Source organism: Peromyscus eremicus, chromosome 4 (genome assembly GCF_949786415.1).
Source record: "Peromyscus eremicus chromosome 4, PerEre_H2_v1, whole genome shotgun sequence".
Lineage (NCBI taxonomy): Eukaryota > Metazoa > Chordata > Mammalia > Rodentia > Cricetidae > Peromyscus > Peromyscus eremicus.
The window spans coordinates 93,577,480-93,703,432 of record NC_081419.1 but is presented as its reverse complement, the minus strand read 5'-3'; the positions used below and the strand labels follow the sequence as shown (position 1 = coordinate 93,703,432).

At 40.9% G+C, this 125,953-nt stretch overlaps 1 protein-coding gene across 5 annotated transcripts; it reads right to left on the bottom strand.

Annotated features, from left to right (window-relative positions):
• Positions 1 to 4,286: 4,286 nt before the first annotated feature.
• Mga (MAX dimerization protein MGA) lies at positions 4,287 to 86,224 on the bottom strand. 5 transcript variants are annotated; one of them, XM_059261176.1, is made up of 24 exons: positions 86,037 to 86,224; positions 63,825 to 64,928; positions 48,100 to 49,039; positions 45,949 to 46,027; positions 45,735 to 45,830; positions 43,306 to 43,437; positions 42,941 to 43,045; positions 40,927 to 41,585; positions 39,094 to 39,436; positions 33,884 to 34,107; positions 33,107 to 33,289; positions 32,508 to 32,577; positions 30,394 to 30,911; positions 27,814 to 28,108; positions 25,873 to 26,496; positions 21,078 to 21,368; positions 19,452 to 20,908; positions 16,882 to 17,009; positions 15,055 to 15,106; positions 11,866 to 12,072; positions 9,645 to 9,756; positions 9,139 to 9,372; positions 7,170 to 7,346; positions 4,287 to 6,100 (listed from the first exon to the last, which is right to left on the bottom strand). In XM_059261176.1, exons 2-24 carry the CDS (start codon positions 64,859 to 64,861, stop codon positions 4,833 to 4,835), a joined length of 9,231 nt encoding a protein of 3,076 aa, XP_059117159.1. In that variant the 5' UTR covers positions 64,862 to 64,928; positions 86,037 to 86,224; the 3' UTR covers positions 4,287 to 4,832. The 5 variants fall into 5 exon arrangements, with proteins under 5 accessions (XP_059117159.1, XP_059117160.1, XP_059117158.1 ...); XM_059261177.1 differs by lacking the exon at positions 86,037 to 86,224 and adding an exon at positions 85,749 to 85,835; XM_059261175.1 differs by lacking the exon at positions 86,037 to 86,224 and adding an exon at positions 71,757 to 71,859.
• Between the last annotated feature and the right edge of the window lie 39,729 nt (positions 86,225 to 125,953).

The following is a 125,953-nucleotide window of genomic DNA, read 5'->3' as shown; positions in this document are numbered from 1 at the left end:
CCATGTAGACTAGGCCAGCCTTGAACTCACCTGCCTCCATTCTCCCAAGTCCTGGGATTAAAAGGCTTTTTCTTTTTTGAGACAGGGTCTAACTATGCAGTCCTGGCTGGTCTAAATTTCCTAGAACAGACTATAAAATGTGGTTTTGTTGTTGTTATTTCTATGTTGAGGGGTTTGCATATACCATGGCATAAGTTAGTTCATAGTAGAAGTCAAGTTCTCTCCTTCTACCGTATGTCTTCTTGGGATTTGAACTGAGGTCATCAGGGTTGAAAGCAAGTACTTTTACCTAGTAAGTCATCTCACCAGCCCTAGCTTTAATTTTCTGTGTACTAAGTTATCCATGTATGTGCAAATTTTTATGTGCATGCAGGTGTATCTGCACTTGTATGTGGGTATGGAGACTAGAGGACTACCTCTAGTGCCATCCTCATGAATGCCACCAAGTTGCTGGGACAGGATCCTTCACTAGCCTGGAGCTTACCAATTTGGCTATATTGGCTGGGCAGAGAACCCCAGGGATCCTCTTGTGTCTCCACCTTCCCAGTGCTGGGATTACACACCTGGCACTTTTACTTGGGTTACTCAATTCCAGTCATACTTGGGAGGGAAGCACTTTTCCTAACAGAACCATCCTACCAGCCAATGTGGATGTGAGTTTTAATTAGCAATGATACAACATGGGGCTATCAAAAGGCCCTTATAGCATTTTCTTCAAAACCAACAATTCTATGCAATCAACTTTATTGATTCCTTGAGTACCAGTGATTCTCTATGAAATGAAGGCATAAACCTAAGTTCCTGAAAATGAGCTGCCTACACTATCCAGATTAATTCTAGAAGAGACAAGGGCTATTACTATATTTCAGACTTGTCTTCAAGGACTAGTGATCACGCAATTCCGCTATAAATTACTACAGTCAGGAAAAATGTATGAAACTTTGCCAAAAATAATCTATAAAGATGTGTGTGATGGTACACACCTTTAATCCCAGTGGGTAGAAGCTGGCGAATCTCTGTGAGTTCAAGGCCAGCTTGATCTCCATAGAATTACAGGCCAGTCAGAGTTGCATAGTGAGACCGTCTCAAAAAAAAACAAAAAAACAAAACAAACAAAAAAAATCAAAGTATAGATGTCTACTGTCTTCTATGTTAAAAACATTTTTTAAACCTGTAGGAAAGGCCTACTATCAATTTCATCCATAATTTTGGGGGAACAAAAACAAACTGCATTTATCATAAAAGTATACAAAGTAAGCACTTTCTATGAAGCTTATGTAACTAACTAAATGTGATCTATTAATTACCTTAACTAATCAGGAACACCAACAGTTCAATGTTTAAAAGACTCCTCCCATAAGAACACTTTGTAGCCGGGTGGTGGTGGCCCACGCCTTTAAATCCCAGCACTTGGGAAGCAGAGCCAGGTGGATCTGTGTGAGTTCTACTAGGCCAGCCTAGTCTACGGAGCGAGATCCAGGACAGGCACCAAAACTACACAGAGAAACCCTGTGTGTGGGTGGGTGGGTGGGGGGCACTTTGTAAAATTATGAAACCCTTTAACACTTTGTCTGAAGAACACCTATCAGGCTGTCAAGATGGCTCAGTGAGTTTAACTGTTTGTTGTGAATGCTTGACAACCTGAGTTCAATCCCTGGTAGGAGAGAAGTGAATCCACAAAGTTGTCATTTATCTCCACATGCATGCCATGACACATGTACCCGATACACATACACACATTTTAAAAGAACACCTATATTCTCTAGCCAGTAAGATTGTGTTTATGTCCTGTTGTTCTCCACAAGGCAACAGTGGTACTATGAAACTAGCTCTTCACTGTAGAATGGCAAATATTTGTCATCCAATTATATGTAATTTTGAAGTCCTAAATAAGACACCAAAGGTCTTCCCAAATGGCACATAAAAGGTTTAAGGACAAGAAGCTTCTGAAAAGATCACTTCAATGGCATTCTCTCTCAAATATATCTAAGGACATTGAATTCTCCAACCAGGCACAAACCTCCCAACACCAAGTTCTGATTTAATTAGTATAACTGGTTTATTTCAGGTTCACGTCTTGCCTTCCAACTGCCAAACTTGTTATTTCTAAAAAAATAATCACTTTCAAAAGCAGAAATGAAAGATATATATTTAATATATAAAAGAAAATGCTAAATCTGACATAATTATATTCTTAAAAACATTCCATTTATTTACAGGTGTATAAAAAGGCGAGTTATTGGTCTACTGAGATCATGCTTCTTAGTTAGGGTGGGAGCTTTTTTTCCAGGTTCCTTCAATGTTCTCACTTAAATTCACCTTTCATAATCATACATGTCATTTTCATAGACCAGTTTCTCCTAATATAAGGTTACCCTAATGCAAAGGGTAGGAGTTTGGGGAGATTTTGGATTTCTGTCAAGACTACAAGATTGTTCTGAAGACTAAGCCCTCCTCAAATTAGCCCTGATATCTCCTAAATCTGTCTTAAGAACAACGTATCTTGGGAGTTTGTAATAACATGTGCAGCTTTCCCTGAACACCTAGAACCAAACCTCATTTCTATCTTTCTACATCTCTCATAAACACAGCCAAGTATCTTCCAATCAAGAATAAACTCTGACCTATTTTTTTTGCCTATTTTTTTCCAAATTTAAAAAAAAAAAAAAGGAAAAGAAAAAAGAAAAAAAAAGAAAGTATTCAGAAGCTAAAATGGTCCTTCTTTTCCTGAGGATTATTCACTCCCTTGTCTGCTTCTTGTCTGACTCTCAAAAGCCAGAAGGAAACATGGGAAAGAAACAGGCAATAAAACCACTGGAAACTGCTATGCCCGGGCTAAAGAACTAGGTCTCCGAGGACAGCTGTTAGCAAGGGTGACAGGTGCTGCACTCCTTGGCTAAGGCATTGGATGAAGTCAGTTGGGTAAAGGACAAAAAGGACAAAGGAGAAGCTGAGGAATCCTGTTTTACTATGTCAGGCTTTTGTAGTAAACAGGAGGTTAAGTGCTGCTGAGCTGTCCAGGAAGGCAGGCAAGCAGCACAAAACCAATGAAGAGTTTACTTCCACTGCATTTTCAGTGGAAGTTTCTTCATCCTTCCCATCTGATGATTATCAGAGTTAATCTAAAAAGGGAATCAAACACAGAAGTCCTAATTCACTGGCTAGATTCATTCCAAAGTTGGTCTCACAACCTAGGTCTGAAGATACACTGAGTGGGACTTGAGATAGAGAAGGCAGGGATATAAAAGAAATAGAATTCCCAGGCACTGCCCAGGCACCGGAAGCACTTGTGTTAAAGTGTTTTACAACACAAGCAAATCCTGTCATTGAAGACAGAACGGGTTACATTCCAAAATATAATTATTTAAGAAAGGCAAAATGCAGCAGCTAAATCTCAGTCTATACATTTTCAGAACAGTGATTCTTGCCCCAGGAGTTTCCAAGAGACCCCTCAAATGCACCATGATTATTTACAAACTAGATAGGAAACATTTCTATACTCAATACAAATCTCTTCTAGGTTGAAAACTTCATCCTTTGAGAAATCTATGAAAACAACTATACAAAAATATAAAATATCTTCATCTTTACAGGTTGTCAGTCCTTCATATCCTGACAGTTAATGAGTGAAAAAGCTCTACAGATCATTGATGCCATGGTAGCAGATAAAAAATATATCTTGTGACTCAAATACTGCCTTACTTCCCTGGTAAAGAATGCCTACTGTGATTTGCCTTTTCTTTACATCCTGTGAAGGTAACAGTGAATGAAACCTTCAAGCACTTAAGAGGCTGGTTCCATTTAGGAAATATCCAGCTCCACAAATTTTTATTTTGGCTATAGTCTCTGGTTTGGGGAGAAACTGCTTTTTATTTTAGCTGTTTCTGGAGTGACATGATTTTGGAAAAAGAAGAACTGTCTCTATGTCTACCTCCGAAAAACTAATGGGTAGAAATCCCTGGCATTATGAACAAATCTTTCAATATCCCAAAAAACAGTAAGGAAGTATCTCTTTTTTAGCCTCTCAAAATAAGTACATTAATAGTAAAAGTTAAAAGTATATTCCTACTTTGCCAGAAAGCTTAAGTTTATAATGATGACTGAAAGGGTAAGGGAACAGCTATTCAGGATATGAAAGAACAGTCTGCTGAATGACAAAAACCCTTCACTTTGGTATTCCATAATATCCATCCTATCTAACATAACATTCTTCCCTCCTTCTTTCTCCCCCAATTTGTGTGTGTGTGTGTGTGTGTGTGTGTGTGTGTGTGTGTTGGAGGGGGGGGAGTGTTCTTTTATAGCCAGGCCAGACACAGCTTGTAATCCTCCTGCTTCCGTCTTCTAAGTGGTAGAATTACAAGTGTGCACTAACATGCCCAGCTCTAGCATGCCCTATTGTTGAAATAGTAACTAAAAATTCTTTCTTAGCTCCCTTTACACAACTGTATCCAAATTCTCAGATTTTAGAGCTAACAACCATCACCTGCATTTAGTTCATAGTAATTCCAAGTCTCAAGCATTTTCTCAGGGGAAAAAAAATAAGGTACTCGAGGGAGCCAGATTCTTGTTATGAATTCCTTGGGCAAGAGGGATCACACCTTCTTAGAGAAGATGGGGGACCCAGCACCACAAGTGAGGTAACATTTTTAACATGATCAGAATTTCAAACACCAGGACCAGCACCCTACGCCCCCTTTCTCCATCAATATCCACACATCATCAAAGTCAAAGATTATAGTTCGGTAAGACAAACACACAGACGCCTGCAGAGAAAGGAGGTGAAATTCAGTTTCCCCTCATATCCTGGCTTTTTTGCATGAGGATGAATGAGTTCATTTCCCTGAAGAACTTGATGGAACCCTGGAGCTGCCCAATTTAGCCACAACAGGTGCCAATGTAGGCATCACCTTGTTCTCCCGTCCTCCCTGGTCATTACTCCCTGTTAAGTTCACTTTGCGTCCGACTTTGGCAGCTATGGGTGCCAAGGAAGGCATCACCTTGAGACTCTGACCATCTGCGTCACTAGGAGGATTAGCCACTTTTAAACCCAAAGGGGCCAACTTTGGCATAGGCCTCCACAAAGTATCTGTGTTGCTGTTCTCTGGGCCAGTCTTCATGTGTAGGATGGGAGGTGAGGATACACTTTCAGGCTCTGCAGGGAGACCCGAAGTACTCTTCCCTCTATCACCAGATTTCCTATGGGGAACCAGAGAATCCTTTATCTCAGAGTCGATAACAATCTTAAGGACATCTGGCTCAGAAGCTGTGTCCCCAAGTTGTTTTTCATTCTCAGAAAAGTCATCATCTTCCAAGTGCAAGAGGAGGGGGCTGACTGATTCACTCTCCTCTTGGACATCAGGCAACTCTTTCAAACCTGTTCCCAAGTGTCCAGCCTGGAAAGCTGATCTATTCCCAGGAGCAAGTTTACTGATAAAAGCTCGATGAGCATCCTCTGGGAATTCTGTATCCATTGGGCCAGGCAGTTCCGCCAGGCCGGAGTCATCGTTCAGTTGCTGATTGAGAAAGGCGATCTCATTAAGCAGTGAAGTCAGGGTCTCATCAGTGTCATCCTCATCCTCCGTGGCAGTCAGCAGCTCACTGGGATCAAGGGCTGCATCCTCAATAGCTGACGCCACCTTCCTCAGTTCCATCTCTATGCTTGAGTCCTTGAGATCCTTCATCTTTAATTTATGAAACTGCGATTCCTTTGACTTCAATCTCTCCCCTCTCAACTCACACTCTTTCCATTTATACCGATGTCCTCTCACATCACCAGAAATCTTTTTAGGTACAAACTCCTGTGCTGCCTGCATATTGGAAACATCGACTACATGTGGAAACCCAGAATCTTTATTTGCCAAAAACACTTGTGTTGCGCCCCGTGCCATTTTGCCATCTCTATGGTTTCCTCTGGAAGAGATCCTATCTGTATCTTTTAAGGAGCTAGCTTCATTCCCAACAATGTCTCTCAGGTGGTCAAGTGGCTTGCCATCAGGAACTTCATGAGGATATTTGCTGCCACCCACACCTACCAAATCGTCCTCTGCAGCCAATGATGTCACATTAACAATTCGTGGCATCATAAATAAGTCATCATTCTCTGAAAATTAAAAATTAAAGACAGAATTCATTAGATTTACAGTAGTGAGAATTTCTTATCTCCCCCTCTCTTTCCCAAGTCATTCTATCTGAATTCACCAGTCCACTTCTATCAGAAAGATGGATGAAATAGCAAGTCAAGTAAAATCTAGCCAAGACACTTGAGATATTTCATTATTAGTAATACTTCCATTTAATTATTTTTTAGAAATCTCCACAGGATAATTCTTTTCTTTTTCTGGATTGGGAGAGCAGTGGTAGAGACAGAATCCAAGGCTTTGCCTATACTAGGCAAGTATTCTATCGCTGAGCTACATTCCCAGCCCTAGATTCAGACAGAGTTGGGATCTTCCTATGTAGTCCAGGGCTGGCCTCCAACTCACAAAGTCCTGCCCTAGTTTCCTAAGTGCTGGAATTATGGGCACAGGCCACCACCAAAAGTCCAGCCTGCCAAGCTAATTCTTGTCCTGAGGTAGAAATACATCTTGATTGTGTTCACCCAATTAACTGCTAATTAGAAGGGAAAATGGAAGTCAAGGATCAGCATAGCGAGGGGAAAGGGAGTACTCCAGAGTAGACCTGGCAGCAGAGACAAGGAACTGTTGCTGTACTGGCAACAAAACAACTACAATTCTAAGAGTGATGAGTATACACTTCCTTAACAGAGGTTTGGATGCCTGGAACCCAAACTACCAAAATCATACTTTAGTCTTTGCTGAGAAAAGGAGTGTTGCTCAAACAATACATTGGATTGGTACCATGGGAGTACACCCCTTCTAAGTACAACACAAAACAATGAATGATCAATATCAAGAACATAAATATTGACCCTTCCATATCATCACTTCATTTTGACATCATTTTAATTCTTCTCCTGCTTAGAAATTTCACTAGAGTTCACATAACAGTTTCTAATCCAGGTAAAACCACCCATTAAGCTAGGAGGGCCATTTCTTACCAAGGCAATGCCAACAGATCAGCTCTGGATTACTACGGAACAGATCCAAAGGCTTCCTGTCACTGAGATACCACGACCTTTTTTCCTAACAATAGAGGATACCACCACACACCTGACTGAGCCATAGTACTACTTGCAACTTGAGGCTTCAGATCAGCATCTAAGAGAGCAGGAGAGACAGCTACCACTGGTCCTGAGAATAGGGGGCCTTTGAGGGTAAGTAACTGGCCTTGTGGAGTCATCACCAGGTTTGCAGAGGAGTGTGGAGTATTAGAAGGCAATGCATTTTCTGCAAAGAAAATGAAAAATTAGTAAAACAAACTTCCAATTAATGTTAGTGTACTCAAGAGAGGCAGTCATAAACCCTGACTTGAGAGGTACAAAGTAAGCTTAGATGAAAGCATACACAAGTCTATTCACAGGCTTCTTGTCCTATACACTCCTATAAAAGTCATTTAAGTTTCTAGGCCATAGTGTCTTTCCATTCAATTCTTTTCTTAAAATACTATTATTTTACTCCGTAATGTTAAAACTAGTTCTTATTTTAGAATCTACTTGGATCAATAAGTCAGATTTTTCTGGTCCATACACTGAGCTATTTTAAGAGTCAACAAGAACACTCTGGAGCTGGGTGGTGGTGGCGCACACCTTTAATCCCAGTATTCGGGAGGCAGAGCCAGGTAAGATCTCTGTGAGTCCAAGGCCAGTCTGGTCTACAGAGCAAGACCCAAGACAGGCACCAAAGAAACCCTGTCTTGGGGCGGGTGGCAGTGGCAGCGGTGTAATCATGAGATGGATGTGTTTCATTTCACAGAATTTGGAAGATTTAAAGTTTATACACCATACCATTGACACCTATTCAGGATTTCAATGGGCAACTCCTATGAGTTCTGAAAAGGCTGATTCTGTGATTACATACCTATTAGAAGTTATGGCCATCATGGGAATACTTGTACAAATTAAGACTGACAATGCCCCATATTGGGCGCCATTTATTATGATCAATTTACATGAGTCTATTAAATGGGTAACAGAATTTATTAAGATATACATTGAGGAAATACACTCACGATTACAAAACTGAGTAGACAGCAGAAGTTGTCCTCTGATCTGACTGGGAGTGAATCCACCTCAAAGGGAGGAGCAGGGAGATGGGTCATGTGACCCCTCTCCAACTCCTTATAAGAGGTCATGACAACAGCAGGAAGCACCACCTCCTTTGGGCCTTATAGCACAAGGTCATGGGTGGAGCAAATACCACTATAACACTCTTTCTCTAAGACACCAGCAAGTAACAATGAACCAGTGTAGCCACTTCCAAAATCAATGATAAAAAAGAAATTAAAGCCAGTTTCCTTTGTTCTTTAATAGAAACAATGAAAAATGGACTAGTTCAAAGAAATTAAAGTATTCCTTTTTAAAAGAAACAATAGTCTCACTATGTTACCTAGGCTCACCTAAATTCTGAGCCTTAAGCAATCTGTCTGTACTAGCCTCCCAAGTAGCTGAGACTATAGAAACATATCCCCATGTCCAATTTAACTTTAAAAAAAAAAACCAAAACCTTTTAAAAGTTCCAATTTATTTCTTAACCAATAATACATACAAGAAAATCAAGAGTTCACATACAAAAGCAATCAAGCACTTACTAGAAACATGTATTGTAGACTGCTAGCACAACTAGGATTCACACATTAGAATACTAATGTCTTAGGACTTATCTGTATGTGTAAAACCAAAAATTGAAATTTACATCTTAAAAGTTCTATTTTTATTTTTCTTTTCTTGTTTTTGTTTTGTTTTGTTTTTGAGACAGGATTTCTGTATAGCCCTGGCTGTCCTGGAACTCACTCTATAGACCAGGCTGGTCTCAAACTCACAGAGATCTGCCTGCCTCTGCCTCCTGAGTGCTGGGATTAAAGGCGTGCACCACCACCACCACCACCACCCAGCTATAGTTCTTTTTCTAAAACTCATCCCTAATTCATTTAATGAGAACTATAGGCAAGAAAAGACGTTCAGTCCACTAAAATAAATTGATGTATACCTATATTAAGGAAAGCAAAGGACGTCCCTCCTACCTGTAGCCTGGTCTCTTTTTCTGGAAAGAATCAAAGGTTTCCCTCTCCTGTTATTTAAGAACATTTGTCCAAGATCTACAGATGATGTAGACGATCCCTCCAGCTGTTTGCTAATTCTGGGAGAGACACCAAACTCATCTGATCCCATCTTCTTTTTTCTTTTTTGTGCCTCTAGTGCTTGTTGTTTTGCATAAATATACTCTAGCTTCTTCAGGACCACTTCTTCTGTCTTACCTACAGGTTGATAGGGAATAAAGTTACCACTGTCTGTATGACCCCACATAATAATGAGAAATAGCTGAAATCTAGTTGATTTAATTATATTCCCCAAAATTATGGAAAGCAAGAGTGATTACAATTCAGAAGATATAACCCACTCAGTCAGAGGTAACTCTGCTATAAATCTGAGATGCCAATCCTTAATCTAAACAGACTCTGAAAGACCCAGTGAGCACTTCCCCTTGCTAAAAATTTATTGTGCTCTTTCCCACATTTACACAGCTTACCTGAAAGAGATGATACCTTCCGTATCAAAACATTTCGTTTTCGACTCAGGAGATTTTTCTGTCCTATCAATTTATCTGCCTGGTCTGTTAGTCCTTGAATTTCACTGAATGCCTAAAATAGAAACAGTAATGTCAATAGACTACTAACTCCTAAAAGTACAGAAGGCCTACATAATTTCTTTAATAAAAATATTTTAAGCTAGTATTTTGGAGAACATTATAAACAACTATTGATGTTTCAGAAATTGGTTAATGGACCGAGCCACTGACTGTGGTGCTGGAAATAGAAACTTAGGGCCTTGTGCATGCTAGGCCAGTGTTCTACCTCAAGCTCTATCACCAACCCAGAACTTTTTGTTAAATTGTTTTCTAGCCTGTATTTTTAGGGAATGTAGATAATGATTATTCCTAAAGATCATCACTGAGTGGTTTCAACTACTGCAAGCAGATATAAAACATTCATGTGGTGCTTATATTTTAACTCAATTTTAAAATAATGTTTATAAAATCTGTTTCATTTCAATAGAATATGAATGCTAGATGTATACTTCTCCAACTTCTACTTAAAAGCAATGAAACAATATTATCTTAGATGGTCTATGCATAGAGCTAAAACTTCTGCTAACTTGAGTATTTCATTTTTTTTTTTTAAAGACTGTCAACTATTAAGAAGTGTGTTAAGGGTTATGGATATAGTTAGTTGGTGGTAAAGGACTTGCCTCACATGCATGAAACCTCGTGTTCAATTCCTACCCAAAAAAATGACGTGTGCTAATATTCTTCTACTATGCATTTTACACTATGATACTGTTCTAAATGATATAGGGACTAATCTAAAGAGTCCAGCACACAAGGCCGGGCGGTGGTGGCGCACGCCTTTAATCCCAGCACTCGGGAGGCAGAGCTAGGCGGATCTCTGTGAGTTCGAGGCCAGCCTGGACTACCAAGTGAGTCCCAGGAAAGGCGCAAAGCTACACAGAGAAACCCTGTCTCGAAAAACCAAAAAAAAAAAAAAGAGTCCAGCACACAGACTCAGAGTTTCTGACCTGACAGTGCTATCTATCTTCTTTTTTTTGACATGCTCTCTAACAGGCCTGGAGCTCACCAAGCAGGCTAAGCTGGCTGGCCAGTGAGCCCATGGAATCTGTCTATTTCTACCTACCCAAAGCAGACATTAAAAGCACATGCCACCACATTTAGTTTTTTGGTTTGGGGTTTTGTTTTTTTTTCTATTTTTTTGTCCATGTGTATCTGTCACATGTGTGGGTGTGCTGTAAGAGGACAGAGTGTGTTCGATTCCCTTTGAGCTACAGGTGGTTGAGAGATGCCCAACAAGGATGCTGAGAATTGAACTGGGGTCCTCTAGTAGAACATCAAGTGCCTTTAACCACTGAGCCATCTTTCCGTCCCCACCCAGCTTTTTTCTTCTATAATGTAGATTCTGGAGTTAGGGAACTCAGGCCTTCATGCTCGCAAGGTAAGCACTTTGTTGACTGAGCCATCCCTCTCAGCCCTTAGCTTCTGACTTTAAGAACTTCAAACACTTGGGGCTAGGGAGATGGCTCACTGGGTAACAACAGCAGCACTTACCTTATAAGCACGAGGACCTGAGTTTGAATCCTCAGCACTCCTGTAAAGCTAAGTATGGCTACACAAACCTGTACCTCTAGCATCGAGATGAGGAGACAGGCAGATCCCAAAAGCTCATTGGCCACCCAGCCTAGCCATAAAGGCAAGCTGACAGTTCTATGACAGACCCTGTCTCAAAGTAATAAGAAAGAAAGTGATACATGCTCATGGGAACACGTACCCACAGACCCATGTTCTTACACACCACACACCCACACACAAATCTTCTCTGCTTTCCAGGCTTCAAACACAAAAGAAATTAACATTCAATGTAAAGTTATTCTGACTTAACATAATTTTTCCCCCATAAAGAAGTTATTGCCAATTTACTAGTCCTGTTTTTGACACAGCCTCACTCTGTAGCTCAGGTTGACCTTGAACTCATGGCAATCTTCCTGTCCAGCCTCTCAAGTGCTGGCATACCAGGTATGAGGCACCATTACTAACCACTAACTTCACTGAACTGTTAAGACAAGTAACTCTGTTTCCATCTCCCTCATGACAATGGATCTCCTTTCTCATCTGCAAGAGTCTCTTAGTTGAGCCTCTGCTTACATATGAACTTATGTTTATATATCCACAGAATACTTACCCGAGTAAGAATGAGACTTTTGGAAACTTTGGAAGAATGAAGTAAACCCAATGTAGTCTTCAATTTTTCAAAGAGATCCCTCATTTCACCACGCCGCCGCCGCTCATTGGCAGTATGTGTCCGGCGGTAATATGCAAAGGCTTCTGTTTCTTTCTGTGGTTTATCACTCCAGCAATCATCTTTCAGTTTTGGAGAAATTAATGGAAGCTGTCCAAAAAGATTGTTTCCTCAGCATCTTTCACATGTACTTGCCCTCTTCCGCCATCCCAAATGATACTGTTCTATCTCAGATACACTTTCTTTCTGGATTGTTATAATGGCCTCTCAACTGCTCATCTTACCAATCTATCTTTCCTCCAAATCTCATTTCAACAACATCAATAGTATGAATTCTAATATATATTAACACAATCATATTACTTCTCAGCTCAAGTTTTGGTGATTCTCAAATGAGAAGGAAGCATCTGGAGGCTAGGAAGGAAAGGTTTAGAAAAGCTTATTTATATAATTTATCATCATTAAAATTAGTTTTCAGAACATAACAAAGAAAATCACAATTTTGATTGATAGAAAAGTAATTATATATATCCCCCCCCACCGCCCCACCCCTGAGACAGGGTTTCTCTGTGTAATAGCCTTGGCTGTCTTGCAACTCACTTTGTAGACCAGGGTATCTCAAACTCACAGACATCAGCCTGCCTCTGTCTCCCAAGTGCTGGGATAGATAAAAGGCATGCACCACCACTGCCCAGCAAAAACAAAACAAAACAAAACAAAAAACAACTTTAGAGAGATTAAAGAAATGGCTCTGTGGGCACAGAGCTTCCTATGTAAGCATGAGGACCCGAGCTGAGATCTTCAGCATCAATATAAAAACTGGGCAAGAGAGTGTACCTTTGTAGCCCCAGCATTGGACAAGTGGAGACAGGCAGATTGGGGGGGGGGGGGGCCTAAAAGTCAGTTAGCCAGCCTAGCTCCAACAGTGAATTCCAGGTTTAATGAGAGAGACCTTATCTCAAAAAATAAGGTGGAGACACAGAAGACGATATCCACATCTGTCCTCCACATGTGGCAAGCACAAACCTCCTCCACCCCCACCCCCATACACAAAAGGACTTTCACAATTTGGGAAAGGATCAATTGCCATTCTCTTCTCTCTCCCACCCCCACCCCACCCACCCCCACGACAGGGTTTCTCTGTGTAGCCCTGGCTATCCTGGATCTCGCTCTGTAGACCACACTGGCCTTTAACTCACAAAGATCAGCCTGCCTCTGCCTCCTGAGTACTGAGATTAAAGGTGTGCACTGCCACTGCCTGGCTGCTGCCATTCTCTTCTAAATAAACTTTCTCACTAGTACTTTCTTTAAAAAAGAAAACAAAGCCGGCGGTGGTGGCGCACACCTTTAATCCCAGCACTCGGGAGGCAGAGCCAGGCGGATCTCTGTGAGTTCGAGGCCAGCCTGGGCTACCAAGTGAGTCCCAGGAAAGGCGCAAAGTTACACAGAGAAACCCTGTCTCAAAAAACCAAAAGAAAACAAAATTACACTTATTTGTGGTAGTGAGGGCAAGCATATGACATACTGCACATGTGGAAATCAGAAGACAACTTTCAGGAGTCAGTTCTCTCCTTCCAACACGTAGATCCTATGGCTAAACTCAGGTCATCAGGCTTGGGGCTGAGCCATCTCACCAGCTCCTTTAGCCATTTCTAACTGTGAGACTTCCTTGCCTAAACTGCTTAGGCTTTGATCTGACTTGGACTCCTCATCCCTGTCCCTCCCAATCAATGCTACCACTGTGTATTTTTTCAGAGAGGTCTTTCTTGACTCTCAGCATACCTTAAAGTCTCATTTGTCTTATTTATTTTACTTCAATTTAAAATTTACTCATTAATTTATTTATCTATTTATTTTTTGGTTTTTCGAGACAGGGTTTCTCTGTGTAGCTCTGGCTGTCCTGGAACTCGCTCTGTAGACCAGGTTGACCTTGAAGTCAGAAATCTGTTTGCCTTTGCCTCTTGAGTACTGGAATTAGAGGCATGCACCACCACTGCCTGGCTTAAATTTATTTATTTTTTTTTAAGATTTATTTTTTAATTATGCACACACATGTGTGTGTCTTTATGTGGGCTTGTGAACCTGAGTACAGGTGCCAGCAGAGGCCAGAATCATCAGATCCCCACTGAGCTCAAGTTACAACTGGTTGTAAGCCTGACAAGGGTGCTAGGACCCAAACTTGGGTCCTCTGGAAAACCCAGTACATGCTATTAACCGCTGAGCCAACTCTCCAGCCCTAAAATGTATTTTTTAAAAAAGAAGTTACTGACAATATATAGAGTTGTAAACACATGCCAAGCTTATAATAAATTGGAAATACGTCCTTCACCTCTAGCAGGAATGACAATGTGTTACATGTTTGTGTGGCTTCTTTCAATTCTTAAGTAATAATATAAGCTGATTTTTGCTGTTGCCAATGATCTCAACTGATTTCTTCCTATGCCTAAAAGGATTTTGTTCACATTACTCTTGTGTATCTCAGCACTCTATCTAAATACAGTTTCTAACTCTAGCTTTTCTACTGATCCTTGAGCAACATGAATATAACATTGCTTTATAAAATGATTATCAATGTCTGTTTCTTGCTATTCTTCCTTTTTGCACATTTTTTAAGAATTGATATTAAACCAGGCATGGTGGCACACTCCTTTAATCCCAGCACTCAGGAGGCAGAGGAGGCAGATCTCTATGAGTTCAAGACCAGGGTCTACAAAGTAAGTTCCAGGACAGCTAGAGATACACAGAGAAGCCCTGCCTGGGGCGGAAGAAGATGGATTTTGATATTAAATATACATATTTTACTCTTGGGTTATAAATGTCTTAGTTTTAAAAATTATTATTAAATTATTTTACTTTATATGTATGGGTATTTTGCTTTCAGATAAACAGATCTACTTTCATAAACTATATCTATTTTTTTATTTAACATCCTCCAAATTTATTCTATCCTCTGAGAGGAGTAGAATTAAGAAAGGAGAGGAGCAGGTAGTATAATTCTGTAAAGATGGGAAAGTTAATTTTAATAAATTAAAATAGTCCTTAAAAAAAATCAACTAATAGATCTTATGTTTCAATCATAAAACAAATGTTACTGATTTTATTAAAAAATTATATTAAATACATTTGAAATACCTTTCGAATCTTTTCAGAAGCTTTTTCATCTGCAGAGATTTGGCTATGAAACCTAGATAAAGAAAGTAATTTTAATGTTTTACTGAAATCCAATACATCAATCTCTTTCACACCTGTTATGAAACTATATCACTTCAAATTTCCTAAATTACAACCATTTCTTTTCTCCTAGGTATACTATATGGCAACAATTTATTCAACAGTTCATTTTATCTCTAGTGTCCAAATAGTCACTAAAATTATGAATTACTGTTTTTCATCCACTTATTGGTTTGTTTGTTTATTTATTGGCAGGATCTCATTGTCAACTCCTGACTGTTCTGAACTTGCTATGTGGATCAAGCTGGCCTCAAACTCAGAGAGATCTGTTTCTGTCTTTAAATTTAATTTCTGTTCTTTTATAGTTTGTGTTCTTTATATAGTGGTTATTCTTGGCTCTTTATTATCCCAACCTAATAACATGGCATAGCTACTTACTGAATTCTTCAATGTCTTTCAACATAATTTTCTTCAAGCCTTACATAGCTTGTTACTATCTTATAGAAATACATACATGGTTGCAATCATTTCAAAAACATCACTATGTAGCCCTGCTGGCCTGGAACTAGCAATGATCCTCTTTCTAGTACTGGGATTACAGGTATGAGCCACCAGGGCAGCCCAAACCCATGCTGAGACGTAAGAATTTTCATGCACATCAAAATTCACTTCATGAATCACAGTGTAAGAATAGTATATGCACTGTCCGTGGTTTCTTTTTAAATATTTATAGCCTATGGGGCTATATTAATCACAGAAAGCTTTTATTCCTGTCACTGTTGAAAATGGTTAAAAAAATAGTTATTTTTAAGATTACATTATTCTTTTTCGTTTTTAGTAATGTGTTTAAAATGCAGACCTTTCCTATCTAGGTGTCTGAAATACTATTGAACTCAGTAAATATAATTAAGTTTTAAGGGATTTAAACTCTTTCACCTTAATCAACAGGTAACTGAAGGAACCTGTAAACAGCTCTGGAATGAAGATAGTCACTTAGGAGACTGTCTTAGGAAACAAGACAAGAGAAGCTGCATCTTCCTTCCTGTCTCTCTTACATGCCAATCCCTAATCCCTACAGAGCTTCCTAACACAGGAATCGATAACACACCGCAGCAAGATCCTGTGCCTTTTATCAGTGGAATAGGTAGGAAGAATTTCATACCTGTATCTCACTTGTTCAGCTAGTACAGTAACTAAATTTGTAATTTTAATGCTTTATTAGTAAAATATAAAAGAACTAACTTTTGCTGAGTAATCAACTCATACTAGCATTATGAAAAATGTGCATGCTATTTCATCTTATACTATAAATGGAGGGCATATTGGTTCAAAGAAATTATAAACTTGTCCAGGTTAGATACCTATATACTATCAAAACTAGTATTTCATTTTTTTTACTTATTATTTTAAACAGGGTCTCACTGTATAGCTCTGGTTGATCTAGAACTCTCTATACAGACCAGTCTAGCCTCAAACTCAAGAGATTGCCTGTCTCTACCTCTGTCTCACAGGTACTACAGTCAAAACTAGTATTTTAACACAAGTGTACCAGTCTCTAAAAGTATGTTACTCACATTTATATGCTACCTGCTGGCAAAGGCCAAGGCAAGTAAATGACTTCCTTATTTCAACGTCTCATCTAAACTACCCAGGAGAAAAGAGAAACAAAAACCAAACCAACAAACTCTAAGGGAATAATGGAAGTGGGTCTGGTGCCTGAGGTTTTAAATGAAGTGTTCAGTTTTGTTTCTGGTTCCAAACAATAATCCAAAGGTAAATATGACTTACGGCTGTTTGAAGGACTGTGTGTGAGTCACTGTGGTCTTCTTGTAGGCAACGTTAATTTCCTCTGAGAGCTCTTCTATAGTCTCAACATCCACCTGCTCATCATCCTCAATATAGTCTACATAGTTATTCTGAAATATATTATTAGAACAGTAAATAATGTATTGGGAGACACACATACCTAAACTTTTCAAATGCATTCTCCCTTATTAAACCAACTAGTTCCAAATAGTTATCTACCATTAGTACTAACAACCCTAAGCTTGTTAATCACAAAAAGAAATGAAGTAAAAAAGATAACACGATTAGAGCTAACATCAACAACTACGTTAAGTAACAGATGTATGTTAAACAGGTTTCATTAACCTTAGGATGGGCAGAGTTTCTAGGAGGCTATATTTGATGCTTTGACATTATTTCTAGAGGATAGCATTCATGTATGATGCATTAAGGCTTTAAATATTTTTTTTTTTTTTTTTGGCTCTTCGAGACGGGGTTTCTCTGTGTAGTTTTGGTGCCTGTCCTGGATCTCGCTTGCTCTGTAGACCAGGCTGGCCTTGCACTCAGAGAGCTGCCTGGTTCTGTCTCCTGAGTGCTGGATTAAAGCTGTGCACCACCAATGCCCAGCTAAATAAAATCTTTTTTTTTTTTTTTTGGTTTTTTCAAGACAGGGTTTCTCTGTGTAGCTTTGCGCCTTTTCCTGGAACTCACTTCGTAGCCCAGGCTGGCCTCGAACTCACAGAGATCCGCCTGGCTCTGCCTCCCGAGTGCTGGGATTAAAGGCGTGCGCCACCACCGCCTGGCTAAATAAAATCTTAGAGACCATACATGGTGAGGCCCTGGGTTTAATACCTAACACTAACCCCTCATCCCCCCAAACCCACAGAATATCCTGTTTTAAGGGGGCTTCCTAACTAATATCTGATCAAATGCCCATAAATCAACACACATTAATGTAAGGCAGACATGGAAATGGGATACAACTCCACAGAATAAGAGCTTTTGAAGAACTTCAGTTTTCAAAAGTAATCCCAAGTGTAGTTCCTTCTATTTCCAGAACAGAGGCAACTGAATAAAACTGAGCACCTATCACAGCAATTCACTGAATTCTTTTACAGAGTTATATGTATGATGCGAGGAAGGCAGATATTTTCAAGTCCATCTTTAAAAGTAGTGCTCACTATGCCAGAAACTAAAAAAGTGCTGTCTTTATATATATTTGCACTACGTTTCAGAGGCATAATTCAAAACAAGGTATCCCAATCACCTTATTAAAATTCTCACATTTATAATTTTGGAAAAATCACCTCCAAATTAAAGGCTCCATAAGGCTAATAGACACTAAATGCAAGCTATCATTATAGTGCCCACTTCAACTTAAGCATAATTTAAGAAATATATGTTAAATTTAGACAACATATAATTACCCCTATGGAACAAAAATGAACAGAATCTAAAGTTACTAATATAGGTTTGATTTATAACACTTGAACTGAAGAGTGTGTGCCTAGTTCATAGATTTATGACACAAGGTGTGCCATGTAGTCCAGGAGAGCCTCAAACCGGCAATCCTCCTGCCTCTACTTCTCCTCACTGACAGGATCATAGGCCTGTACCTCACACTCATCTATCTCATGATTTTAACTGCAGGCTTTATAAATAATATCCAATAATCTCAATAGAAGACAAAGTAGTTATTTCCTCATACCATTATAATACAAGTCTAGTAGTAAGTGTAAAGAAAATCTGGACATGGTACATGCATGTAAATATGATACAGAGTTTATATTTTAGAGATCATTTATAGTGGTTGTTGTTTGTTTGTTTGTTTGTTTTAAGAAGTCAGCGTAAACTTTTCTGTTAGATTATTAGTACATTCAAGTAAGAGCCCCTGTAAGATTACGGCATTCTAGAAGCTCTGCAAAGTCAGTTCCACTGAGAGCTACAGTTTTACTTATTAGACTGTTTCGTTTTTGTTTGTTCATGTAATGTTTACCCAGAATGACTAAAAAAGGAGACTATAAAAGTACAGCAAGATCTATAAAAGAATCTTGCAAACTCCATATTCTTGGATTTACGTCCTTGAAAAGGATTAGCCTACAGGAAAAGTATAAGGCAAATGCATACATAAATTATCCAATTTTAGAGCTGTATCCTTATTTATAAGTCAAACAATTAAAGTACCAGATATTTTGCAGTTTTTCTCTTGAAAAAAATTGCCCTCTAAATGCAGGTAAGCTCCTTCTTCTCCATATCTAAGGTTCCCCGTTCACTGTTTCTTATTTTATCATCACAGACATGTGACAGAAACTACAGGGATTTAAAAGATGTAAGATATCTTTTAAAATTCAACTTGGTAGGCATTCTATACCATCTATACTCCAAAGGATCAAGCCACCTTTATAACAGTAACAAGCAAGACAGTGTTGCCTTAAACACTACTCATTTAATAATGATCTAAACTTAAGCACCCAAACTAATATATTAGGTATTAGTGATAGTCTAGGAAAAGCTACTATCTCTAATCGTTCAAATCCATGAGGTTTCAGTCACAACAAAAATGGGCTCACCACCTTTTCTACATCAACCTCCTCACTCTGGTAGCCAGTAACAACATCCACAATCTCATCAACAGAATCATCGGTTTTCTCATTCTCATCTTCCTCGTCCTCCTCTTCCAACTCCAAAGCAGTCAAGTCAGCACTGCTTCTCCCACCCTTCGTCTCTTGCTTTGGTTTTATCTGTTCTCTTGGGAGCAGAAAATGATCCTGAAAACGTCTGCTCCCTCTTCTTCCTTTTGTAGCTCTCCTAGGAATAATAGAGAAGGCTGCAGAACTAGAAATGCTACTCCAAGAACTATCCTCAGTTTTTAACATTCCATCATTCTCAGTAGTTCTACTTTTTCCAAGTAAGTCAGAGATGTCTTGTTCAGAATTTTCTTGACATGGCTTTGTTTCTGTAAAGAACTGCATGTCTGCCTCTTTCTTGTATTCTTGTGAAATTCCAATGTACTTCTGAGTTAAGGGGCCCTTCAAACGTTTTCTCCATCTCTCTCCAAGACTGTCCTTCCCCAGAGAGTCTTCACAATCCTTCTTGGCCTCTGCCTGTGAATTAGATTGCTGTTCCTCAACTTGGCTCCCTGGTTCAAAGTTACTTTCTTCCTTAGGGATGAATAGAAACTCATCTGGGTCCTCTGGATTGTCTGATCCTTGCTGTTGTTCCATCTTCACCTCAGCACATTTTTGAGGCCGTACTTTACTGACACGCTGGACCTTTTCAGAAATATTCCTAACCTTTGGAACAGTCTGTTTTTCCTTTGGACTGCTCTGATTCCTGTTCCCAGATTCATCATCACCATCTCTGTCTTCATCTGTGTGAGACCCAGTGCTAAAAGAGTGTTCACAAGGTCTGGCATCTTCTGTAAGGGTTTCTTCATCCAAAAGATCACCCCCATCATCCAATGAATCATTCAAGGTATCTTCTGAGGCAATAATTCCTGAGTTTTGCTTGATTCTATCAGCCTTGGTGTCTACAGCTTCTTCATTTGATGTTAGAGCTTTCTTAGTTTCCTCCTCTCTTTTGATGGAGTTTATTTCATCTTTCTGGTCTGCATTCTGAGATTCCTTTTTTACCTGAAGGGAAGCAACCTGCTGAAGAATGGAGCTAGGAACAGGCTTTTGTCCTGGGAGCTGCAACAAGGCAAAGCTCCCTGACTGCAGGGGGATGAGACTAGCAGTTCCGACAGGCTGCCCTCCAGTGCTGGGTGTTATTTTGCTGTCAGAGGCTGTTTTACTTGCAAAGTTTTGAGGTTCAGGAGGAGAAATCCTCAGGGTCAGTGTACCAGCCTGAGAGACAAAACTAGATCCACCGGAAACCAATGAAGGTGCCTGAGTAATGACATTTACTGTCGGAGAAGACCCAACAGCCTGAATTACAGGACTCACGACAGAGAAGGCAGAGGACGAAGTAGAAGATGATGAAGTCTCAGAAGATTTGGAAGGAGCTGGTAGTCGGATTCCCACCACAGATCCTGGTAAGAAAAAGAAAGAACTTAAATCACCACTGCTCATCTCATCAAGTCTTTCAAGGTATGATTCTCACTTAAGAAACTGAGTAAGAAAAATTCTAGTATACCAAACACATCACATGGTCAAGTGATTCAACAACAAAACCCATCAGAAAGACCTCTAATTTAATACCTGGGTTCCGAAACACCACAGGCTGTAAGCTGGGTTGGGTATTAGAGCCTCGAATCTGATGTAAAGGTAGGAGTTGGACAATCTGCCCATTGGGGTGCCTGAACAGGTTCATTCCACTTGGACTCCTAACAGGCTGTAAGACCATCCGCTGTCCCTGAAGTTGTGGGTTTGGGACTGGTCTAAGTGTAGGAGAACCCTGCTGCACTGGAATCAACAACAATCGAGGTCCAGTACGTTTCACATTGTTAGGAGAGATCTGTGGAGTAGTCACTGGAATTTGAGGGGTATTTTCTGAAAAACAGAAAAATGAGAAGCTACTATCAGAATTTATCTTTCAGAATACATCGGTAAAAATATTGATGATGTTAGATCTAAAAATACTGCAAGTAATGTCTAACTTGAATCATAAAGTTAATGAAATTCTGTCCCTCTATAGTATACTATTTATAGTTAAGAACATAATTTTTTTTTTTTTTTTAATTTTGAGACAGGGTCTCTCTATGTAGTCCTGACTGTCCTGGAACTTGCTAAGAAGAATAGGTTGGCCTCAAGCTCAAAGGACATGCCTCTCTCTGCCCTGAGAGCCAATTTAAGGTGTGTACCACCATACCTGAATCTTCATTATTATTATTATTATTATTATTATTATTATTATTATTATTATCATCATTTTAGAAATCACATTTTCCATGCTACGACGGTGGCACACGCCTTTAATCCCAGCACTCCCAGCTGTGAGGCAGAGCCAGGCGGATCTCTGTGAGTTCGAGGCCAGCCTGATCTACAAAGCGAGATGCAGGACAGGCACCAAAACTACAGAGAAACCCTGTCTCAAAAAACCAAAAGAAATCACATTTCCCAGTGATGATGCACACCTTTAGTCCTGGCACTTGGGAGGCAGAGGTAGGTGGATCTCTGTGAGTTCAAGGCCAGATTGGTCTACAGAGCGAGTTCCAGGACAGCCAGGGGTACATAGAGAAACCCTGTCAAAAAAACAAAAACAAGACATTCCAAGCCATTAACAGTATCAAATAAGATTTAATGTTTAGAAGAGCTGTTCAGAAATACAAGCTGAGAAAAGATAATATTTTAGAGTTCTGGGGTAAAGAAATGGGTATTATGCTAATAAGTACAAACAAAACTGATCTAATATTAGTTCAAATTAGTACACTTATCTGGCATGGCTGATATCTATCTCAAGTTTGCTATTTTATTGTCTGTGAAAATAATACTATGCAGTTTGAACAAAAACATGCACCTGAGAGCTAGAGAGATTGCTCAGAGATTGTTGCTCTAGCAGAATAAGTTCAGTTCCTGGCAAACATATTGGGAAGACCACAAACTGACTGTAACTCCAACTCCAAGGAATCAAAAGCCTCTCCTAGCTTCTAATGATACAAGCATAAAGGTATACACATATCTTTTTTAAACATGCATGTAGATGGCTCATGTTAAGAGCACTGGCTGCTCTCCTAGAGAACCCAGGTTCTCACAACTATCTCTATCTCCAGTCCCAGGGGAATCCAACATCCTCTTCTGGACTCCATGGGCATTGCATGCATGTGGTGCAGACACACACAGGCAAAACACCCATACACACAAAATAATTTTTTAAAATGCACCTAGTTGGGCATGGTAACACACATATTTGATTCCACCACTTGGGAGGCTAAGTTCCAGACCCGCCAGGGATACACAGTAAGACTCTGTTCTACAGGGGGTGCCGGGTGGGGTGTGTGGTAATATTCTGATCCTGCCCTTTGGTGCCTATCCCCTATGCCCTGATGTAAAAGCCTATTCTTAAGGGAAAATGCTGCCCCTTCCTTCTCTCCCATGAGGTATGCACCTCTCGAACCCCTTGCCCCTCTCACTCTCTCTACCTCTCTCTTCCCCCCACCAAATAAACTCTTCACTGAGTGCTGTCTGCATGGCATCTCTCTCACTCACCCGCCCTGGGGCACCTTGGCTCTAACCGCGAGCACGTGTAATTCATAACAGGGAGCATCTAATATGATCTAAGAAACACACTAACGCATTAACTTTTCAAGTTTTAGTTCAAAGCCTAATTTACTCCATTCGGACTAAGAAAGAATCTTTACTATCTCCTCTGAGTATGTGATTATTCACTTAAATGTGCCCAAAAAAAGGGGGGGGGGGACTAAGTGTCTAAGATGAGATTCCTTTTATGAGCTGAGAATAAACCCATGGCACTTCCTTAGAACTAGCAGTTATCCAAGTTAGCTCTATTAATAAAAATAAAATGTCTTAATTTTACATTTCAGGTAGTACCTGGATACAGAATAATGTTATTTTATGGAAAAATAATTTCCATTTAAGTTTTAAACCTTTGATTACATAAAGAAAAAAGTACCCATCTTTCTTCTGCAGTATTGAGATTTGAACTCAGAGCCACATACACGCTATGAAAATAATGTATTGCTGACCTCTAAGTGCAGGGCATTTTTTTTCTTTTTGTGTGAAACAGAATCACATTTTTAGCTAGTTGCATTTACTATAAAAAATTAGGGGCTGGAGAGATAGCTTAGCACTTGTTGCTCTTGCAGAGGACCTGGGTTCAGAGGATCCCACGCCCTCTTTTGGCTTCTGTGAGCACTGCATGCATATGGTCCACTGACATACAAGGATACATAAAAAAAACATACAAATAAAAATAAAAATTTATTTAAAAATTATCAAAATAGATAAGCATACTATTTTAAACTCATTTAACCTAAGCCAATTTAAATTTGGGGCTGGTGAGATGGCTCAATGGTTAAGAGCACTGGCTTTGCTTCCAAAGGACCCAGGTTCAGTTCCTTGTAGTTTAGCACCTACAAGGTGGCTCACAACAGTCTATAACTCCAATTCCCAGGGATCCACTATCTTCTTCTGGCACCTGTGGGCACTGCAAGCACACGGTAGACTGCGTACATGCAAACATTCACATAAATTAAAACATATTTTTAAGAATGAGAAAAAACTAAAAGGTTGACAAACATAAAATATAAGTACTAAACATAAAAAAGTTCCTCCTTTCTATTGGTCATGTCTGTGTCAGTTCACCTGGACTGTCAACTTGATGGGATTTAGAATCACCCAGGAGAATAGCCCCTGGGCACATCTGTGAGGGTGTTCCTATAGAGGTTTAACCAAGAAGGGAAAACTCATCATGAATGTGGATGTCACCATTCCATGGGGGCAAGTCCTGGATAGTATGAAAGTAGAAAGTTCCTGGCTGCAGACACAAGTGACACACTATTTCATATTCCTGTTGCCATGGCCTTCCTGAGACTGTACCCTTAAAACCATGAGTCCAAATAAACCCTTCTTCAGTTACTTGCTTTTTGGTCAGGTTATTTTGTCAACAAAGTATAACAATGAAAGCTGGGAATGAATATGAGACTTTGTCTTAAGGAAGGAAGGAAGACAGGCAGGCAGTCAGGCTGGCCAGCCTCTGTGAAGACTGCATGTATGTAGTCCATAGACATACATGCAGGCAAAACACTATACATATAAAATAAGAATTTATAAAAAATTACCAAAATAAAGCCAGGTGGTAGTGGCACACGCCTTTAATCCCAGCACTTGGGAGACAGAGGCAGGTGGATCTCAGTGAGTTCAAGTCCAGCCTGGTCTACAAAGTGAGATCCAGGACAGCCAGGACTGTTTCACTGAGAAACCCTGTCTTGGGGGGAAAAAAAATGATCAAAATAAGTAAGTATACTATTTTAGAAAATGTCACTGCTGTACATTTTCTTAGAAATGCTATGACTTTTTTTCAGGTAGACAGGGAGGGAGGGATGGAAGGGAGGGAGGGAGAAGAAAAGAGTAATGTCCACTCCAGCAGCTATACAAGAAATTCCCTCCTTAAAGACGTACAACCCTATCTTTCACCATACAGCATGTTGTATTTCCTCCCATGTCATTTTAATGGCTGTTCTAATGGCTCAGAGGTCTGGTCCTATTTATATATCTAATGTCCTTCAGCAATCATTTCCACTCTAATGTTTTTGAGTTTTTAGTACTTCCTGGGGTAAATTCTAGTCCTATCAGCCTATCAGTCAGATTATCTCTAAAAGATAGTTGATTCTTATATTAGAAATCTGACTACACAATTGTACAGATAGTCAATGGTCATTCCTAATCCTACAACCAGCCCTAAACCCTGTTATTAAAAATAAAAACCCGCCGGGCGGTGGTGGCGCACGCCTTTAATCCCAGCACTGGGAGGCAGAGGCAGGCGGATCTCTGTGAGTTCAAGGCCAGCCTGGTCTCCAAAGCAAGTTCCAGGAAAGGAGCAAAGCTACACAGAGACACCCTGTCTCGAAAAACCAAAAAAAAAAAAAAAAAAGTTAAAATATCATACTACAGCTGAAACATATACAAGGGTACTCTAAAATGCTTTCAGGTATGTCTAAACTGTGGCCTGCATGCATCTCAAGATAGATATGAATGCAACCCATCGCATTTATAGATGACAGTGTCAAAACTGGAAACTCCTCATTTTATTACAACTGGAAAATTCTATTAAGTAGCTTTATAATGAAGCAGATGAAGCCAGGTGCTGATGGCACATGCCTTTAATCCCAGCACTTGGGAGCAAGGCAGGCTGATCTCTGATTTCAAGGCCAGCCTAGAACACAGAGCAAATTCCAGGACAACCAGGGCTACACAGACAAACCCTGTTTAGAAAAACCAACATATAGATAGATGATAAATAGATAGATATAGTTATCTAGATAGATATTTAGATAGAGAGATAAAAATAAAGCAGATGAAAACAACTAGTCCTTACCTGGTCTCTGGCTCACTGGTGGGCTTCCATTAATTCCTGAGAGTATAATAGGTACAGAACTCAGCGATGAAGTTGGTGTGGTCACCATGGAGGAAGATGCAGCTGTGGTAACCATGGCTACGGAGGTGGAGGCAGTGGAAGCAACAGGAAGAGTTACGGTTGGAGATGCTACCAACGACTTAGGAAATGCAACCGAAGCCACAGGACTAGTAGTTATCCCAGTAGTTTTGATAAGGTTCACAGTGGCTGTAGACTGGGTAGATGTTACAGGGGTAGTGTTATTAGTTTCAGAGATCTCAACAACCCCAGCAGCAGAGGCACCAGAAGAACAAGAAGCTTCTTTAGCTCCCACATCAGAAACAGCAGTCACAGATGTCACAGCAGTAACATTTTCTAAAAACACTTGAGGGGAAGTAGTGACAGCAGCCGTCACAGTGCTGCACACCTGAACTGGCTCAGAAGAAACCACAGGTGTGACGACCATTACTGGAGAAGGCCTGATACTGAACTTCTGTGGCCCTGTCAGGGGTTGAGGTGTGCGAACTCCAGGTATCTTCTGCTGCAGGGCTCCAACTTTGCTCATCACAAACTGTGTGAACACACCACCAGGAGAGGGCCGAGCCGCTGCAAATAAAAATTTGCAGGTCAAAAAATGTTCAGTTTTCTTACTGTGCCCTCCTACTAAGTGACTGTGCTTATATCAATATTAGTTGTGCCCATTGGGTCAATTACATGAGCCAATTTCTACCCACAAAAATCAAACACTATCCTCAACCCAAAGCAAAGCTTTAAAATTCTAAAAAAAAAAAAAAGATTAAAACTGAGTGCTGTGACTAAATTTCTTCAAGCTACACAATATATCTAAATTCTTAGGGCACTAAAAAAAAAAAAAAAATAAGAGGGAGCTGGGTGAAGTAGCACATGTATTTAATCCCAGCACCAAGGAAGCAGAGGCAGGCTGATCTACAATAGTAAGTTCCAGGACAGCCAGGGCTACATAGGGACCCTGTCTCAAAAAACCACAAATTAAAAACAGATGAAAAGGGAAGGACAAGATTCCCAAAACATACCCTTACATCCCCATTCACACCTTCAAACCTTTTTCTACAATTTCCTCCTGCTTTAGCAGCTCCAGTTCTATGGCTGTCCTTTTATGAGATAGTTAAGTACTACATATTTCTAAAATCTAAACACATTTTTCAAAAAATGAGAGTAGTACTATCTTTTACTGCTGTTTTAAACTCTAATTAAAGCTGCATTATAGAGAGGCAAAATGGGTTCTTTTTAAAGCATTAGCTCCCCATCCTCAAGCTTCACGCCAGCCTTCAGCCAGATATCTCAATTTCCTGTTAGAGGAATAAAAATGAAGACTTTGCTTAACATTCCTAAAGATAACTGAAAAAGCAAAAAAGAGTAATTTTATAAACCAACTGCAGAACTTTAAACTAAAACAAATGTTTCAAGAAGGCAATTTAGTACAGACCATAGCACTAAAATGTTAGGCAAAAGAAGTTTCCATACACAAGTCAGGAATATAGAGGAACACTACATTACTTGAAAATTATGATTGACAAGAGCCTTCTATTTTTTGCATGTACTAACTCGTCCTACCAGCTTTCGCTAGCTTCTTAGGATTTGTCAGTACAAGGAATATGCATATGGTTGGTATTAAAAAACATCAACCCTCATACTCATAGGAAAAAGAAATAATATTTTAAAGTAAAGCCTTAAGTCTTTTCTACATTAATATACAGTCTCAAAGTCTTTAACTGTAAAACTAGAGCTCAATTCATCAAGTATCATCAACCATGAGAATTATTCTAAAAATATTTAAGCAAGGACATTAGTAACAATGCCAAATTCTGTATTTCTCTACTTTTATAACCTTCATACTATAATCACTGGTAAACACTAAATTACAGGCCTTTCCAAACCACTTACCAATTGGCCTTTTTGCTGGAACAAATGCCTTCTGATTCTTCCCAGAGCGATTTGTTGCTGGGCCAGAGGATGCCATTTTGGAATTGGATGTTGAAGGCAACAGGGTGCGTGGTTTCCTGGATGCAGCCACCTTGGCATTGGATGCTACCTTGGAGATGACAGTACTGAGGGTTGAGAGGTCCAGGACTGAGGGTCGCAACCTGCCTGTGATATAAGCAGCTAGCCTATTGGCTGGATGCAATGCCCCCATCTGTCCCAATAGCAACTTAGCCTGCGGGTAACTCTTACCATTAACCTGAAACAAGTGGCAAAGAGAAATTCTGTAAAGATAAAATTCTCTTGCTAACTTCTCTCCCTTGACAGGGGTTTCATTTTTATAAGGTGTTTTAAATTCTATGATTCAGATGTAAAAAGGAAAAAGAAGTGAAGCTTTTCTATTCAGGATAATCTGAGTAATTAGATAGTTATCATCTGATACCTGAACTAGGCTCATCTTCATTTATAGGTTTAGAAACAGAGAATCTTAGAAACTAAATTAATTTCTACATTATAGGTATGTGAAAGACATAACTGTGTCCAATGATTCATCTAACTGTTTTACTTTAATAAGTAATTGTGGTTATTAATGAATCATAAGCAAGAAGCATAATTGTGAACCACAGTATCTCTCTAAGACCAAAGAGGCATAACAAGCTCTCACACAAGGGTCTTTTCAAGTATCCTTCATATCTTAAATCTACTTTTGAAGTTATAGGACATTCATTGCTATAATAACCTATTAAGTCACCCTAGTTTTTGTGGTTTTCCCCCCTTAAGGTTTTATTTATTTTCATTTTATTTGTATGAGTATTTGCCTGTGTACTAGGTACATGCCTGGAGCCCACAGTGGTCAGAAGAGGACAATGGTTCCCTGGGACTGGAGTTACAGACCACTGTGAGTCACCATCTAAATGCTGGGAATTGAACCAGGGTCCTTTGCAAGAGTAGCCAGTGCTTACAATCGCAAAGTAGTATTCTTTAGGCCCAGTTTTTGGTTTTCAAAGGTGGCAACTCTCAAGATACTGTCTTCATATTGTACACAGAACATGCTCAAAATAAAATGTTGGCATAAACATAATTCTAGATGTAGTCACTAAATGGTCAGAATAAAGTGAATTAACAAATGAAATATATATTTTATGAAATATATATTTTTTGTGATGCCTGAGTTGATAACTGCCCATTTTAGGCAGCAACGTAGAAGAAAGAGGAGAGGAATCGAGATCAAGCGTGCGTGCATTTAAAGAGAATACAAAAGCCTCTCAAGTTCATAATACTAGATGACATCTAGAGAACATACCTTTTCTGTCTCATCATTTAAAAGTAGTAGATAGAAAATGGAATAAGTCATCTACTCTTCAAATTAATAGGGAAACAGTAAAGAAACTATCTATAGCAACCCATTACATAAAATAAAATTACTCTTTGCTACTTAATTATGATTATTCTCAGCAAGATCAGCAATCTCAACTCCTCAAATTTGATATCAAAAAGAAAAGGGATTTTTCTATCCAAAAGGAAACCACACTAGTTTTTAGCTATACAGAATCTGGATTACTTATTACTGCCTGGTACTGAAGATTGTTTACTATCTTCCCCAACATCTACACAGGCTGAGCATTCCTTATCCCAAATTTCTGGATAAGAAAGAAGCATTTTAGATTTTCAGTATGCACAATAAGCTATCTTGGAGGCAGTATCCAAGTCAAAGCATAACATTTATTTAGGTCATATACAGCTCACATACACATAAGGACATAATTTTATATTAATAGTACTGTGCTTGCATTCTGACTATGACCCATCACATGAGGTCAGCTGTGGAATTTTCTATTTGCTGATGATCAAAAAACTTTAAAGTTTGGATAATTTCAAATTTCTGATATGGGGATTAAGAATGCTCAACTTGTAATAGAAACTGACTGATACTCAAGTTATAGAGTGACTTTCTTTTCTTTGGTTTTTTTTGAGACAGGGTTTCTCTGTGTAGGCCCAACTGTCCTGGAACTTGCTCTCTAGACCAGGCTGACTTCAAACTCAAGAGATCCACCTGCCTCTGCCTCCTGAATGCTGCAATTAAAATTGTATGCCACCACAGCCAGGCTTATACTACCTATCTTAAAGTCATCTTCTTATCTCTACTGTCACTAGTAGTTATGTAACTAGTAGTTATATATTTGTTTTGAAAATTTTATGCCAATAAGATATTCTAAGACCCAAACTAAATGTCTGACTATTTTTGCTTAGTTATCAAAGGATCATTAGAGCCCAAGTAGTAAAGCTCATGAAGAAACTTTCTGGAAACAATAGAAAGATAACCAAAAGCTAATGTGAGGCTCCATATTTCTGTTTACATATAGCAGTTTACCTTATGTATTTACTTATCACAATAAGGAATAATGATTTTATTATCCAGTTCCCAGAAAACTTGAAGAAATATGATCTAAGGTTAACAAAGGGCTTTGAGTATTTAAAAAAAAAAAATCAAGATGTTACCTAAGTATAAAAAGATACTATACCCAGACTAAAGATAATTCTCACCTGGATAAGCCCAGATGTAGTTGAACTGGGTTTACGTTTATAGGCCACAAGCTTCCCTGCAGGAGAAAGCCCTGCATAAAAAGGCAGACCTTTGCCTCCATGTAATCTTTCCCTCACTGAATCCAGGGCATCTGTCTGCACAGGAGAAATATCATCCATTTTCCCAGGGGACAATGGACCATCAGGAGTCTCTGATCCAGATTTCTCAGCCATATCATCCTGGTCTTGACTTGATGGCATAGAGATTTTCACACGAGAAGAATAAACAGGAGGGTTCTTCTCGCCCCGACACTTCCGCTGAGAAGCCAACTCAATGATGAAGCTGCCCACCTTAAGTGACTGCGGCATGTTGCTATTGATGTGTTGAGATAAGATGCTCAAGATCTTATTACGATCTTCTTCCCAGTTGCAGTCTGAGATGATTTCTATCAGTTTGGTAGGACCACCAGGTGACCTCTGATGTACATAAGAGGTAGAAGAGGATTCTCCTTCATTGCAGGGAGATTTCCAGCTCTTTTCTGTTTGAAAAATAAACAGATCCTCTACAGCACGGCCACTCTGTACTGAACTTTGATTTTTATATATTTATTTATTTACTGGGGGGAGGGGTGCGAGACAGGTTTTCTGTACAGCACCCCTGGCTTTCCTGGAACTCACTATGTAGACCAAGCTGGCCTCGAACTCAGAGAGATCTGCCTGCCTCTGCCTCCCAAGTGCTAGAATTAAAGGCAGGCTACTGAACTTTGAAAGAAACTCAAGTTTCTCACTGTCCCATTTCCTAATATTTTCAGTGGTAAAGTAGTGTATAAACTCAATTCACTCATAAAAGGAAATCTCCTAAAAATAATCAGAGCTAAAAAAAAAAAAAAAAAAAAAAAGCACTGCTCTAAAAGTAAAAGGCTACAAACATAAAAGTTCTACCTTGCAAAATGTGACCTATAACTAAGGTAAAGTTTACTTGATAGAGGTTACTGTTCTGATATCCAAACAGGCCAAACGCTGATACTTGGTAAGCCTGCTTTGAAACAAGTGAAGGTAAGAATCAACACTAAATACTAGAAGGTAGTGTTTTTGTTTATAAAAACACAAAGAGGAGGTTGGTGAAATGGCACTGTGGCTAAGCCTGCCACAAGTTCAATCCCTGGGCTATATAATGGAAAGAGAGAAGAACTCACTCCTGCAAGTTGTCCTCTGATATGTGTTATGGCAAGCATGTACCTCCCCAACCCCCTCACACACATAAACAAATGTAATTAAATAAATAAATTTTTTTAAAAAAGCCTTTTAGGACACATTCTACCACTAGTTTCTACTACAAACTCTATCTACAATGTCCCTAGATGTGGTTGTTCTATGTCTACACTATATACAAATAACTCAGCTTCCCAATGTATCTCTAACCATGGTGATAGGTTGACAAGATAGAGATTTTATAAGGCACCAGATTTCTATAATGGAACTTCTCAATCAATGTGCTAGAGTTATGTCAAGGATACAGCTCTAGCTCCATCATGCCCAGGGTGCATATGGTCTTAAGCAGGTTCTCTCTACCCAACAAGCAGTCCTCTACTTTCTTAAATGTAGAATGAAAATATTTTATTTAATGCATACTACGTAATTATAAGACGAGTGCTGCAGCTTAGGTGCGGCATAACCAAAAACAAACAGCTAAACTCCTTATTTGTTTAGATTACAATCTCTTCAAAGAAATTCTGGCAGTAGAAATTTCTAGATCATCAGAGACGGTTGTTCTTCCAGTCTCCCTTCACACATCCCGAGTAGTGGTGGCTATGGAAGACCTAAGGCCAATTTTAGTAGCTAATGATGCCTATATCCTTGAGACTTGAAAAGAGTAAGATAAATTTTTCACTGACATGATTATTAAAAGTCCACTGAAACAAAATACCTTATCAACACAAGCAGACCTTTTAGGAATATTAAGCTAAATAATGGGGAAAGACTTCTACTTGTTATTTCTAATTTTATTTTAGCAAAGACTAGAAAAAAGCACAGTGACATATTCTGGATTGCTGGTTTAAGAATTTCTGCCACTAAATAGTTCAGAATTACATAGTAATTATTATCAATTGTTAACATCTAGTTTTTATTCTGACCTTGTGATTTATCAGAATCATCCTCCAAGTCACAAATGAGTTGCTTTAAGGTCTGTTCAGAATCAGGTTCCTAAAGAAAGAAATAATACAGAAATAGTTGAATTCAAAATGTATTTATTATCTACAGAGAGGACATAAATTGGTAGAACTTCACATCTGCCCAGTTATATTACTATCATATTATACAACCCTGGGCAATTTAAAAAAAAGAGAGAGAGAGATATAAATAAAATGTAGCCTTACTCTCTTACTAATGACTGAGTCACTTAAGAAATAATTTACATTACACACTATCATATATTCTAAAGGAAGAATATTGGATATCTAACAGAGCAAGCTTCACTTATTTAGAAAACTCATCAATGGGAAAAGAAAATCACACTACTAGGTAAGTATTTTTATTTAAAACCAAAAGTACTTATTTTAATTGCTAAAGGATTTTAATAAATAACACTGAAAGATTAAACCATTAAGAAGAGATATAGGCTTATTTACACATCATAGGAAACACAGAGAAGATTATATGATGACAGCAATAAAAATTCTAATAGTAACTGGGAACTGGAAATGTACAGGTTATTCTGAAACAAGCGCTTCACCTTTGTAATGTGGTTCTCAGGACTAGAAGAACACGAGCTCTGCTGCTGAAATAACAAAGACGGGGACACTGGTGGAGACAGCTGTCTCTGTTCCTCTTTCTTTCGTTCATATACTCGAACTCGGGCACAAGTCATCATACTTTCAAAGTACAAATAGACTGGATCTTTGTCCTCTTCTCGTATCTGTAAGTTTCAATAACAAGACACACCATTATAATGATGGGGAACAAAACTTATCCTAGAATCTGAAAAAAGACTTTAATCTTTGTTTCCATTACAGAAGTTGTTTTTTTTTTTTATTTTTTGTTTCTTTTTCAATATAGGGTCTCTCTGTGCAGCCCTTGCTATCCCGAATCTCCCTCTGAGGGCCAGGCTGGATCTCTCAAATTCAAGAGATCCACCTGCCTCTGCCTCCCAACTGCCTCTAACTACAGCTGCACAAGATCCCACACCCACATCTGGACTCTGAGGGCACCCATACAAAGATATATGGCATACACACATAAATATACATACACAAAAATAAAAAAATAAATGATGAAAAAGCTCATCTGTCTATGAACTTGAAGAAAAACTCGGCTATCTTTGTTACTAATCACTTTCACTTTTATCACATTTTAAAAGCGAGAACAAATAAACTTTAAGACAGAGAAGAAGAGCCCTCAGACACATTACCTCAATTCTTCATAGAATATTAACAAAAACTCTGCTTGAAATCTGTCCCCTTTACAAATGGCCTATGGAACTCACAGTAAGAAACAAACCACTCCAGCTTACCACAGGATTGGGTTTGGGAGTGTATGCTCGTGCTGGTTTAATTCCAGTGGGTTTGCCCTTCACGGTAGTAGAAGGTATGTCTGGCTGAGGTGACACCAATGGTCTCACAGGCTCCATGACAGAAGGTGTTGGAATATAAACTGGCTCTGGATCTACTTCACCTTCCACTTTCACCCACAGTGGGTAATGTCGAACAGGCTGTTCAGGTTCCGCTTCACATACGGCTTAACAGAAGAAGAGGACATGTTATTTAGGTGCTTCCCTCACAAAAGACAGTAACTTGTAACAATCAAACAGATGCTCCCTGGAAGATCTCTAGTTGTCTTCATATGCATTAATGTATTCATCTCCAACCAAGACAATAGATAAGAATAAAACAAAGTGCGTGTGTGTGTATACATACATGTACACATACATACATACATACATACATACATACATATGGCATCTTTTGTTAAATTTATCATGTCTCATCTCTTTAGCTGTTATCTTAAAATTGGAGGTGGGAGTAAACCTGTGTGAAACAGAGCATGTGTAGAAGTCAGAGGACAACTTTTGGAAGTACGTTCTCTCTTTCCATCACGTGGATTCCAGGGATCAAACTCAGGTCATCAAGCTTAGCAGCAAGTGCCTTTACTGGCTAAGTCATCCCACCAACCCTTAGATTTTTTTTTTTTTAAGATTTATTTATTTATTATGTATACAGTGTTCTATTTACATGTACTCCTGCCAGCCAGAAGAAGGCACCAGATCTCATTACAGGTGGTTGTGAGCCACCATGTGGTTGCTGGGAATTGAACTCAGGACCTCTGGAAGAACAGCCAGTGCTCTTAACCCCTGAGCCATCTCTCCAGCCCCTTAGATGTTATTTTAAATGGTAATTTTTATTTCAACTTCCAATTGTCCATTGCTTATACATTACATGCTAATATGTTGTGGTCTCACTAAATTAATTCATACTTCTTTTTTTTTTTTTTTTTTTTTGGTTTTTCGAGACAGGTTTTCTCTGTTGCCTTGCACCTATCCTGGAACTCCCTTGGTAGCCCAGGATGGCCTTGAACTCACAGAGATCTGCCTGCCTCTGCCTCCCAAGTGCTGGGATTAAAGGCGTGCGCCACCACCGCCCGGCTAATTCATACTTCTAACAGCTTAGGATTTTTCTCTCTATGGAAAAATGTTCATTTTACTTCTTCCTTTCCAATCTGGATAGGACTGTCATTGTGTAGTTTTCCTGGGACTGGTTTGTTTTTGAGATGTACTCTGGCTATTACCCAGGTTGGTCTAATTCCTGGATTGAACAATACTCCCACCTCAGACTCCCAAATGCTGAGACTACAGGCCATGGCAATGCACTTGAACCTTCAGTGAGATGTTATGCAGAAGTGATTGAAAGCATGCACATTCTTCCTCATTCTTTGGGGGAAGAGGAGCACTAGCTCAGTCTTTCACGATTAACACATTGTAAAATGTTTCACAGATCTCATTAACAGACAAATAAAGGGTCTTTCTGTTTCTAGAGTGACAATTTTTATCAGAAACAGATTTTGGCAATTCTTTTTTCTTTTTGGTATTCTCAAGACAGAGTCTCATGTATTTCTGAATGTCCTGGAACTCACTATGCAGACCAGGCTGGCCTCAAATTCATAGAGACCCACAAGCCTGTGCCTCCCAAGTGCTGGGATTAAAGGTGTGTGCCACCATGCCAGTATGGATTTGCTAATTCTTTAAAAATACTCATTGAGAGGATTATATGGCCTTTAAAAAGTCTATTCTGGTCATGGAAAACTGTTAAATTCATTTTCTTTTATTTCTTCCTTTTTTGTTTTTTTGAGACAGAGTTTAACTATGTAGCCTGGATCTATATAGATATGGCCTATGTAGATCTAGCTTTACAGACATATATGCAGGTAAAATGCCAATGCACATAAAATAAAAATAAATAAATCATTTAAAAAAAGAATGCTAGGTTTTATCTATCCTATTATGCTTGATATTGCTCACAGCAAATCACCACATGGCCTTTACACAGCTAGCCATATTTTTTGACCTCCCCCCCCCAATCAAAATCAAAGGCTAAACAGGTAACAGAGTGACAGCCGAAAGAGAATATAGGCAGGTAAAATTAAAAATTCAAGAAACCACCAGGTGGTGGTGGCACATGCCTCTAATCCCAGCACTGGGGAGGCAGGGGCAGGCACACCTCTGAGTTCGAGGCCAATCTGGTCTACAGAGCGAATTCAAGGACGGAAAGGACTACACAGAGAAACCCTGTCTTGAAAAACAAAACAAACAAACAAAAAATTCAAGAAACCACACTTTAGAAATCATACTAGAAAGAACATGGAGTCTTATAAGTCAGAAAAACTACATAATCTTGGGTAAGTTAAACTGAGACTAAGCATCAATCAGGTCGTTTGCAAAATGGAGAATAAAGCTTCCTCAGCCTAAGATTGCAAAATGTATATGGCATTCTTACAAGGTGTCTGATGATGTTTGTGTTCCTCCTTCACATTAACAGATTAGTGGGATTTTAACAACATAAATCCTTTAAGTCACCATAATTACAAAAAAAGGAATCATAACAGTCTAGATTTCATGCAATGAGAATACAGTTTTAATTCATATTCTAGTTATACAATATAAACCTGTAGAAATTAAAATCCTACAAAGAAATGTACAAAGGAAAAACATGCCTCCCATCAGAGATCCACTGTCTCTACCAATAACGAATTTTTTGTTTGTTCTATTTTCCTCTCTCTCTCTGCCTTTCTTTTTTTGTGAGATAGTTTCTGTGTAGCCCTGGCTGTCCTTGAACTCAGCTCCGAAACTAATTTTAGCCATTTGTAACTTTAGTGATGATTGTCATGATTTAGTGGAAGCTAAGAAATCATTGGGATGGAAGGGGATGGGCTCTTTAACCTTCAGCTCTAACAACATTTTCACACAACCATTGGGTTTATGTTACTGATTCCTGTTCTATAATCATGCCTGAGTCTTCATGGTTTCTATATAGGTCACTCTATTTTAAAAACTACAAAATCTATCAGCTCATTTTCAAAATCATAATTATGTGATTAATTCTATCCTTACAGAATGTATACAAACCATCTTTTAGAGAAGAAATTTAATCGTGCATTCCAATTGTTCAGATAGAGTGTCTTTACTTTTACTAATTGTTCAAATTTTTACCAAAACATTTACTGGTTTAGTTACTGTATTTCCTTGTACCAAAAATTTTGCCTTCCCTGTCTTCTTGGTTTTCATTGACAGTGTCATACATCATCTAATCAAGATCATATCACCCAGGTTCTCAAACATGATTGGCCTATTTAAAAAAAAAAAAATATATATATGTATATATATATAAAATACCTTTTAAAACACATTCTTATTTGTAACTTGTAATTTTCTACTTTAAAGACATTGTTTTCTAGTCTAGCAATGTAGCTAATATCCAAAGAAGTTTTTCTACCTTCTTAGGCCACGTCTACTTTGTATTAGATGACTTTTTATGCTCTTCTTTGGTTGGGGAGGCAATTGAGACAGAATATCTCTATAAATGAGGCTTGCCTTGAATTCAGCTATCCTTATTTCTCAGCGTCCTAAAGACTGAGATTAAAAGTATGAGCCAGCATGTTTAGAGAGGTTTCTAGAAAGTACACAACAGAAGGCTAGGGAGATGGCTCAGTAGATAAAGTACTGCCACTCAAGCACTGAAGACCAGAATTTGGATCCTTAGAACCTACATAAAAGCTGGGCAGGCAAAAAAGCAATCTGTAATCTCAGTACTTGAGAGTGAGATAGGGATCCCTGGGACTAGATGGCTCGCTAAACTAGCTTGTTTCAACAAGAGATCCTGCCTCCATAAATAAACGAAACCTGGGTTCAGTTCCCAGCACCCTCATGGCGGTTCAACCATTTTTAACTCCAGTTTAAGAGGATGTCTCTTCTGACCTTGGAGAACTCCTACATGCAGGTGGTACATATATTCAGGCACACACAAGTATGTGTTAAATAAATGAAAAACATTTTAGAGGGGATTGAGGACTTAGTTCAATTGTAGAGGTTCAGTCCACAGTGCTAAGAAAGAGCGCGCACGCACAGACACACACACACACACACACACACACACACACACACACACACGCTGAGGAGAAAGATTAAGTCATTCAAGTGTTTCCCACATAGACATGAAAACCCAAAGTACAGGTCCCAGCACCAATATTAAAAAACAGGTATGGCAGTTCCAGAACTGGGGAAGTAGAAACAAGACCCCTGGGAAGTCGCTGGCCCAGCAAGTCTGGCCACATCAATGAGTGGAGAGCAGGAGGGCAGTGGTGATGCACACCTTTAATCCCAGGACTTGAGAGGCAAAGGCAGGTGGATCTCTGTGAGTTCAAGACCAGCCTAGTCTACAAAGCAAGTTCCAGGACAGCCAGAACTGTTAAACAGAGAAACCCTGTCTCAGTTTAAAAAAAAAAAAAAAAGTGGAGGGCCAGTGAGATGGCTCAGCACATTAGGAATTTGCCATCAAACCTGACAACCCAAATTTGATCCCCCAGGACCCACGTGGCAAAGGGTGAGAACGAACTCCTTCAAGTTGTCCGTTGACTGCCACACTTAAGAATGCATACACATACACATATGCAAAATAAATAAATGTAATTGAAAATTACTTTAATCAAGCCAGGTGGTGGTGGCACATGCCTTTAATCCCAGCACTCGAGAGGCAGAGGCAGGCAGATCTCCATGAGTTCAAGGCCAGCCTGGTCTACAGAGCGAGATCCAGGAAAGGCTCCAAAGCTACACAGAGAAACCCTGTCTCCAAAAAAAAAAAAAAAAAAAAAAAAAAAAAAAAAGAAAGAAAGAAAGAAAGAAAAATTATTTAATCAAGTGGAAAGCAACTGAGGAAAACACGTGACTTCAGTCTCTGGTTTCTCTATATACATTCACAGAACCAGGTACACACACATACAACAAGAAGTATACTTTTACAAAAAATTAAGAGAGTTTTAAATTAATACTCACTGTACGGTGGTGATGGTACGCACCTTTAATCTCATCACTCAGGAGGCAGAAACGGGCAGATCTCTCTGAGTTTGAGGCCAGCCTGGTCTACAGAGCGAGATCCAGGACAGCCAGGGCTACACGAGAAACCCTGTCTTGAAAAACCAAACCAACCAAACAAACAAACAAAAAACTCAACTCACTGTATTCCAGCTTCTTCCTCTTCTTTTTCTCCTTCAATTGTTCCTCATCTTCTCTGACTCCCCCTCTTTCCCTTGTTTCTTCTCCCAGTGTATCATAAAATAACGGATCTCGATGAGCAGCCTTCTTATGGAAATGCTTTGTTTTGGAGCCCCCTTTAACCAATACAACTTTTCTTTTCAAACAAGTGCAGCCAAACATGCAGTCTGGTCGACGGCAGTGAGCAGGCTGGCGCTTCTCTAAAGCTAGACTGGAACAGACACAACCCAGGCGACAGAAGTCATTGTTGCATGGAGGAGCTCGTTTCCTTATGATTGTGTGGATAGGTTTGGTTTTGAGAGATGCCTGAAGTGAAGTGAGAAAGTTAAAGTGTTACTGAGTCCTCCCAATACCACCACCAACTTACGAGTCACATATTGACCTACCTTCTGATTATGAGGACTAATACAAGATTGACACAGACTCAAAGGTCAGACTACACACATAATTAGGACTCTTGAGTAAACAAGCTCCTATTCTAATGCATTAGCACATATCAGCCAAAGAAATTTCTCATTAAGAGCAAAAATATCAAATACAGGCTATTTACTCACTAGATACCACACATAATGTTCTTCTGCAGAACTGACAAATCTAAGGTGCATAGGTCAAACTTAATGTTTCAGGAGGTTTTCCTGGAGCATAAGCAGGCTCATATTGCCTAGACTGCAACAGCAGAGTGAATAACACTCCAACAGCATATATGCTCTGAAAAAAAATAAAAAATAATTGCTATCTACTATTTTCTACGAAATGTTCTAACTAAACAATAAAAGGGAGGAAAATCATCCATGCATGAAACTTTATGAATGACTAGTAAATACAGGACACATACTAGAGAGTGGACTCAGTGGACAAGGTACTTCCACAAAGCAGCCACCTGTAATCGCTGTACTTGGGGTGAGGGGGGCAGAGATGGGGATCTCTGGGGCCAGCTGCTAGCTAACTAGCTCCAGTTTCAAAAAGAGATCCTATCTCTATAAATAAAGGGGAGAGGGTCTAAACAAGACATCTAACATCAACTTTAACCTACAAACACAAATGCATGCACAATAGAAATATACATGCATATATGCACACAACACACAAATTACAGAAAGCATTTACTGCCAACATCTCATGATCTTCAGCTCTAGAACTCAGTGCAGAATTTTATTTTTTTACTTATTGTGTGTGTATGATATATGAGGGTGCACATGCCACAGTACATATGTAGAGGTCAGAAAACAAGGTTGTGCAGTTGGTTCTCTTTATCCACCTTTACACTGTTTCTGGGGACTGAACTCAGGTTACCAGGCTTGTGCAGAAAGCATTTTTAACTACTAAGCCAGCTTGCTAGCCCCAGAATTTAATTTTACTTTTTTAATTTATTTGTGGTATGTGTGCAGTGTATGCATGTGCAACTCTTGTGTGTGTGTGTACATGTGCGTCACCTCACACATACACATTTGGAGACCAGAGGTCAATATCAGGTACCTTTATAACTTCCTACCTTTTTTGTTTAAGACAGGGTCTCACTATGTAGCCCTAGCTGTCCTGGAGCTCAGTATGTAGACCAGGCTAGCCTTGAACTCACTGAGATCCACCTGTCTCTGTCTCCTGAGCACTGGGATTAAAAGCATATACCAAGCCAGGTGTTGTGTCCCACACCCTTAATCCTAGCACTCGGGAGGAATAGACAGGCAGATGTCACCTAGGTAATTACAATGCTAAAACCCAGCTTATCCATTTGCCAAAAGCATCAATGTCTAATTCTAGCCAAGCACCAATGTTTACAGAAAATAGCAAATACTTACTTGAGCAGTAAGCAGAGTTGTCAAGGAGACATCTGCTCGCTCTTCAGTAATATATGTCCTTGGTTTTCCTTCCCAGAGCGCACAGTCTTCCAGGTCCATAAGCTTTACTTGAGACTTCGACAACCCTAGAGGGCGTGTTCCTTGCTGCTGCAGCTGTTGTTGCTGGGCCTGCCGCAAACTAATCTGCTTTGGAAACGCACTTTCATCTACAGCTGGCACAACGAAGTTAGTCACCTGATTATCTGAGGCTGGACTTAAGGAATTCTTGGTAATTTTATCTCCTGGGATCACATGAGAGTTTTTCTGTTTTGGTGAAACAGGGTATGGTAAAATAGACTTATAAGATAATTTAGTTCGACCACTCAGTGTTGCTTGTTTGTTTTGAGATTTTGTTTTTCGAGAGGCAGTGGTTACAGAATGGGACTTCACAGAGTAAGAGGTAGAAGGGGAAACAGTAGATTGCTTCTTGAGTACACTATCAAGAGTTCGAACATAGCTGGTACTCTTGGTAGGTAGCTGGTATACTACTGGAGATGTGGGAGCATTGGAAGAGAAGCCCATGCTTGTTTCCATCAGCTTGCCTTCATTTTCCAAGTACTCATCTAGCTTATCACTACAGAAGGCAGAACGGTTTTTCAGTGAAGCCTCGGCATTTCCGCCTAAAAATAAGGAGATACAAAACATTTAAACCTTGGAGAGTTTTACATCTCTAGGAAAAACATTCTACAAGGTCAGAAGTACTTGGATACATGCTATTGAGACTTCAATAAACTATTCCTATTCAGAAAGAAGAAAAAATAGAAAACCAGGACAAATGAGACAGTGTTTCAGATACAAGTCATAAATCTTTTCACCTAACTATAGAAACCAGTGATGAACAAAAACATAACAGCAAGGGAAAAAAAAGAAATTAAATCAAAGAAGACTTCAATAGAATGCCAAGGATTATTTAAGAGACCTGAGTCCTCTGAAACAAAATGCAAGGGAAGAGGGAAAGCCATAAAAAGAAGAGCATAACATTTAAGGGTTTTCATTTGTTTGGTTTTGTTTTATTTTGAAACAAGTTCTCAGATCTGGCACTAGGCAAGACCTCTTGCAATCTACCTTCATTTGCCTCTCAAGTGACTGGACTACAATGGTATATATCAACAGACCTAGCAATATCCCATTTTTAGGAAAGCAAAATATTAGTAAAGATTTAAACATATTATCATTGTTATAAGACTATACAAACCAAAGGTGAAGCAGATTTATTCAGGACAAATGGCAAACTAAGCTGGTTAGGGTATAAACAGCAAACAAATGCAGTGTGAAATAGGTTCATATTGCCAACCAAAACCTTTGGGTTACAAGTTTATTCTAAAGCATGAGACTATCAGAACTACTAGACAATTCTGAAGTATATAGTTCTGAAATGATGCTTTTGTAACTAAGCATAATAAAAGGAAACACAGTTTGAAAGCCGCAAGGATTATTAGGTTTGAAATGGATAGGAGTGGAACCCCAGGTTGTAGCTAGGGAGAAAACAAATACCAGCAAGACTGTTTTCATTTCAGTTTAAAGGAGAGAGGGGAGGATAATGACAAGTAGTTGAATGAGACTGATTTGATTTGAAATAGGGTCTTCACTATGAAACCCTGGCTGGCCTGGAACTCACTATGTATTCACACTGGACTTAACCTCACAGAAATCCACTTGTCTCCAGTGTTGGGATTAAAAGAAAGCTCCATTAACCTAGGCCAAGACTACATTTTTCAGAACATATGTAGAGTTTAAAACAATCATTAATGACCAGCCAGGCTTGATGGCATATGCCTATAATTCCAGCACTTGGGAGGCTGAGCAGGAGGACTGTGAGCTCAAGCCAGCATTCCACACTCAAAAAGACTTCATCTCAAAAACAGAGAAAGAGCAGGCTTTAAACTGAATAGGAAAGTGCTTGAGAAGCTGTTAGGACCCTATGTTTAATCTCTAGAAAAAAACAAAACAACACAAAAAACAAAAGGCTAATTACCTTCATTCCTAGATGCAGAAGCACTATGAAATTTTCCTCTCCACCCTTTGATCTTGGTGAAGTCATTGGTCTTCCCTGTCCTAGAAACAAAAGGAAACCCAGCATCTATAAAAGAAAAAGCAAAAGAAATGACCAGAGTTCTAGTTGGCCAAATATGTCAAATTACTATGTTTCTCTACTATGATACATCCTATGTATTAATTCTATGCCAAGAAACAAAAGATTTACTCTCTAAAATACCCTAAACGGATATCTAAATATCCTAAATTGGAGGATAAAAGTAATGCTTTAAAATGTATACTACAAATAACCTAAACATTAAAGAAGAAAAATAGTGTTCAATTATATAAATGCTACACACTCACCAGGAGAGGCAGGGTTGGTTCCTGTAAGGTTCCAAAAGGGAAAGCTGGTGGCTGGAGCCAAAGGCAGTTGTACTCCCAAGTATTTAAGATCAATGCTCATTGTTGGGTCCACTGAATTCAGTTTTAAGCCCACTACAAGAAAAAAGGACCACAGCTAATATTATCTCTCTTTTCTTTGGGAATTTTTTTTTTTTTTTTTTTTTTTTTTTTTTTTTTTTTTTACTCAAAGAGTTAATAAAGGAAATAGCAAAAAGCAAAACGATGAACTAAACAGTAACAGCTCCACTTAAATCTTTACCTTATGGTATTACACATTACCTACCCTTGAATAAGGGGCAAAATCTATGATTTGTTTACAACCAATGGAATGTGGCACAGGGCACAGGAACATTCATGATTATGTACATGTGATAACCTAGAAATGTTGCTTAAGCTGTAAGGAAATAAATTCTGTCACTCAGTAAGATGGGGGGGACTTGTTGGTGGTAGTGAACGCCTTTAATCTGAGCACTTGGAAGGCGGAAGCAGGTAGATATCTGTGAGTTCGAGGCTACCCTGGTCTATGAAGTGAGTTCTAGGACAGCCAGGGCTACACAGAGAAACCTTGTCTTGAAAAAACATTAAAAAAAAAAAAAACATTAAAAAAAAAAAACTCTAAAAACAAAAAGGGGGCGGAGATAAGCTAAAGGGGAATGGGAGCAGAATCCTCTCTGGCAAATAATGAAGAGAAAAACAAGCCTTGCCAACTGCTTCATCAACATCTTGATTGCCTTTTGAGAACCTAAGCAAGGGACACAAGCCATGCTCATACTGCAAATACACAGAAAATGTAAGCTATAAATGTAGTTTGTTTTACGTTGCCAAATTTGTAGCAATTCTTAAGCAAAATAAATAAATAAAGCAAAATTCAAATCTTTTATTTTTTAGCCCCTGAGGTTCAGAGTCCTTCTAGAATCTCTAATAAAACCTTGCCACAGATGGAGTTTCAGGCCTAATTACAGGCACTAATTCTTCAATTATTATCAATGAGCCTAAAATAAGACTTACTTATAAATTAAGAGACAATACTTTGGGAAAAATATTTCACCAGAATTTTTACAAAACGAAGGCCAAAAGGAGTTTAAAGGTTACATAGAGCAACATTGTAATGGATAGGTTACCACTAAAAACAAACAAAAAAAAAATATATTAAGTAGGCATGTGAGCACTGGAGAAGTCAAGAGGATAAGATAGAGGCCAGTCTGGTCTACAATATAACCCCATAATAAATTATTATATAATACGAAACAGAAGTAACAGGCTCAAGTCTCCAATCAAAAACTCACAAAGGATCTAGGAAGTTGACATGTGGAAGTCAGGACAACTTGTAGGAGTTATGTCTTTCTTTTTACTACAGAGGTTCCAAAGATTGAAATCTAATCATCAGATTTGGCAACAAGTACCTTCATGAACTGTGCTGTCTAAATTTTTTTTTTTTTTTTTTTTTTTGGTTTTTCGAGACAGGGTTTCTCTGTGTAGCTTTGCGCCTTTCCTGGAACTCACTTGGTAGTCCAGGCTGGCCTCGAACTCACAGAGATCCGCCTGGCTCTGCCTCCCGAGTGCTGGGATTAAAGGCGTGCGCCACCACCGCCCGGCTCTAAATTTTTTAATTAAGTTTCCAACACTCCTCCAAATGTTATATACTTGTAGACACATAGTGAGGAAAATACTCTTGTATTTATGCTTGAACACTTGTGCCTGTACATGTGGAGGTCAGAAGCAGATAATAGGTATCTTCCTCAATCACCCTTCGCTGTATTTTTTCTGACAAGGTCTCTCACTGCACCTGGAACACTCCACCTTGGCTAAACTGACCAGACAGCAAGAATCAGGGATTCTTTTGTCTCTTTTTTCCAAGCACCAAGAAGATTGCAGGCATATACTGCCATATCTGACTTTCTTATGTGTGTGTGTACTGGTAATCAAAGTAAGATCTTTATACTTGATAGCAAACACCCTTTATCTACTGAGCCATCTCTTCAGCCCCAAGAAAAGTGTGTGTATGTGTCCTTAAAGATGTTATTTAAGAAATAAAAATAGGACACTCAACCCCACAAAGCAAAAAAAAAATGTAACCAGAGTTTTAAAACTGCAAAATGCTCCCATTTTGAAGAGAAAACACTGCTTTCTGTGATACATTATACACACACATACTCCTTATTATATATAACTAGAGTAAGGACCTAAATGTGTTTTTAAGTTGAAAAGAAATTTAGAAGCAGAGAAAATAAAAAAAATTGCTAGTTGAGAGGTACTGAAATGAAATCAAGGATAGAAGGGAAAGAGAAAATAAAGAACAGAGAAATAAGCAAAAAGAGATAGGAAGGAAAAAAAGGAAGGAGACAATGGACAGAAGACAAACTGGCTTGTCCATACTTTGAAACTAGTACCTTCTTGAAGAGCAGGATGTATCACCTGCTTATGCCGCAAAGACTTCAAATCTTCTATTAGTTCCTTTTCCAACTGGGAAATTCTTGTTCTGCAACCTAGTCACAAAACGGTGATAAAATAAAATAATGTACATATCAGAGAGAATAAATGTTCCACACTTCACTACTACAGCCCCAACAGCAATATATCTGAATGTATACTCTTATATAATACCTGGATCATTTGTGGTTGTAGTCGGAAGACTAGAAGGTTCTTCTGTGGTCCCATCAACTGCATGAATATCTAGCGCCTCCTATATATTAAAAATAAAATCCAGTTTATGTTACTTCTAAAATTTTTAAAGGAAATTAAACAAAATGACGATGATGACCAGAGGCTGGAGAGAGTGCTCAGCAGGTACAGTGCTTGCCATGTAATAATGAAAACCTGGTTTATCATCCCCAGTACCCATGTAAAAGCTGAGTATGGTGGCACTTTTCTGTAACCCCTAGTGGGGTTGGGGTGAAGGAGACAGGAGGATCTCTGGCGCTCATCGGTCAGCTAGCCTAGCCAACCAGTGAGCTCCAAGTTTAGTGAGGATACCCTATCTCAAAGAATAAGACTGCAACAATGAAGAAAGTGCCAACCTCTGGCCTCTGCACACTCACACAGGCATGCACACTGACACCCAAATACATGCATACACCGCTCATACACACAGAAATTTTAAAAAATAGTAACAAAGGACTAAGAGTATGAAAACAGCATATTTCAGTAATAGCTTCAAATTCATAGAACAGGAGTAATTGTTCTAGCATTATTGGGGGCTTCATGTAACCCAGGCTGGACTCAAACTCATTAAGTAGCTGAGTTTTACAGTCAATTCCCGATCATGCTGCCTCTCTATCTCCCAAGTGATAGGATTACAGGCATGTATCACCACATCCAGTGTAATGTACTTTTTATTATTTTCTACAGTATTAGCATTCAATTATTTTAATCATAAGGGGCTAAGATGTAGTCTAGTAGTAGAACACTTGCCTTATTATGTATAAGGACCTGGGTTTGATCTCTAGTACTGTTCTCCCCCATTCCTGCTACAAACACAGGGGTGGGGTGATCAGGGTGAAGAGAAGGAAAGAGGAAGAAGGCGAAAGAAGAAAAGGAGGAAGGGGGAAAGAGGAAGAGGAGGAAGGAGGGAGAGGAAAAACATCACCACCACCAGGAAAAAAGACAAATACGATCTCATACTAAACCAACATCAAACTATATCTGCCCACAATATGCATGCTCAGGTCTCAGAGCCTACATAAAGAAGCTTTATCAAAGCCAGGCGGCGGGCACATGCCTTTAATCCCAGCACTCAGGAGGCAGAGCCAGGCGGATCTCAGCGAGTTCGAGGCCAGCCTGGTCTATAGAGCAAAATCCAGGACAGGCACCAAAACTACACAGAGAAACCCTGTCTCGATTAAAAAAACAAAAACAAACAAACAAACAAACAAAAACAAAAACAAAAAAAAGAAGCTTTCCCAGTAACAGGAGGAGGAGAAGACCAGGTAGAAAGACATCCAGCATCTACAGTCAACTTAAGAATACTAACTAGACTCCTTAAAACATCTACATGAAAAATAGTATGCATGTAGGGTCAGAGGAGGGCAAACCCTAACACTAATTATGTAAGACTCAAGTCCTTAAGACTGCTAGCACTGAGCTGGACATGGTGGCATAGACCTTCAGTCCCAGCTCTCAGAGGAAGCATCAAATAGATCTCTGTGAGTTCAAGGCTAGCCTAATCTACAGAGCCGACTGCATTCTAGTGCAGTCAAAGCTGTGTAGAGAGCCCGTCTCCAAAAAAGAAAAAAAGACTGCTAGTATTTGGTTCTCCAATACTCTACAACACTGTTACTAACCAGTGGTAGGAGAGATGAAGTATCTCAGGAAATAAAAAAGTGCACTTTTCATATATTGTTACACTTTCTTTGAGTCTGCAACAATGAAAATTCCAAGTTCAATTTCCAGCACCAATGTCAGATGGCTCACAACTGCCTGTAACTCTAGCTCCAGGGCAACCCAATGCCTCTGGCGTCCACAGGCACCTGCACTCACATACAAAGACACACATAAATCTTTTTTTTTTTCAATCAGAAAAATATCCTGCATAAATTATAGTGATATCTAAGCAAAGGTACATTTTTAAAGTCTATTTCAAAGCAAGTAAGTATGTTAAGAGGTGATTACTGTTAACTAAACCAATGCGAAGATACTCATTCCCTTTCCCCAAATATACTCACAAATGGATACATTAACAAAAATAGATCCTAAATTTTAAGCCAATACATAATTCAAAAAAGACCTTAGAAAGAAAGCTGATCATCATAATCTTACCTTTGATTCAAAGGAAACGAAGAGCACACCATCCACATCTTCTAGATCAGGCTTCACATCAGGGAAGGTATTTCCAGGGCCTACAGGAATATTCTTTGCAGCAGTTAAAGACTTCCCTGTGGTTTTAGGTGGTCTCCCTGCCTTAGAGAGTCTCACCTTTCGTGGCCTTCCTCTTTTTCCAGGAGTATTCAGAGAGGCACTCTGGCTAGCAGTCACAGTCTTTGAGGGGGTTGTCATTTTAAGTGCAGCTGTTCGCTTTTTGCCCAAGTCCTCTTTTCCTGAAAACGAGTCTCCAGTTGATCCCTTGGAACTGTCATTTGTTCTTTCTGTGCTGTTATCAAATACGTCAGGATAGTTCCACTGAGGTTCTTTAAGTAAAGTATATTTTTGTACCATTCTGAGATCTGATGAATGTTTTCTGAGACTATTTTCTGAATCCTTACTTAAGCAAAAGCCAGTCCCACTGGAATTTTCAATATATGCAGGCAAATATTCTAATTCTGCCAACACTGATTTATCTTTTCGAGATGTAGAAAGCATATTATCAGGGAGTTCAGAAATTTTCACTGTGTTTTTGGTGACCGCACAAGGTTCTAGGTAAACCACTGGCATTTTTCCAGCATCTAATTTAAACATTTTAGCTTTAGCAACACCTGGGCTACTCGGTAGCCATTTATAAGATGGATGATCAGCTTCCAAGTTATCAACTTTATTGTGTCTCTTTAGTTGTTTCTCTAATATAGGATCATCATCACTGTTGGAGTAGACATCCGTTTCTTCATCTGTCTCTTCTTGTTTCACGGTGACCCCTTCTGGGCATTCACCAAGTTCATAATCATAATCATCTAGAGGCTCCTCTTTAATAACGACATTAAAGTTTCCATTCGGGTTTAATGGTGAGGCAATCTGGGAAACATCTTCCAAACTGTTCGCAATAAGACTAGAGAGAGAGAGGAAGATTAAAAAGTACAGAACTATTCATAAACAAGACTCAAGACGGGAAAAACAGTTAAGACAAATTAATGTATCAGATTTCATGAGCCATTCCTTAAAAACTGTCCGTAACTTAACAAAGTACTCAAAAGCAATTTACTAACATAACACATTTATCAATGTTTTATAAAAAAAATACAATTCAAGAGCAAAGTTCCAGGGCTGGGAATGTAGCTCAGTTGATAAGAGTTCTTGCCTAGAACACAAAGTCCTGAGTTCAATCCCTATCACTACATAAACTGACCCCACTTATATAAATAAAGCACGGAAAAAGAATATAGTTTACCCTTATCATTAAATCAAAATACAGAGTACCTTATAAAACGTGCTTGCCTTTAGATATTGATCAGATATACAGAACTCCATATTGAAGTCAGCTAGAACCGATCAAAAACTTAAAATGCATGCATCATCAATTGCCAATAAGCAAGAGGAAAAAGAAATGTCTATCACAACTAGGAATTACAATAAATTAATGTGCTTTCAAACTGCTAGTTCATTTCTATATTTCAGATAAAATATCTAAACAAAATTTAACATCTTAACCAATACATTCTTAGTATACTCAGGTTACTATCAGAAGATCTTCAATTTTTCAAATTAAAAAACTCACTTTTAAGGAATAAGGGTGTGGCTCAGTAGTAGAATACCTGCCCAACAAGTGCAAGGTCCTAGGTTCAATTCCAGCACCCTCCCCACCCCCCAAAAAAGACATGCTTCCAATGTAAGGATTCACCAGAGCAGCTGGGCAGCGCATTCATGGTAATAGTAAGGTAATGGAATATGTCTTTAATCCCAGCACTCAGAAGCAGGTGGACCTGAGGTGAGGCCAGATCTACATAAAGAATTTCATGCCAGCCAGTGCTATATAGGGAGACCCTGAATCAAAGATAGATAGATAGATAGATAGATAGATAGATAGATAGATAGATAGATAAAGAGTTTGCCACAAACTCTTCCAAAATAAAAGGCTAGGTTACATACAACTGGGGACTCAGTCTGTAAAGTACTTGCCCAGGCAGGATGTACAAAGTCCTAGGTCAATCCTCAGCATCACATAAATCAAGCATAATGGCACATATGTGTAATCTTAGCACTTAGAAAGTGGAGACAGAGCTGGGCGGTGGTGGCGCATGCCTTTAGTCCCAGCACTCGGGAGGCAGAGGCAGATGGATCTTTGTGAGTTCGAGGCCAGCCTGGTCTACAGAGCGAGATCCAGGAAAGGCGCAAAGCTACACAGAGAAACCCTGTCTCGAAAAAAAAAACAAAACAAAAACAAAAACAAAAACAAAAACAAAAACAAAAAATGGGGGAAAAAAAAAAAAGAAAGTGGAGACAGAGAAGGTAAGAAATTCAAGATCAGGCCTTTGAGTTGGCTCAGTGGTAAAGGTACCTGCTGTTGAGTTAAATCTGATGGCCTGGATGTGATCCCTGGGACCAACATGGCAAAAGAAAAACCAACTCCCACTAGACCTCTTACCTATACACACACACACACACACACACACACACACACACACACACACACAAACTAAAAGTAAAAATAATTCAAAAAAGGTCAGCTGAGTGGTGGTGGCACACACCTTTAACCCCAGCATTGGGGAGGCAGAGGAAGACAGATCTCTAAGTTTGAGACCAGCATGGAGTAAGTTCCAGGACAGCCAGATCTACAGAAACCCTGGTCCAAAAAACCAAAACCAAACAACAACAAAAAAGTCAGCCAGGCTGAGCAATGGTGGTGCACACCTTTGATCCGGCACTCAGACAGGCTGATCTCTGAGTTCCAAAACAACTAAGTCTACACAGGGAAACCCTGGGGGGCAGGGGGCGCGGCTGTGGAACAATCCTTTTCTACAATGTAAATATATATTACTCTCTTGGTTAATAAAAAGCAAACAGGCCAGTAGCTGAGCAGGAAGTTAGACAGGAAAGCAAAACTGAGAATGATGGAAAGAAGGAGGGCGGAGTGTAAAGGGACATCAGCCAGCTGCTGGGCAAGCAGGACATGTAGAAAATGAGGTAACAAGTCATGAGCCATGGAGCAAAGCATAAATAGAAATATGGGTTAATTTAAGTGTAAGAGTTAGCCAGTAACAAGCCTGAGCTATTGGCCAAGTATTTATAATTAATATAAGCCTCTGTGTTGTAATTTGGAAAGCAGCTGCCAGGTATTTGGGAACATAGAGTTGGGATGGGAAAGGTCCCTGATGTCTGTTTACATATGGCATTCCAACTTGTGGCTGAAATTTCCATATAAAACCTGAGAGAGCTTGGAAAAGAATTCTAAACACACAAAAACATAGTCAAATGAGGCTTTTTAGTAACAGCCTTTACTCCAGTGGGCTTTGTTTTACTGGCAGTGAGCAGAGGCTCAGCTCCTTTAAGAGACAGCTTCCTGGCTTGGTGCTAGCTGCAAAAACTGCGAGGCTCTTTTCAGAGGCCCTGTTCCCACTTAAATGGAGTTTATGAACAGTGGGCAGCATGCTACTTGTGACAAGTGTGGACCCAGAAACTTCTCAGAGTTAGGGTGGTAAACATGGCTCCCAGAGCTGGTGATAGACTCTCAGGGAACCGAGGGGGAGGACCCAGCACCAGCATGCCATGATCTAAGTTACACAGCAGGTTTCTGTTTGTTTGTTTGTTTTTTTGCTCATGCAGACATAAAAGGTTACAGATGTGCAGTAAGGACAGATTCAGATGAAAAGAGCCTCTAAACAGATCACAGTGTGTTTAAAAAATATGTGTAAGCTTGGGAGAGAGAGGTTAAGAAAAAAAGAATATATAATCTTAGATTTAAATATATAATTTAAAAAGTCTTTAAAAAAGGAATAGAATAATAAAATATAGTAAGTCACATAAAGATGGAAAACACAGAGAGTCAGGATACTGTATGTTATTCTGCTGTCTAAATTTTTTAACTGCTAATGAACAAATGATAACTGCTGAGAGACATTTGATTACGAAAGCTGCTAGATTAAACCAACCTATATATTTTAAAAATATCTTGACTTCAAAATTTAAGTCTTACTTTGGTAAAGAGGTTCTGCTTTTGTTTCCACAGGAAATGAGAGGCTCTGGATTCATTCTGAGTTATGAAAAATCAGGTTTTATTGAGGAAGACCCCCTCTGAAAAATTTCTGATGGGAATGGATGGCCCAGATGATTCAATGTTTCAGAATGCCTCTGTTGCACAGTCCTCTGAATTCTGCATACAGAACGCCTTCCAGGCTGCTGGCTGAGATAATCCAGCCTCACAGAATACTCCAGTCATGACTTGACCATACTCATAAATTTTCTCAGGGTCCCCCAAAGATTAGCAGCACCTCAAATCAGCAGGAAGTAGTCTAGAAAACTACACCCACATTTCCAAAAATAAATTATGAATGTTTATCATCATTTAGGGGGGGTTGTTACAAGTTGTTATTGGTAATAGTCAGAAAAAAATGCTTAACAAAGGAGATTAGATTCAGGGATCTCTTTCTAAAAAGAAAAAGGGGGGATTAAAAGGGTAAATTATTGACTCTACTTTTAAACAAAAAAAAACTACTAGTCTCAAATATTTTACATTGGTATGGATTTCGTATATTGATAGAAATTTGAGGTTATTTTTGTTATGCTGTATGTGTTTCTACTTTTGTTTGGGATATTGTGCTTAAGCAACTCATTTAAAAATATAATGTATAGTTAAAATACAGGTTAATAATTAGTCATCTATAATTGTCACCCATATCTATCTAACTTATAGTCATGTTAGTTAGGTTTTCTAGGTATACAGAGACATATTTCAGATAAATACATAATCTTCAAACACTTTAAAGACCTACAGAATACGGCATTTAAAATGTTTTAATGACTTAGGCTTCCTGTGACAGTGAGATATGTCTGCTCCTGGCAGCACCAATCTACTTCAGAGAAAATGCATCAAAGAAACTCTGTATGGAGTTTGTTTTCTTTATGGCAAAAGCTAGCCATGTGGGCAAAGAAACTGTCCTTGCCTCAATTGCTGACAGTTACTGTCCAAACTGGACAAGCAGGACACAAGAAAGGCAACTGACAAACTTTGCCAAGACAAGGTAGACAGTCCTTCAAAATTCCCTGCTTCTCAGGAAAATAGAGATATGTCAGATATGCTAGGCCTGTAGGTCAAAGATGAATGCCCCAAGGTTGCAGAGAAAGTTTGGGTGACTGTCCAGGCAGCCTAATGGCCCTGTCATTAGGTAACATTTCATCCTTCTAGAGTCTTTGATTGAGTTGAAGACTAGAAAGTCATAGTTATAATTTCTCTTAGTTATGATAAAAGGGTAAAAATTAGACATAAAACTTAGGGCTCACAAAGTAAGACAGATGATAGAGTATTTTCTTTAATTTTGCCAAATACAAATAGACATTGTTACTGTAATTCTTACTTAATAATTGTTTTTATTGTATATAGTTTTACTTATATCAAGGTTAAAAGCTTCCTTTTTAATTAAACAAAAAGAGGGAAATGCTGTGGAACAATCCTTTTCTACACTGTAAATATGTATTACTCTCATTGGTTAATAAAAAGCTAACAGGCCAGTAGTTGGGCAGTAAGTTAGACAGGAAAGCAAAACTGAGAATGATGGAAAGAAGGAGGGCGGAGTGAAGAGGGACATCAGCCAGCTGCTGGGCAAGCAGGACATGAAAAAAATGAGGTAACAAGTCATGAGCCATGGAGCAAAGCATAAATAGAAATATAGGTTAATTTAAGTGTAAGAGTTAGCCAGTAACAAGCCTAAACTATTGGCCGATCATTTATAATCAATATAAGCCTCTGTGTGGTAATTTAGGAAACAGGTGCTGAGTATTTGGGAACAGGAGGTCAAGACAGAAAATGTCTGTGGGGGTGAGGGGTTGGGGGGGTGGGGGGGTGGAGCGGGGTGGAGAAAGAAGCTCAAGGTTAATCTTGAATGCATAGTAAATACAAGGTATTCCAGACCAGCCAGAGCTATATGAAACTATGGCATGGGTGGGTGCTAAGAGTATCTACAGGGAAGTACATATAACCAAGATAGATTTTTTTAGAACTGATTGAGGGAGAAAAAGCCTCTCCTCCCAATTAGTTATTTAAAGAACTTAAAACTGTACCAATATGGGTCTTGTAGACATGGTAGGACTAAAGATTTAGGTTAATGTCTACAATTCCAAAGAGTGTTCTAGATGAAATTAGAATGATCAAATATAGAAATCTTAAAGCTAAACCTCTGTACCTCTATTTTTTCCTTCTAAACACTTATCAAATCACACTACATACACACAGCACACTCAGTTACAAACAATATACAATGAAACAGAATTAGAGGCAATTTTTTTCACTTCAAAAATCTATTAAAAAAAGAACTGTATTAATGTTACGTCCCTGTTAAAGATATTTTGAAGGTTTTTGAAACTAAAAAGACATTTCCTAGAGTGTGTTTTTCAACATCCAATTTCATCTATCCTGCTTTTAGGCTCACCTTAAACAATAACCTATACAATATTTCATGTACTACAGCCACACAAATCCAATTTATTATCTTAGTTGAACAGAATATAATTCCAAGTCTAATATATCTCAATGGAACACTAATTTTTTCAGGACTTACTAACTTAATGTACATTGACTTCATAAAATCCAAATATATCAAATATGCACAATCAACTATGTGAGCAGTAGTCTCTTGCTCCTGTACAACTTGTTCAAAAATCCTTCAAGGTGGAACTTCCATTCTGGTTAAAATACAGATAACAAAGCACCAGTAGTCTCTCACTGTATAGCTGAGGAAGAACTTTCACTTCAGATCCTCCTGCCTCCACCTCCCTAATGATGGGTTCATTACAGGCATTCACCATCACTCCTGCCTTTGTGCAGCACTGGGGATGGAAACCAATGCTCTGTGCATGCTAATGGAGCACGCTGCCCACTGAAGTATATTCCCAACTTCTATCTTATACTTTAAATAAGCAGATTTTATGTCATGTGAACATCTTAGGACATAAAAAAATTCTCATTACGTGTTTGTGTGTTTACATGTGTTAGTCAGAGGACAACTAGTGGGAATCAGTCTTCTTTAATGATGTGGGATCTGGGGGATCAAACTCAAATTAACCTGTTAGACCTGGCGTCAAGTGCCTCCATCATGCTGGGTCACCCCAACCCCAGCATCTTAAATATTCTATTGTGTGGGAACCTACGGAGGTTTCCTAGTGATATCTGAGCTTGATTTACCCAGCAGGACTGCATAAGAGGATGACTGGACCACCAGCCTGAGTACCAGGTATTTGGAAGGGTCTACACTTGGCTCTATCTAGCAGGGGGAGGTCTTTTGCCTTGCCCCTTAGCATTGTTATAAAAAAAAAAAAACCTTTTGAATAAAAGTTCTGGGCCAGTGGATTTTGATCCAGGTCCTCCCAAAGCTATCCTGTCTTTCTTCTTGGCTAGACCTATCATTCTACCTAATACTCCTTATTCCTCTCTCCTCCTAGTAGGAACCCAGTAAAAGGTGGGAGCTGATCCCCTACACTATTCTTGATTGCTTTAGACAGGGTGTCACTATGTATCCTGGCTGACCTGAAACTTGTTATAAAGACCAGACTGCCCCAAAGAGATCTGCCTGCCTCCCTCCAGAGCAACAGAATTAAAGGTGTGCACCACTACACCTACCTAGTCATTTTAAACTTTCTACAATTTAAAAAAAGAAGAAGTAACCTAGGTTTGGTGGCTTGTGTTTGTAATCCCAGCACTCAAGATGCTGAGGCAGGAGAATTATGCCCAAGTTTCAGGCCATCCTGGGCTAAATGCTAAGTTCCAAGCCAGCCTGGACTATCTCAAAAAGAAAGAGAGAGAGAGAGAGAGAGAGAGAGAGAGAGAGAGAGAGAGAGAGAGAGAGAGAGAAAGAGAGAAGATATGAGATTTAACAATCCATCAAGATTTAACACTTGTAAATATATGCACTGTGTACTCAATTTCATAAAATCAACATTTATATAAAGAAACAAATAAGCCCAGATACAATGATGAGTACAACTTCAATACTGTAGTCTCACCACAAATACATCATCCAAACAAAACAATTAAAGGAACTTCAGAGCTAAATTGTACCACAGACTGAATGAATTTAATAGGTATTTAAGGATATTCCAGGGCTGGATAGATGGCTCAGAGGTTAAGAGCATTGGCTATTCTTGCAGAGGTCCCAAGTTCAATTCCCAGCAACCACATGGTTGCTCACAACCATCTATAACGAGATCTTGTGCCCTCTTCTGGTGTGTAGACATGCATGCAGCAGAACACTGTATACATAATAAATAAATAAATCTTAAAAAAAAAAAAAAACTAGAAAAAAAATATTCCACCTAACAGCTCCTAACACATGGAATTTGCTCAAAAGAACACATTTTAGGCCATACACTCATCTTAACAATTTTTTAAAATTAAAATAGCTTCTCATATTTTTCCATATCACAATGGAATAAAACAAGAAAACGATATCAAAGGAAATTACAGAAACTGTTCAAATATCTGGAGATTGAGAAATACACACTTCAGTGATCAGTAGGGTCACTGAAGAAAAAAAGAAACTTTAAATTCATAGAATAAAATAAAAATGAAAACACGACTTATCAAAATCTTTGGGATACAACAAAGACAGTTCTAAAAAGGAAGTTTATTGTTACAAGTGTTTACACTTAAAAAATTAGAATCAAGCATGGCATAGTGGTGCATGCCTTTAAAACCAGCAGAGGCAGGCGGACCTCTACATAGTGAGTTCCAGGACAACCAGGGCTATGTAGAGAGACCCTGTCACAACAAAACAAACCAAAAAAATTAGAATTCAAGTAAAGACAGACTTCAAGGTCTTAAAAAAATAACAAGACAAACCCCCAAAACAGTAGATTGGAAAAAAATAATGGATAAAGGAATCAATTAATGATATAGAGACGAAAAGAACAATAAAAAGAATTGATGAAACAGTTGCTTCTTTGAAAAGATAAAAATCAAATACCCTTGGTCAAGTAACCAAGAAAGAAAATTCAAACTCATAAAAAGAGATGAAAAAGGAACAATACAATAGATAACAATGCAATATTGAAAATTAGAGAATATTATGAAAATTGGAAAATCTGGAAGAAAAGGGTAATTTCCTAGACACATATGGCCTAAATAAAATTACAAGAGGATACACACACCTAAACAGACCTATAGTAAGAAAGAAACTGAAGCAACGTAAACAGTTAACTTGACCAGAGGAAGCTGAGGGCTGATGGAATACCTGTGGATCTCTAACATACCTATAGAGAAAAACACCAAAGGGCATCAAAGTACTCCATAAAATAGAAAGAGAAGTAAGTAGTGCTGAGAAACTCATTCTACAAATCCAGTATTACCCTGATTAACAAAACAACAAAACCAGTTAAGGATATAACAAAAACAGAAAACTAAACCAATTTCCCTGATGTACAAAGATGCAAAAATTCTCAATAAAAAGTTTAACATCTATTCACAAAGACCTATAGAAACTAGAAATGGAAGAAACACCTCAACATCATAAAGCAACATGAACCTGTGCTAAATGGAAAAAAGTAAAAACATTTCCTCTAAAGTCAGGAACAAGACAGGTGTCTACCCTGTTCATTCTTTTCCAAGATAGTGGTTGAATTGAAGTCTCAGTCAGAATAATGAGACAAGAAAGAAAGAAAACACACACAGACACACAGACAGAGAGGGAGACAGAGAGGGGGAGAGAGAGAGAGGGGGAGAGGGGGAGAGGGGGAGAGGGGGAGAGGGGGAGAGGGGGAGAGAGGGAGAGAGAGAGAAAGAAAACAGCCTCTTCAACAAATGGTGCCAACACCAGGATATCTACACAGAGAACTAAGAAGGAAATTACTGTGATGGTTAATTTTCATTGTCAATTTAGTAACATTTTGAATCACCACAGAAACATTATTTCCGATGTGTTTATGAGGTTATTTTCCAGAAAAGATTGAGGAAGGAAGGAACACTCAACCCAAATATGATGAGCTTCTACCTCCCATGGGCTGGGGTGCCAGGCTGAATAAAATTCAAAAAAGAGAAACTCAGTGGAGCACCAGTATTCATCTTCCTGTACCTCCTGATAGTGGAGACAATGTGCCAGCTACTTCACACTACTGCCACCATGCCTTTCACACCATGATGGACTGCACCCTCAAACTGTGAGCCAAAAGTGAATCCTTCCTTAAATTGCTTTTGTCAGCAACAAGCAAGTATTATACTAACCCTACACAAAAATCTATTCAAAATGAATCAAAGACCTTAAAAAATTAGAGAACAAAACTCCAAAACTATAGTGAAGACTTTAGCCCACTTTTCTCAATTCGAGTCTGCTGGAGAATCTATTTAGTGGTTACATACTTGTCAATGATGTGGGAGGACCTAAATTCAATCCCCAGTACTACCATTACCACTCTCTCCCATAAAAATCAGTAGGGAGCAGGTGATGGTGTGCACCTTTAATCCCAGCACTCTAGAGGCAGAAGCAGGCTACAGAATGAGTTCCAGGACAGCCAGAACTATATATAGTGAGACCCAGTCTCAAAAAACCAAAAACAGAAAAAAAGCAATCAGTAAGGAGAGAGAACTCAGTAGTATTATCAGTTACATTTACCAAGTTAACTGCAGAAGATTACATTCAAAGGAGGGCTTGGTGGAACACACCTGTAACCTCAGCACTTGGGAGGCTGAGGCAGAGACTATTATGAATTTAAGAGCTTGGGCTACAGTGAATACCAGCCAGAAACAGAGCAAAAGACACAGTCTTGCAAAACAAACAGAACCTCCATTCAATATCTATAAAATATGTAATTCTTTTCAAATATACATAAAGTATTACCCATCAAAAAAGACAGTAGGCTGGCAAACAGCAAAGCCTTAATAATTTCAAAAGTCAAGTTACTTATGCTTTTTGGCAGAAATGAACTCAAACAATAAATGAGTAAGAAACAATGCAAATATCAAATGTATAGAATACAAACTAAAGTAGTGGCAAATTTAGTTTTAAATACATATGCTACGGAAAGCAAAATGTCTAAAATAAATTCTCTATTATAGGAATTTATTTTCAGTAAAAGGCTAAAAAAAGGTAAAACATTTAAGTTATGCCACTAAAACACAAAAAGAATTCATACAAAACATACATAAACATAGCCATGAACCAACAAATGAACACTGAAATTTCAATTTTATATAATTTTCAGAGATCGTGAAATATCCTTCCTTTTTTCCTAGCCATCTAAACATGTAAGAACTATTCCTAGCGTGCAAATCACACAAACAGGTGATGAAGTATGGACCTAAGTCTTAATTTGCTAACCCCTGACACAAAGGTCAATTAAAGCAAAAGCAAATAGAATTAAAAGACCCAAATGTAGAAAAATAAAAAGTCCTCTGTCATATGCAGGTATTAGTCTATAATATAAACACACACACACATACACACACACACACACACACACACACACACACAAATGTAAATAAGTATAATGTGTAAAGTCTAAAAACTTAGAAAGGAGACCAAGAGATGGTAACATTAGGTGATGAGGAAGGACAGGGCATAGGCAAAAGGACACTCACTACCCATGGAAGAGAATATAAAGCTAGTAGTTTGCTAATACCAACTCTGTCATAGTTTTTATTCTGTGGTGGATATCTGAATTCAACTTCCTGTGTGCTGAAGTAGTTAAAAAAAAAAATTTCTGATAAAGGCAATAGAATGGTGGCACACTCCTTTAATCCTGGCACTATAATCCCAGGCAGAAGCAGGTGGATCTCTGGGTTCGAGGCCAGTCTGGTCTACATAGTGAGTTCCAGGACAGACAGGGTTACACGGAGAAATCCTGTTGCAAAAATAAAAAAATTTAAAAAAAAAATAAAATAAAAAAAGCATTCCAAAACAATTTATGAAAGCTGGGCTTGCCGCTTTCTACCTACACTGACCATTAGTGCAACAGGCATTAGACACGACTAGTAACTAGTACACTTGCCACACTAATCCATTTAGGGGAAAAAAATTTTTAATTTGTTCTGAAGAATTTTGTAACTTGAAATTTTTCCTTTTGTTTAAGACTATCAAATCATTCTATTACATTGTCTTTTTAATTTATAATTATATTGCTATACATAAAGTATGGTTTCTTAAAGTAATAAAAATTTAAAATAAGGTAAAGTTGAAATAAAAATCAAGAGACCAGAAACTAACAAAGTTGAATTTATGAGCTGAAACTTGACAGAAACATGATGAAAAATTATCATCTTATACAAACTTGGAAAGTACAGTATGGAACACTTCCAGCTTCTTTCTGGGGAAATTTACAACCCTGATATCAACCCATTGGAAATAAAACTAAAAATAGCTATCTCTTATAAATTTAGATGCAAATTTCCCACAAACTCAGACCAGAAATATTAAAAGGATTATAGCCGCGTATGGTGTACACCTTTAATCTCAGCACTTGAGAAGCAGAAGCAGGATTTCTGTGGCTTAAGGCCAACCTGGTCTATATAGCAAGTTCCAAGACAGCCAGGACTACATGGAGAGACCTTGTCTCAAAAAACAAAACAACAACAAAACAGTATTACTATAACAAGGTTTAGTCCAACAATGCAAGGCTGGATACAGCACCCCCCAATCAATAAAATTCATCATCAACAAAATGGGGGGGCACATGACATCCCAATTAATATAAAAAATATGTCTATGAAATTCATTTATTATTAAAAACAAAGTGGAGAGTGGAAGGAAAATGTCTCTATGTGATAAAGAATACAACAAAAGATACAAAAAAGTGCTCAATGATGGATCCTCTTCTTGTACAAGAGTCCTCAACACCTACTCTGGGTTGCTCACAACCACTTTTAACTCAAGCTCCGGAGGGATCCAATAGATCCAATACCCTCTTCTGGCCTCTGCAGGCATCCAAACTCAAATAGGTACTCACACAGATAAATCTTTTTTTTTTTTTAATTTAATTATATTGGAAGGGGCCACATCTACACATACAGCCAGATGACCTCATTTCAATCCCTAGCTCCACATGATGGCAGAAAAGAACTGACTCCTGCAAGTTATCTTCTGACTTCCACACACGCACCATGACATATACAATCCACATTCACATATATACATATACAGTAAATACAACAAAAAAAAGAGGGGGGGAGAACTAGGGCTAGAGAGATGGCTCAGAGGTTAAGAGCACTGGCTGCTCTTCCAGAGGTCCTGAGTTCAATTCCCAGCAACTACATGGTGGCTCACAACCACCTATAATGAGATTTAGTGTCCTCTTCTGACATGCAGACAGAACACTGTATACAAAATAAATAAATCTTAAAAAAAAAAAAAAAAAAAAGGAAGGAAGGAAGAAAGAAAGAAAGAAAAAAAGAAAAGAGAGAGAACTAAGTAGCTGGGGTGGTGGTGGTGCACACCTTCAGTCCCAGCACTCGGGAGGCAGAGGCAGGCGGATCTCTGTGAGTTCAAGGTCTGCCTGGTCTACAGAGTGAGTTCCATAACAGCCAGAGCAACACAGAGAAACCCTGTCTCAGGGGAAAAAAAACAAAAAACACCAAAACAGAGAGAGAGAGAGAGAGAGAGAGAGAGAGAGAGAGAGAGAGAGAGAGCGCGAGAGAGAGCGCAAAGTGAAATTTTTAAAAGGCAAACTTAACAGCTTTCACACCTGAGTCTATGAGTATCTCTGAACTAATTATTGTGTATAGTGTGAAGGAGAAGGCTTATATTTTCCAGTGATCTACCACTGTTTGCTGAAAACTGGCCAACTACACTACACAGAGAGGATAAAAGGAAAATAACAGGCATGAGGCTTGTACCTGTAGGTAGTAGTTTCAATGTGTCCCTCAAAAGTCTGTGTATTAGAAACTTAACTCCAAAGTGATGTTAGTATCATTTGGAGACAGTCTTTCTAGGGTAAAGATTGGATGAGTGCCTTTGCAGAGCATTCACAGTATTTTAAGAATAAAAGAAACCAAGTCTAGAACACTTGCTGTCTCACAATGTGATACCCCCACCATGTTATGATGTAGTGAGAAGACTTCCACAGATGCCAAACAGATACCAACTCCATGCTCTTCAATTTTCCAGCCTTCAAAACAAAAAGGCAAATAATTTATCTTGTCTCTGATATTTTATTCTAGCAAAATAAAATGAGCTAAAATGTTGTATTGGGAAATAATTTTAAATAGTAAAGGATGGGGATGTAGCTCAGTGATAAAATTTGCCTAGTATGCCCTGGGTTCAAACTTGAGCACACCAAGTTGCAGGTCCGGGTGCCAGAAGCCTGTAATCTCGGCAATGCAGGTTAAAGCAGGAGGATCACAAATTCAAGGTCTACCTGAGCTACAGAGTGAGTTCAGGGCAGTATAGGCAACTTACTGTGACATTTTCTCAAAAGGAAAAGAAAAAGGGAGTTGGGAGTTAACCCAGTGGTAGAACATTTTCCTAACACACGAGTCTCTGTGGTCAGTCCCCAATACAATCATAAAACAAAATAGGTAGTATGTGAGCTAGGGAAGTAGTTCAGTTGGTAGAGTATCTGCCTACCATGCATAAGACTTTAACTTCAATCCCCACAACTGAAATAGAAAGAGAAGGAAAGAGGAGAAAGGAGGGAAGATAACATGTAAAACTGATAATTGGGGGTTGGGTAGATGACTTACTCAGTGATTAAAATAGGAATTGGGGGCTGGATAGATGGCTCACGCAGTGATTAAAATAGGACTGTGCAAGTAAGTATGAGGACCAATGTTTGGAACCCCAGAACCCATAAAAATGCCAGGTGGGAATAGTAGCCAGCCCTTAATTCCACCCTAGGTAGGCAGAGACAGGACCCCAAATCCAGCTGGCTAGCAAGACCAGCCACAGTGACAAGCTTTGCATTTGACTAAGAGACCTTGACTCAATGAATAAGGTTGAAGAGTCAACATCACCATTGGGCCTTCATGTGGCCCCATCCGCACACATCCATAAACACATAAACACACACAAACACAAAATGGTGGGAAAAACTAGTAGTTGACATTAGTCTTATGATTTAGACAGAGGCAAAAACAAGAACAGCTAAAACACTAAAGTTCTTCTAGGAAAAAGAAGTAAAGGATGACCTTAGGGCAGTAAATTCAGCTTATAATGAGTACATCTTATACTTTAATTAGATAAACTGTTTCAGTTATAATTTAGTTTTTCCCTCTTTTTCACAATAATGAATTGTCTACATGTCTTAACAAGAAACAAGCCACAAATAAATAAGAGTTCCTTATTTTTGATTAATTATCCAATCTGGCTGAAATTCTATACCCTGAATCCAGTGGATATTCCTTACAGAAAAATAACTTGACCCATCAAAGAATTAAAAGCAGGTGTGGTTTGCTTTATAGCAACTGATATCAACATCTACTGCATTCCACAGAACCAATGAATTAACTCCAAAATCTGGCCCATCTCAATCTTCTTTTTATCTCTAAGAACAGGAAAAACTATTACCCAACTAGAAAGATGATCAGTGGGTAATGGTGGTCGTCACCAAGCCAAATGACCTGAGTTTGATATCCCAGACCCACATGATGTAAAAGGGAACACCAACTCCCTAAAGTTGTCCTTTGACGCCCCCCACACAAACAAAATAAGTAAGTAAACAAATAAATATATTAATGAATAAATGTAAGAAGAAAAACTATGACTTACCTTTCAGAAATTTCATGCTTCAGTTGAGGAACTTCAAGTGCTGCATCAGTACTAATAAAACCAAGAAAGTCTTCTTTTACATTATGGGGTGGCTTCTCCAAAGCGAGGCCTGATGTTTCATGACCCCTTAACACAGGATCAAAATCACCTGACTGTATCTCTGATCCCTCGCCTTCAGTAAGACGAACACTATTACCTTCTTGATCAGAGCTATTCCTTTGTTTTCCATCTCTCTGGGGTTTACTGCTTAACCCATCATCCCGAAAGCCTTTGGCAAATGGATTATAATCTATTTTCAACTGGGTAATCTGAATGTTTTGATAAGCTGTTACTGCAAAGAATTCAGTCTGGGGGAAAGTAAAAGTATGAACACCAGGGCCATTTAATTGTATCACTTCTGTAGCCTTTTCTGCAGGCACTAAATGAAGCCTTGGCAGGTAACGATGCATAGAGTGCAAGATAATATGCCCTTCCTGGTCCAGTGTATTGTTGGTAAGTTTGAGTTTATAGAAAGATACTGGTTGATGCATCCAATAATGACCTGTGGAAGGAGATTCTGGATGAATAAAAACTCTCCCCAAAATATGGGGTTCAGCCTTCCCACTGGGTTCCCACCAACGACCATTCCACTTATAACGATGGTTATCCACAGGAGATATGTCCATCACAAGGATATACTTTAAATTTGAATCTAAGCCTGTTATCCAATAGCGACAATAAGGAAACATACGTCTTCCCTGCTTAGTCAGAATCATCTCTGTACTTCGATTATGGAACTCATTCCACATACTATTGTTATCAAGGGTAACAGTGATTCTTCCCACAGTACAATCGGCTGGAAGGCAAACCTTCCCTTTAGATTTTCCTGGTGATGATACCCTACTCGACAAAGTACAGGCATCTCGATTAGTAACCAAAATTCCTTGATCAGTTTTGCCATTTCCTGGCTGTTTCAGGATGACAAAGAAGGTAGGTGCTGCTCCTGTCACTGTCCCACCATCTTGATTAGCCAATAGAATTTGCTGTTTCTCTTCCATGATTCCAGTGAGAAATTCAGTAGTAAGAAAACCGTAGTTAGCACATAGTCACAACTGCCTTCTCACCCTAAAAACAAAAAAAACAAAAGAAAACTTTAATCAACTCAGATTTATGCAAACAAAAATACAACTGTTATGGCTGAACTGTAGCTCATCTGGTAGAGATTTGCCTAACACTCATGAAGCCCTAGGTTCAATTTCCAGCACTGCAAAAACCAGGAGTGGTGGTATAGGCCTGTACTCTTAGCACTTGGGAGATGAGAGAGAAAGAGCACAAGTTCAAAGCCCATGCTCCAGTAAATAACCCCAACCCAATCTCCTACAACTCAGTGGAGGTCAGTGAGATGGCTCAGCAGGAGAAGGCACTGGTCAGACAAGCCTGTAGATCTGAGTTTAATCCCTGAACCTCACGTGAATAAAGAAAATAGATTCCAAAACCTGTCCTTTGACCTCCACATTCATCAGGAGGTATGCAGACCCACACAAGCACAAAATAACCATTTATTTTAAATTTTTAAACTCACTGAATTACAAAAAAAAGAACATTAATGTAGGAGAATGACTTGAGAAAACATGTTTCAACTAGAGAGGGAAGGAAGAAATGAGGGTAATGAGGAGTAGGGGTAAAATGACTTAAAATCCATTATATGCAAGTATGAAATTGCCAAAAAAAAAAATAATTAAAAAGAAGTTCAAGGGAGTTCAAGATCACCCTGGAACACATGAGATCCTGTCTCAAAAAAATAAAAATACAACTGATTGTGTTATCCTAATTCTCCTAAGACGCTGCTTATATCCTTCTTTCAATCACTATAAGGGTGTTCATTCTGGAATACCTCATCATTCTTTAAAAAAAAAATGTGGTAGGAGTTCTTGAGACAAGAGTCAGAACAGGCTAGCCTCAAACCTACAACAGTTCCCCTCTGTCTGCCTCTCAAGCACTGGGATTATCCTAATCATTTCTATCAATTTTGTAAACTAATTTTAATCTAACTAGTTAAAAATTACTCATTCTATCTCTCAAAAAAATTAATAACAACACTGTAATCTTACACACACTAAAATTATGTATTCATTTGAGAAAAACTATATAAACTGGTGTAGTTCTCATGATATCCTGGCATTTAGAAGGCTAGGGGAGAAAGATGACTTAAGCTGAAGGCCAGTTTAGGCTACAGTCAGAGAAGCTCTTGGATACAGAAAACGGCTGTTCCCTTGGGCAGATATTTAGATTAAACTTTCGTTCTGCTTTCTAATAAAACTTCGTACTACTTCAGAAAAGGGGAAAAAGGGAGTTGTAGTTCAGTTGGTACAGTACTCACCTATAAAACCAACTAAATTGTCTGGCTTTGATCCCCAGCTCCATATAAATTGAGCATAGTGGCCTAGCACATGCTTATAATCCTAGCACTAGGGAAATGGATGTAAGAGAATCAGAAGTTCAAAGTCATCCTGGACTATGTGAGATCCTGTCTCAAAGAAAAAAAAAAAAACAAAAAACTTAGGGCTGGAGAGATGGCTCAGTGGTTAAGAGCACTGACTGCTCTTCCAGAGGTCCTGAGTTCAATTCCCAGCAACCACATGGTGGCTCACAACCACCTGCAATTAGATCTGGTGCCCTCTTCTGGCCTGCAAGGACACATGCAGGCAGAGCACAGCATACATAATAAATAAATAAACCTTAAAAAAAGTCACAAAAACAAAAAACAACAAAAACTAAAAAGGAGAGAGGAGAATGAGAGAGAAAAATATATAAAAGCATAAAATGAGATAATTTTCATTTTAAAAAGGATTCTGATACTTATGAAATAATTTTAAGAAAGATTCATTTACATCAAGTTCTTTGAGAATGGATAAAAAATTAATTTTCACTCTCATTCCAAAGAGAAACTGCAGAATTAACTTTATTATTAGCAGTGCTGGGAGTGGAACCTAGGGCATCAAGTATGCTCAGAAAGTGCTCTAACACTGATGACTATATACACTATATACACAATCCCAGAATTCGTTCTTTATATGGCACTGACAGGACTTCATAAATAAATATCATATCCAGCTAGTTCTACAGCAGTAATTCTCAACCTGTGGGTCATAACCCCTTTGGAGTTGCCAAAGACCATCAAAAAACACAGATATTTAAATTACAATTCATAACATTAGCAAAATTACCATTATGAAGTTATGTGGCTGGGGGTCACCACAACATAAGGAACTGTATTAAAGGGTCATAGCATTAGGAAGACTGAGAACCACTGTTCCAGAGGGATACAATCCTGGCCTCACTCGAGCTGGGATTACAATTAAGCTATTATGCCCACCTGCTTTTTATGTGGGTACTGGAGACAGGAACTCCAGTTCTCACATATAAGTGCTTTATCTACTGAGCCTTCTCTCCAGGCCCTGGTGCACATTTAAACTGTACATTTTATGTTAGGCGAAGTATGGCTCAAAAGTCACTAGCAACAGGGCATGGTGGCACATGCTTTAATCTCAGAACTTGAAAGCAGAGCCCGTCCTGATCTGCATAGAGAGTTCCAAGAAACCCAAGACTAAATAGACCCTGTCTAAAAAAGAAAAAGAAAGAAAAAAAGTTGATGGCTCACACCCATAATCTCTGCCATCAGAAGGCTGCTGAGGCCACAGGATTGCCATGAGTTGAGACTGAGATAAAAGGGGCTGTGAGATGTGTGTTACAGCTGAAGGGAAAGATATCCTGGCAGTCAGGACCTAAAGTATATCACACACCAAACAACAAACCTCACACAAAAGATTTATTGAGAAAAATCAGGAGGGTGGCTGCCTCTGCTCCAGCAAGCAGCAACAAAGAACTGAGCTGGAGGCATGCTTTATATAGGGTTTCCTAGGGGTGGAGCTTTCCAGGGTGGCCTGATCTTGGGCTTACTCTGTGGGGCAAAGCTTGGCCTCCTCCATCTCAAGGGGATAGGTCCTGTTATGATGTTCCGTTGGGGGTCATCAGGGGCAAGGCCTGGCCACTTCCACCTCAAGGGGCTTAAAAGAAGGGGGTTTAGTTCTTTTTTGGGGGGGGGGGGTTTCAAGACAGGGTTTCTCTGTGTAGCTTTGGAGCCAATCCTGGAACTCGCTCTGTAGCCCAGGCTGGCCACGAACTCACAGAGATCCACCTGCCTCTGCCTCCTGAGTGCTGGGATTAAAAACATGTGCCACTACCACCCAGCTGGAGAGTCCAGTTCTTAATATTAAAGCACTAATATACATGAGCAGAGATAAGCTCCTCTGGCTTGGAGTAGTTTTTGCTTAATCTCTGTTTGTTGCTTTGTTTGTTTGAAGACAAGGTCTCACTATTAGATAGGTTGACCTGGGATGCATTCTTCAGGAATACATTGGGCTATGGAGTCCTGGGATTGAAATGACTTAAGTATGTGGATGTTTACTGTACAGTGCTGGGAATTAAACCCAGGGCCTCAGATAGGTAAGATTTAAAATAATTATTCTCTAGAACTGCCTTAAGATTTTATCCATAAAAATAACTAGCTTTCTAAAACTAATATATTTATATCACACCTATCACACATTTACAAAACAAAAACAATTTCACAAGTCACCTGGTGACTGTAATATATGTTTAAGCTTAGAGAACTCACCAAAAGTTACACACCATAGTAGAAATACACAATGTTTGGTTTTTCCTTTGCCTAAACAAAGTTAAAACTGAAAACTCAAATTGAGGAGGAGATGTAGCTCAGTCAGCAGAGTGCTTCTTGTCTAGCATACACAAAGCCAATACCCAAGTACCATATTTAAAAAAAAAAATTAGGCAAGAACATCAGAAGTTCAATGACACTCTACTTAGCAAGTTCAAGGCCAGCCTGTAAGACCTGCCCCATCTCTCCAGCAAAGAAAAAAAAAAGATCAAATTGATTTATTTCAACTTTGTATACAAGCATTTTAAAAAAATGTGTAAATATGCATGAAAAACAGGAAAAGTCAAAACTTGCAGGCTTGCACAAAGTCTTTTTTTAAAAAAAAAAAACTAAGCCTATCAATTTATTCCATCAGTTAACCAAAATACATAAAATCAAAGAGCCAATTTATGGTCCCAAACTCTCAAGAATTTGAGATACAATGGCTACAATTTAAAACAGGATTTCCCCCCAATAGTGCTAGTAACTGAACTAGCTAGGGATTCCCTAGCTATGATATGCATATCCCTTGTGATATGCAAGTGGAAGAATACCCCTGAACTGCATGTATCCCAGCCCTATGTTTGATTCTTCTCATCTGCGGTTCATCAGTTGGTGAATATGCTGTTTCACACATACAAAAACGACTCTAAAGTCTAAGATAACTATAAATGTCCATTGCAAAAATCAAATGTACTTTAGAAATGCGAGGCTACTCCACAAAAGAAAAAAAAAATCCTTTCCAGCAATACTGGAATACTCTGTATTTTGCTCTCTTGAAGTTTTATCAAAGGACGCAGACTGGTGATGCTTATCTTTAATCTCAGCACTGGGGAGACAGAGGCAGGAAAGTCTCTGTGAGTTCTAGGCTAGCCTGGTCTACTTACATTTTAAAATTCAAAAATGTTTACTTCAGTCTTTTCTCATCAAGCATTACGTAAATTAAAGTAAGTTAGAAAGGGCCTAAAGTAAGTTTAGTTGTAAAAGGACAAATCCTTGGTGATTCTTGAAGTCCCCTCACTACATACAGACACAATCTCTAAGGAATATGATTTAAAACAGTGTAGCAAACTGCATCAAGTGTAACAAACTCAAGAGTACCATTTTTTTTCTTCCAGTGGTCTTTGGTAAATTTTTACTATAATGGTGACTCTGATACAACCCACAAAACATACTATGTAGCAATTTAATGATTTATATACGGTGTCAAGAAAATTCAACTACATCAAGTCAAAATTCCAAGTCAATATATTACTTTTAAAACACAAATTTCAAATGATAGTCAACACATTCTGAATGTTGCTCAGGCTAACCATACCCTTTCAAACAATAAATTAAATTACTATATTACTGTGTGGCAGGTTCACTACGATGTTTGTCCCTTAAGTTAAATTGCATTTTGAGCCGGGCGGTGGTGGCGCACGCCTTTAGTCCCAGCACTCGGGAGGCAGAGCCAGGCGGATCTCTGTGAGTTCAAGGCCAGCCTGGGCTACCAAGTGAGTTCCAGGAAAGGCACAAAGCTACACAGAGAAACCCTGTCTCGAAAAACCAAAAAAAAAAAAAAATTGCATTTTGAAACTCAAATTTTATTAAGTATTCCCATTCCTAGGTATCAATCCGAAACAATTTAGGCTAGTAAGCTTTTAGGTGCCTACAAGTTACTAAGTAGAATCTGAAAAACTAACTTTTACAGCAAAAACGGAAAGAAAAATCTGAAATAAATATGCCAAAGCACTAAGAGAATTAAATTTCTTTTATGTTGCAGTTAAGGGGACCCAACTCATTACCTGTTTAAAAAATAATAAAAAATAAAAACAAAAGGCCCCAGTTTTTCTGCTTTTCAACTACAGAAGACAACTAGCCAGAAGCAACGTGAAAAAGATGTTGCAAAAAAAAACTCTTCTACTGTAGAGTCCCAAGGATCACGTGCAGCCAGGCGGAACCCTGTGATCCCAGAGCTGTTCAGCTGCTTTCGGTTACCTTGGAGACTACACAGGAGCCACCCCGCCAGCCCATTTCCCAGCAGCCGTCACGCCACTCGCCTGCACCTTAACTGCAGCCTTGCTGCGGCGTCGTGCCCGAAAGGAAAGCAGGCCAGGCATAGATTACTAGGCACTCGGCCACTCAAGGTTGGCAAGCTCAACACGCACAGGCTGAGCGTAAGTGGGCTCTAATGTCTCAAGATCCACGTGTCGGATCCGGCGGTGAACAAGAGTGGGTCTCCCTCAGCCGGAGATTTTCCCGTTCTGCCAATCAAGCCACTCTTCTTCTCAGACACTCTCTACCCTTCCCTGCTTCCATCCTTTTGCCAAAGGGACATTCCGGGGGAACGTAAGTGAAGGCAAAAAACTTCACAGCAATACACTCTGCCACCAATTTCACCAGTTCGAAAAAGACTCCCAACTTCTCTAAATAATCTTCGAACACAGATTCCCCAATTTAGTAGTGGTAAGCTTACTAATACCCCTGCTCACCTTACACTCAAGCCAGAACCTACTTGAAAATTCAACAGAAAGGGGAAGTCCTATGAACAGAAAACCAGTCAAGGCTTCCACAAAGAGAAAAAAAGAAAACACCACCTGCTTTTCCCCACCTGTTTTCTCCGCCTTCGATTTGCACTTACAAATCACGGGTCCTTTGTTTACAAAGTTCTCATTCCCATTCAACTCACTCATCGCCCCTCCCCATTAAATTCGTGGCCTTGCCTTCATTTGACCAGAAATTACACGCTGGGGGACGTTTGTATAGGTGTCAAAACACTGGATCCAGTTCCTTAGAGAAACTGACGTTGGTTGTTTCCCTGGGAGAGTTGAAACCCCCAGAGCTGAACTGTAAAACCTGTGCCTATTCAGCACAGGTTTAGACCTACAGCCAGGCCAGAAACGTCACGCGGAACGTGCCATGCTGTTCAACACCCCACGCACGCGAGGGTAGGGCCATGCCATGGGCACTTCTCACCCCGCCCGCCTCGTGGCCACGGTCTCCGGCGTCGATGTTCCTAGTTAGTTCTCGGAGAGACACGGAAGTAAGGTCGGGGAGGAGCGCGAGATGACATGCGCAACTCACTCCAGGGACCAAAGGCTGCACCGCGCAAGGCCCAGCCAGGCCCAGGCGTGCGAAGCTCTCTCTGCGGAACGCTGGTCAAGCCGTTCAAATACACAAGTGGTTTAAACTCTTAAAAAACTCCAATCGGGCCACTACTGAAGCGAAGCCCTCCACCCAGGACCGAGAGTTACCGTGCGGGGCGTGGTCGGCCTCACCCAGAGTCCTTCATATCCCTCTAGGGGCGGGTTAATCTGAAGGGTTCGCACACCTTGTGTCCGCTTCAGCTGAAGAGCTTGCGCACGCACCGGACGTCCACGTCACCGCGCACGCGCTCCTACCCGCTTGGAGCCCGCCGCGCAGGCGCAAAGGGAGGCGCGAGCAGCACCTCTTCACCCCTCCCCCAACATCAGGAGGCCAAACGGCCCGGAGCAGCGTCAAGACCCTTGGGATCCGCCCCCGGAGCCGAAGCCGCAGCCTTTTCGCGTCTTAGCAACCCAGAAAGGGCTACTGAAACTTCCAGAATCAAGAAAGGCGAGGCAGGAGAGAGGTACCCAATACCCTCAACCTTGTACTCGAAGCCTTCGTGAAAATTCTGAAACCACAACCCACCGGGTCTTTCTCAACTAGACTTTTCAGCCTTTCCCAGGGGATCCTCAATGGCCCCGCCCTGCCGTACCCAGCCCCACCCACACAAGGCTTCGTGGACCCCCCTCTCTTCACAAGTCCATCAAAATAATCTGAGGACCTCCTGTACAAAGTGCTGTGGGGTTGGAAAGCGCCAGAGCACTGGAAAACCTTGAAGCAAACACCATGAAAGAGAAGAGTAAGCAATTTTCCAATATTCACCAACAAAGAACACTAGGAAAATAAGAGAAAGCCTCCCTGAGAGCAGAGAATGGAACCTTACCCACGCCTGTAATCCCAACACTGAGGCTGAGGCAAGGAGGATTGCTGCGAGTTCGAGGCCAACCTGAATTCCAGAGTGAGTTCCAGTTCCAGGACAGCTTAGCCTGCCGAGACAAAGGAAAGAGAAGTTCGCTAAAGGAAGAAGAGCTGCCGCTAAACTGCCTGATACCAAGATGAAAGATGTCTACAAAAAAGTGGTCAAGAAATTTGCCTGAGAACTTTAAGATTCAGTGCCTTGATTGTGGGTATTTTTTGTTTCTTCAAGGCACTGAAGTTTTAAAATGCAAAGAAAACATTAACCAACAAGTATATCAGGCAGTTGCAAAACTGGGTCAAAGAACAGTATTTCTCAATCAAACATCAAAAATTTTAGTTTTCTTTCTCTACTACTTTCATGCTGCTAATCCACCAGTTAATAATGTTTAAAGTGAAAAGGGTACAAAGAATTGAATAGAAAGACAAACTGCAGTCCACATTCAGAAGAATTGGGAGATAATAGGAAAACTCATTCTGACAATACAAACACTTGTGAAGAAAAACAAGATTGTATAGATGGAACCAAGAGGATTGATCTGACTTGCTTCTTTTCACTTAGCTCTTCCTGAGAAGACATGTAATACATAGACAGAAATTGCCTATTCTAATCAAGCCCAGAACTAAAGTTTACAGACTTCTGAAATCATTCTGAAACCCATGATTCAGAAAGACCATTCAAGATCTTAGGCAGAACTGAAAAAAATCAACCGTTTCTTTAACATGTTCCTCTTCTTTGACTCCAAGAACCTTCCCTACTAAAACCAAGATGCCTTCTCAAGGGCTGTAATGCCTCCTCAAAAATTCCATTTTCTGAGACTAAAATTAGAGTTTATTTAGTATTAAAATGTCTGCCCCTAAAGTATGAATGACTTCATAGCACCTCCAAAAAGACAACCCAAATAACCTCTAATTGGAAAATCTGTGAAAACAGCTTGCATGGAAGAGGATAATGGAAATGCTCTTTGGTGCTCTTTCCTTACTCTAGGCAAACATGAAATGTCACATTTCAACGACTTTCACCAATTGCTTACTGATTTTCACTGCTAAGACTTGGTTTTCTGAGCATAACTTCTATCTTGTTACCAAAATTCTATGTCTGTTTGCTCTAACATTCTGGGTTTTCTCTTTGTCTTCTCTGAAGACCTCTCCCCACCATTTCTAGAGCTTCTTGCAGACCTCTACTGCTGACAAAACAAGCCAAAGCTTTAAAGTAAGTTCCAGGTCAGCATGAACTACCTATCTCCAGAAGAAAGGGAGGAGAGGAGAAATGCAGCTCAGTGGTAGAGTACTTGCAAAAGTACATACACAAAGCCCTGAGCTCAATCTCCAGCACTAAAAATCTAAAAGCTACAACCATATGCATTTCACGGTGAGATTGGGGTGGAGAGGAGTAGAAAAAGAAGAAATCCTTATAACAAAAGTTTCAAAATGCCAAACCAGGACTGCCTTGAATATAGCACAATGTCAACCTAATCACTAAAGCTGATGCAGGCTTCATCTTACTGGAATTTTCAACTTGTTTCTCATGGTTTACCTTGCTCATTCAAGCCTAACTCACACAAACACAATCTTTCCCTTGATTTAATTTTCAAAATTGTACTAAATATTTGGGGAGGAAAAAAATAATGCACAGAATATAAAGAATCTGCTTAGAATGTACACAGATTTCATCTATTTCATATACATGCAATTTTTAAGCAAGAAAATTGCCTCCCCAGCACTGAGATTGCAAGCCTCTGCCACCACACCCAGCTTTTTATGTGGATGCTAGAATTTCAAACTCAAATGCTCACACTTCTGTGGCAAGTGCTTTACTTAATGAGCTACCTCCCTAATCCATCCCTACACACAAATATTTAAGTGCCTTTTATATGTTGAGGACAAAGGGAAATATTGTCATTTCACACACTGTTCAGATGTCTACACTATAACTCTTGGCATAATTTAAGAGACAGACTCAACACAAAAAGATGTATCTTAAGCAATTTTTCAGATTGTAGCTTTTCAGTTCTACAATGGCATGACTTTTTTTTCAGATTTTATGTGTTGATGCTTGTAACCACTGACTTTCTTTTAGGCATTTAAGAAAAGTGTGTCTAGGGGCTGGAGAGATGGCTCAGTGATTACAAACATCAGCTCCTCTTGCACAGACCTGGGTCTGGTTCTCAGCACCCACACAGTAGCTCAGAATTGTCTGTAACTCCAGCTCCAGAGGATCTGATATCCTCTTCTGGCCTCCATGGGTACCAGGCACACATGTGCACAGACATACATGCAGGCAAAACACTCATACACATAAAATAAAACCTGAAAAAAGAAAGGAACCTGCCTAAGAGGAAAAAAAAAAAGGCTTCACTATTATGAAGAAAGTATTAGCACCCCTGATGGAAAGAGTCAACTTCATAAAGTTGTCCTCTGAACTCCACATGCACGATGTGGCATGCACATCCACCCCATATCATACACACACAAAACTTTTAAAAATACTTTTAAAAAACCTTTTAAATGTATTCCCTTCTACTGCCTCATATCTTAGGCCACAGAACCACGTTTCTCACATCTTACCTAAGAGGATCTTCCCTAATCATCTTTCATTCATTCTTAAATGTCATTTGTTAAAGAAACTTCCTACTAATGAAGAGGACTGGATGGAATATAGCAAGTGTAACTCACATTTGGACTCATGGAAAAACCCAAAGCCTATGGCAGAAGAAAAACACTGAACAGTTGTGCAAATACATGAAACAAGCCATATTTATTTTACATGAAGTGCACCACTGCCTCCCAAAAAAGATTATAGTAATCAACATAGGAGATTCTGCCACCAATTCTGATGACCTAAATTCAATCCCTGGCAACCCACATAAAGAGCTGGGCAGTGGTGGCACACACCTGTAATCCCAGCACTCAGGAGGCAGAGGCAGGCAAATCCCTAAGAGATACTCAATAACCTTTATACTGATACTTTGGTAAAGTATAGAAAAGATAGTACAGCCAAGGTCAAATCACCAAACTGTTCCGTATCTAAGAAAACTGAGGACACACAATGGCACTAGAAGAAGCAGGTCAAGCTACCTGTAAGCTTAAGTTGGGCTCCAGACATCAGACCCAAAAGAGGAGGGAGAAACCTCGTTTTGTCTAAAAAGTAAACCAAAAAAGATTTTAAATATTCTGTTAATAAACACTAACTTGTGAGATGACTCAGTGGGTAAAGGCACTTGCCACCAAGACTGATGACCTGAGTTTGATCCCCAGGACTTACACATTAGAGAGAACAAATTCCCTCAAGTTATCCTCTGCCCTCCACACCCATGCCATGGCATATATTCACACACCTACCTACACACACACACACACACACACACTAAATGTAATAAAAACTAAAAAAAAAAAAAACTGTAACCAACAATGCAGAATCTAAACAATGGGATTTACAATAACTTTATTAAAATTGTAAACTGTGCTATAACCACTGGAGGGCAGGGAATAACTAAGAGACCTAATAACTAAAAAGCTAAAAGAGGAAAGGTGTAGAAATATACAAATACTATTTAAACAACTCAAATATAGTGCATAATTCATTATCTAAAAAATGTTTTCCTTCAGACAATGTCTCACATAGCCAGCTCAAGCTGGCCTCAAACTTCTGATCTTCTTTCTCTCCACCTTCTACCTCCCAGGTGCTAGAATCACAAACCTGAACCACCATACTTAGTTTATGTAGCATTGGGAATCAAACCCAGAGCTTTGTGCATGTGCCAGGAAAGCACTCTACACTCTGATCTTTATCACCAACTTCCCCCTCCCCACTTGTTTTTGTTTTTGAGACTGGCTTTGAAATTGTCACACCACCACGACTGGCTGAGATTTTAAAATGCATTACATAGGGGACAACACTTTTCATTCTACAACATGCTCTAGGTCAACTTGGTTAAAAAATAAAGAAGCTAAATATGATTAAGCACACCTTTAATCCCAGAACTAGGGAAGCAGATGTAGGTGGATCTCTGTGAGTTTGAGGACAGTCCAATCTACACATTGAGTTCCAGCCAGTTAGGTCTACACATAAGAGACCCTGCATCCAGGGAGTAAAAAAAGATAGATAAAATCACTATCTTGTTGGCTCTGGTTATCAAATTGACACAACCTAGAGTCATTCGAGAAAGGAGTCTTGAGAGATTGTCTAGATCAGATTGCCTTGTGGACCTGTCTGAAACTGACCAGAAAAATCTTGTCTCGAAAAACAAACAAAACAACAACAAAAAAAAAATAATTAAAATCATATGATTGTTATGACTGCACTGTTGCAAAAGTTATATATTGAAATATTTTCTTTCAGCAAGGCAGTGGTGGTCCACACCTTTAATCCCAGCACTCAGGAGGCAGAGCCAGGTGGAGCTCTTGTGAATTTGAGGCCAGCCTGGTCTACAGAGCGAGATCCAGGACAGGCACCAAGAGATCCAGGACAGGTACCAAAACTACCCAGAGAAACCCTGTCTTGGAAAAAAAAAAAAAAAAGAAGAAAAACAAAATGTATTTTTTTCACCCATAATTTCAGGGATATGTCTTAATTTTTTTCCCTACCTTTAAGAGAAACTAAAAAACAATCATAGATCCTAAAACTACTATGGCTGTAGGCACTATGCCTACTGTGCCTAACAGAAAAAGTCGTTATGTTCCCCAAGGCTAGCTTATCTTCTAATAGTACTTGGTTTGTGATGTTTTATATTTTTCATGTCCTTTTTTTTTTCAGACAAGATCTTACTCTGTAGTCCAGGTTGGATGGAACTCATGGCAATCCTTTGTAGCCTCCAAAGTGCTTGGATCACAGGCATGAGCCATAATACACAATTTAACAACACTAGAACAATAACACCTATATGTACAAGTGGTAAAAATAAATATACTTCTAGTTATTTTTCCAGTTAGGAGAATGAAAATAAAAAGCCAACTTATCTTTTCTCACCTTATTAGACAAAACACCAGTAAGATAAACAGCTGAAATTTTCAGGTGAGATCTCATATGATCTTAAGCTTTTGGTTTTGTTTTTTGAGAAAGGGTCCTGTTGTATAAAAAGAAAAAAAAACTTTTCCTGGAGAGACACAACACACATATCTACTCACCCCAGACAGGGAGCACACAACAGACCAAAGTACGGATACCATCGAAGTTCAATTTGGTGAACCAATGAGTTTTACTGGGGTTACTTACAGGAATATAGGTAAGAGGTTGTAGGAACAGGTTCATCTTTGGTAATATATTGTGTACCCTAATAAAATTTGCCTGAAGATCAGAGAACAGAACAAGCCACTAGAGTAAACATAGAGGCCAGGCAGTGGTGGCACACACCTTTAATCCTAGCACTTGGGAGGCAGAGAACCATCTGGATATCAGAGTTCAAAACCACCCTGGATTACATGAGATTGACTTCAGTCTAAGAGAGAAACAGAGCCAGGCAGTGATGGCACACACGTTTAATCCCAGTACTTGGGAATCACACGCCTTTAATCCCAGCACTTGAGATCTCATGCCTTTGCTTGGGAAGCACACATGCCTTTAATCCCAGCACTAAGAAGGAAGTGATATGGCAGGGCGGAGAAAGGTATATAAGGCAGGAGGAGACAGGAAAGCAGAATGGGCTTCAGGCTCAGTAAGAGACCTAGTGGTGGAGAAAAAATAAAGAATAAAGATGGAAAGAGATCCAACATGGATCTTGGACCTTCATTCCCATGAAGACCTCTGTGTATGCATACCCACACAGACATTTGCACACATCCACACTAACAAAGTACACATAAAAAATAAGGTGAAAAATGATTGAGGGCGACACACATGCACACAAACACATACCAAAAATGAGAATACAGATGCATCAGAGACAGAGAGAGAGAGAGAAAGAGAGAGAGAGAGAAATTATATGCATAAGAATTTGCAAGTCAAGTTCAAATGATGAAAATTAGCTGAGTGTGGTAGTTAATGCAATCTCAACACTTGAGATACTGGGGCAAGAACACTGTAAAATCAACCTTCAATTAGGAAGAAGAAAAAGCTGAAAACTGGCATAAGACTGCATATAACTCTTGAGAACATAATTATGGATTTAAGAAGTTCAAGTCCTTGACATATGTACCATACCACTCTGCTTTTAGTGACATATTTCTTGTTAAGATCAAACTACTTTTTATTATTATGTTTCAGTTCCTCAACAATTAGCCAAGCTCTCCATACAGGGAATTGTCTTTTATGTCTTTTTTAGGCTCCTCAGGGACACCTCCTATGTGGCCCGCCCATAGATGGAAGGTGCTGAATACATGCTGAATAACAAAATAATCAACTCTACTTTGAGCTCACAGAGTGAAACTCTCACACCTACAATTCACACCATTAATCCTCCTTCTATGCAACAATTGAAAGGACATTCCTGGGGTGGACTGCTGAGTCTACTGGATTTATTACATTAGGTTCCTTTTCTAGCAAAGTGCTCAAAGTACATATGTAATGTTAAAATAGAATTCTTGACTACTGAGAAGGTAGGTGGGAAAGTGGGCAAGGGAAGGGAGACTCTATTATAACAGCTGCCTCCAAAGAAGCAGCATTATTCAGCCCTGGAGACTAAAACCACTCCTGCCATGTCTTTGAACCGACTCCCTACACTATTTCTTCAAACTCTGTACTGGCTAACTTGTATCACAGTTTAGTCAGTGGAACTAAAACTTGCCATAATAATAACAGTCTGAAAAAGCAGCTAGAAGTCTATGATTATATATTGTAGGAAATCTGTTTTTGTGTTTTTAAGACTTTGAGACAGGGTCTCAAGTAGCCCAGGCTGGCCTCCAACTCACTATGTAGTCAAGGATGACCCTGAACTCCTGATCCTCCTGCCTCCACCTCCCAAGTGGTTGGATTACAGGTATGTGTCACCATGTTATCATATGGTATTAGGAATTGAACCCAGGGATCTGTGCATTCTAGGCAAGCACTCTACCAACTGAGCTACATCCCCAGATGTAATTTTAATTTACTTCTTTGTCAAATAAAAAAACTCATAAACTTTCTAAGTATTATCATTAAACATCTACCACATGCCAAGCACAAATAAGTAAGGCAATGAAAATGCCAAGTGATTTTATACTGTATTATAAGCAAAAGTACAAACAACAGCTCTGGGAAAGGAAATGCAGTAAGAGATCAACTTCTACCCATCCAAATTTGGAGAAAATACATTGTTACCTAATTTTAATTTTTTTTTTAAAGCACAAGTACATTTTCATTAAAATTTAAGAGAAAAATATATAATATAGGTTAGGTGAAAATCCTAGCAAGCCACCAAAAGGAGATAAAGTCTTGTCTTTCAAGTTAGCCACGGACAGATAGACCTTCTAAAGAAAGGAAATCGGACTGGTGAGATGTCTAAGTAGGTCAGGGTGCTTGCTTTCAAACCTGGGGACCTTCACTGATCCCTGGAATCCACATGGCAAAGAAGAAAATGGACTCCTGAAAACTGCCTATGCAGTTCATACACAAGTAGGAGTGTATGAAAACACACACACACACACACCCCAGAGGCATTAGACATCCTGGCTCTGGAGTTCTAGGCAGTTGTCAGCCACCTGACACAGGTGGTGGGAACTGAACTCGGGTCCTCTACAAGAACAGTGCTCTCAACTGCTGAGCCATCTCTCAAGCCCCTTTCTTTTCTTTCTTTCTCTGGTTTTTGGTTTTTTTGGAGTCAAAGTTTTTCTGTGTAGTCCTAGCTGTCCTGAAACTCACTCTGTAGACCAGGCTGGCCTCAAACTCTGAGATCAGCTGTCTCTGCCTCCTGAATGCTCTTGACTTTTTTGAGACAGGGTCTCACTGTGTAGTCCAGCCTGTCATGTAACTTACTGTGCAACTCAAGCTAACCTTGAATCCAAGATGACCTGCTGCTCTGCTTCCCATGTACTGGGATGATGGGTGTTATCCTGACTTTTGTTTCTTTGTGTTTTGTTTTCAGACAAGGTACCATGCAGCCAATGCTGGCCTTGAACTCTTGGCCTCCCACCTCTCAAGTAAAATTCTACTAATTTTTGTTTTTTAAAAAATTAACTCCCAATTTTCAATTCCAAACCAGGTCCTTTTCCCCTCTTGAAATTATTGAAACATGCCCTAGTAATTTTTTTTGTTTGTTTGTTTTAACAACTTGACACAAGTTAGAGTTTTCTGGAAAGAAAACTCTCAATTGAGAAAATGCCTCAAATAAGATGGCCTCTACGTAGGCAAGTCTGTGGAGCACTTTCTTGATTAATGACTGATGTGGGAGGGTCCAACTCTAGGGATGGTGGCACCCCTGGGCAGGTGGGCAGGATGGTATAAGAAACAGGCTAAGCAAGCCATGAGGAACAAATCAGTAAGCAGTATTCTTTCAGTTCCTACCTCCATGTTCCTGTCTTGAGTTCCCACCCTGATTTCCCTGAATGGACTATAAACTATAAGATGAAATAGACCCTTTCCTCCCCAAGTTGATTTTGGTCAAGGTGTTTTATTATAGCAATAGAAAGCCTAACACAAAATAATAACAAAACTCTCTATAACTAAGTAGCAAAGGAAATTTATTCTTGATCAAGAATAGAAACAGGGGCTTGAAAAGATGGCTCAGAGGTTGTAAGTGCTTACTCACTGCCTTGTCAAAGAATCCAAGTTCAGTTCCCAGCAGCTCACAACAGCCTGTAATTCCAGCTCAAGGGGCTATGACTCCCCTCCTCTGGCCTCCAAGGGAACCAGCACACATGTTACATTCATATACTCACACATACATATAAATAAAAATAAATTTTTTTAAATAGAAGTGGGAAAAAAAAGAGGGGGTGGCACACCCCCTTTAATCCCATCCCTCAGGAGGCAGAGGCAGGTGGATCTCGGAGTTTAAGGCCAGCCTGCTCTACAAAGAGTTCCAAGATGGCCATGGCTACACAGAGAAACCCTGTCTTAAAAAAAATAACAAGGGCTGGAGAGATGGCTCAGAGGTTAAGAGCACTGGCTGCTCTTCCAGAGGTCCTGAGTTCAATTCCCAGCAACCACATGGTGGCTCACAACCCTCTGTAATGAGATCTGGTGCCCTCTTTTGGCATTCACCAAACACGCATGCAGAACACTGTGTACATAATAAATAAACAGATCCTTAAAAAAATAAATAAATAAATAACAACAAAAAAGACAGATCTCACTATGTAGCCCTGGCTAACCTGGAACTTCCTAGATAAACCAGGCTGTCCTTGAATTCAAAGAGCTCTGCCTTCCTCTGCCTCTTGAATGATGGGATCAAGGTACATGTGCTACCATGCTCAACTCTGAGGTCAAAATTTGAACACTTCCTATTCAACAGCAGCTACCCCTGGCTTTCTAGTAGGCATCTCAACCTCAAAATATCCAACCAAATCTCAGCACTCAAGAGGAAAATGTCGGAGGATCATTCCAAGTTTAAGACCAGTCTTATAAGACCTCTATACAGAGGCCAGGAATACATAGCAAGAACTATCAGAGTCATCAAAAACAAGCAAACTCTGAGAAACTATCAAGCTAAGTGCCAAAAAGACCTAACTGAGTATGGGGGCATGGGCCTGAAATTCCAGTATTTAGGCATTGGCAGTATTTCTGCTAGGGCAGGAAGGTCAAGAGCTCAAGACCAGTCTCAGCTACATAGCAACTTTGAGACAAATCTAGACAGGTAGAAAGAAATAAAAATGGTGATGAAAAACACAGGAACAAGACTATAGCTATAAAAAGTATTATGTTCTAGTATTACTGCTCAATTCTATCTACTCAAGAGACTGAGGCAAAAGGGTAGAATTCCAAGCCAATCTGGGCAACAAAGCAAAACTTTGATCTCAAAATAAGTTTTGAAGGCAACATTTATTTTTCCCTTTCACAAATCTGAATCTTTACTGTTCTGTTCTTTTTAACATTTATTTATCTATTGTGTGTGTCAGTATATTGAAATGTGTATTGGTAGGTGCATGCCACGGTGGACATGGAGAATCAGAGGATAACCTGAGGGAGCTAGTTCCCTCCTTCTACCATGTGTGTTCCAGGGACTGAACTCCAACTGTCGGGCTTGGGGGAAACAGCTTTACCCACTGAGCCATCTCGGTCTAGCCCTGAACCTGGGGCAATCCCGCCTCTGCTGCCCAAGTGCTGAGACTATAGGCATGTGCCCTCACCTCTGCTGTTTCCTCAGTTTTTTTCCAAGCAGTAATCTTGTTTTTTAATCAAGACAAGACTCACCACACAGCCCCTGGTGGCCTAAAACTCATCATTCACCTCTTTACTTTCCAAAATACTGGCATTACAAGTATACACACCACTCACTTGGCCCCAAAGAAGTAATTTTCTAATTTTGGGGGTGGGGGAGGGTTTGAGGCAGGGTTTCTCTGTGTAGTTTTGGTTCCTGTCCTGAAACTCACTCTGTAGACCAGGCTGGCCTCGAACTCACAGAGATCTGCCTGCCTCTGCCTGAGTGCTGGGATTAAATGAGTAAACCACCACTGCCCGGTCCTAATTCACCTTTTATATTTAAATAATTAATTCATCTGAGTTTGATTTAAATATTAAGGTAGAATTTTTTTTTACCCCAAATGATTAGCTTAATGGTCCAAGATAATTTTGGAACATTTCACACAGGGTATGAAATGCTACCTTTGCAATACTAAATTACCTTCTGTTTCTACAGTCATTATTTTGTTCCATTGCCCTGTCTCCTCCAAGGTTACTACTTAACTTATGTTCGTTGGTTTTCTGTTTTGATACAGGGGGCAATAAGTAACCCAGACTAGCCTATCTCCTTCTAGAGTGCTGAGATTACAGACTAACCATTTTGATTATTAAAGGTTTTTTTGTATATTCACTAATACAAAGAAGCCATGCTTAGTTTTCTTTTTCATAAATGTTCCTAAAGGCTGGAGAGATGGTTCACTGCTAAGAGCATTTACTGCTCTTGCAGAGGACCTGAGTTTATTTCCCAACACCCACATCAGGCAGCTCACAACCGACTGGAACTCTAGCTCTAGGGACAGCCAATGCCTCTGGCCCCTAAGGACAGACAAACACAATTTAAAATAAAATTTAATTTAAAAATTCTCCTACTCTGTAGCTGTATTTTTCCAATGAATTTTGGAAGACTTGAGATGTGGGTCAGCTGGTAGAATGCTTGCCTTAGCATGCAGGAAGCCCTGGGTTCCATTCCAGTATCGAATAGACCAGATTTGGGTATTGTGACACACACCTGTAATCCAGGAACACAAGAGATAGAAGCAAGAGAATCAGAAATTCAAGATCATCCCTGGCTACACAGTAAGTTCGAGATCCATATGGCCTACATGGGACCCTGTCTCCAAACAGACAAGAAACTGAAAAGAAAAAGAACATACACAATACTTCGAACACTATGCTATAAAAATGTTATTAGCTATTGCTGGGCCGTGGTGGCGCATCCTTTAGTCCCAGTATTTGGGAGGCAGAGGCAGGTAGATCTCTGAGTTTGAATCCAGCCTGGTCTACAGAGTGAGTTCCAGGATGGTCAGGCTACACAAAGAAACCCTGTCTCAAGAAACGAAAAAATAGTTAGCTATTTGTGTAATTATTCAAAAGTGACAGCTATTGATTGCTCAATGAATGTTTTCCAAATTCTGTTCCCACAAAATTCCAAAGCATTTTAAGATTAAACCAAAAGATACTATGAAATATAAACAGTAGTACATAGAGGTGAAGTTCAGTGGTTGAGTTCTTGTCTAGGATGCTTGAGGCCCTGAGTTTGATCCCTGGCTCCCCCCAAAAATAAAAAATGTTAAGTGTGTAATTTGCCAGGCATGGTGTGGTGCACACCTTTAATCCCAGGACTAGAGAGGCAGAGAAAAAAGATCTCGGTGAGTTCAAGCCCACCCTGGTCTACAGGGCAAGACCCAGGGCAGCCACAACTACATAGAGACCCTGTCTCTAAAAGTTAAAAAAAAAAAAAAAAAACTACAGCATGTGTTATTAGTACTGATTGGCAATGTATAATATGTAAGTTTTTCATTTCTACAAAACCTTGACCTTGATAAAAAAAAAAACAAAGGCTGGATGGTAGGACGCTTCAAATTTTTTATAAGTGTTAAGTCTAGGCCCTTTCAGAAAGCTTTATGAAACAAATATACAGCAGAAATGGAACTGATCAAGACAGGTAAGGCCAGTGGGCATGGTGGTACATGCCTTTAATTCCAGCACTTGAACAAAATCTCTGCGAACTCGAAGCCAGCCTGGTCTACATAGCCTCAAAATGAAAAGGTAGATGGAGTGGTTGAGGGAGGTCTTTTCGAGAAAACCTTGTCCGGTAATAAATATCAGTAATTTGTTCGCTGTGTGATATGGAATCAAGGGCCTATCCTAAGACACTCTAAATTATTCTAAGCAAGCATTCTGTGAACTGAGCCTAACTTCCCATCACCACCAGTTATTTTGGTTATCTGCACGTAACTGAGGCCAGGGAATCAGGGGCCGGTCCTCCTAAGACCGTAAGGAACAATCATCTCTACCTTGCTAAAGTATAAAGAGGAAGATTACAAAACTGGCCAAAGGCGGGGACCCTGTATCTAGCCTCCCAGATCGAGTAAGGTTCACTGCACTGCACCGCACAGCGCGCTCCTCACCGAGGCTCGCCACGCTTCGAGGAGGGAGGGGTAAACGCCGACCATCAGGCCTCAGCAGAGTCGCTCGAAATCACAGGCTCGCGAGCCGCGGCCACGTGACTCGCCACGCCCCGCGCCTCCCCCTTCCCCGCGCCAGCAGCACGCGCTGCCAACCCCGTCATGTGACCTTCACGCGGCCCCAGCGTTGCCCCTGCTAGGCGACTGTTTCCAGCAGCCATTTTGCCGAGAACTTGTCGTCCGTGCTCGCGCGGGAGCCGAGCGATCGCAGCGTCGCAGCCAGATTTTCCAGGCCGCACACGCGCTTCGAAAGAGCGCTGCAACCGTGAGGGCCCGCCCGAGCCTCACGGAACACGTCGCACCCCGGGGCGCCAGGAGGGCTGCGGGTGCGCCTCGGCCTGCGATAGGCTGTGCTGCGCACGTGACGCCACGGCGCCCACCCACCCCCCCCCTCCAACTCACCCTCGCCGTCCCCCTGCCCACGAAAACACCCACGACAGACTCTCAACGCCTCGGGCCGAGTGCACGCTACTGGGCGCGTAGGGACGAACGGAGCGTGCGACAAACGAGGCGCCTGCGCGTACCTGCCGGGTGGACGGGAGTCGGCCCACGCCGCGCCGCTCCGGGGTCCCGGGATCGTCGCGCTGCCGGACCACCCGGCTGGTCATTGGCTGCCAGGCCCAGTCACGTGCTGCTCGCAGGCCCGCCCACAGCCGCTAATCACCTGGCACGGTGCTCGAAGCGGCACCGAAAGTGGCTTGCACGCGCAAGGGGAGCGTGGCCACAAGACCTCCGTCTGCCCTTTACCGGGTAGTATCCGTAGAGGGGATCCGAGAAAGCGGGGTCCCGAAACTAAGTAAGATCACACCTACCGGCTTAACTTCGCCTGCCCCTCCAGGAGCCGTGAACCATCGCCCTTGGGCGCTCCCCGTTGCACGCCGGGATGCGTCTGGCGCCCCTCAGTGTGCTGCAGAGCATGCCGGGAAAGCCACCTCTCCCGTTTTCCTGGCTGTCACCTCTCGGGTTTTGCTTTGGTGTCCCTTTGAAAGCCGGTCCCAGGACGAGGCGGTTTGAGTAATTACCGGACGGACTGAGACAGTACACTAGGCACTTTCAGTCCCTCCTCCCGTACTTGTTTGATTGGTGTGTTCCTGGGAAAACCGCTCAGCCTGCCTTCGTGGAGCAGTTCTGACTTAGTGAGTAGTGTAGAAAAATAGCAAGGGTGTTCACCTACAAGAACCACCACCCTTTCGTGGTCAGTGGACTAGAATGCCAACTTGAATACGGTCTTCCACAATCTCCACTTAAGAATGGTTGTAATTCTTAAAATTTCTCTAGGAATAGCCGACATTCTCAATAAGCTTATTGTTGGGGAAATAGGAGGAGTAGGGTTGCTTTTTGTCTTGTTTTATTTTTTTAAAGATCGACAGCATGTCCCTAGCTTAGGCCCTGGTTTGCCTAAACTATTTGTAGCACATTGGAATTACGAGAAGACACGTGTGCTAACACTAAGAAGAGGTGGGCTTATGCTAGAATGAGTTGGTTTTGTAATGCACTAGCAAATAACCGCTGAGCCAAATTTAGTATTCTACCCACAATGAAGCCCCTGCTTAAAAAAATTCACACCTCATCTACTCTGAACTACACTTACCGGCTTTGATGATGTCAAAACTTCTGTAAGTCTCAAAGGATGATCAGCTTGAGAAATTTGACTAGTCCTTGCTCTCACAAGCTTATATTTGTAGACTAGAAGTTAGTTAATAGGTATAATATTACAAGCCAAAACCTAAAGTACAGTGCACACTCCTGGTTATAGGGTACTTCATCACTCTAATTAAATACCACAAAATTAATTCCTGGACAAGAAACCAAAAGCATTAAATAAACATCGTATCTATTGAACTTTATAAAAAAAATTCCAGTCTTTATATTTAATTCTAGCAACAACTCTGAGAGAAAGCTACTATACTTACATTACCATCCCTCAGTGTTTCATGGGAATCAGAGAAAATATATATTAATGTGTTCTCTAGGAAAATGATGAACTGGGTTTAATACCTGCTGTCTAGAGCTAGGGATGCAGCCCAGTTGGTAGAGTGCTTGTCTAGCATCCAGAAAGCCTTAAGTTCAGTCCTCTGCACCCGAGATAAACCGTGTTTAGTGGCACACATCTGTAATCTCAGCACTCAGGAGGCAGAAGCAAGAAGGCCAAAAATTCTAGATCATCCTTAGCTACAGCCAGTTTGAGACCACTCAAGAATACATGGCACTTCATCTCAAAAATAAACTCCATGGGCTGTAATAGAAAGAGCCTTAAAAGTCTATACATGTAACAGTTCGTGATTCAATTCCTGGGCTATGACTATGAACAGATTTTGGAACTTTTTTTTTAATATCCATTTCCTTTAGCAAAGAAAGAAAGAAAGAAAGAAAGAAAGAAAGAAAGAAAGAAAGAAAGAAAGAAAGAAAGAAAGAAAGAAAAAGAAAAACTAGGGACACTCTTACCTAGTATTGGATTGTCAGTAGTAATTGTTGGTGATGGTTGCATTTAAACTACAGTCCTGTTCTCTGTCCAGTACAGCATATTCTGTCTTTCTTTTTTAAAAGTTTTTTTTATTTTTATTTTATGTATATGAGTGTTTTGCCTGCATGCATGCATGTGTAGCACATGAGTGCCTAGTGCCCACAGGGAGACCAGAAGGGGGCATCAGATCTTCTGGAACTGGAGTTACAGACAGTTGTGAGTCCCCCGTATAAATGTTGGGAAACAAACCTCTGCAGGAGTAACAAGGGTTGTGATCACTGTGCCATCTCTCCAGTCCCTATTTGTTTGTTTTCTTAAGACAGGGTCTCACTGGATAGCCTTAGCTGCTCTGGGAATTTCTATGGAAACCAGGCTGTCCTCGAACTCATAGAGATCTGCCTGCAGAGTGCTGGGATTAAAGGTGTACTATACCCTCTGTGAGTTCCAGGCCAGCCTGGTCTCCAAAGCGAGTTCCAGGAAAGGCGCAAAGCTACACAGAGAAACCCTGTCTCAAAAAAAAAAAAAAAAAAAAAAGGTGTACTATACCCCATCTGGGTAGTACAATATATTCTCTTTTCTTTCATATATATATATATGAATATTCCTTTTGAGACAGGGTCTCTCTTCCTGAGTCCTGGAACTCACTGTGTAGATCAGGTTTGCTTTGAACTCACAGAGTTCCACTGCCTCTACATCCCCAGTCCTGGGATTGAAGGTATGCCATGCCTGGCATAGTATAACGTGTTCTTGAATTTGTCCTGATTATTTTGTTCTCCCCCTCCCCTAGACAGTGTTCGAGGAACACTAACAGATTCTTATACTGCAGATCTCTTTGGGACTTCTTGGTACTGTCATCTGTTGGGAAACATACCATTGCATTACCTCCTACCTCAAGTGGTTTTTTCTTTCTTTTATTTTTATTTATTCATTTTTAAATAGGGTCTCACTATGTAGCTCTGGCTGTCCTGGAACTCATTATGTAGACTAGGCTGGCCTCAAACTCACAGAAAACCTCCTGCCTCTGCCTCCTAAGTGGTGAGGTTAAAGGCATGTGCCACCATACCTAGCATGAGTACTGGTAGTTGCAAAACTTCCATTTCTTTGTTGTTTGCTGTTCTGGGTTGTTGTTGTTTTGGGTGGGGGTGTTTTGGGGTTTTCTTTGTTTGTTTTGCTTTGTTTTGTTTGGGGTTTTGAGATAGGGGCTTGGCTGGTACTCACTATATAACCCAGACTGACTCAAATTCATGGCAGTCCTACTGCCTCTGCCTCCTGAATGCTAAAAATAATTTTCATACTATTCTCAAATATTTTACTTAATCACAGCTTCAAAGAATATGGTATAATTATTCATCCTAGTGCCTTGTAAGTGGGGAGTGAGTATGTGATTTTTACCAATAAAATATGAATGGGAATTTTGTGCATCACTTCTGGGAAAAAAACTTTAATTATCACACAGAGTTCAGCCATTCTGTCTTCCCTTCTGCTCTGAGTAATGCTCCACCTGGTGGTTATTCCGTCAGCCTTGGTCTCTTAGGAGGATGACACAGAGCAGATTACCCCAATCAGTCTGCAGTGACTATGTAGTGTGAGCAAGCTATAACTTGCGATGAGACTCTCAGATTTGCACTTGTCTGTTACAACACAAAACACACTCAGTGACACAAAAACAGAAGTGGCTAGAGCCCGAAAATCCAATCTGGTAAAGAAAGGGGTCAGTTGTGACACAAACTTGGAAACTCTTGGCATGGTGGCACCCTTGCAATCACAACACTTGGGGGACTGAGGCAGGAGGAGCGAGAATTTGAAGCTAGCCTGGGCTACGTAGCAAAATGTCTCAAGAAACTAAGGACTGGGTGTATATCCACGTGGTAGAGCACTAGCATGCCCCAAACCCAGGGTTTAATCCTTAGCACTGCTAAGGAAGGAGGGGCCGGGAGCCAGGGACACGGCTTATCCAGGGAGTGCTTATGTAGCGTGTGAGAGGCTTTGGATCCTCAGTACAGCACAGAGAGAGGAAGGGGAAGGGGGGGGGCAGAGGAGACAACAGCCTAGCAGCATCAATAGACAACTGGACAACTGTCTGAGGTAACTGATGAGCCCAAAGAGGGAACATTCACTAGAACCTTGGTTAGGGACACTTTATTTTGGGGAGGGGCATGTCTAACGTCTTTTGGTTTTATTTTTAGTTTTACTTCTTTATGTGTGTCAGCATGTGTGTCATGGTGCAGGTGACAAGCGTGAGGTCAGAGGACAACTTGGGGAGTTGTTCTCTCCTTCCATCATGTGGGTCTGAGGGATCAGATGGTCAGACTCATCAGCAGGCACTCATTGAACCATCTTGCCAGCCCCATTTTTTTTTTTTTTAATTTTTGGAGACAAGGTTTCTCTGTGTAGCCTTGGCTGTCCTGGAACTTACTCTGTAGATCAGGCTAGCCTCAAACTCACAGAGACATGATTGCCTCTGCCTCCCGAGTGCTGGGATTAAAAGCCGCGCCACCACCGCCTGGCTCTCCATTTTTTTTTTTATTTGTTTTTTTTTTAGGTGTTTTTTTTTTTTTTTCTTGAGACAGGGTTTCTCTGTGTAGCTTTGCGCCTTTCCTGGAACTCACTCTGTAGCCCAGGCTGGCCTCAAACTCACAGAGATCCGCCTACCTCTGTCTCCTGAGTGCTGGGATTAAAGGCGTGCGCCACCACCGCCCGGCTTAATTTGTTTTTTAAACCATCTCACTACTTAGTTCAGGCCGTCCTCCAACTTATAAGTCTCCTACCTCTGCCTCCAAAGTGCTAAAATTGTGCCTCTGTGCCCAACCAGTCATTTTTTATATTATGATCTTGTTTTATTTTTTTTTAAGATTTTTATTATTTATTTATGTATATGAGTGCTTTCTATACATGTACAACTTCATGCCAGAAGAGGGCATCCCACTAGAGATGGTTGTGAGCCACCATGTGGTTGCTGGGAGTTGAACTCAGGACCTCTGGAAGAGCAGCCAGTGCTCTTAACCACTGAGCCATCTCTCCAGCCCCTATTTTCTTTCTTTTTTTTATGACTACAAATAAAAGTTTATTAAACAAAAATTAAGGTGTTTATATTTCATAGTTTACTAAGGCTACAGAAACACTGGGCTTTTTCAGTTCTTCCCAAAAAGTTTGTCTTTACTTCACCAGCCACTGAAATGACCTGACAAAATGCTGCTACAAAATACCTCTGGCAGCAACAAGCTACCCATCTGTGTGGGGGTTGGGTAGGGGGTGTTGAAAAAGGGTCTCACTATATAGCTCTGGCTGTCCTGGAACTCACTCTGTAGACCAGGCTGGCCTCAAACTCACAGAAATCCACCTGCCTCTGCCTCCCAAGTGATGGGATTAGAGGCGTGCTCCATCACATCTGGCTCTTACCCAAAATTTTCAAATTCAACCAAACCGATCTTATGCCTGCTGGATACCAAATGAACTTCCTGAAAACCATGGGATGGTTAAAGAGCAAGCTTAAAGTCCTCTCGTTAGTTTCCTTCAGTCATAAGGAATAAAAGTTAATGTGGCTGGGCCGGGCGGTGGTGGCGCACGCCTTTAATCCCAGCACTCGGGAGGCAGAGCCAGGCAGATCTCTATGAGTTCGAGGCCAGCCTGGGCTACCAAGTGAGTCCCAGGAAAGGCGCAAAGCTACACAGAGAAACCCTGTCTCGAAAAACCAAAAAAAAAAAAAAAAAAAAAGTTAATGTGGCTGGTAATCAGGGACCTGAGAATTTGCTTTTTAATTTCCTTGGGTATTGGCTGGATTTTATATTCGATGGCCAGCTCCTTTTGTTTGCAGTTATCAAAGTCATTTCCACAGTTGTTTCCTCAGGAGAAGAAAAGCTTTGGATACCATCAAAATCGATAAAGGTTAGATTTGAACAAGAGAGACCTCTTAATTAGAAGAGGTGATAGTTCATCTACCAGAGTGACCATTTAATTTAACTTACACAACTACAAATGGTTTTCATTTGATCAGATATAACTTGCCATAAGGGAACCTCCCCAAAATTAGGGTTGGGGAAGGGTTTTGTTTGTCTTTTCAGGAGAATAAAGACATCCAGCTAAGGAATCTGAAGACCATTGGACAAATGAGACATGTGAAGAAAAAGGACAAATCATCCAGAAAAAAAAAATGTCCCAAGAAAAAGAGTAAATTGGCCTATTGATATATCACATTTTCAACAGGATAAAATTTCATAAATTTTCCCAAATGTTTGTTTCTGCTGTTTTCTACAGACACATAATACAAATAGTCTTTTTGTAGTCCCAGTTCAATTAAAAATTAAACCTGGCTTTGGAGTTAGAGTGTGGCTCTCTCCTTCTCCAAACCCAAGCGCACTTGTTAAAGTAAAAGCTAAAATCTCTGTCTCACATCAGAAGAGCCATCTGATATGGAATAGAAGAAAAACAAAAAATTAGGGACTATTTTATTGCCACTAATCTCATAATCCTTTGGTTTTATTTTGACTCTTTAAAGCTTTTCTTTAGGTATAAATATTATCTCAAAATTTATAAGATTAATATATATTTTAAACTTTTTGTCATGATATTAATGGTCATATAGAGTACTAACTAATTCTAGAAAAAGGCTTCATCTATCTTCCTGTACAAGATTTCAGGTTTAAGTTTCTATCAGGTAACTAAGAATTAAGTTTTTGTACTCTGGATATTTATACCAAATGTTGATCCTTTAACCTCTCTGGATCTGCTGCATATGATATTTAAAACGTTTAAGTTTTCTGCAATGAATTATGACCATACCTAACATCAACCTTTGAAGTCTCCAAAAGGATGATGGGGCCACACAACAACGATTCCACGTGGACTATGATAACACCACTAAGCTGAAAAAACCACCCAAAGGTCGGCTTTAGACTACAAACTGCTCAGAACAATCTCAAGGTGGCTAGCTAAAATAATCCAGCTTCACAGACTTGAGACAAGCCCTGAACTTTCCCATTACACAGAGACTAGACAACAAATGATACAGCTACCTCTCACAGGACTTGACAATGAGCCCAACTTTTTCTTTTCAGGGTCCTCTAGAGATGCCATCACCCCCAGACAGCAGGAAGTAAACTTAAGAACAGGATGCCCACATTCCCAAGAGGTGGGGTGGGTGGTTTTTGATCTTTGAATGGGTTATGGATATTTGTCATCATTTAGGGTGGTTTCAAGTTGCTATTGGTAATGGTCAGGAAAAAAGCTAAACAAAGGAGATTAGATTCAGGGTACTTGTTTTTAAAAAAAAAAGGAAAAGGAATATATAAATGATAGGATAAAGGGTAGATTATTGAATCTACTTTTAAAAAGCAAATACTTGGGGGTTTTGTGGTCTTTTTGCAACTACTCGTTTTAAATATTTTACATTGATATGGATCTTTGTATATTGATACACAATTGAGATTATTTTTGTTAGAACATACTATGCATACATTTCTAATCTTGTTCAAGGTATTGTTCCTTTACATCTCATTTAACAATGTAATGCAAATTTCTAGTCCTTGAAAGTTATTATTACAAACTATTTAGGATAATAAAGAAATGCAGGTTAGTAATTAGTCACATATTACAATCAAACTTGTAGTCATATTACGTATGTTTTCAAGGTCAAACGGATATATTTTAGATAGGTCATCTTCAAACACTTCAGAGATGGACAGAATATGGCATTTAAAATGTTTAATAACATAGGTTCTTTTTTTTATGACAATGAGACATGTCTACTCCTGGCAGCACCAATCTACTTCAGAAAAGATGATGGGTATTGAACAAACTCCATATAGAGTTTACTTTCTTTGTGGCAAAAGTTAGCTACTGGGCAAGAAAATGCCCTTACCTTGACTACTGACAGTATGCTGTCCAAATGGGACAAGTAGGACACAAAAGAAAGGACTGCTGAACTTTGCCAAGACAAGATAGGACAGCACTTCAGAATATCCTGCTTCACAGAAAAGTCTGTAAGATATGCTAAGCCTGTAGGCAGAAGGTGGATGCCCCAGTGTTGCAGAGGAACATTGGGTGACGTCCAGGCAGTCAGCTGTTTCTGTCATTTCTCACAATTTTTTGGAAGTTGCTTGCTTGCACTTCCTGCTTACTCAGATAATATTTCCTTCTCGGTTTTCTGGAGTTGAAGACTAGATGGTTATAGTGTGTTCCTTGTTAACAAATACAGAAAAAAAAAAAAAAGCCGGGCAGTGGTGGCACATGCCTTTTAATCCCAGCAGTTGGGATCTCGCTTCTTTGGTCTCAGTACTTGGGAGGCACACACGCCTTTAATCCCAGCACTAGGGAAGTGGAGACAGGAAGTGATTTGGCTGGGCAGAGAAAGAAATATAAGGCAGGAGGAGAAAGGAGCTTGGTTCTTTCGTCTGAGAAGTTGGTGAGGTAAGAGGAGGCTGTGGCTTGTTCCTTTCAGCATTTACCCCAATATCTGGCTCTGGATTTTTATGAAGACCAATTAAGATTTGTGCTACACACAGTTTTAAATTTCTTCTCTCTTTCTCTTCCTCCTCCTCCTCTTCTTTTGACAGTGGCTAGCTGTGAAGCTCTGGATGGCCTGGAATTCACTATGTAGACCAGGCTAGTCCTGAATTCACAGAGATCTCTCTGTCTCTGCCTCTCAAGTGCCAGAATTAAAGGTGTGTGCCACCAGGCTAGGGCCCTTAGCTTCTTTTTTCTCTCCCTGCCTGCCTTTTCTCTTTTGTCAACAAAAGTACCAAGCATTTTAGATATTATATCAAATTTTTGGTTGGTTGTAAAATATTTGTTTATTGCCAGGCAGAAGCAAGAGGAATCTCTGTGAGTTCCAGGCCAGCCAAAATACATAGAAAGTTCCAGGACAGTTAAGACTAAATAAAGGGACTGTCTTTTTTTAATGTTTATTTTTATTTTTTTATGTATATGAGTCTTTTGCCTGCATAAGTATGTATATGTACCATGTGTGCCGGGTGCATGTGGAGATCAGAATAGGGCACCAGATCCTCTGGAACTCGAATTATAGGTGGTTGTGAGCCATCATGTTAGTGCTGCGGACTGAGCTCTAGTCCTCTATAAGAGCAGTGAGTGCTCTTAACTGCTGAGCCATCTCTCCAGCCCCCAGAATCTACCTTCATGGCATAAAAACACATAAACACACACATTCATACACATAAATAATCATATTTTTAGAAGAAGTAGAGCTGTTAGTGGAGGCACATACCTGTAATCCCAGCAGGTGGTAGGTAAAGGCAAGAGGATCAGGAATGCAAGGCCAGCTTCAGCTGTATAAGTTCAGGAGCCCTGTCTCAAAATAAAAAACAAAATAGGGGGCTGGAGGGATGGCTCCATGGTTAAGAGCTTTGGCTGCTCATTCAGAGGACCTAGATTTGAGTTCCAGGACCCATGGAGCGGTTCATAACTGTAACTCTAGTTCCAGGAGATCCAATGGCCCTTCTGAACTCAGAGGGCACCAAGCATCCAGTGATACACAGACCTACATGTAGGCAAAACATTCATACACATAAAAATTGTTAAAATTTAAAATGTGGCAGACAATTTAGTTCAGTGGATAAAAGCCCCTGCCACCAAGCCTGATAACCAGCGTTTAATCCCAGGACCCAAAAAGGTGGAAGGAGAGAATCAACTCCCCAAGTTATCTCTTGACCTCCACATTCATGCTGTGGCACAATGTACCCATACACACACACACATACATGCATACACACACACACACACATACACACACACACACACACACACACACACACACAAAATGTAATATTTTAAAAAGAGCCAAGTTTGGTAGCTCACAATTGGAAAGCAGGCAGGAGAATCACAAGTTCAAGTGAGTTCCAGGTTAAGACCCTATCTTGAAAGAGGAATTGGGGTGGTAGCACATACCTTTAATACCAGCACTCCAGAGGCAGAGGCAGGTAGGTTTCTATGAGTCTTCATAGTAAGTTCCAGGCCAGCCAGGGCTACATAAGTGAGACCATATTTAAAAAAAAAAGGCCGGGCGGTGGTGGCACACGCCTTTAATCCCAGCACTCGGGAGGCAGAGCCAGGCGGATCTCTGTGAGTTCGAGGCCAGCCTGGACTACCAAGTGAGTCCCAGGAAAGGCGCAAAGCTACACAGAGAAACCCTGTCTCGAAAAACCAAAAAAAATAAATAAATAAATAAAAAATAAAAATAAAAAAAAAAGTTGGAACTTGATTCTAACTCAATGGTAGACTACTATGAAATAACAAATAGGGACTAGAGAGACAGGTCAGCAGTTAAGAGCTCATTCTACTCTTCCAGAGGACCAGAATTCAGATCCCAGCACCCAGATCAAGCTGGTCACAACTACCTGGTATATGCAGCTCTAGTGCAACCAGCTTCCTCTCTGGCCTCCACGGGTAATCACAGTCATGTGCACATAGCCCCACAAAAACCACACATACACATAATTAAAAATAAATCTTTTTAATTTAATAAAATTAATTTAAAAAATTGTCAAAAAAGATTGTCAAGGATGTGGAGAAATTGGAACCCTTGTGGATTGCTGGTGGGAGTGTAAAATGGTGCAGCTGCTGTGGAAAACAGTATGGCATTTCTTCAAAAAATTAAAAATAAAGTGCCATATGGTCCAGCAATCTCACATCCGGCATGTACTCAAAGGAATTGAAGGCAGGGTCTTGTTTTCCATTTTTGTTTTTGAGGCAGGGTTTCTCTATGTAGCCCTGGATGTACTGGAACTCCTATGTAGACCAGGCTGGCTTCGAACTCACAGAGATCCACCTGCCTCTCCAGTGCTGTGCTTTGCAACACCCAGATTTGTTTGGGTTTTATTGTTGTTTTGGAGACAGTCTCTTGATCCCAGGCTAGCCTAAAACTGTGTACTCAAAGATGACCTTAAACTCTTGATCCATCTGCTTCCTCCTTCCAAGTAACAGAACCACATAACTTTGCCACTATTCCCAGCTCTAAAAGTAGATGGTTTTTTGTTGCTGTTATTAAAAAAATAATAATAATAGGATCTCACTATGCTGCTCAAGCTGGCCTGGAACTCAAAATGTAGACCAAGCTGGCCACAGAATTCTACCTGCCTCTATCTCCTGAATGCTGGCATTATAGTCATGGGTCAGAGCAAACAGAGTCTTAAAGAGATTATTTGTACACCAACAGTCACAGCAACATTATTGGCAACATTTGAAAAGTAGAAACAGCAAATATCCATCAATAAATGAATGGATATATAAAAATTCATAGCCAGGCGTTGGTGGCGCACGCCTTTAATCCTAGCACTCGGGAGGCAGAGCCAGGCGGATCTCTGTGAGTTCGAGGCCAGCCTGGTCTCCAAAGCGAGTTCCAGGAAAGGCGCAAAGCAACACAGAGAAACCTTGTCTCGAAAAACCAAAAAAAAAGAAAAAATTCATTATATATATATATATATATGAAAATATTAGTCGGATTTTTAATTTCTTGTTTCTTGTTTTTGTTTTGTTTTGTTTTTTGAGACAAAGTTTCACTATATATAGCCCTGGCTGTCCTAGAACTTGCTCTGTACACCAGGCTGACCTCAGAGATTCACCTGCCAATGACTCTGGAGTGCTGAAATTAAAGGTGTGCACCACCACCCAGCATCTTTTTTAATGAAAAAAAAAAAAAAAAAAAGATCGGGGCTGGTGAGATGGCTTAGGGGTTAAGAGAACTGACTGTTCTTCCAGAGGTCCTGAGTTCAGTTGCCAGCAACCACATGGTGGTTCACAACCATCTGTAATGAGATCTGGCACCCTCTTCTGGTCTGCAGGTGTGCAAGCAGACAGAGCACTCATACATAAAAAATAAAATAAAAAAAAAAAAAAAAAAGATCATGGGTATTTTGCCTACAAGTTTGTCTGTGCACCACATCCATGCAGTACCCAAAGAGGCCAGAGGAGGGCAACAAATTCCCTGGGACTAGAGTTATAGATACTTATGAGCTGTCATGTGGGTGCTGAGAATCAAACCAAAATCTCTGTAAGAGCTTCCCATGCTCTTAACTGCCATCTCTCCAATCCCCATTATTCACCTTCAAAAGGAAGTAAATTTACAAGGTATTGGTGATACGTGTCTTTAATTTCAGCACTCTGGAGAAAGAGATGTTTGAGATCAGCTTGGAGTATATAGTGAATTCAAGGCTAACCTGGACTACACAGAAAAAAATGAAAACCTCTGGGGGTTGCAGATCAGTGGTGGAGGACTGATTCACCGGCATGCTTGGAGTTTTAGGTTTAATCCTCAATAGCAACAACATTTTTTTTTTTAAACTCACCAAGCATGAAGTAGAGGATGCATTAGCAATGACTTACAAGCTAGAAGATGGCTCAGCAGATAAGGGCCTTGCTTCCTAGCGTTGAAAACTAAAGTTCAGTCTCTGGGACTCACATAAAGGAAGAAAAGAACCAACTCCTGCAAATTGTCTTCAGACCACATGACTACATGTGCACCAAAATAATAATAATAAATTATTAATATAAACAATAATAATTAATTAAAATAAAAACTGTTTGGGCCACAAAAATATGTGTAAAAGCACTTGCTACAGAAGCTTCACCACCTGAATTTGGATCCCCAGAACCTGTGTAAAAGCTAGATATAATCCCAGCACTCCCGAAACAGGATGAGAAACAAGATGGGAAAATTCTAAGGAAGTCCGCCTCGGGCACTGTGCACAGTGGCAAATAAGAGAGACTCTGCCTCAAAAACAAGGAAGGAAGATGGTAAGGACCAATACCTGAGGTTGTCCTTTGACCTACACATGTGCATCATGGCACTCACATGCTCCCACACACAAGTACACAGACACACACACACACACACACTCCATACAGGTACATATACACAAAAGTAAATACTGTGACCAGGCGTGGTGGCTCACACCCAGCACTTGGGAGGCAGAGGCAGGCAGATATCTGAATTTGAAGCCAGCCTGGTCTACGGAGTTCCAGGACAGCCTGGGCTACACAGAAAAACCCTGTGTCAATAAATAAATAAATGCTTATTTTTTTTTCATCAGAGTGAATTAAATTTTTGAAAGAAAAGTGAGAGAATGTCAGAGACTGCCAGGGGATCCAGGGAGGAAAGAACACATTATGACTGTATTGAATTCCACAAAACTATACTTAAAGTGGTGAAATAGTAATTTTATCATGGTTTTTATTAAAAAACAAATGCATGAGATACCACAGTACTCCTATTAGAATGTCTAAAATCCAAAATGTTGATACCTCCAAATGCTGGTGACGATGTGGAGAAACAGAAAATCTTATTCACTACTAATAGAAATACAAAATATGCAGTTGATTTGGAAGTTACGCAGTTTCTTCGAAAGCTAAACATGCCAGGCAGTGGTGTCACACACTTTTAATTCCAATACCCTGGAGGCAGTGGCAGGTAAATCTCTGTAAGTTCAAGGCCAGTTTGTTCCAGGACAGCCAAGGCTGTTACACAGAGAAACCCAAGCTAAAAATATCTCTACTATAAAGTCCAGCAAATCATATTCCTAGGTAATTACCCAAATAAGCTGAAAGCTTATGTCTACATATAAAACTGCTTACAGATGTTTTGAAAGTTTTATTTATAATTGCCAAAAATTGGGAGCAACTGAGGTCTCTCAAATAGGTGAACAAATGAAGTATAGTGCATCTGTATAAAACGAACATTTGGCGACAAAAAAAGAATGAGCTAAAGGCCTGGAGATAAAGCTCCGTGGTTAAATACGCTCGCTGTTCTTCCAGAGCCTGAGTTTGGTTCCCAGCACCCACATTGGGCAGCTGACAACCACCTGTGACTCCAGCTCTAGGGAATCTGATGCCCTCTTCTGGCCTTTGCAGGCTTTGCACTCAGTGCACCAACATGCACATAACTATAGACAGACAGACAGACAGACAGATAGAGTCTTGGTTTAAAAAAAAATAAGTGGTTGGGCGGTGGTGGCGCACACCTTTAATCCCAGCATTCAGGAGGCATAGGCAGGCGGATCTCTGTGAGTTCAAGTACAGAGTGAATTCCAGGATGGTCAAGGCTACACAGAGAAACCCTGTCTTGGAAAAAAAGAAAAAAAAGAAAGGAAGGAAGGAAGGAAGGAAGGAAGGAAGGAAGGAAGGAAGGAAGGAAGGAAGAAATGAGTTATCAGCCAGGAATAGAGACACGCACCTTTAATCCAAACTTTTAGGAGGCAGAGGAGATCATTCTCTAGAGTTTGAGGCTAGCCTGGTCTACATAATGAAGTCTAGGCCAGTTGAGACTACACAGGAGACCCTCTCTCAAATAACCAAAGCAAACAAAATAAAATTCTCCATTAAAAAGATTGATCCTGAATAAGATAGATCAGCAGGTAAAGGTGCTTGCTGAACAAGCAAGATGACCTGAGTTTATCCCAGGAATCAGGGGTGCAAGGAAAGAAATGACTCCCTGAAGTTTTCTTCCGACCTGCATGAGAACACATGCACACACACTCATGCACACAATTTTTTTTTCCGAGACAGGGTTTCTCTGTGTAGCTTTGCGCCTTTCCTGGAACTCACTTGGTAGCCCAGGCTGGCCTCGAACTCACGGAGATCCACCTGGCTCTGCCTCCCGAGTGCTGGGATTAAAGGCGTGCGCCACCACCGCCCGGCCACAATTTTTTTAATGGACCTATACACTTGGTCATGATGGAATACATCTCTAGTCCTAGTATTCAGGAAGCAAAGGTAAAGAAATCGCCATCAATTGGCAGTTGGGACTACAAGGCAAGACCGAATCTCAAACATCCAAAAAAGCAGAACACTGAGTAAGGCTAGAGAAACTTTTTTTCCCCCAAGACAGGGTGCTTCTGTGTAATAGTCCTAGGTGTCCTGGAACTCACTTTGTAGACCAGGCTGGCCTCAAAATCACAGAGATCCACCTGCCTCTGTCTCCCAAGTGCTGGATTAAAGGCATGTACCAGGAATTTTTTAATTATATCTAGATAATCCTTCTGAGCAGTCCAGATAATCCTGTTCAGTGGGTTATGGTTTCGCGCCCAAAGTCTAGACCAATAGTTTCAAAAAGTCACCTTGCCCTTTCTACCCAATCCCAAATTGCCAATTCCCGGCTTTGGTTTTCCCTATAAAAACCCTCTACACCTGGGCTCGTGGCTGCCGCCACATTTCCTTCCATCTGCCATGCGGCAGCCCAGGTTGAACCTGAATAAAAGGACCCTTATGTGCTTGCATTGGAAACCGCCTCCTTGGTGGTCTCTGGGGGTTTCGTGACACAGGTACAATAGGGTTTGTTGGGGGTTACAGTTATTCATTTTTGGGCAGGCCTGGACAAGTCCCAGGCTCTGTCCTTGAGCTGCCATGGAGGGTGCCTGGCCTAGCACAGACTGACTGTGTGAGCTGACTCAGTGGCCCAGGCTCTGACCTTGACCCATGAACATAGCTCTAAGTTAGTGAGGGGTCACAGACAGTAAACAATTGGCTGAAGCTTGAGCAGTCAGAGTACGTGCAGAAAGGGAGCTACTGCAAGGGCTGTGTGTTTTGTTCGTGGCCCTCCCAGAAACTGTTTGCTCAAGTCTCAGGAAACTGAAATTGAGGCCTGATCTCTGAGAGAAGACTAAACAGCCTGCTATGGCATCTGCTTGGTCCTTTCACCCTGACTGGTGGCTATTTGGAAAGATTAACTAGTATGACCTTGTTAGAGGAGGTGTGTCACTGGAGGTGGGCTTGAGGTCTCCCTGCCTATGCAATGAGATGTGAATTTTCAACTGCTGCTCCAGCTGCCTGCCTCCACTGTTGGTTACTCTGCGGTGCTCGTGGCTGGCCACTGCTTGTGGCGGCGGCCAGGCTGCTGGAGCAGAGTGCTAGATGTATCGGTGACAGAGTCACGAGCCATGGTTACCTTTTAGAGCTTTATTGGGAGAGAGGGAGAAAGAGAGAACAGATGGAAGGAGAGAAGGAGCGGAAAGAAAAGAGGAACGCACAGAGGGCCCACCTGCTTTTTAGGCTGGGACGCCATTGCAGGCTGGTGACATAATTAAGGACAGAATCCTTACATCCACACCCCAACACCATAGATTCTAACACTCTGGAACCATAAGCCCAATTAAACTCCTTCTTAAGGTCATGATGTTTTATCACAACCATAGAAAAGTAACCAAGTCATCTAGTCTACATAGTGAATTCCAAGTCACCAAGGGCTACATAGTGAGATCCTGTCATAAAAAGACAGGAAGGAAGGAAGGAAGGAAGGAAGGAAGGAAGGAAGGAAGGAAGGAAGGAAGAAAGGAAGAAAGGAAGGAAGGAAGGAGGAAGGAAAGAAGGAAGGAAAACAAAATGTTTATTAGAGCACAGGCTGCTCTTTCAGAGGACCTGGATTCAGTTCCCAGCAACCACATGGAAGATCACAACTGTCTGTAATTGCACTTCCAGGGGATTCAACACTCTCACACAGAATATATACAGACAAAACACCAGCGTACATTAAATAAATAAATAAATCTTTAAAAAATGTTTATTAAGTCCAACTTAGCAACCTTCTCTTTTTTATTTCCTCAGAGAGGATGTCATCATTGACGCCTCAAACTTGCTCTATAGTTCAGGTTGGCCTTAAACTCCGATCCCGGCTAGCTCAGTCGGTAGAGCATAAGACTCTTAATCTCAGGGTCGTGAGTTCGAGCCCCACATTGGGCACCAGATGTAGCATGAACCTTAACAGGTCTTATTAATAAAAACAAATCTGAGGCCAGGTATGGGGTGAATGCTGGAAGATCAGAGAAACAGAAGAGGCCACAGCCACCTCACCTTGCAAATTCCTCACCTGATCCTGTTTCCTCAGACTGGATGCCTCTCAGCTGAACTGTACTGCTCAAAAGCCTAAAAGCTTAACCAACCCTAGTTCCTGGTTTTCACGCCTTATATACCTTTCTGCTTCCTATCACTTCCTGGGATTAAAGGCTCACTTCCTGGGATTAAAGGCGTGAGTCACCATGCCTGGCTGTTTCCAGTGTGACTTTAAACTCACAGAGATCTGGATGGATCTCCGCCTCCCAAGTGATAGGATTAAAGGTGTGTGTGCCACCATTTTCTGGCCTCTATATCTAGTGGCTGTTCTGTTCTCTGACCCCAGATAAATTTATTAGTATTCATAATATATTGGGGAACACAATATCTCCACATGTGTGGACCTCCCTAAGCACTGGGAATTACAGGCATACATCACCATTCCTAGCCTGGCTTTCATTTTTATTTAAATTGCAGAATTATCCTGTCAAATTCCATGAGGAACTACTAGGGCTACTATTCGAATTTCATTGAATTTATAAATCAAATTATGAATAATTAATATCTCAATAAGATTGAAAGCTGAGTAAATTGTTACAGGCCAGTACTTGAGAGACTTAAGGATTTCTGTGAGTCTGAGGCTAATGAGTCTAGCCTGGGCTATAGTGTAAAACCCTATCTTATAAGACAAAAATAAATAAATAAAATCATAGTAACAAAAATAGTAATGAATCTTCTGGTACATTAATACAAATTTACAACACATATATTTAGCAAAGGATAAAAAAACAAAATATATGTTTTTTTTAAAAACCTATGACTCAATAATAACAAGTCAAGTCTCATCCTTTAATTTTGAAGGGACAATAAAGTCTTGTGCAGTCTGGGTTGCTCTGAAATTCAATACATAGCTAAGGATGACAATGAACTTCTCATTCTCTTACTCACAGCTCCTCAGCACTGGATATGCCATCATATCTGGTTGCCTGGGATCCAACCCAGGACTTTGTGTGTACTAGGCAAGCAGTCTACCAACCAAGCCACGCTTCTAGCCCCAATATTTTTTACATAAGCAAAAGACTTGAACTGATGTCTCTTTTAAAAGTCATACAGATGGCTAGCGATCACATGAAAGCATTCATAATGCTACTAATTGTCAGGGAAAAACAAAACCACAATGAAATACCACTTCACATCCTCCAGAATGTCTAAAATTAAAAAAGACTGACAAGTGCTGAGGAGGACTTGGGACAACTGAAACTCCCATGCTCTGCTTCTAAAAGTGGAGAGTGCCTTGGGAAAACAGTTGGGTGGTTTCTTATAAAGCTCAGGGTCTACAGACTCTACTGGAACGGGCTGTTACCATCAGTAAGTCTACCCTGTTTACTCATGTCCCCTTTCTCATTCTCGTGGTTTCACTCTACATTCCAAAGGAATAGACCATCACTAAGAGAGTCTGACCTCTGGTCCACATCCAAACACTAAATAGAAACCGGAGAAGAGCTCAGCTGCAGGGTGTTCTCCTACTGTGGGTGAATGGGTAAGCCCTAGGTTGATCCCTAGCACTGAAAACAACAAAAAAGACACCAAACTCTCTGTTTCAACCTCAATCTTCTGGAAAATGTTCTCTGCCCTAACCTAGTTCTCAAGTAAACTTCCCCAACTGCCTCAGAGATTTAAAAGGGCTGGTGAGTTGGCTCAGCCATGAAGAGCACTTGCTGCTCTTACAACAGACCAGGTTCAGTTCCCAGAACCCACATGGCTCACAGTAATCCATAACTCCAGTTCCAGGGGATCTGATACCTTCTTCTGGAGTCCAAACGCACCATGTATGCATGTGGTGCATATACATACTCACACTACACATAAAATTAATGAATCTAAGAAATATAAAATTAAATTAATTTTAAACTTTGTAAAAAGCTTAAAAAAGGAAAACTTGAGTCATTAGTTCAGCCCTCTTTCCAGGCTAGCATTCTTTTGTTGGTTTGTTTCTAAAGATTTATTTGTTATGTATACAGTGTTCCGCCTGTATGCCAGAAGAGGGCACTAGATCTCATTACAGATGGTTGGGAGCCACCATGTGGTTGCTGGGAATTGAACTCAGGTCCTCTAGCAAGAACAGCCAGTGCTCTTAACCTCTGAGCCATCTCTCCAGCCCCATGGTAGCATTCTTAATATAGTTTAGCCTCTTCCTCTTCTTCCTCTCCCTTTTAGTTTAGACAAGAGCTGGCTACACACTGGTCTGGAATTTATGATCCTCCTGTCTCAGCCTCCTGAGTACTGGGATCATAGGAGAGAGAAGGGAAGGCAGGGGAAGGATGGGAGAGGACCTACTGATACATTCTGCTGGATTATCATCATCAACAACACGGGCTGGTGAGATGGCTCAGTTGGTAAATGTCGCAGGAGATTTGATCACACTATGAACTGTGAGATTTCGTTATTTGCTGGAAAAACTGTTTCTAGGTGTGGTGTGGCTCAGCCCTAGCACACACCTTTAATCCAATAACTTTCTGCTTGAATATTGTAAACAGGATTAAATAAAGTCAGCCATAGGTCAAGAGACAGAGGAAGCAACCAGCTGAAAGGAAGTGAACATAGGGTTATTAGGAAAAACCATAGAGTAAAGGGAGTCAGGAGGACGGATAGAAAGATGCATAGGAAGTAGAAGGGAGGGACATTCAGTGTGAAGAGCTGGTTTTGAGACAGCACAGGAGAAGGCAGAAGACTTCTAGGACGTTGGCTGAGGAGGAAGGTCAGCTGGGTGCTTTCTTTGGCTCTCTGAGCTAGCAGGCTTTCACCCCAGCATCTCTCTCCCGAGTCTTTAATTGCTAAGATCGAATGATTAAGATATTGTTAAAAACAACAGGTAAAGGACAAGCTGATGACCTGAGTTTGACCCTAGGACACACATGGTGGAAGGAGAGAACCTACATACTTTACTTACATGAGCACTCTGTGACAGGTGGCATGTTCCTGCATACACGTCCACACACTCACCACATGCACTCAAATAAGTAAAGTTAGGGGAAAAAAAAAAAAAAAAACCTTTTTCAAGTGAATAGGGAGGCCATGGCAGGAGGATCCCCAAAAGTTACAGGGTAGCCTGATCTACATAGTGAGTTTGAGGCCAGCTGGTCTACAGAGTGAGTTCCAGGCCAGTCAGGGTCACCTAGTGAGACTCTGTCTCAAACATTTAAAGAGTGCTATGGGGCCAGCAAGATGGCTCAGCAATAAAACCACTTTGGAAGGAGAGAACAGACTCTAAAAAGTTACCCTCTGAAGCCGGGCGGTGGTGGCGCACGCCTTTAATCCCAGCACTCAGGAGGCAGAGCCAGGCGGATCTCTGTGAGTTCGAGGTCAGCCTGGTCTCCAAAGTGAGTTCCAGGAAAGGCGCAAAGCTACACAGAGAAACACTGTCTCGAAAAACCAAAAAAAAAAAAAAAAAAAAAAAAAAGTTACCCTCTGGTTCCCATACAGGTGCCATGGTGGGTTCATGCACATGTGTGCACAAACACACACAGACACATTAATTCTTTTTTTTTTTTTAATTTTTTGAGACAGAGTTTCTCTGTGTAGTCCTGGAACTCACTCTGTAGACCAGACTGGCCTTTAACTCACAGACATCTGCCTGCCTCTGTCTTCCAAGTACTAGGATTAAAGGCAAGTGCCAACACTGCCCAATTATGAAATAAATCTTTTTCTTTTTAAGTTTTTTAAAGGGCTAGGGGGCTGGAGAGACAGTTCAGCGCTTAATAATGCTTACTGCCCTCTCAAAGACCTAAGTTCAGTTTATAGCACCAATGTTGGGTTACTCACATGGCTGTTAACTTTAGCTCAAAGAGAATCAGACATTTCCGAGCTCAGAGAGCAGCCACACTCACATGCACATACCGACTCTGAACACACATAATTAAAAATAAATACATAGTTTAAAAGGAGGGAACTGGGGATATGTCCTAGTTGTTACAATACGTACTTAGATGAACTGTGCCTGGGTTTGATCTCCAACACTATCAGCTGGGCACAGTAGTACATGTACCCAGTACTCAAAAGATAGAGGTAGAAATTTCAGAAGTTCAGAGTCTCCTTCAATTACATAGCAATTCAAGGCCAGACTAGGATGTATAACATCCTGTCTCAGACAAGCAAGCAAACAAACATGAACCAAGACCAGCCAGATACTAAACTGTTATGTGACGAAACTTTGCCTGGGGAGACACAACACAAGTAACCAATACTCTGGCCTCCACAAGCATCTGCATTCATGTTCATACTCCCCTAACACAGAGAGACATACACAAAATTAAAAATTCATAAAATCACCAAGCATGGTGCCACACATCTTTAATCCTGGAATTTGGAAGGCAGAGGCTGGCAGGCTTCCATGAGTTCAAGGTCAGCCTGGTCTACATACTGAGTTCTAGAACAGCCAATGCTGTGTAAAAAGACCCTGCCTCAAAAAATAAAACAAAGACACAGTTTTGCCTTAGGGCATGAACCCCAAAGCAGTTCAAGCTGGATCAGCCTTTCTAGTCTTCATATCAGGCACGTGGGAATACACATCAATAGAACTATCTAAATTTGATTGTTACTGGGGCAGAGGAATTTATACTATTGTTCAGAGATTGCATATGTGTAGCCCAATGAACATGAGGGTTCTAGAAGGTTCTGGGGTTGTTAGGTGAGTTATTTGGAGAGGAGCATGTGTGCATACTAAGGTCAGGGACCTAGGCTGTCAAGTGCATTACTACAAAAGGGAGGTTATATATAACCAAAACCAGATAGGGTCCCAGACTAAATTATCTCCTATGCTTACCTGATTCATAAGGACCTGAATTATGATCCTCAGCACTCATACGAAAGTATAGAAACTCATGTTTCCATAACCCCAGTGCCAAACACGCAGATCCCAGGGGCTAGATAACCAGCTAGTCTAGCCAAAACCAGTAAGCACAAGGCTCAGTGAGAGAGCTTGTCTCAAAAAAAAAAAAAATTTTTTAAGATATATTTATTATGTATACAGCATTCTGCCTGCATATACATCTGCAGGCCAGAAGGGGGCACCAGATCTCATTATAGATGGTTGTGAGCCACCATGTGGTTGCTGGGAATTGAACCCAGGTCCTCTGGAAGAGCAGTTAGTGCTCTTAACCGCTGAGCCATCTCTCCAGCCCCCTTGTCTCAGAAATTAAGATGGAGGGCCATGGGCTGGAGAGATGGCTCAGTGGTTGGGAACAGTGGCTGCTCTTCTGGTAGACCCGGGTTCAATTCCCAGCACCCACATGGCAGCTCACAACTGTCCCATTTCCAAGGGAAAAAAGACTTTTGGGCTGTCTCTCTCCTGTTCATTAAAATATTTAAAAAAAAAAAAAAAAAAAAGATGGAGGGCCAGGCATGGCAACGCAGGCCTTTAGTCCCAGTACTTGGGAAGCAGGTGGATCTCTGTGAGTTCAAGGCCAGCTAAGTCTACACAGTTTTAGTCCAGCTGGGCCTACTTAGTGAGACCTTGTCTCTTTAAAAAAAAAAGAAAAGAAAAGAAAAAGACATCCACTATTAACCTCTGTTCTCCACGCATGCATGCCTCCATTCCCTGTCCCCACACATTACTCTACCATTCATCTACAACTTTATCCCACTAACCCTTTGAATTTTTACTAAGTCTGTGATGGCACTGACCAAAAGAGTACAATAGAAATTGCTAAGCATGGTGGCAAAAACCTGTGATACTTGAAAGGCTGAGGCAGACAGATTGGAAGTTGGAGCTACGTAACAGGAATTTATCTCAAAATAAATAAATAAATAAAAACAAAAACAGCCAGCAGAAATGGCACTGTATCAGCTTTAGGTTTTGTGTGTGTGTGTGTGTGTGTGTGTGTGTGTGTGTGTGTTCACACACACGTGCACAGGAGTTAGCAACACCATCTGATCCTCCTGCTTTTACTTCCCAACTGCTGAGATTACAGTTATGAGCCACTGTGTCTGATTTTTTTCAGCCCTGAGAATCTAACCCAGGACTTCATGCATTCTAGGGCAGCACTCTACCAATTGAGGCACATCCCTAACCTTGGATTTCTATATGTCAAAAGATTACCAAAACATAATAATAGATACTGGTTGTAGCCTTGGGAAAGAGGCCAGATCAACCCTAGAAGGGCATGAGGAGACTTTCAGAGGGAATGAAAATGGTTTATATTTTGACCAGGGTAACAGTTATGAGAATGTTTGCCATAACAAAACTCTGAACTGAAGATTTAAAATTCATATGCTGTATAGAATTTATACAGCTCTGTTTTGTACTTTTGGGCATTCTTGACATTTAGGGAGTAGATGCCAAGCAGTTCGGGTTTAGGACCTCATCAGCAACGTCAGTGTGTGTTCCAGGCCCAGCATTTGGCTTCAGCTCCATCACTGGTATGACATAGTGTTGTCATATATCTTCATGGTCTTGTCCCTCCTCGTGAGAGGCAGATGGTCCCTTCCTCCTTATTCTTCAGGAATGGAACATGACGTTGCTGGGGTCTTGCTCCTTCCATCCTGGGAAGCCCTTCTCTGAAGCAAGCTAGAGTAGCTTGGCCAGTTTTAAAAGTTCCTCTTTGTCTTCCTGCATCATTTTAATGTCTTGCTCAGGAAGAGAAACTATCAGTCTGAACTGGGGTCATGGTTGGACTCTTGTGCTTTCTCAGCACAGATATTGTGGTCTTCATGACTGTTATTGGTAGTCATACCGACTAGGCTGGGTCAGGGATCTCTACGCAGCTAGTCATAGATCCTTTGTTAAAAAAAAAAAAAAGAAGAAGAAAGAAAAGAAAAAAGAAAAAACAACCTTGATGACAGCCTACTATTAGGTAGAGAATAAAGACCAGGCTCCATAACTGTGTGATAAACTCTTTACATCACCAGTCTCTGCTTCCCACTGAAACTAAGCAAAATGATTTCCAATTTCACAAGGGCCCAGGCTCCACGAAGCTGTGCTGTCTTCCCAGCATGTCACCCATTTCAGGCTGCTAAAGTCTCAATCATCACAACGCCCACCTTTATCCACCTCTGTGCTGAGCCTTAGTCACCCTCTAAGCTGGCTCCAAGAACACTTTGTGAATACTCTTATTATAATACTTACCACACATTGTTTTGTAAGTTTTTGTTTACGGATTTCTCTTTTTCACTGACTTCCTTCAGGAAAGAAACAACTTCTGATTCATCTTCCTATCACTACCAAGTGCTGGGCGGGGAGTAGATCCTCAGTAAACAGAAAGTGGGTTGCAATGAATTAATCAGGCTCTCTTTGGATTTTCTCGCTACTTTGTGGTAATTATTACCTGTGTCCTGGAATATGGCGTGTCTTAGATCTGGGCCCACTGTCTTCTGACCTCTGCTTGTCTCCTATTTTCTTTCTTCCATTCCTTTGGTCATCTCTGGAGGTTAGCAAACTCAAGGCTGTAACCATTTCCCCCTCTGCAGATATCTGCAAAAACTACACGTTATCAGAAACAAGTTATGGACCTGAGGATGTAGCTCAGGGATGCTTACCTAGTGTGCCCAAGGCTCTGGATTCAATCCTAACACTGACCCCCTGTCTTAGTCAGTGTTCTATTGCTGTGAAGAGACACCATGACCTAGGCAGCTCTTAAGAAAGAGAGCATTTGGGTGGGCTTGCTTACCGTTTCAGAAGTTTAGTCTATTTGCATCATACCAGGGAACATGGCAACCTACAGGCAGGTACCAGAATAATAGCTGAGAGCTACATCCTGATCCACAGACACACATACACAGAGACTGGGCCTGGTGTGGGCTTTTGAAATCTCAAAGCCTACCCACAGTGACACATTTCCTCCAACAAGGTCGCACTTCCTAATCCTTCTAATCCTTTCAAATAGTGTCACTCCCTGATGACTAAGCATTCAAATAATGAGCCTATGTGGGCCATTCTTATTCAAACCACCACACTCAACTCTCTGACCCCCATAAGTTTATAGCTATGTCATAATTCAAAAAAACACATTTAGTTCAACTTCAAAAGTCCCAATAGTCTATCACAGTCTCAACACTATTTAAAAGTCTAAAGTTCAGAGTCTCTTCTGAGACTCAATCAATCTCTTAACTGTAAACCTCTGTAAAATCAAAATCAAAAAGTGTATCACATACTTCCAACATACAATGTCACAGAATATACATTACCATTACCAAAGGGAGGAAAAGGAACATAGTGAAGAAATACTGACCCAAAACCAGAAAGGCAAACTCCAAACTCTGCATCTCCATGTCTGATGTCCAAACACTCTTCAGATCTCCAGCTCCTTTCAGCTTTGTTGGCTGCAACACACTTCTCTCTCTTGGGCTGGTTCCATGCCTGCTCTGCCACTCTCGTTGACAAGTATCCCACAACTCTGGCACGTCCAACATTTTGGGTCTCCAATGAAATCCAGGCTTCTCCTTCACAGCTCCACACATGGCCTCCATGCAAGTGCATCCTTGACACACTCCTGGCCTCAGCAGCTTTTCTTAGCCAAAGAGAGAGAGAGAGATTCTACAACCCCTTTCTTGTGTCCTTGACCCTAAAGCCAGAACCGTGTGGCTGAAGCCACAAGGTTCTGCAGCTTGCTGGGGCTGGAACTTGGCCCCCTTATTCAGTCACACTTGCATCAGATTTCTGGTGTTGATGGTTTCCTTCACTGCTTAAACTTTTCTCTGATTCCTTTTTACAAGTTATAAACTCAGCTGGGCCGGGTGGTGGTGGCGGCGGCGCACGCCTTTAATCCCAACACTTGGGAGGCAGAGCCAGGCAGATCTCTGTGAGTTCCTCGAGGCCAGCCTGGGCTACAGAGTGAGTTCCAGGAAAGGCACAAAACTACACAGAGAAACCCTGTCTTGAAAAACCAAAAAAAGAAAAAAAGAAACAGAGCTGGGTGGGGTCCTGCCCTGAGGCTACCACTCTCTTTAGTCCACTTAGCATCAGACTTTTCTTTAAACTTTTTATCTCCCTAAGCACTGGACTTAGCTCCTTTACACTTCCTGGTGCTCCTTTTTCCCTGAAACTGTACATTTTGCACATTTTCTTGCTCTGTTTGCTCTTTTTTATTGTAGATCTGCATAAGAGTGACCACTGAAAACCACATGACACAGTCAATACTAAGCTGTCTTGCAATCTTCTCTGCCAAAACTCCGCAATTTAGCTTCAGGCAAATTTTTACCACAAGGGCAGAAAACAGCCACCTTCTTTGACAAAATATCCCAAGAGTGGTCTCTAGGCCATTTACTAATATTCTTTCCCTCTGAAACTTCTTAAGCTGGGCTCACATTGCTCTCAACACGACTGTCCTTGTTCCTACTAGGTTGGCCCATTAAGCTCCACTTAAAGCATTTGACCAATTTTATAGTCCAAAGTCCCAAAATCTTCCATATTCCTCCAACAAACAGCATGGTGAGGCCTGTCGGAACAATACCCAACTCCTGGTACCAAATTCTGTCTTTGTCACTATTCTTATGAAAGAAAGGGTTTAACTGGGCGCTCGCTTACAGTTTCAGAGGTTTAGTCCGTATCATCATGGTGAGGGGCAAGGCAGCGTGCAGACAGTTGTTGAAGCTGGAGCTGAGAGCTACATCTTGAGGTAGAGAAACAGAGAGCCTGGGCCTAGCAAGGGCTTTTGAAACCTCGAAGCCCATCCCAATGACACACTTCCTCCAACAAAGCCACACCTATTAATCCTTCTACTACTTTCAAATAGTGCCACTCCCTGGTGACTGCAAATTCAAATAATGAGCCTATGGGGGCCATTCTTATTCAAACAACCACACCCCCAAAAGTTATATAACGCTAGTATAAGTTTATTGAGTATTAAAGACACAGTACTGAAGTCTGAACACAAGAGCCAGAAGGACTTGAGAATCTGAAGAATACTGAATCCAGGATATAGGAGAGAACAAAGGATTCAAATGTCTCCATGAAGCTGCCCATGGGCCCTAAAGAACAGATACATCACCAAATGGTAGAGTCTGAAGGAGATAACCAGTAAGTTTTGTCTTGGCTATGTAAGGAAGGAGGTGGTGTAGAGTGCTTGATTAACATGCACAAAGGCCCAATTCTATCCCTAACACTAAGGTTGGAAATAAGTGAAATTACAGTTCATAGTAAATGCTATAAAGAAATACATTATTCCGGGCTGGAGAGACGGCTCAGCGGCTAAAAACACTGGCTGCCTAAGAGTGTAGAGACAGTCCCTCCACACCACACTGGAGAGTGGCAAGAAAGTGATGGGGACTGGGAATTCACTAGACAAAGAAACTCTTACAGTAGAGGATAGGCCACAATACTGACTACTAGGAAACAGGTGAAGAGATCAGAAAAAGTTGTTACGGAAGAGGAATTTAATCCCAGCACCCAGGAGACAGAGATGAGCTGATCTCTGTGAACCCTAGGTTATCCTGGTCTATATAGTGAAACCCTGTCTTAAAAAACAAAAAACAAAAATTTGAAATCAAGAAAAGTCCTTGTGGTGGTGTGAAAGAAAATGGTCCCCAATAGTGCCACTCCAAGATGGCACTATTAGGAGGTGTGGCCTTGTTGGAGGAAGTGTGTCATTGTGGAGAAGGGCTTTGAGGTCTCATATATGTTCAGGATACCACCCAGTGTTACACTCCACTCCCTGTTGCCTTCTGATAAAGATGTCACCAGCATCATGTCTGCCTGCACACCGCCATGCTCCCCACCATGATGATAATGGACTGAACCTCTGAACTGTAAGCAAGCCACCCCAATTAAATGTTTTTCTTTATAAGAGTTACCGTGGTCATGGCATCTCTTCACAGCAGTAGAAACTCCAACTTCTTAGACAGTCCTTTGGATAGGTATGACGAAAAGCGTATGTAATTCCAGCATTCAGAAGGCAGAGATGGGAGGATTGGGTGTTCTAGGCCAGCCTAGGATATATGAGATGCTGTCTCATAAAAGGAGGGCTAGGGGGCTGGAGGACTGGAGCTCATACTACACTTGGGGGACAGAGATGGATTCCCAAAACCCTCATCAGATATGGTGTAACAGTTTCCTCAGAGACTGAAGCGTTCCATCCTGCAGGGAAGCTGTTCCTTGTACTGGTCTGTTTTATGTCAACTTGACACAATCCATAATTATGAAAGAAAGGAGCCTCAGTTGAGAAAGAGGGTTAGACCAACTGAGGCACCTGGAAAGGACACTGTCTGACCTGTGTGCTCCAGGTTCTCAGCTTTGTGGCTGTCACTCATGCTGAGGTGGGCTTTGGTGATGCAGATGTCTTTGATTCATTTCTGCTCCTGTAAGTAACCCTTTACCTATATTTCTTTAAATAACCCCAATAAAACTCATTGGTTCACCAAGGTGGACTTCGATGTTATCTGTACTTTGGTCATGGTGGGTTCCCTCTCTGGGGTGTGTAGATGTGTGTGTGCTGTGTCTCCCCAGGAAAAGCTTTGTCACACAAGATCAGGTGGCTCAGAACTCCCTGCAACAGCAGCTCCAGGGACTCCAGTGCCCTCTTCTTGCCTCTGCAGGCACCTGCACTCACGTGCACACACCTAAAAGCTTCTTTTTAAGAAGAAAAATGAGTCTTCCCTTAACCAATTCTTTATTTTAAAGATTCATTGATTTTATTTTATGTATATGAGTGTCTTGCTAAGTTGTATGTCTGTACGACCACGTGAGTGCTTGGCATCTGAGGACGTCAGAAGATCCCCTGGAAATGGAGTTATGGATGGTTGTGAGCCACCATGTGAGTGCTGAGAACTGAACCTGGGTCCTCTGCAAGAGTAAGTGCTCTTAACTGCTGAGCCATCTCTCCAATACCTCACACACACACCATTGAAAATAAAACAAATCTTTTGAAAAAGGGGGGTCCTGGAGAAGATTGCTCAGTGGGTAAAGGGCTTGCTTCTTAAACATGGGCATCTAAGTTTGGATTCCCGGGCACTCATCCAAAAATAAAAGAAAAAAAGCCAGGTGTAGCTTTCAAGGCTGGAGGCAGGCAGACCTTATCTCGGGAGGGGGCGGGGGGGGGGGGGAGAGAAAAGAAAAAGGAAAGAACCCTGCAGAGCTGGAGAGAGATGACCACAAACACAGCCGTGGGAGTGGGGGTTGGGGAAGAGCCAGATGGGGGAGGAGTAAATCCCAGAGTGAGTCACGGATCCATGGACGCACACAGTGTTGGGCGAGAAAGGGAGGGAAAATGGGACAGTAGCTGAAAGAGGTGAGGTCATGTCACACAGAGGCCTTTTCCAAACAGGCGTCTGGGAGTGAGAAAAGAGGCCCAGAGCAAAGGAACCAGGGGACAACACAAAGCCAAACAATTCAGTAGACAGTTTTCCGGGGAGATGAGAGGAACGGGAGCAAGACGCGGATGGACCGCGGAGACTCCAGAATAAGAATCTTTCCTTAGAGTGTTAGAGTCATGACAAGCCAGGAGGAAGGCTTCTCCTTAGGTGAAGAATTTGGAGAAGGGAGATCCAGTCCAGCTTCACCCATGTCTTCCCAGGAATAGTAAGAAACCTAACATTTAATAAACATCGTGGCGGCAACCTGAGCCATTTAAATTCTGCCTTCTTTCCTTTTGAGACAGGGTCTCACAGTGTAGCTCTGGCTGTCCTGGAACTTACTATGAAGACCAGGCTGGGGAGTTCAAGATCAGTCTCTGCCTCTTAAGTGCTGGGATTATAGGCATGGGCCACCACACTGGACCTCAGGTGCTTGTTTATAATGACCTTAGAACTGAGTCTTAGCCAGGCATGGTAGAGCATGCCTATAATCCGAAGGACTTGGGAGGAACAGACAGGGTGATGACGAGTTTAAGTTGATCCTAGGCCACATATGGAGTTCAAGCCTAGCCTGGGCTACACGAAACTTAGTTGCAAATAAACAAATTAATAAATAGAGCTGGATCTCAACCTCAGAGCTGGGGAGGTGGCTCCGTGGATAAAGAACCTGAGGTTGGATCCCCAGGACCCTAGTCAAAACACACACCTGTAACCTCAGTAATGGTGGCACAGAGACAAGCAAGTCCCTAGGACTTGCTGCCAGACAGTCTAGCAAAAAAGGCAAGCTCCTCCAGGTTCAGTGATAGACCCTGTCTCAGGAAGAAAGGTAGAGATTGTTAGAAGAAGACATTGGACTTCAACATCTGGCCTCCATGTGTGTGGGCACAGGCATGCACCCCCACCCCTGACACACACACATACACACCACACACACACATACACACCGCACACACACACATACATACCACACACACACACACACACATATACACACATACACCACACACATACACCACACACACACACACACCACACACACACACACATACACCATACACACACACACACACATATACACACATACACCACACACACACACCACACACACACACACACACACCACACACACACACCACACACACACACACACACCACACACACATACATACACACACACACACCACACACACATACACACACACACCATACACACACACACACCACACACACACACATACATACACACACACCATACACACACACACCACACACACACACACCACACACACACATACATACACACACACACACACCACACACACATACACACACACACACCATACACACACACACACCACACACACACATACATACACCACACACACACACACACACACACACATACACACACACACACCATACACACACACACACACACACTCACATGAGAGGAAGGAAAGGAGAGGAGGAAATGGTTCTCCACTTGTAAAAAGCAAAAAGAATAGTTTCAGGGCTGGAGAGATGGCTCAGAGCTTAAGAGCACCGACTGCTCTTCCAGAGGTCCTGAGTTCAATTCCCAGCACCCACATGGTGGCTCACAACCATCTGTAATGAGATCTGGTGCCCTCTTCTGTATACATAATAAATAACTAAATCTTAAAAAAAAAATAGTTTCTAAGAAAATAATAGTAATACAATACACAGTGAGGGCCAGTTTAAAAAAATAGTTAATTTAAATAAAATGAGTTGAAAAGGAACAGAGCAAGGTTGGAGAGATGGCTCAGCAGTTAGGAACACCAGCTGCTCTTCCTGAGAATGGGGGGTCTTGAGTTCCAGCACCCACATGGAAGCTCACAATCATCTGCAGCTGCAGTTCTGGGGGATCTGATGCCCTCCTCTGGCTCCCGTAGGCACTGTACACAAGTGCTACACAGATACACAGGCAAAACACCCATACACATAAAATAATGAAAGAAAAATAAAAGGATTCCTTTCCCAGGTTGTTCTTGTAGCCCGGCCCATAGGTAGCAAATCTATCTTTCCCAAACCAGATCTAACCTTCATGTGTTGGCACACACCTGTAATACCAGCACTTTAGAGGCTGAGTCAGGCTACCTCGATTTCCAGGCCAGCCTGGGCTACAAAGCAAGACCCTGTCTCAAAAACAAACAAAGAAACCCAAATTGTCTAAAGAAGACTCTTGAAATATTCCATAATTATTTACGTCACTAAGGAACAGAAGGCTTTACAAGTAAGAAGCCAAATTGCTCTATTCTCTTTCTCAAATGTCAGTGGTATGTTGGCAAAGATTCCTAGAGGAGTGAGAACAGAAAAGCAGCCACACTCAAGAGTAAAAATGCTCCTCATATAGACGCATCAATTAAAAAAAAAAAACTGAAAAGAAAGATTGCATTCACGATAGTTTGCAGGCAAATTTGCATCATCACTATAACTTCCTCCAGTAATACATGTTAACACTTTTCACATTAAAATATGGTGACGAACAAGCAACTTAGCAATAACTCTCTTAAGGTATTCCAGTTCATTTATGCGTATACAGAGGGACTGGTGGGAAAGGATAAAAGTCCTGGCTCGGATACCATGCTGGGCAGCCTGGATGTTCATCTAAACGACCAATCCAGAATCAACCTTAGACATGTAACAATCCATTGTTGTTGAGATGTGAACAAGGAGCAAACAGCACAGAATGGCGTCAGTTTAAGGATGCGTCATGTGAATCCGCCTACAGACAACTCTGGGAGCTGTTCCTGAAATGGGAGGAGGCTGTCACCACCTCTCCTGGTGGCACAGGCACCATGTGCTGCAGAAGTCATTTTCTTTTGTGTATTCGATACGTTGCCTCCCTTCCCCATCTTCTCTTCCCCACCCTGAGAGATGAACTTGATCCTCACACTAACCTCAGTGATGCTCGGCTCAAGGAGGGAAGTGGCTAGCATTTTATAAGCACTTGTGAAGCTAGGAGCTGGAGCACTACTCCGGCAGGCATGCCCTGAGTCCTCCAGGTGGGTGTGGAGGGAAGCCTGGTTCCCCACAGACTGAGGAGCCCACAGAAGTCCATCCGGACTGACGGTTGCATCCTGTTAAACTCTTCCTTCTCTGCAACAGACTTCAGAGGATCGACAACTGGTAACGCCAGGTCCTCTTCTCCAAAGAGAAGTCTGCCGTTTCTCTCATGGAGCTGAACAAAGGCCGGTAAGATCTCAGGAATGCCTGATACTGAAGAAGTGACGTTAGGGCCACCGAGTTGGCTTAGTGGCTAAATGTTCTTGCTGCCAAACCTGGCGATTTGAGTTTGATTCCTGGGACACGTGTGAAAGGAGAAATCCAGCTCTCGCAGGTTGTCCTCTGACCTTCACACACTCTGACTTCACATGCATGTCCACACACAATAAATAAACATATAAAAATAATTCAAATGTAGTAAAATCTTTAAATAAAGAAAAAGTTAAGTCATTTTAAACTGTGAAAGGCATTGCATTGAAAGCTCTTTGCTCTCACCAGCCCCAAGCTCTGGGGCGTCTCAACGTTATTATACAGTCTGTCCTAACAAAGCAAGGTGCTCTCCTTGTCACCCGATCACTGTTTCTAGTCACAGGTAGACACCATATAACCACACAAGCAAGTGGACCGCAAAGTGAAGATGACCTCAAGCTGTCTGCAATTCTTTTCAAGAAGCTTCTCTATAATCCTGAAGGCCCACCAGTATTCTGAAGACACTTTACAAGTCTAAATCCAGATCATCACCTCTTGAGTTTTAGACAGAATTTCATATCCCTTTCATCACTGTTGGCCTGTGTAGACTTGGCTCCTTAGGCTTCTTTCTTTCTTTCTTTCTTTCTTTCTTTCTTTCTTTCTTTCTTTTCTTTTCTTTCTTTTTTCTTTGGCTTTTTTTGAGACAGGGTTTCTCTGTGTAGTTTTGGTGCCTGTCCTGGATCTCGCTCTGTGGACCAGACTGGCCTCAAACTCACAGAGATCCACCTGGCTCTGTCTCCTGAGTGCTGGGATTAAAGGCGTGCGCCACCACCGCCCAGTGGCTCCTTAGATTTCTACCAAAAATCAGTTAGACTAGCTCTCATAGGTTCATATATTTGAATACTTGTTCTTAAAGTTTTAGAAGGTGACTCCATGACCCTGATGGCAGAGACCACGGCAGGCAGGCAGGCAAGCAGGCAGGTAGGCAAGCAGGCAGGCGGGCAGGTAGGCAGGTAGGCAGGTAGGCAGGTAGGCAGGTAGGCAGGTAGGCATGGCATGGCATGGCATTGGAGCAGTAGCTGAGAGCTCACATCTTGATCCACAAGCACAAGACAGAGAGAGCTAACTAGGAGTGGCATGGACATGTGATTTGTTGTTGTTGTTGTTTTGTTTTGTTTTTCGAGACAAGGTTTCTCTGTGTATCCCTGGCTGTCCTGGTACTCGATCTGTAGACCAGTCTGGCCTCAAACTCACAGAGATCTGCCTGCCTCTGCCTCCTGGGTGCTGAGGTTAAAGCCACTGCTGCCCTGTGGCGTGGGCATTTGAAAGCTCAAAGCCAGTGAGCTCCCCAGAGACACCTCCTCCAACAAGATCACACCTCCTAATCCTTCCCTAACAGTTCTGCCAACTGGGAATCAAGCATTCATATATATGAGCCTATGGGGCCAATCTCATTCAAACCACCATACATAGTAATAGCACCTAACAGTCATGCTAAGGAGTGGAATGTTTGTGTGTTGTGGCAAGCAATTCAATCCTAGGTTACAACTTTCACAAGGAATATTCACACAGAACTCTTTTCTGTTGTTTTGGTTTTAGGGGCAGGTCTTGCTATAAAGCCTAGTAGGCTAGGCTGGTTTGGAACTCCCTCTGTAGCCTAAGATAGCCTCCAATTTATATCAATCCTCCTGCCTTGGTCTTCCAAATGCTGGAGTTACAGACATGAACCACCTACCACTCCCATCTTTCAAAAATCTTTTATAAATAAAAGTTCATTTCATATTTGCAGTGATCTAGTGAAAGCCTAGAAAAATGTTCCTCCCCGCTCCCTCCGGCAGATGAAAACTATTCAGAAAAGTTATTGACCTATCCAGAGTCAACTAGATCAAAAGAAGGCACAGTAGAATGGAAAGACGGAAGCCCCAAGAGAGAAAGCAATACACTGAACTGCCCTCAAAGAAACTGTTGACTCTCAACCACAGTGATAATTGGGATCCTCTGCTGGTGTTGGGAGGAGGAGGAAAGAAAGGCCATTGAATTCTACTAACCTCCCAATTCGGACAGAGACAAGGGAAACTTGGGAAGGCAACCTGAAGCTCTCTCTAGAGATGGAGAACTTGCAAACACTAGGCTGTATCACTAATGGAAGCTGCACGTTTGCTAGCTTATTTTCTCATGAATATTTGATTGGTCACTATAAAGTGTTAACCAAGAACTCAGGCTAACAGTACGTGGGGCAGAAGCCCACCTTTCTGCCTCCTTCCCACCCTCACATTCCTGCTGCTGTCGGTGGCTGTGTGGCTGCCGTTTGCCATTTCCTCCTCCTCAGCATCACTCACTTCCTTTCCCTTTGCTGCATCAGGCTTTCTCTCCTCACTCCTCCTCGCTGTTTTCTTCCTGTACTCCTGGAGGAACCAAACAGCTCCATTTAAGGATTCTGTGAAGCGATGGAACAGGCTACGGCTGGTGGCTGTCCCAGGGAGTGGGAGACATCACAGGAAACCACACTGGGATCCTAAGGCTGGTCAACACGGACCGGTCTGGAGTTTCCCTGCTGTCCTATTGGCAGTGACTCCAAGAAGTCCAGATGGTCCTAGAAAAAAGTCTCTGGCCCAGGGATACTAAGACAGAATTGATTTCAAGCCCCTGGAAACACTGACTTGCTGTTTATGTACTCTGAAATTTAGTTGAGCCCCCTGATAGGTAGAATGTGGCCTCAATGTACAGTGGTCCAAAGTGGCTTCATGAAGGAGTCATTTTAAGATGCCGGGTCCAGTCCCAGGATAATATCAGCGAAAGGACATCGGTTCTGGTTCCGAAGACTAGGAGATATAGACTACTTCTGGATGTCGAGAGAGGGACAGCCCAGAAGCTTCTTGCCAAAAGGAAGAATGTGGTTCAGGGATCTGCTCCATCCCCAGCCATGCACACCATCTGTTCATTTCTACTCCTGCACAGTACCAAAATATTATACTGAGCCTAGTTCATGGATACATCTCCTTGTGGAAAACTGTGCCCTTTCTGCTGATAAGAACTGATCACATTCTGGTTTAATGTTTGCTTGGAAATATTCTAAAAGATAAATCAAGGCATACTGTAACACACTTGTAATCCCAGCACTCCAGAGAAGAAGATCCCTAGCCATTGAGGCCACATTCTGACTAGTAGGAGGACAAGAGATTCAACTGTATTCCAGTGTACAGATCATCCTTGAGCTCCTGATTCTATTTAGCAAGTTTGAGGCCAGCCTGGGCTACATGAGGCCCTGTCTCAAAAATGAAAATACAGGGCCAACAAGATGGCTCGGTGGGTAAAGGGTGCATGACACATAGATCTGGTAACTTGAGTGGAATCCCCAGAACCCACGTAAAGGTGGACGGATAGAACCAGCTCCTGCAAGCTGTCCTTTGACCTACACACATACACACACACACACACACACACACACACACACACACACACACACACTAAATACATACATGCATACATATATACATACATACATACGTATGTATGCGATAATATACAGGTGACAGTGTGACTTCCTGGAGCCCATTTTCCCATTCTTACCCTACTCTAAGGAAAAGGGCATTACAGCTAAGGACAGGTACTGCAGCACTAAATAGGTCATGAGCCATCCCTGAGCCAAGTGACTCATCAGCCTCAGGGTTGCAGCAAAGAATGTCTCCAAGCTAAAAGGAAGAGAATCTAAATGATAGTTTCTTGTCCAACTTAGACTAAGAACAGAAAGAAGCATCTGGGATCCCTGAAGCAAGTCATATGCTTAAGACGTGGGCAAAACTGTTAGCCTGGTGTGGCAGTACAGGCCTGTGACCCCAGAGTTTGGGAAGTAGAGGCAGAAACACCAAGAGCTCAAGGTCAACCTCAGCCTGGGCTATCTGAGGCTACCTTGCCTCAAAAATCCAAAACAAGGGTAACAAGATGAAGGCTCGGTGGGTAGGGGCGTTTACCACCAAGCCTGGCAACCTGAGTTTGATCCCTGGAACCCACAAGGTAGAATGAGGTAACTGACTGACTCCACACAGAGTTGTCTGCTGAGTCCTCCATGTGCACCGTGGTACACCAGCACCCACATACAAACACACACAAAGGAAATAAATGTGAAAAATAACTACCCCACACATACACACACACCACACACAAATGGCTACCCCGTGGATAGTAGGAACTTGTCGAGAAAAGAAGATGTAGGCTAGGCTAGAACTACAATTCTGCAGGGAAATTTGACTTCTTTGCCAAAGAACGGCCTCTGAGCATTAGTTAGAGATCACAGGAGGGAGAATTGTCTAAGAATCAGAGCAAATAGGACATTTGGATCCTCCGCCCCTGAGGGAAGGAGCTCTCAGTTCTACCATCTTCCAGAGTTTTACTTACTTATTTTATTTGGTTTTTTCAGGACAGGGTTTCTCTGGGTTGCCCTGTCTGTCCTGGAATTCACTCTGTAGACCAGGCTGGCCTTGAACTCACAGAGATCTGCCTGCCTCTGCCTCCTGAGTGCCAGGATTAATGGCCTGGCATGTAGTATCATTCCTAGTTTTTTTTTTTTTTTTTTTTTTTTTTTTTTAAAGCATGACTAGTAGTCACTGGATGCAGGGCTATAGATACAGTGTTTCCAGCCAGAGAAAAAACACAGAAAAAGCAAAGAAAACCCTGATAATCTCAACAAAGGGGAAAGGTACATGGGTGCAGGGAACCTAACTCAGGTCATGGTGGCTGCATACGGGTGCTTTTAACTACTGAGTCATGAACCATGGCTGGAGATCTGGCTTAATCTATGGGTCAGGAATCCTGGGACTAGCCTGATGTTACGGCACTACCCTGTAACTCAGCAGGATATGGCAGAAGGACCTCGAATTCAAAGGCAGTCCAGGCTGCATAGCAAGATCCATTTCCAGAAGAAAACTCAGATAAGGCACAGCATGAAATACTCCGAACCCTGTCCAAAGCAAAGTATAAACAACATGGGTATCAAGGAGATGAAGGGACTCTCCAGCATTCAGGAAGAAAGCTAGCAAAAGAGGCGTGCTCTTCACATAACTAAAGGTAACACAGGAAAGATAAGAAACAAGAAACACATAGCTGATATCGGTTTGCCTGAGGCTTTGGAGAATGCTCTGTCCATGAATGGCCAACAAATTGAACAGTCATAAGATGAGAGCCATAGGGCTGGAGAGATGACTCAGCAGTCACAAGCACTGTGTGCAACCACGAGATCCTGAGTTAGGTTCCTTGTACCCATGTACCACACCAAGCTTGATCAGCCCACTCTGTAATTCCAGAGTTGTTGGCGATGGAGACAGGAGGATGCCTGGAGTTTATTGGCTGACAGCCTAGCCAAGAAATATCAGCTCTGGGTTTAGGGAGGAGAGACTCTGCCTCAAAGAAATAAGACAAAGAGTAATAGACAAGAACTCTCAACAACCACCTCTGGCCTCAGGGAGTGCACACGTACACACATGCTGTATACACACATACACACATGCACATACGCTGTATACACATACACCACATACACACCAAATACAGTGAGCTAAAAATAAAAATAAAAGATGTTTGAAAGGTAAAAGCTGAGCATGGTGATGGCACACACATTTAATCCCAAGTGCTGGGAAGAAGAAAAAGGAGGATCTCAGACCGCTGAGTTCCAGACAGCCAGATAGCCAGGGCAACACAGAGAAAGCCTAGCTCAAAAAACAAACAAACAAACAAACAAAGATGAAGAAAAGGACAAAGATTTATATGTGAGTGTGTGTGTGTATGTGTGTGTGAGTGTCTGTGTTTGTGAGTGTGTGCATGGAGGCTGGAGGATAATATTGGGTGTCATTTCTCAAGCATGGTCTATCTTTTTTATTTTTATTTTTTAACTTGAGACATGGTCTCTCACCTACAACTTGTCAAATAAACTAGGCTGGCTAGCTAGCAAGCCTGTCTCCATCTCCCTGGCACTGAGATTATAAGTGTTTACCACCGGGTGTTTTCATGTGAACTCTAGGAATAAAAATCAGGTCCTCATACTTGCAAGACCAGCTCTTTACTATTGGAGCCACCTTCCCAACAGGCTTGAGGGAGCAGGCCACCAATTCCAGCACTTGGGAAGAAGAGGCAGGAAGATCAGAAGTTCAAAGTCAGCTTTTCTTTTCTTTTTTTTTTTTTTTTTTCTTTTTTTGAGCCAGGGTCTCCCTATATAAACCAAGCTAATCTTGAACTCCCAAAGATCCACTTGCCTCTGCTTCTCAAGTGCTGGGCAAAGTCCACTTTGAATCAATGTAAACCGAGTGTGGCGGTACACTACACACCTATTAGCCCAGTAGTTGGGAGGCTGAGGCAGGAAGATCTCAAGTTCCAAGTCTGAGGTCAGATGGAAGTACTTAGTAAAACTGACAGGGGATAGAAGGGGAAAGTAGAGGCACTTTTACATTCTCTGTCACAAGGACGTGCTCGTGTCCCTGGAGAAGTGGCAGGTTGATACCAGCCAAAACTAACGGTAGTCGGGGTTTCAAGAAATACCTGAGACCTGGTATTGAGAGAATGAGGGACTGGTAACAAGTGAGGCATGCACATGATAAATCCGCCACAAATGTGGCAGACCCTCTGGCCAGAGGCCAAGATGGAGCCCTGAGATGCTGACTGCCTCTGTTTTTCTACCTGTCTCCTCTATGTACAATCTGCTGTCTGGGAACATGACGGACGGCAGAGTTTTTGTTTGGTTGGTTGGTTGGTTGATTTTTGGTTTTTTAAGATGTTAATTGGAGCCTGGAGAGATGGCTCAACTGTTAATAGCAATTGCTGCTCCTGCAGAGTGTCCAGGTTTGGTTCTCAGCCACCTGCGTTGATCAACCTGTAACTGATACCCTCTTCTCACCTCCACAGGCATCAGCATTAATATGTACATAGCCACACACAGATACACGCCCTCCTACAAATAATTAAAAATAAAATATGCCGGGCGATGGTGGTGCACGCCTTTAATCTCAGCACTCGGGAGGCAGAGGCAGGCAGATTTCAGGGAGTTCAAGGCTAGCCTGGTCTACAGAGTGAGTTCCAGGACAGCCAGGACTATTTCACAGAGAAACCCTATCTTGAAAAAACAACAACACAAAAATAAATAAAATAAGGGGCTGGAGAGACTGCTCAGTAGTTAAGAACATACACTGCTCTTGCAGAAGACCCGAGTTCTGTTCCCAGCATCTACACTGGGTAACTGACAAGCTCCTGTAACTCCATCTCCAGGAGATCTGATGCCTCTGGCCTAAGTGGACATCTGCATTCACATGTACATACCTCCATGCAGACACACATACATACACATAATTAAAAGTAAAATAGCCGGGCAGTGGTGGCGCACACCTTTAATCCCAGCACTCGGGAGGCAGAGGCAGGCGGATCTCTGTGAGTTCGAGGCCAGCCTGGGCTACAGAGTGAGTTCCAGGAAAGGCGCACAGCTACACAGAGAAACCCTGTCTGGAAAAAAAAAATTAAATAAATAAATAAATAAATAAAATAAATACTTAAATGTTACTTTTTAATTTTATCTCATGTGTTTGGATGTTTTGAATGCATGTGTGTTTATGTGAATGCCTGATGCCGGAAGATGCCAGAAGAGGGCACTGGATCCCTTGGCACTAGAATCACAGACTGTTGTGAGCTACCATATGGGTTCTAGAAAGACTTGAACACAAGTCTTCTGAAAGAGCAGCTAGTGCCCGTAACTGGTGAGCCATCTCTTCTGGCCCAAATAAACCTTTAAAAAAAAAAAAAACAACAAGATGTTAATCTGCTTTGTTCGCACATTGCCTGCTCTCTGAATTAAGCATTTCTTTTGTTTGTTTGTTTTGTTGTTGTTGTTGTTGTTTTTTCGAGACAGAGTTTCTCTGTGTAACAGTCCTGGAAGTCCTGGAACTCACTCTGTAGACCAGGCTGGCCTCGAACCCACAGAGACCTGTCTAGCTCTGACTCCCAAGTGCTGGGATTAAAGGCATG

Excerpts from the sequence above, each read along its gene's own strand:
- Mga (XM_059261176.1), bottom strand. The coding sequence starts at position 64,861 with ATGGAAGAGAAACAGCAAATTCTATTGGCTAATCAAGATGGTGGGACA. Across the intron at positions 9,757-11,865 it reads AAAGTCTCATTCTTACTCGG|GCATTCAGTGAAATTCAAGG; the intron begins GTAAGTATTCTG and ends TTTCTATTTTAG. Across the intron at positions 9,373-9,644 it reads GAAGGTATCATCTCTTTCAG|GTAAGACAGAAGAAGTGGTC; the intron begins GTAAGCTGTGTA and ends ATCAACCTGTAG.